Raw genomic sequence first — 144,179 nt, forward strand, 5'->3', positions numbered from 1 at the left:
CTATATAATCTAAACATTATTAATCCAGTAGGTCTTATTTAAAGCACATATACATTCATACAGTGTATTAAATACAATATTTTTTCTCTCTCACACACAAGACCTTCAGTCTGTGTTACATATTTATTTATTTTAAAAAATATATTTTAGTTTGAACTACTTTGTAAAATATTTTACTTGGTTAGCCCAACTGGTAATGTTAGGGTAAACGAAACCACCTTTGTAGAGCAGGCCTCACTTGTATTTGTGTGTATTTGTGTTTGGATTCATTAATATTTTGCAGAATCAGTATGACTGGTTTGAGAACAGGCCTTTGTTCATAGATTTTTTTTCTTTTTAATGTTCTGTTTTGGTTCGGTCTGACACGTCCCACTCCCTATAGTCTAATTTGAAACTACACTAAAAATTCTTTGATGAACCTGCCAAGCACCGCAGCAAACTTAGTAATCAGCTAGCTGGTAAACACAGCGGAACGTTTAGCATCTAAATGGCCAGACATTTCACTGAGGAGTTGTTGGATACCAAGCCGGAGGCAGTAAGTACTGACATTTAAAAGCTTGTGTTTGCCTGATATGCAAAGAGGAAGCAGACGCAGCAATGTTGGCCAACATGTTCATCATTACAGCTTTACAAGCTGATAAGAGCAGTGTCTCCTTACAGCTCGCTGCTTAAAGTTTACTTTGTGTAAATAAACTTTAATAGTGACACTTATGTAATTATGTTTTTCCTATAATAGATTTCTTTGTTTTAGAATGAACTTAATTATACTCAAATTATACAGTAAAATCGGCCAGATCCTGGCTGCACATCACTCTGAGAAGCAGATGTCTTGTAGTTAGTCATTGCTAGTCACATGTGAAGGACATGTCAATATTTCAACTGGCTCTGCCACTCTGACACAAATGTAAACGCCCACATGACCTACCCAGATAGCCTGGAGGCGCCACTGCCACACTGCCAATATCTGGGTCATTGTTCAGCAACCTTTTATGAAACTCAATTCATGCTGAGGCTTGTGGGTCGGATTAAATGCTGCTTCCAGTAGGTGGGAGGTTACATTAAAAGGTTTCAATGTACAGGTTATCTAAAGGTGGGCTGGTAACTGAATAGGATATATTAGGTTTGTTCCAAGAAGTGAAATGCTTATTACTCTCAAGTCTTTTTCTCTGCACAACATTGAGTGAAAAGCAGAACTGCAGGGCAAGAACTGTTGCTGAGTCACCTTCATGTCTACTGCAGAAGTGTTTTGTTGTGAACATAGCACAAAACAATTCTGCTGCACACTTAAACACCTGTGTTTATGCGTTTGGCACTTATCTTTTAATCCAGGCCCCAAAATCAAAGTTGGAAGACACCCTTCATCATCTGAAATATCATAAAAAGGAGCAACGTCAAATCTTTATAACTACCACAATTTAAGCTATAGTGAAAAGCCAGCTGTCAGTTGAGTTCAGACTACAAAAGCACTTAGTGTGGCTGAAAGGGTTAAATGTGACTCATTCTTACGATAGACATTTCCTGCATCAAACCAACACTGAAACTTGATTTCGGTTAAATTTGTGCCAATTTGTGTCATTCTGTGCCACTGGGGAGATTTCTTACATTTCATATGTTAGTGGTGTGGCTTTAACCCTCTGACTTCATTACTATTGATTGCTTCAACTGAGGCCAAATTGAGCTAATTTGTATGTGAGCACTCAGCATGCATCTCTTTGAATAGGAGTATCAGCTCAAATGTCTAAAATGTCAATGACTGTGTTTTGAATATTAATGAAGGATGAACACCCATCACCTAAGGAAGCTGTCCCTCTTTTTTAAATACAGCCACAAAAGGAAGCATTATTTTAATCTTAGAAATATGACTGTTTGAAAGCCAAAGCAGTTTATTCCCAGTGAGGCGAAACCTTTATTTTTCTCAGGATAGTTTATCGCTCTCAGGAAAATTCTCCTGTGTGCTGTTATAAGTTGGTATGCCATCCTGTGATGCATCCAGTACACTATGTAGAAAAGTGGTAAAAAATAGCTCACCAAATAGTTCCTAAGTGGCCAGGCAGGCAGGACTGATTAACCATGCAAGATTTCTGTGAATCTTCAAGATAGAAACTGCACCAGTGCTAATGGCACATCCACACATGTGCAATAACACTAAGTGCAATAATCTTTTCTGGCATCGTTGTATTTTTACTCAGTTGTATATAGCATTTGTATTCTATTTTTATCTTATTGTATATTTTATTTTATTTTATTCTACTGTATATAGTATTTTATTTTATTCTATTCTGTACAGTTGTGTACTGTATTTATTCTTATTGTATTCTAATTTTTGCTTCATAACTTTTGCACTGTCCACTTCCTGCTGTGACAAAACAAATTTCCCACGTGTGGGACTAATAAAGGTTATCTTATCTTATCTTAAAACATCTACAGCTCCTCAAATGGCCACTTGACACTCCAAAAGCAAGTCAGACTCCCATGTTAAAGCATCTAGCTTGAGTAAAAATGAAGTTAAAATTTTTGTACAACTAGAAACAAAAGTATGTGGAGCCATTGGCTGTCAAGGCTTGAGTTACTGAACTGGACCTTCTAACTGTGTGGTGGCGTGTTGGTGACTTTTGGAGAATTTCTTATATAACTGTTTCTGGATTGCATCACTTTAAAAAAAAAAAAGGTGATGTAATCCAGAAATCGAGAATTCGTGAATTTAAGGTAAAAATTTGCATTGCACTTTTTTAAGCTTTATTACCGCTTGGCAAGTAGTAAGTGAGTATTTGCAGACATGTCAGTTTTTTTCAATGCAAACTACAGGCAACTGTGACAGTCTGCTCGTGACCAAAGCAAATACAAGGAGGTTTTTGATACAGCAACGTCTTTGCAGACAATTTCAGCAACCCGCAGGAAATACTTGGCAATCGGTCAGGGATTACAGATTTTTCCCTAGCAACTAGTGATTATATCACATCCTGTTTGGCAGACAACTCTTGGGTTATTTGTTTATGACATCACATGAGAAACTTTTATAGGACCATCAGTCTTTTTGTAAGTGCTTTCACCACCAGTTAAGCCTTCAGATAGATTGCTTTTTCTGAATACATTTTCAGACACAGACGTTGTTTACTGTTTATAGCCAGAAACCAGAAGCCGATGTCATGGTGGTTACGACTTTTATACATATATGCAGCTTATACTGGTAACCCACCTATCTACCTTCTTTTAATGTTTAGCAGGGAGAGGTTCTTGCAGTCTGTGATTTCTTTGTTTCATCGATGCTCAGTAACAAATTGAGCTTTTACACCATCCTGGTTTAATCTCTGTAGGCTTTCTAATTCATGTTTAAAGTTAGTCCCAGTGCTATTGTGACATATTCAGTTTTAATGATTGTTTTGTGTTCAGGCTGTGTGGGGAGAAGTGGGCTGCATTTGTACGTAGATGTTCCAGTAAATCTGACTGTGGTGGTGGTAAGACAGGAAATCCTTGATTCACACAAATAGGAAGTTATTGAAACCTATCAGCTAATGCAGAGCTTTAGTCAATACAAAGCATCCTCACATACTATGCCCTCTTCTGTTTAAGATAGGTCAGTGTGACATGGAGAGCCATGGTGATGGCATTCTCTCTGGATCTATAAGCTTTGTAGGCTTACGCTACACAGGGGTAGAGGAAGGGTGGATATGTTCTTTAATGCCAAGCACTTTGACATGATGGGTTTCTGAGCCACTAGTCAGTTAGACATCTGATGCTCATAATATACCTCATCTCATGTTGTTTTTGGTATTGTTGTTAATATTGTTGCTGTGCTTATTGTTGCATATCAACATAACCTATACTGTTTTTTTCTATACATATATTAAAATTACACTGTGGTTGAAGCATCTCGTAACTGTTTTGTGTGTCTATAGCTTCAAATTAATAACTACAAATGGATTTATAACCACCAGTGTTAGGTCCATATATTTATAGATCAGCTACATTTAACAAGCTATTCTAAAAATCACAAATATTCTCATTATTGACTATACTCTTTTGATGGGTACTGAAAACGAGCTTTCATATCTGTTTGATGTTATGTTTGTGTGTCCTCTGTGCAAAAATGGGAGAAGAGAATGGAAAAAATTGCTCACAAAAAGCGTGCCCTCCTCCTCCACCACCTCCTCCACCTCCTGTGCATCATCTCTGTCATTTTCTATTTCCACTCTATTTGTCACCCTTTTTCGTCTTTCATTCTCAACTTGTGCTTCACCCTTCACCCTCTCTCACATCTCTGTCTTCATCTTTCTAGTTTTCCCACCTTTTTTCAGCCCTCTGGAGAGAACATCCTACAGGTTGCTGCACTTACTGCCTGCCGTTTGGAATGCTAATGTGGTCGGCTGATGTGTGACACAGTGACCAGAGTGAAGATAGCTTGAAAGGAGGAGAGAATTGGGGAGTAGTAGGGAGGGAAATGAGAAAGCCAGAGTGAAAGCGAGAGAGCATAGGACCTCCGGGTTTTCAGGGGAGGGAGGGGAAGGTGAATAACAGAGCAGTAGAGGGGAGGGATGGAGGGATGTGACGTGAGCGAGCGGGAGTATGGAAACTGATCATTGCAGGCAGAGCAGCGCTGGATGATTTTACTCTCCCTCATCCTCTCTCTCTCTCGCTCTCTCTCTCTCACCACCCCACATCCCCTGTGATGCTGCTCTGACCAGACTCTGCCTCAGAGAAAAACAAACACTAACCCATCCACATACTCATACACTGACAGGAAGCAGAGAGGGCTGCTGCTGCTCCTTCCTTCCTCTTTTTCTTACACAGATACACACCCTTCCACTCCATCTAATTGCACAACACCCACCTTGCCTTGCAGCTAAGAGAAGATCAAGAGGAGGGCACGGCAGGAATGTGAGTGAGGAGCTGCATCTGAAAACGCCTGCCCAAAAGGACTCCTCCCTCATCTGTCTTGGTGATTAACTCCAGATCTGCAGCAGGTGAGCGAGGCATGTTGAATTCTCATCTGATTCCCTGTGTTGCATGTCGCAGTGGCCACTACCTACTGATTCTCTGTGTCAAAGCATTAGTGGTGTCTGAGCTAAGATCTTCTCCAAGTCGTGTGTAACACATGGTTCTACATGTTATCTCCTCACTGCACTACTAACTGATAATGAAGCTTATCTGATAACATTTGCAGAGCTGGGTTTTGTTCAGAGGATGCCAGCTGAGTGTTTTTGTGGGGATGCACTGCAGTCAGGCAACGCCGAAAAGGAGGATGATTACAGTGCAGTGCGAAGCAGGAACGTACTGCACACACCAGTACTATATTTGAGATTGTATCTCTGTGCTGGAATTAGACTCAGTGGAGATCTGATATAAACAACAAGATTTCCCATCAGCTCCTTTTCTTTTTTTTGCTGCCTGTGCAAAACATTAAGAAAGACAGTGCAGAGCGTTTCTAGTTTAAGCTCCAGAGGCAGATCAAAGTTTATGTGAGGGAGGCTGATTCCCACGCACGCAGTGTGTTAAGGCAGCAGCACCGGTGGCTTCATATTGTGTTGCTTTATCTTGGCTATATAGTGCATATAATAATAAAGACACTCAATTAAGTATATAGGCTTGATTTAGCCTATCACCTCTTCAGAGTAACTGTGGCACAAGCTTTCTGAACATTCATTCACATGCGTATTTACACACACACACACACACACACACACACACACACACACACGATCTTAGATATGATTTCAAACTAAAGTACACAAATTCATACCTCATACCAAGCACATTATTGTATATTAAATATACACAAGCGTACAAACACACACACACAGTTATTCTCCACATGAATGAACACTTGTTGATCCAGATTTTCAGTTCCCAGTTATTGGGTCAAATGCTTCACAGGCAATGTGAAACACACGCGCACATACACACACCCACACAGATGCCTGAGTGACACCTACAGAAACATCCAACTGCATCCACATTCGTTCCACAAAAATAAAAGGGAAAGCAAGGTCATGTGGATCTGAACAGCAGAGCTGTGATTTTGGCTGAATTGGTACTACTTCAGAGATGTGTTTGCATTGCGTGGCAATTCAGTATTTACTTTAATTAAAGGGCAAAAATCAGCGAGGCATGTTATCCATTCTCTGATACGATATCTAATCCTTAATACTCTCCTGTCAAACCTGAAATTAATGTTTGAACACCTTTGTTTTACATGTGATTGATGTTCTGTGTTTTGCCTTTGCTAAGTGGAGCACAATGCTTTACATCAGCCACAGAGTCTGACACGTTTTGTTTGACATCATGCTTTAAAAGCTGTTATAATGCAGACAAAAGTACTGGTGAAGCACAAACATTGACGCTACTTAATTTACCTCCAGTGAAACCCTGGATGTTGGACTCTGCTCAAAAATGGAAGTACCTGCCTACAAAAACCCATTTAGCCTGAACTTGATCACGTTGTCTTCATAGCAACCGCTCAGGATGATGTTTTGAAGCAGCACCAAGGCGGATCTCTAATCTTTTAATGTCCAAATTAGGATTTTTTTTTAAATACAAGGATCCCTCCACTTGTTGCAGACATTTCGTGATGTAACCATTTAAGCAAAACAGATGAGCTGACTTTAGATTCAGGGCTTATTTTCTTTCCTGCAGCGCTGCACATACATCACACCCATGGTCGAATTATGTATTTTTATAACTGGCTTTATTTTTTGTAATCTCTTTATTGAAATGCATATTCCAAGTACAAGGACCAAAACCACCAAAGCAACGATAGGCAGGAATATACTGCAATATTTGAGTTGTGACATTATGTATAACACAAATATTACACTTCCTGGGTTGATAGTTTTTAATTTTCATAAATTGAATTGTGAATACATGGGACTAGATATCACTTGTTTGTTTTTTAGTGTTGGGACTTGTTTCTATGTATAAAAAGATCAAATTTTTTAATGATAGTGTATTTTGTACCACCATGTCTTAAACTTTAAATTATTCATCCTGCTCTGGCTAACAAACACGAATCTCAATGCTTGAAACACCAAGATCTACCAGAGGAAGAGGGACATTTTAGTTGAGATGGCAGCTGCAGAAGGAGGAACAGGCAGGAAGAAAAAATGTGCTCTGATTATCAGAGGAAAAATAATGTATCTATTTCTTTATTGCTTTAAAATGTGCCAGCAAATGTTTGCTTTCTCCAGCTAATTGGAGAATATATGTAATCCTGTTGTGTCTTATTCAGCAACAAAGCTGTTGCGTCTTACCAGCTTTGCTTTTTGTACTGACATTATGTAAAGAAAAGATGTCTGTGGGGGTGAATCGGGCTGATTTTGATGTCTTGTTGTGTTCCAGTGTGAGACTCCCTGCTGTGTGTTGCTGCACGGGGAATGCACGGTGGATATAGAGACGTGGCCTGAACACAATGAGCAGCCAGGACAAATGGGTCACACTGACCCCAGCTGAATTCGCCTTGCTACAGGAATACACTCAGTGTGAGTAGAGGAGGTACTCTCAGTTTGCATCTGACTGTGTTAAGGAAGCTGTGCTTTTTCTTCAGGGACAATAAGAGGTGACATTACACAGTCTGGTTGATATCTGTGTCCTTAAACTGCAGCCTAAAATGTATATTGTATACAAAAGTTGGACTTGCAACTGGTGTCTTCTAGTCTTACTGACCATTCAAAGTACTTTCACAGCGCAAACCACTTTATCTGCCTTACATAAGTGTCCAATTTAGAGTCACCAATCAATCTAACATGCATGTATTTAGAATACCAGGAACAGGGAGAAGTCAAAACTGCACACAGGATTGACCACAGCACAGGAATACAGCTTCAAGGTCTGAAAAGACAAACCAGTGCCTTAAACCTGGAATCTTTCTAATGGCCAGCAGGAAGATGACTCCTCTAGTTCCAAAAAAGAAGCTTGGTCATATGGAAGTCTATAGGACAATGACTGTTTGTCATCCTCGATGCCTCAGTAATTCTGAGCTCAGTCATTAGTTGCATGTGTTAATAAATACAACATGAATTTTGTAAATCCCAGTTAGAGCCAAAAAGGAAGAAAAACATGCAGAGCCCCTCTGTTTGTCAGTCAGATCAACCTTTTATTCATCACATCCAATTTCAACAGCAAAAATGCTCAGCCTTAATGTGTCACGACATGACAGTCTATGACCAGACTTCAGAACCATGGTAACCTCAGAAAATTTGCTTAGATTCTTCTGAAAGGATGAATTTTGTTTCATTATTTTTTTTTCTTTTCATAATCACAGTCAGGTAGCTTGAGAGTCAATTATTACAAAGTATTTGTGATGATTTAACCTAACAGTAGGAGACTGGAACTTCAGTCTCTTGATCAAATGTTGGTAACTTGATATCTACTGTGTACTTTTTCCATGTTTTGTAGTAGAAATACACCAATATGCTTTCTTGGGAATGCTTAAAGCCAGATTCATTGTCTGGTTTGTGTCTGGTTTATTTAGTTCTTTGTCTAACCAGAGAGGGTTATGAGAATTAAACTAAGGGATAGGCAAAGGAGATGGACTTATGTGCAGTCTCACAAACACCGTGTCACCAAACAGTCATTATTATTCCCTCTCACCTTTTCTTCTGTTTTTCTTTAGCAAGCAGATTTGTTTACATCATACTACTCCTTATTAATTTTTTGTCCTGAAAGTATAAAGTTTTGTCTACATTCTGAGTGCAGGATTTAAGGTGAAAATCTATTTGGTGACATCTTAATAAACTGTAGATCACCTACAGGTTTAAGTTATATACACAGATCCATCTTTTAAACTAGTTTGTGTAAACTGTGTTTTCAGCCTACATTCGGACAGAAGTTAAATCAACAAGTTTCTTGATGTTCTGATCCAAACGATAAATAGTTGAAATGTTGAAGTCATGCACGGTGACTCCTCTGTGTGATACTGAGATCTAGAGTTGCCATTAAAACACTTCTCTGTTCAGGTCAGCATGAAACATGCTTCTCTGTAGATACGTCATGTATAATCAGAGGAGGATAGGAATATGAAAATGTTTCATTGCTTTGATTGAAGCTTAATGCTGACCTTGGTCTTTGAGCAGATGAGTGAAAACATTTATTGTGAAGAAGCAGAAAACTGCAATTGACTTTTCATCAGCAGATTTTTTTAAATAAAAGAGATACTTGGGATTAGATAACTGAGCCGGTAAGTATACACGGACATTTCCTGTAATTTCTCATCCCAGCATTCTGGAGAATATTGTTCTCTTACTGGGATCTATACAATAAGACTGGGCCTCATTCTGCACTTTATGCTTAGAAATGTTTTTCCTTACAGACAAAATGGATATGCATGCAAAATTACAGTTTCATGAAATGCATGCACCTCCCAGTTTTGTTTTTACCACCATGTTTGTCTTAGTGAACCAGAATCATTTTAAATTGAAAAGCCTGCACTCTATATTTGGAATCAGCATGCTGTTACTGCCACATTTCGTTTACCTCAGGGTGTATCACAGGGAGAGCACTGAAACTGAGAAAAGCCCGATCACTCACTAGGCCAGTTTTAGTTATGGACAGAGTTGAGCTAATCCCACCCAAACCATCTTCCTGCACAGCCAATTGAAAAAAAGCACAGAAAACACTTCTGACTGGAAAGACAGATTACAGCCCACCTCCAAAGTCTCCTATTGCACAGCCTTTAAATGCAATCAGTTAACACACAGAGGTGCTCTTCTCCCTTAGTTAACCCACGCACTTTAACATAAGGGTAGATCATCACATCATGTTTTTTTTTCTGCAGTTTGGAAAATGAGTATTTTGCTTCTGCTAAGTCCATAGGAGACTTTTCCATTAGTGCTTCTTTTCTCACAGGCTGCATGGCACTGAGACAGAGCCTACGACTGTGTGACTGCATTTACTTTTCCAGTAGATGTGTGTTGCGCATTTTATTCTTTTTATAAAAGGATATTTTTACTTGTGTACTACCCTGGCAGTGAATGAGCATCATAACAACAAGAAAATAAAAAAATAAATAAAAAAAATAAATAAAACAATCCTGAGAGAGGAGAACCCACCAATTGAACAAGGACTCAAATCAGCATCTACAGGTTACATGTCAGCTGTTATAACATCAGGTCTTTGTGTTGCCCTCCTATTATTTATGACATGGCAGGCTGGAATTGAAAGCAAAGCTTAGTCTGCAATAACTAAGGCAATGAATGTTTTGTTCCCTGAGTGGTTGAGGCCTATAAAGATTAAAAAAAAAAAAAAAAGAGAAGGAAACCTGCCCTTGAGGAATATCACTTTTGTTGTTTAGAAATAAGGTTCTAATAGTAATTTACTCTACGTGCCTTTCATATTCAAGTAAATGTGTTTTGTAATGAATTTAAGTCACTCTTAGTTAGGTTCTAATTGGCAACAGGTCGACATAGTTTTCCTTATATAAAAAAGACGAGAATTTAACCTCTGCAACAACAAAAAAAATGGCTATCCTGTTTGCTAACAGGCTGAAACATTAAAGCTGTTAGGATAAACATATCCTAGACTGATCCCTCCACAAAAAAGGAAATAGATGACGTATTCTGCTCGAACTCTCTGCTACAAAAGCAAAACAAATATGTTTAAGTATCTCCTCATTAACTCGTGTCACTGCTTTGTTTATTTAATTTTCTCCAATTCACACGTGAGTTTTGAGTTGAGGCAAGTTTTCACTTCGTCACTGGAAGTTCTTGGAAAGCTGGCAGGATTTCAGCATCATGCCTTCCGTAATCCTCCTCATAAATGGAAGCAAAACCCAGACGTTCCCGTGCACTACGCACAAACACATATTCTCTCCAGTAGCATCAAACCACCACGGTAACAACAACAGTGTGTCTGTTAATGTAAACTGCAGTGCAGTTAGAGTCGCTGTGGTTAACATCAGTTGTTCTAATTATATAATCTTGACGTTGTAATTGCCTGCTCTAACTTGTCTTGCTGATGTAGAAAACTGAAGCTGCTGAAGCGTTTAATCTTTGTGGCGAGCTATGATTGATTCATTTGCAGCCCAACAGTTGGCTTCCCTGCTCACCAGGCTGCGCTCTGGATTCCTGGAGTTTATGTTACGCTCCAACATGTTGACACATTTCATCATTTGAAATGGTACCAGGAATGGAAAATATGATGATACCTGGCATGCTGCAGGACGACGTGCACCACCCACGCATAGTTTTGGACAGACGCTGGAGATACGAACACCAGTCACAGTAAATCGTTTAAAGTGAGACAAATTATGGAACTAGCTGTGGAGAAGAATAGTTGTTACGTATTCAGTGTTTCTACAACCTAAGTGGTGTTTTTGTAGTGTCCTTGTGTAACGTCACAGTAGATGTTTCATATGTCAGTTATTTTCAGTCCCAAACAAGACATCTTTTAGTCATTTGAAACAATTTTTTATTTCATTTGCTCTTAGTTTGAATCTTAATAATTAATGCTTTCCATCTCTTTAGCTCTTGTACCAGCTTCTCACTTGGTTTAAAACAACATTGTTCTTCATTCTGTGAAACGCTCCTCTTCTTTTTGGCACATAGTGCATTATGGTGGGGTTTTTACGTGTTTTGCAAATATTTTGGGTTTGAATCATTCAAAATAGAAGAAAGGGGAGAAGGGAAGAAGTATAATAAAAAAAGAGACACATAGTGGTCATAATGGGCAATTATCTACACATGTGTGGAGGCACATGCACGTGGATGTGTGTGTGTGGAAGACAATTTCTGGATAATTATGTTTCAATGAGCTTGGGGCGATTCTTTGTGCCCTCTGCAGCTACAGGTTATTAAAATATCCCTTCATCTGAGCTATAACAATGGACATCACATCCCCTCGCCTTCCTTTTTAATCTCTACTTTTATCTCCCTTGTACTGCATCTCACCCTTCATTCTCATTAAAGTGAGGAGTTCACACTTTCATAACGATTTAATGGCCGTGTGCTGAGGCAGGCACCTAAGATCTGGCTCACAACAATTAAGAGCTTCTATCCATATAATAGATTTACTAATGCAAGTTATGTGGCAGTGAGCTGTTTAACAGAAGGGCAATTATTTACCAAAGAAGGTAAAAAAAAATCCTCAGAGTGTTTATGAGCCTCAAAAACATTACATTTCTGTTCTGTTGTTCCTCATTATTGTGTGGCACAGAATGGTTAAATCATTATCCTGATAGAGAAAACACACTGTAATTCAGCTGTGCCTGCTGAATGTAACAGGCAGTGGATACATAATCACTCTGCTCGGTAATGGTTTTGCGTAGTTGGTGTGCTCATAAAGATGGTCAATAATGATGACACACAGTCAGTTCAGTGTGGGTTGTTTATTTCTAGTCTGTATTGGTAAAATGCGTCCTGAGAAAATCAAAGATCCAAAGCTATTAGTGCAGGAGGTGACAAATTGCTGTCGAGAGGGGAAGAGAGCTCAAATGCAAATGCAAATAGAGACAGAATACCTGCTATTATTAGCAATAACACATAGATTTTTGGACATGTCTTTTCTTCAGAATCTGCAGTGTGGTAAATAAGGTCCAAGCTCTTGTATAGTAACTGGTGGCTCTATAGCAGACTACATCTATTTAAGGTCTGATTCTCTGAAATACGTTTTTTTCTATCAAATTCTTTTTATACAGGTTTATTCTTATTTGCTTTATTTCCCTTCCTTAACTGCAAGGCTAACCTCTCAACAGATCAGATGATTATAAATCTGGGGCATGCTGTTCGGTTTCATAAACAGCAGCATAACCTCAGCTTCCCGGGCTGCTGGATTTACCTCATAGCAGGTTGGGATTTTAGTTCTAGAAACATTTATTCAGCTCAAACACACAAGCAGACAAACATATGTTCACTGGACACTTCAGTTATGCCCTGTTGGAACTGGATTGGAGCCCATTTTACCTTGAGAACTGTTCTAATTATTCATGGTACAGATTCAACAAGGTGCTGGAAACATTCCTCAGACATTGGTGCATATCGGCATGATAACACCACACTATTGCTGCAAATCCTTGATGTAAATCTCCTGTTTCAGCACACCCTGAGCTGCTCTAGTAGATTAAGATCTGCTGACAATGTAGTGAACTCACCGTCAGGTTCCAGAAACCAGATTTTCACTTTGCAACATAATGACAAATGGTCAGCGCCAATACTCAGGTGGCCTGTGGTGTTTGTTGATGCTCCACTAGTACTAAGGGGCACAACGTGTTTTTACATTATTATTACACAACCACATTATTACATCACTACCACCAGTAACCACTGGTACCATTCATGCTGTCTTATTGTTTGCACCCAATTGTAACCCTACCATTCCAGTGGTGCAACAGAAATCAAGACAAAAAGTGAATTATGTGAATTATAACCGCAGCTTCATGTTTTTAAGCTAACAGAAGTGGCACTCAGTGTGGTCCTCTGCTGCTGTGACCTGCTTCAGTTTTTTTGATATGTTGTGCATCTAGAGATGGTCTTCTGCATTCCTTGGTTGTAACAAGTGGTTTTTTGAGTAAGGATTGCCTTGCTCGAAGCATGTCTGCTGATTCTCCTCTCCTCTGAATCATGCTGTGCACAAAGTCCCTTAATTCATCTCTAGTCACCATTCTGATACTCAGTTTGAATTTCAGTAGGCCATCTTGACCAATGGCCAGTGCATATTTATCTGTTGGTGACGATGAAAAACAGTAATTAAACAGTAATTACTTATCAACATAAAAAATATCCCTCACAGGCCTTTTTCATTTGTATAAAGAGAGCAGAAAGATACCATACGTGAAGCACAAACTTAAACAAGCTTCTTAATGTAATTTGTAATGTGCACACACCAACTTGTGCTTAGAGAGAAATGTGAGAAAATTAACTTCACTAACATTAGAACCTGGTATCTGTGGTGCAGCAAATTGATTCAGCAGTAGGGCTCATAAACTCTCTGTAGCATGCAGTAATTATCACAGCAAATCTCTGCCTGATGAAGTTATTTTTGTCCAGTGCTGAGTGCTTAAACAGAGAGTGAAAATAATGAGCCACTGTGGTGATTTCAGTCTGTTTTTTAGTCACAGCAGTCTTTGGCATTTTGTCTCTTTCAGGGAAATGACAATAGTTATATCATTTTTGTGTGGTTCAATTCAGATTTTTAACTTTACATAATGTTTACATTTAATATTTACCCATATCGAGTTGTATTATCATGTAATATATGCTACACGCGACTGTGACCACAGTTAAAGTGGGCACACCTTCAGCTGTGTGTGTACGACTGCTTTTAGAGAGATAAATAGAGCAGATATACTGTATTCATATTCACATTTACTACATTCACCCACCTTGTCCCCCAACTGCCTATGCTGAGTCTGACTGTCACACATTAGTCTGCACTGGATGTAACAATACCTGCATGCAGTAGCAGTGGCACATCTGTCACAGAAATGCTGCAGGTTGAATTGGTAGTGGAATTAAAATTATCCAGCAGAAAAAGAGCAGCAGAAGGATGAAATCACAGCTGCAGCTGAGGTCCGAGCAACAACCACACCGAGGCACCGCCTCAATCATCAATGCTAGACAAACATCTGCATCTCAGCCAGTGGGTGTATAGAGATTGGTTATTAATAAGTAATGAGCAGTAAATATTTGCTTAGTTTTCCCTTAACTTGAAAGATACAGTAATTTGGCTATACAAATACACCAGCTGTTCATATGGACTAGAAGGAATACAAAGGTTTTGGTATATTTAAATCCTGTACACTCTACCTCTAACAATAAAATTAGATCATACTGTATATAAAATATTCACACTTGTAGTTTTCTAGCTGTTAATTTGCTACAACTATAAACTGAGTGTTCAGGATTTATTTTTCCATGTCACGACAAAATATAGCGCTTACATCATAAATGAGAAGTATTTTTTAAAAATGCTAAAGATGTATCTACCAAAAATAAAAAATAAAAATGAAAATTATTCAGGGCTATTTTATTCTTCTGTCTGCCTTAGAAGTAGTACCTTATACAAGTTAAGTGTATTATGTTTGTGTATTATTTTATTTCAAGTGAATACTTTTTCCCAGAACTTGTAATTTACCACATTTTTTACATCTTAGGGGAATTAACCTGATGCATTTTCCTTTATCTAAGTACTAATTCACTTTGCAAGCAGCCTGCATATTTCATTAATGGTCCATCTCTTCCCTGCTGAAAATAGTTATTTGGTATTGTATTTGTTTTAGTATGTTATTGTGACCTTTACATGTGTTCACAATTCTGTTTTATCTAGTTGTTATCCCCGGTTGGTGTTTTCAACTCCTGCCCTGTATTTGAACTTGAGGTACTTTTACAAATGTCTGCCATGCCTGTTTACGTGTCCTGTTAAAGGCCATGGCTGGTTTGTAGTTGTACTAAATGTGGATGATATATTTAATGAAGCCCTGAATAATGGTTAATATAAAAAATGATCTAAAAGATATTAAGTCAGGTTTCATTCATGGTCTGACCTTTACAGTTGGTAGAGCAGAATACATCTTCACAGGTCTGACTCACATATGGAGGTGTGTCTCCCTGTAGGCATCAAAATGCTGCATCCAAGTTAAATCAGCAATACTGAGTGCATGACGTGCATGCCTCTATAGCACTTACAGGTGCATCCACACCTGCATGGGTACAGAAAAAAATGACACCTACTGCAGATAGGGTAACTCCATGAACCCACATTTGTTTTTATAAATTAAAAACCAGAAAATGCAAAGTACTTTGAACTATATAATATAACTGAATTATGTAGATATCAATCATATATAAAACATAACACAAATAAAGCATGTCTGAATGTTTTCTCATAGACTCAACCAAGAAGCTGAAGGATGTGCTGCAGGAGTTCCATGGAGATGGTGTGTTGGCTAAATACAATCCAGAAGAGGTATGTTCAGTTTATACTGGATTATATAACACATAGTTTATAGTCTATTGACTCAGGAAATGCCAACAGCAAGCATATATCACACTTCAGCATTTCTTTCCGAAAACATGAGTAAGTGATTTAGAGAGATTTTAAACATGCATACATTTTAAAGATAAAACAATAATCAAGAACGCAACTAAAAAAAAAAAAATACTCAACTACTAATTGCTGCATCATAACAGTTCACAAATCTCTAATTCAATAACAGATAATCACAACTACATAACTGCATTTTCAAAATGTGTGTAAATATGTGATGTGCTTATTTTGTGCATTTTAAATGACATAACCATGTGATACTTCCATGAATATGTCGCGATTCTTTCTTTCTTCAATGCTGCGGAGTGTAGAAGCAGGAAATTCTCAGCCAGGTATCTGCTGTCTCTTCCTCTTGATTTATTTTTCATTTATTGTCTGTGTTTTTCTAGTTTCTCTAATCACTAAATAATTGAACTCTCTTAAGGATTGTAGAAACTTCTAGAGGCAATGCAACCTATTGCAGGAAAATATTAAACCCTTAAAGTGTTTACCACAATCTGGCAATAACCATGTGCGTGAGCAAAATGACATTAAAAAAATAGGCTCACTGTTGTATCTGTCTGAACACAACTTGCAAATTGATACAGCTAGCAAAACACAACAAAACAAAAACAGTTGTCATCAAAGCTGCATAAAAAGGCATCTGTATGTAGGCCACACATAGTGCAGTAAATAAAAGAAGCTAAAACCCAAAACAATTCAGACATAGCCAAGTACAAAAATTTGCAACATTTTGCAAAATATTGAAAACATGATACTGAAAATCCTCGGCATTTCACTCAAACCTGAATTCAACAACTAGCGCTCTTATTTTTATTTTGTTTTAGGAGATTGACTTCCAGGGCTTTAAGGTCTTTATGCAAACATTCCTGGAGAGTGAACTCCCTGAAGAGTTCTGTCAACACCTTTACATGTCGTTTAGCAACAAAGGACCCAAACCCAGTCCCTCATCTTCTGACAAACCTCGAGTCTCTGGTAAGTGTAGAAAAGAAATTCTTTCCCTAACATGCCCTCAGTTCATAAACACAGCATGTTGGTGTTTTATAGTCAGTGATGTGTATAAGAAAACATCCCCACTTGTGTTGCTAAGGTTCAGCCAATATGTCAGTTATTCTCGTCCTTCACTGCGCTTCTTTTGGGGATTGTTATTGTCATCGTAGAGAATGAATCACTTTACTCTTCCTTTGCTGTGTGAAAAAAAATGGCGCCGTCACTGTTTCTGTTTTGTGCCATTGGACAATTTATTCAATTTAATGCCAAGTCCAGCCCGATGGCACTCAATTGTAGTGTAGAAGCTGCCAATTGACTTGGCAATAGTTTTGTTTGTTTATAGCAATATACTAATGTCTCATTTGTGTGTGGTAATGACTAACTGATATTAAAATAATACTTAACACTTCAGATCAGTCCTCGTTCAGACAGCATCTCCTGCACTGCCACTTGGCTTTGACACCTCCTTGACTGCCTACCAGCTCAGATAATTAATAATAAAGTCTGTCTCGTGTCACTGAGTGCTAAAAAGCAACATGTGTTTTATCTTCAAGTGACCAGGCTCTCTAGCTCTCATTAGATAAGGTTTTTATGAAGTTTCATTGTCCACAGAGGAAGGAGGTTGGGGTGGATGATTTGAATTTTTGAGACAATAAACTCAGAGTAAGTTGGGCAAAACTGTCTTGGTATTGTTTTTATTACACTTCTAATATTGGCGGCCTTTAATAAATCCTCAATAAAAATGTCAAAATACAAAATGTAATCTTAATTTATGGTTTTCATAAACTGAACAATAAACTTGTATAACCATAATGTTCAGTTTATTGTGGTATATTTCTCCAGTGTGATATCATGACACACAAGGTGACTAAGCAGTGAGAACAGTGTGTATGTGAACTAGCTATTGACTATACTGCCAGAGCTTGAGTTGGCTAATCTCCTGGTTCAGCTTTACTTCATGTATAATAGGTCCAAAAGGAAAACTTAAGCAGATCACTCAAGGTTTAAAAATAAATAAAAGAAAATGAGGGAAAAATATTTTCTCTTCCCATAATAAATAAAAAAGGTGTTTAAACATCTGTTTGTCTGCCTTATAAGAACAAATACATGAAACATATATAAACTTAATAGCAATGTTAACAACAATATTAATAATGAACTTTCGTGTGTGTGTGTGTGTGTGTGTGTGTGTGTGTGTGTGTGTGTGTGTGTGTGTGTGTGTGTGTGTGTGTGAGAATGAGTAGATAAATAAATAAAAATAAATACAATAAAATAGATAAAGCCCAAACCAAGAGATTCAGTTAAAACATAACATTTCTGGTACCAAATATTCTGAATTTTTTTGAATACATTCAACCATTTTTAAGATATAGCTTCTTTTCTTTTTACATGCAGTGAACAAATCTGTCATAAGCACTCTGTTTTTGGAGGATACCTTTTCTGGCATAATGCATAGATGGAAAATCATATCTAAGACATTAGTTGTAAGTGTATATTGTTATTTAAGTGGAGAACTTTTTGGAATAATGGGTTGTCTAACAAAAACATCAGCTTTGTTTCATGAAACAAGACAGCTGCACCATCTGTGTGAAATGTCAGCTTCAGATAAAGTACAACCGGACCTCATTCTAAGTGTCCTAACAATAATTACAAAACAAACTCAGAATTGTCATGACTCCCAGCTTTGGGAAAGATAACCTTGTAGTAGAGCTATTCACAAATTTCTGTTAAAACTATGTAAATAATGTGTAGCAAATGTTTGTGTAGGCTTGATTAAATGTAAAATTTTCATAACTAGGTTTCCTCCAAAAACATTGTATTGTTCCTAATTACTGTGAACTTAAATAACAATAACTAAAAATGATGTGTGATGATGTGTGTGGGCTTTAGTTGTTACATTTGATTTGAAGCACAGTTAAAATAATGGAATTGCCTCCCAGATTTAGACATGTTTCTGCCATTGAACCACAGGAAAAAATGAGTTTATTATAGAAAGGTTATATAAAAAAATGTTCTCCAGTTACTAGTCTTATTCTGTGACTGGAAATTGAAAACTTTCCTTGTGGAGATTGAGGAGTACTGGAGTACATTTACAGCAAAACAATGAGGTTTCTATAACTGCCATTCTATAAATTCATTTGTAGCCTTACATAGAGGCATTATTTTTTTCTTGAAAGTAATACTTGGTTAGCTGGTAGTGCATTAGTAAGTAAATTAATAATCATAAAGAGTGAACATAATATCCTAATATAGTTTGAATACACAGCCTGGTAATTGGTTTGATTCAAAGGTTTAAAGAATCTTAACAGGTTACTGTATTTACTCATGTATTAAATGTAAGTTTAACTCAATCAGGACAAAAGCTGTCCACAGAATAAAAAAACTTAGAAAAATAACAAGAAATATAGTTTACCTAAGGCCATTAACTTAGATTATTCATATCATGATCTTTTGCACATGCAGCATTTGATCACATTGTTTGCCCCAATTACGAGGCTGTGTGAAACTGGATCAGTGCAGCCTGTGCGAGTGTTTCGATTCGCCCTTATTGATCCAGCATGCTAGCTATAAGCCCTCCCATCACCCTTTGTGTCCATCTAATGACACAGAATGAAGCAAGTGATATGTTTTAAAGAAGAAACTCAGACATTAATGAGAAACCAAACCCAAATTCCTGTTTTCAGGTCCAGTAAATTTAAAGCTTAGTCTTCACAGTTCATTTGGTAGACGGTTGCCCTAATTTGTGTCATTAATAGCGGACCTTTTCTTGCACTTATAAAGGACATATTTTTCTAATGTATCCGTTTTCTCTTAAACAACAGAACTTCTCTATTTATGGTCACTTAAAAAACCCAGTATTCTCTTCAGTTCATTGTGTGTCATGACCTATGACATTTATCCACCCATGGGATGAATGTGAGGTCGTTATGGAATCATTATTGTTAAAGTTACCCAATCTCGCTACTGCTACTGCCGTCTGAGGAATTTTGCTAAGTATTAACTTTTAATGGCACTCATTTGTCATGATTGATTTTCCCTCTCAGTTAGGCCATTGTAACACTATTTAAACTGGTATCAATCAGAAATCAGTCAGTAAATTAAAAATGCAATAGAAAGACCCCTAAAAATTTGTTTTCAAAGTGACATTAAGATTTTGTTATTACTTTAAAGGCCCTTCATGGCCTGGGAGACAGTAGAATTGGAGAGACAGTAGAATTCATGTCTCAGCACAATCTGACATTTTGTCATTTTACTTCTTTAACTATTACATTTAGTTTAGGTTATTAGGTTATTATTTTGTGCTGTTTTGACTTTGCATTTGAGTCTTGCATGTCTTTATTGATGTGAAAATGGTTTCTAAGATTTAATCTTAGTGTTTAAATTTTTTAGTTTTTTAATCTTTGATTTGATGTTGTGTGTTTTAATTTTGTAAAGCTGGTTTTTCTACATACTCCTACAGAGTAGGAGTACAGATGTTACTCACTCCTGTAGGCTTTATTTTGAGCTTTAGTTTTCCCATAACAAGAGAAACATTATCTATTTATGTTTTCTGTTTGCTTTATTTTATTTTATGTGAGCACAGTGAATTGATAATGTAGCTAACACTACTAAGTGTTTGCCTCTGCCCTACCCTCTCTGCTCACACTGCATTTTAACACTGACAAATTTCGAGTAAATCTGTTCTCATTTGCATATTTTTCTCTTTTTGTTGTCACACTGTGGTACAAACACGGAATATTGAATGAAACACAACCCATTAAGACTAATGTAAAACAACTGCCCCTTTCAAAACATTTATAACCTGCTTCTCTGCACAGCTAAAATCCCAGTGTTACAGCTTAAAAACAACAAGAAAGAAACAAACAAAAGACAAACAAACAAAACAGCTGATTGGGTTTTTCTACATGTTGTACTTGACTGTAATGTACGTGTTATGTACTATATTGTGACGTTTACAGCATTTTCACTGAGCAGCTTAGTTCTCCAATACTCACAAATGAGAGGCTGTCACAGTGGCATTAACCTTTATGTATATAACCACTATAGTCTCATCTTCAGTGGACCAGCTGACCTTTCAAAGGAGAGTGGGACCTTAAAAGGACAAGAGCTAAAGCAGAGTAAACAGCAGAGTTGCAGCAATGTAGAGCATGAAAATATGTGTCAATTTGTTCATTTTATGCCAAATTATGAGGCTGTAAATAATAAGTATATTGATTTGGACCATTAAACACAATGTGATAGGGCTGAAGTATTGTCATCCCTAGACACCATACACATGCAGATTGTTCTGACTATATATGACTGATATCAGACATCCAAACCCAGTAGCTTATTGGGCTAACATTAGAGGTGGCATAAAGGATGTTTTAACCTTTCATGTGTTGGTCCTGCAGGACTAAAGCTGATCAAAGGCAACTCCACCCCTCTGAAGACCCCTACTCTGCCCAGGCCCCTAGATACAGTGCAGCTTAAGGACATTGTGTGTTACCTCTCCTTGCTAGAGGGTGGGCGTCCTGAGGACAAGCTTGAATGTGAGTATCATCCTATGTCACATGTCTGGGGCCTATGTTAATATGCAGTAAACATCAGCAGTAATGTGCAGATAGTGATTGTACTTCTCCTAACACTATGCAATATGCAAAAAACACTGGGAACCTTGAATATACAAATAAAAAGATAAAATGCAGATGCCAAACAACTGAGGTACCAGTAGGCAGAAGAAATGTCACTGGTTGTTAGAGCTCAGTGGGTGAAAAGCAGTTTTTCAGGCCAAATAAGGTCAAACTGAAGCCCAGTGAAAAAGACAAGAGAGTGAGAGGGAGCAAGGCAGTGACTCCTGGCAAAGCGATATCTCTTTGTCTGTGGATGCATGCTCTAGTGTGTGCTTATTAGCAAAATAATAATAAACCACACATGCCTCATATGTACCAACCTTTCTGTTAAGAAACTGTGACTCTTTGGTCAAAAAAATAACTCATGGTCAAAAAATAACCAGTGTTAAAACACATCTCTGTGAACTGAATGAGATCTAGAAAAAGACTCGTAACAGTGTGAAGTGGTTCCTTCTGAATGTGCTTTTTTAAGTGTGGGGACAACCTTAAAAAGAACCTTCAGTAAAGGTTTGAAAAATGTTGACCTTTGTTCTCAAGCTGTGATTGTGCTCTGAAAAGCTCTCGGTCCTTGACTTGCCTATGGATGTTTAGCTCAGCCAGTTTTTCACATTTTCTTTTTCTGTTTGGGCTTTGATGAAAGATTTGTGGAATTCTTAAATCTAAAAATATTTCAGTGGTAGACTTTTTTTAACGAATACCCAAAGAAGATTTTTTTTAATGTAATATATTTCCTGTTGCAATAGTAAATGTTCATATAGACCCATTCATGTTTTGGTGAGGATTCAGTGCAGCTTTATTTTTTTAATTTTTTTGTATCCAGTAGGAGTTTGTCTGTATATAGTCCAATTTCTTTTAAACTACTTTGAAGTATAATTTGAGTGATAAAAACTTTGCTTCATGAGGTAGTCAATTGAAATGGTTTTCCAACAAGATCTCAAATTTGGACTCATCAGACCAAAGCACAGATTTCCACTGGTCGAATGTCCATTCCTTGGGTTTCTTGGCCCAAACAAATCTCTTCAGTTTGTTGCTTTTTCTTAGCAGTAGTTTAATAGCAGCTATTTGACAAAAACGGCCTGATTCACGCAGTCTCCTTTGAACAATTGATGTAGAAACATGCCTGCTACGGGAACTCTGTCTTGCATTTACAATGGCTTGCAAAAGTATTCAGCCCCCTTGAATTTTTCCACATTTTGTCACCTTACAGCCACAAACATGAATCAATTTTATTGGAATTCCCCGTGAAGGACCAACACAAAGTGGTGCACACGTGAGAAGTGGAACGAAAATCATTCATGATTCCAAACATTTTTTACAAATAAATAACTGAAAAGTGGGGTGTGTGCAATTATTCTGCCCCCTGAGGCAATACTTTGTAGAACCACCTTTTGCTGCAGTTACAGCTGCCAGTCTTTTAGGGTACGTCTCTACCAGCTTTGCACATCTAGAGACTGAAATCTTTGCCCATTCTTCTTTGCAAAACAGCTCCAGCTCAGTCAGATTAGATGGACAGCGTTTGTGAACAGCAGTTTTCAGATCTTGCCACAGATTCTCGATTGGATTTCGATCTGGACTTTGACTGGGCCATTCTAACACATGGATATGTTTTGTTTGAAACCATTCCATTGTTGCCCTGGCTTTATGTTTAGGGTCGTTGTCCTGCTGGAAGGTGAACCTCCGCCCCAGTCTCAAGTCTTTTGCAGACTGCAAGAGGTTTTCTTCCAAGGTTGCCCTGTATTTGGCTCCATCCATCTTCCCATCAACTCTGACAGCTTCCCTGTCCCCGCTGAAGAGAAGCCCCCCCAGAGCATGATGCTGCCACCACCATATTTGACAGTGGGGATGGTGTGTTCAGAGTGATGTGCAGTGTTAGTTTTCCTCCACACACAGCGTTTTGCATTTTGGCCAAAAAGTTCCATTTTGGTCTCATCTGACCAGAGCACCTTCTTCCACATGTTTGCTGTGTCCCCACATGGCTTGTGGCAAACTGCAAACGGGACTTCTTATGGTTTTCTGTTAACAATGGCTTTCTTCTTGCCACTCTTCCATAAAGGCCAACTTTGTGCAGTGCACGACTAATAGTTGTCCTATGGACAGATTCCCCCACCTGAGCTGTAGATCTCTGCAGCTCGTCCAGAGTCACCATGGGCCTCTTGGCTGCATTTCTGATCAGCGCTCTCCTTGTTCGGCCTGTGAGTTTACAGTGGGGCAAAAAAGTATTTAGTCAGCCACCGATTGTGCAAGTTCCCCCACTTAAAATGATGACAGAGGTCAGTAATTTGCACCAGAGGTACACTTCAACTGTGAGAGACAGAATGTGAAAAAAAAATCCATGAATCCACATGGTAGGATTTGTAAAGAATTTATTCGTAAATTAGGGTGGAAAATAAGTATTTGGTCACCTCAAACAAGGAAAATCTCTGGCTCTCACAGACCTGTAACGTCTTCTGTAAGAAGCTTTTCTGTTCCCCACTCGTTACCTGTATGAATGGCACCTGTTTGAACTCATCATCTGTATAAAAGACACCTGTCCACAGCCTCAAACAGTCAGACTCCAAACTCCACCATGGCCAAGACCAAAGAGCTTTCGAAGGACACCAGGAAAAGTATGTAAGTAGGCAAGCAGCTTGGTGTGAAAAAATCAACTGTGGGAGCAATCATCAGAAAATGGAAGACATACAAGACCACTGATAATCTCCCTCGATCTGGGGCTCCACGCAAGATCTCATCCCGTGGGGTCAAAATGATCATGAGAACGGTGAGCAAAGATCCCAGAACCACACGGGGGGACCTGGTGAATGACCTGCAGAGAGCTGGGACCAAAGTAACAAAGGTCACCATCAGTAACACACTACAACGGCAGGGAATCAAATCCCGCAGTGCCAGACGTGTTCCGCTGCTGAAGCCAGTGCATGTCCAGGCCCGTCTGAAGTTTGCCAGAGAGCACATGGATGATACAGCAGAGGATTGGGAGAATGTCATGTGGTCAGATGAAACCAAAGTAGAACTTTTTGGTATAAACTCAACTCGTCGTGTTTGGAGGAAGACGAATACTGAGTTGCATCCCAAGAACACCATACCTACTGTGAAGCATGGGGGTGGAAACATCATGCTATGGGGCTGTTTTTCTGCCAAGGGGACAGGACGACTGATCCGTGTTAAGGACAGAATGAATGGGGCCATGTATCGTGAGATTTTGAGCCAAAACCTCCTTCCATCAGTGAGAACTTTGAAGATGAAACGAGGCTGGGTCTTCCAACATGACAATGATCCAAAACACACCGCCCGGGCAACAAAGGAGTGGCTCCGTAAGAAGCATTTGAAAGTCCTGGAGTGGCCTAGCCAGTCTCCAGACCTCAACCCCATAGAAAATCTGTGGCGGGAGTTGAAAGTCCGTGTTGCTCGGCGACAGCCCCAAAACATCACTGCTCTCGAGAAGATCTGCATGGAGGAATGGGCCAAAATACCAGCTACTGTGTGTGCAAACCTGGTAAAGACCTATAGTAAACGTTTGACCTCTGTTATTGCCAACAAAGGTTATGTTACAAAGTATTGAGTTGTATTTTTGTTATTGACCAAATACTTATTTTCCACCCTGATTTACGAATAAATTCTTTACAAATCCTACCATGTGGATTCATGGATTTTTTTTTTTCACATTCTGTCTCTCACAGTTGAAGTATACCTCTGGTGCAAATTACTGACCTCTGTCATCATTTTAGGTGGAGGAATTTGCACAATCGGTGGCTGACTAAATACTTTTTTGCCCCACTGTAGGTGGACGGCCTTGTCTTGGTAGGTTTACAGTTGTGCTATACTCCTTCCATTTCTGAATGATCGCTTGAACAGTGCTCCGTGGGATGTTCAAGGCTTGGGAAATCTTTTTGTAGCCTAAGCCTGCTTTAAATTTCTCAATAATTTTATCCCTGACCTGTCTGGTGTGTTCTTTGGACTTCATGGTGTTGTTGCTCCCAATATTCTCTTAGACAACCTCTGAGGCCGTCACAGAGCAGCTGTATTTGTACTGACATTAGATTACACACAGGTGCACTCTATCTAGTCATTAGCACTCATCAGGCAATGTCTATGGGCAACTGACTGCACTCAGACCAAAGGGGGCTGAATAATTACGCACACCCCACTTTTCAGTTATTTATTTGTAAAAAATGTTTGGAATCGTGTATGATTTTCGTTCCACTTCTCACGTGTACACCACTTTGTGTTGGTCTTTCACGGGGAATTCCAATAAAATTGATTCATGTTTGTGGCTGTAATGTGACAAAATGTGGAAAAGTTCAAGGGGGCCGAATACTTTTGCAAGCCACTGTATCTGTGCTCTAATCTGAGGTGCTGTTAACTTGCAATTTCTGGGGATGGTGACTCGGATGAATTTATCCTCTGCAGCAGAGATGATTCTTGATCTTCCTTTCTGGGGGTGGTCCTCATGTGAGCCAGTTTCATCTTAGCGCTTGATGGTTTTTACGACTCCACTTGGAGACACATTCAAATTTTTAGCAATTTTCCAGACTGACTGACCTTCAGTTCTTAAAGTAATGATGGACTGTCGTTTCTCTTTACTTAGCTGATTGGTTCTTGCCATAATATGAATTCTATCAGTTGTCAAATAGGGCTCTCAGCTGTGTACTAACCTGACTTCTGTACAACACAACTGATGTCAACAAAGCAAAGGGAGACTACTTTGAGGAATCCAAAATATAAAACATATTTAGAGTTATTTATAAAATTTTTCTTGACATAATTTCTTGACATTTTTCTTTACATAATTCCATATAAATTGCTTCATATATCTGATGTCTTCAGTATGTGTCTACAATGTATAAAGTAGTAAAAATAAAGAAAAAACATTAAATGAGAAGCTGTTTCTAAACTTTTTACTCTAATGTATATATAATCTACTAACAGAAACCCACCTGCTGTTCAAACTTTTTGTTTGGTTGGCCGATGACAAGAAAGTTGGGTCGGAAGAAGGAAGAAAGAAGCTAAAACTGGTTCTGTAAGAAATTGGATGGATCGAATCATCCAAAACTCCTTGATTAGAGTCCAAGAATAAAATTATGGAATTGGAAATTAGCAGTTAGTTCCCTTTATTATAAATGATGCTCAACAATTAGTAAAATACTCAACTCAAACTGTCTTGTTGCAGTCAAAATATTTCCTTAATAACTTTGTACCTGCTGGTTTCTTTGTTTGGTTTGCTTTTTTTTCTCAGCATTTTATCTGAGTGAGTCAGACTTTCCTGAGATGTTTTTGGTAATTAAGAAGTGCATTCAACCGAATTTTTTTTCTTATTGCATTATTCTTTACTTAAAACGAATTAAGGTAAAATGTTTCCTCTTGCAGCCAGTCTTATCAGCCATTAACATTTTGGGTTTTCTAAACTCAGAGGTTCTAATCTGGCCACAGCCTAAATGCCTATTTTATTATAAATGTAAAAATCAATCTTTTTTTCTGCATCTCCACTTTCTGTCTTAATGCAGATCACCTTCTTTTAAAGTGATCTTCTGAGCTCCCATAAAGCTTCACCAACAGGTGTTTGATACCTCATTTTGGCAGTCTATTGACACACCTCTTAATTGCAGTCATTGCATATATTATTCACAACGTTTTCTCAATTGGACAGCAGCCGTTTTTTCTGTGTTGCTATAATGCTCATGCTTCTGCTAAATTATCGAGTAATGTTGCTCCCATTAAGCAAAGGGGATTATTAAATAATTCAGCAGATGGTACCTGTGACTGGGAACACATTATGGAATTAACTACGGGTGATGTGTCATTGCTGCACCCTGTCCCTGTAAACCGCTGTGGGCTTTAACATGTTATTTCGGTAGAGGATGGCTCCCTCTTCTGGACTGTTTGAAAAGGCACAGCACAGATTTAAAGTGGTTCTTAGACACATATGTGCTGCTTTATTTACATCAGGTTCATTAAAAATTAAAATAGCTTTAAAAAAATACAAATTGCATGTAAATGTACAAATAAAAATGAGAAAGACAATAAAAATAAATTTAAAAATTCCCACTTTCAGGTATTTTTGCTACAGGCCATTAAAAACTTTAAGAAAACACTTCTTATGATAACAAAATGATTAAAGGTCAAAACTAACAAAAACTTACAATACCGTTTTTTCTTTTTATTGTTGATTTTTAAATAAAAGGTAGTTTATATCATTTAATTATTTATACCTAATATTTATTTCTGAAATAAAATGTGTAGTGAAGGGTTTGTAGTAACATTATTCCACTAATAAACAGGGGGCAGTAGTACACATATACAGCAATGCACCCACACTTTCTACTAAATGTGGATGCAAACTTAATCAAGTTGTGGCTTATTAAAGCTGTTTCTGTGGGGGAAAATTAATTTTGGCAGTTTGTTAAAGGTGAGTAAGTTTTTTATTAATTAACTTTTTAAAAATTATTTATTTATTTTCAATGCAGACCTCCTGGGACACATATCAAGTTTCACTTACAACTGTCACACTGCCGTTATTTATGTTTGATCCCTGTTTACAGTTTTAACTGGCCTCACCAAAGTCCATAAAATGTAGTTCTCATTTTTCTTTTAGATGATAACAATGACCTGAATAGTAATCAGGAAACAGCTGGGTTTGAGTGAAGATACATTTGAACTTATTTGCAGTCACAATTATTTTAAAGATTTGTATGTTTGAAAGAAATTTCTTTTCTTATTTCAGCCCATTTGTACTACATGGTATCATGTCAACACCCTTTTCGCTCTCTTTACTTTTGGGTCCTCTTTGATCACTACAGTCACCCCCTTCTAACACCCTCAACCTCCACCCAACAGCAGACACCAGGATCAGCCACCACCATCACCTCTGTTTCCCTGGAAACTGGCAATTAGCTCCTTGTTAGTGGCCTGACAAGCTGCCATGTGACATCAACTCTTTAGTGATGATGTCAGTAGCCACGATGTGCTGCACCCAAGCCAGGCTGGAGGTGGGGCAGTGTTTTTTTTCTATTTATAGGCATTAGCCTGAAACAGTGTGCACAGCCATTTCCTGTTGATGTTGTTGTCACAGCTCAGCAGGACTTATAGTACTGTGCAAAACCATTCATATCATTATATTTTGCAAGGAACATTAGAAATAGTTTTAGCGGCGAAAAAACTGCAAACACACAGAAATACATGGAAATACCATAGTAAGGCAAAAAAACAGAGTTTGTGCAATTATAACTAGCTTGAAAATAGCCACCCTTGGCTTTGATGTTGGACAAGCTTTTAAGTAGTTCTTCAAACTTCTTGGAGGATATTACAAAAGTCTTTGGGTGATGCTGGCTTTTGTGCTGTTCCCTGTCAAGATGTTCCCCCACTGCTTCAATAAGCAAATAAGGTCTGGGCTCCTTTCAGGTGCAAACACCAAAGACGTCTAGCTAGTATTTTTCCTGGAAAATTAAAAGTAGAGAAGTGCTTAAAACTTTATATAACTCTGCAAGAGATGCACATATGCACATATGCTACGTGTAAGGTGTTTTTGCCTCAAGTTGTGAAACAAGTTTGCGGTTCCCACCTTTAGCTGGAAGTTTTCTTGCATATTTAGCAAAATACTTCACTTTGTTGCAGTTTGATGAAGCATTTTAGGTACTAAATCATCATTGAAGGTTTACATGCAGTTCTGACTCTGTTGCTATTGCAACAACATTGCAATATGACAGTTTTGCATCAGGTAAAAATTTCTAACAGGCAATATGATATGCAGCAGGCCTAATTCCAATGTGAATCATAATCTGCTGATACCTTTCTGTGTTCATAATTTCATTAATTCCGACAATATCCCCAACACCACTGATTGAAATGCAGGCCCCAAACCATGACACAGCCTCCACCATGTTTTACACATGACTGTAGATATTCAAATTTAAATTCGTCACTCCATTAGGCCTGCTGCCACTGATTTTCAGTCCAGTTCTTATGTAATTTGACATACCCCAGGCTTTTCTCACCATTTCCTTTCCTTCTCCCGGGTCCTGTGTCAGGTTTTCAGATACTGTTTATATGCTCATCTGCTGTAAATAGGATTTTAGGCCTGCTACTTTTCTGTCCTCTACTTGCTCAGTTTCCCTACGGTTTTTAAGGACACACTGCACATCGTCTCGAAATACGCGTTCAACTCTTCGGGGATTCAAAAAAACAAAAACACTATTTTGCCTATCAGACTGTGCTATCTTTTAAACTTTTTAAATAGTCAACTAAACAAATTGTAACAGTAGACAGACTACTAGTAACAAAGTTGCTAAATTTTCTGCTATGTGCTCCCCTGGGGGGGTGGTAAGGGGTCTTTTTATGCTTGAATGATCCACAGATCATGGTTCAACTAGTCCAATACATTCCCCTGTAAGGTGCAAAGAACCAGACTGAAAATAAGAGCAAGACTAACCAAAAAATAAAGGTCAGAAATATTATTGGTTTAAATCACAAAAAAAAGACTTGCTTTTTGACACAAAAATATAAAGAAGTGAGGAATGATTCAAGATTTTGTCACAGCGCCATAAAATTACTGACGTTAAGAGATGATCAATCACATCTGTGATTTAGGAGCTGTCCGTTTCCATGGTGACACTTTTAAATGGTAATTGGGGGACACTTAAAGTTGCAGCTTCAGAGGCTGATGAGACAGCTGCTGAGATAAAGACTTTGGTTTTCCTCTGCGTACACTGACGTGATATTGGCACTGAAGAGTGTAGCCAAAGCTAGAGTGGCACTAAATACTGACCTGAAAGGCGGAGAAACTTTGGAGAATCCAGGATGTTACTACAATAAGCTGACATTTTCTTTTTGTCTCCATAGTCATGTTTCGACTCTACGACACAGATGGAAATGGCTCCTTGGACAGCTCGGTAAATATTTCCCTTTTGGAGTGTTTGTTTTGATTTACAAAATCAGGATCCTACCTCAGAATACTTTAGTTTTTAATGAGCAAAATGGTTTTGTTATTGTTTTTTTATGAGCTTTTATGGCATTGATAATATTATATATGCAACATTATATAAGCTCAAGTTCCACTTGCCAATTAGTATTCTTGACTGACAAATGGCTGACTGGCTACTGTGATTTACCCACATAAGCAGATGAGTTTATAGAGAAAACCCATATGAGAGAAACAGAAAAAAATCCAGCAATTATATGGGGAGAAATGGCTTGTTGATGCCAGAGGTCAGTGGAGAATGGCCGGATTAGTTTGTTGTAATAGGAAGGCAACACTAACTTGGCTAAGAACAGGAATCTGAGGCTGAAATTCACACGGGCTCAACAAAATTAGACCTATCTTCCCATGTGATGTCTGTGCTTTGGATGCATGGTTGGAGGGGTCCTATTTCACTGCAGGTGTAAACTTTGCATGTGACAAATAAAAGTCTCCATCCATCCATTCATCCATCCATCCATCCATCAAACCAAACACTGGGAAAATGTTACCTGGCTTCTTGAACATGATAATGAGTTCACTGTACTTAAATTGCCTCCACAGTCACCAGATCCTATAGAACACCCTTGGAATGTGGTGGAATGGGAAATTCCTATCATGGATTTGCAGCAACTGTATGATACTATCGTGTCAATATGCAGCAAAGTCTCTGAGGGATGTTTCCAGCCCCTTTGTTGGATTTATGACATGAAGAATAAAGTTAATTCTGGAAACAAAAAGTGGTCCAAACTAGTACTAACAAGGAATATCTACTGTCATAAAGTGGTCAGTGAGCATTTAAGCAATCCAGTGGCTTGTCCGATGACATAGATTTTCAGTTTTTCAGGGTTTCTGAGACTTTTTTTCTGTCAGGTAACAGATATCCAGCTCTGTTCACCACTTAGATAACTTTTTAAGTAAAAAATTATAATATTTAACAGCTAAACTATCATCAGATGATAGTCGATGGTTTCAAGGGTGGATTCATAATAATAGACTATATGATTTGCAAGCTGTCTTTTGTAAACGTAAGATAACGTTTTTTGCTGATTATCTTTCTAATATCTCTGTATTTTCTTCTTCAGTTCTTCTCCCTTGATCTTTTTTTCTAAATGTTATCAGTTAATCTCCATTTTTTTTAATCATTTCTGTCCATCAGATTCTATTTCTCTGTATGTCTGTTTCTCCATCAACAAAATCATTTAAATAAATTAAGTAAATTAATGGATGAAATGGGAAGAGTAATGGAGAAAAACAGGGATGAGTAAAATCTGTGGATTGGACATAGTTATGAATGAAAGAGCACTGCTCATTATCTGTCCAGAGTGTGTAGGAGGGGGTGGGGGTTTAAATTAAAGGGTTAAAAGGGAGATAGAGAAGGTGGAGTGGGTTTGGTAACGTATTCAATTATTAGTCATCTCTCACCCATTATTGGACGGCAGATAGAAAGCATAATAGAAAACAGAGGACTAATGAGAGGGCAGAGAGAATACAAATGTAGGCAGAGATAGCCATTCAGTGGGACCCAACTCATACTCAGAATTTAAGAGAAAATGAAAAAACAGTATGAACTCTTCATTTACACTCATACACTCTAGTTTTTAAAGATATCCTAAGTGCATCATAGTGATTCAGTGTGGTACTAGATAATAACATCACCCGCCTCTGCCCCCAAAAACCAACCATTGTAATTAAACCTTCAGCTTCAGAGTGCTTCCCACACTGCCTTTGTTTTTGCTGTGTGCAACTCTTCTCTGCAGAAGAATGACATTTCCAACCTGCTATTACGAGCTGTTCATCAGTCTATTCATGCCAAAGAAATTTAGTGACATTAACTTAAGGCTGCGACATACAGAAAGGTAAACACAGTGTTTTTGTGCCTATAATGACCGTCTGTGGTGTCGCCGCAGGAGTTAGAGCACATTGTCTCCCAGATGATGCATGTCGCAGAGTACCTGGAATGGGATGTGACTGAGCTGAAACCAGTAAGGAGTATATTCATACCCTATGTTGCTTGAGAAATAGAGTATGCATGAAAATATTGCTTACTAGCCTGAGACAATCATGTGTACTCAACTCAATATGGTTTTTTTTGTTGTTGTTGTTTTTACTGTAGATCCTTCAGGAAATGATGCAGGAGATTGACTACGATCACGATGGTACTGTATCACTGGAAGAGTGGATCCAGGGAGGGATGACCACCATCCCCCTGCTAGTCTTGCTGGGCCTGGAGACAGTGAGTCCACAGAGAGAGTCACATTTGGTGCTAATACTGAGAAGCCCAAAGCTTTCTTAGATGCACAGTGCTATGCTAGTACAGTACTATACTAAAACTAAAATTCTCCAAGTCTTTAGAAATTGGCTGCTTTTTCACTCATTTCTAGCCCAGACGAACACTTTTTGTTTGATACAGCAAGCTGTACAGTAAGGCACATAACTCGAGGGATGAAGCTAGGCACAGAACCAATTTAAAGTTGACTATTTAAGTTGTAAATGTAAAAACATAGCATAGTTTAATTCCCAAAGAGCTACAGCATTAGCTGGACTTTTCAGTTCACTGATTTTCCACTAGGTGGAAGCATTTGACTACCTTTTAATAAAAACTTACCACGTATCCTTTTTTATGAATGAATATTACTACAAAAGCGTAACAGAAAATCATGCCTTCTGACCTTACTGAATTTAGACTGCTTGACCTAGAATAATATACAAAGAAAATCAAAATGCTTTGTCTTGATGAAATCCCCCCAAAAGTTGATTCTGTTAATCTGAATTCAGTGTTTTCAGTGGGAGAAACGTTTCATCACTCATCAAGTGACTTCTTCAGTCTCAGCTAACTGCATGTTTCCCAAATTTTATAAGCACTACAAATACATAATGACGGAATCTAGCACCATTTCCTAAGAATGAGCCATGAGGGTAGTTTCATGATCATTAATATGCAAATTGTCATCGCCATTGATTTGTGGCCATGAGAACTGTTCACAGAGAGTTGGAGAATGGCTGCAATCAAAGCTGTAAGCGAGTGAACAGCATCCCAGTGGACTGGGAAGCAGAAGAACATCATATCAAAGAAGCCCTGAGTAAATGTGGTTATCCCAGCTGGGCATGGGAAGCTGGGAAGAGGCTTGGAGAACACTCCAGGCAATCCAGGAGAGAAGACGGAAAAATGCTGCCTAAGCAAGAACCATTGGCGATCCGTTATGAATCAGGAGTTTCGGAACAGCCGAGACACATTTTTTCAAAACAGTCTCAATGACTTTTAAAGACCAAAAAACTCCAAAGATTCATCCACCGCAAAGACCCAGTTTCCTACCTGAAACAGAGCGATATGGTGTACACGATGAAGTTCAAGAGGAAACCAAACACAGCGCAACATGGAGGAGCTACCCTGTCAGGCCACTCATTCAGTGATGAAGATGTGCACAGGGAGGAAGGCTGGTTTGAGCATAGAGTCAAGGAGGCCATTTATGTGAAAAGGAAACAACGGTGGCTGAACTGAGGAGGGGGCCTGAGATGGTGAAAGATGGACTCTTATCTCATCTCTTGATTGCAGCTGTTTCACAAATCAGCTGAGACTGAAGAAGTCACTTGGGTAAGTGATGAAATGTTTCTCCCACTGAAAACGCTGCATCCAGAAGAACAAAATCAACTACAAAGTGCTTTTGTACAGAATTCAACTTGCGATAAAAGGAACAAATTTAGTCAATCAGATGATTAACTGGTGATTGTCCAGCCTGAATATGAAGCCATGTGATACAGCGGTGGATTAGTGACTCGTTGACTGTTCCATCAGTTAATGGTTGCACCTGTTTCTGTTGCTGCAGAACGTAAAAGATGACGGGCAGCACGTGTGGAGACTGAAGCACTTCAATAAGCCAGCCTACTGTAACCTGTGTCTCAACATGCTAATTGGACTGGGGAAGCAGGGTCTCTGCTGCTCATGTGAGTAATTCAGTCAGTGTTACAGGTTTGACAGATGCACTTATCTGTTTAAAAAGATGAAATGTAACATTGCAAGATCTGTAAGATCTGCGTGGCCTTTCATGCATGAAAGGTAGTGATAAGGATATTTACATAAAACAACTGACATCAAAAAGTAAATGTCTAATAATTTTGATTTAGTGCCACATGATTGTCTAAAACACAGGACAGGTGGAGATAAAGGAGAAGTAAACAGTTTAACAGAGACTTTTTATTTTAAAAGGATAAGACCTGCACGTGTTTCAGCCTCCTACAGTGCAACCTTTACTGAGTTAGAAAAAGATGAACAAACACATAACTCAAACCCTAGTGTACATACTTTACAACAAAAGAGAAGTTCTTCTTTGTTCTTTTGCTCATTCAAAACAATGTTTTTGTGTTTTGTTTTTTGCTCCAGTCTGCAAGTACACAGTCCACGAGCGCTGTGTGGCTCGCGCTCCGCTGTCTTGCATCAAAACCTATGTCAAGTCCAAGAAAAACACAGAGGTACGTCCAATTGGAGTGTTTACCAGTCGGCACGCTTGGATCAGCAGTGCTCCGTGGAGCTTAGGATAAGGGCTTCTCTTCCTCTCATGGAATTGCAACAACTCAATCTGCTACTAAGCATTTCTAATTACCAGGATAAACCTAGTTTAGAGACGGGGATGCAGACAGCACTGTTTGCTTTGCTTTCTCCTCCTCACTCTCTGTTTTTCCTTCTTGTTTCCTTCTTGTTCCTTCTTGCTTGTTTTTCCCTTCCTCCTTGCTTTCTTTAATTGTTGTGTCACTTGTGCTTTTGTATATATCTTGTTTTTCTGCACCATGTTTCTTTTCTCACTTTTTTCCCTCTCTGTGTGCTATCTCTCCTTTTCTCTGCAGGTAATGCATCATTTCTGGGTGGAAGGGAACTGCCCCACCAAGTGTGACAAGTGTCACAAAACCATTAAGTGTTACCAGGGTCTGACTGGGCTCCACTGTGTTTGGTGTCAAATCACGGTGAGCCGACACCCGAGGAGAGCCAGCCACCTCCTTATTATATTCCCACTGCTTCTTGTTGTTTAGGGTTTCATTTTTGCACCTCTCCTACCTCACAAGTCATCCCACCAATTTACACTCCCAAAACACTTGTTTGCAGTTGCACATTAATAGAAAATAAAATGGAGACAATGACACATGTAATGTAAATTAGTCTGGAGCATATACCTGAAATTGTACACTTAAACATGAGCTCTTATTGACACGAGTTGGTTGTTAATAACGGTTGCCACCTCCTCCAGCTCCATAACAAGTGTGCCTCACATGTGAAACCTGAGTGTGACTGTGGACCCCTGAAGGATCACATCCTGCCCCCCAACTCAATCTGCCCCATCGTCCTGGTAAGACTTCACTTCTGATGGGTCAGCAGTCCCGAGGCTTGGTGAACCTGACCTCGTTTGGAACTGTTACCCGAGGATCCAATCATCAGCCTGTGTTCTCCCACTGAGCTCTGAAATGGCACCAAATTATTTTGTAGAAGTTTATTTCCAAAATTGTATGAGTGCGCTTCACGAGGAAGGACTCTTACTTACTCAATAAAAACTCCATTTAAACTTATGTGGGGAAAGTTTGCCAGAAAAGGTCAAAAGCCAACATAAAAAGTTACAACATTAATTTTTTATTAATAACCTCGTTGTTTTGTATTTATGTTTGTAACTTTTTATTTGGTTATGGCAGATTTGTAAGTTGCAATATGTAAAATAAGCTTTTCTTTCAGTGAAATTCTTCAACTAGCAACAGATTAAATGTGAACTTATAGGAAAACTACTGGGAAATTACAGATATATAATATTAAGATTGACAGTTTATATTCTGACTCCTTCTTTCTGCTAAAAGTAAAAAAAAAATGTTAGAGATTACTAAATCTGCAGCCTACACTAAGCTGTTCACGTCATTGTAGTCATAAAACGATAGCAGGTCTCTAGAGACGACTTTACAGCAACAGATACGAGACACACAGTTCACTCCAATTCTGGCAGTAAACCATGTATTTACCTATGCACTATTCTATCCAATAATAATAATAATAATAATAATATCACGGTTCGATATTTTTTCGATACAAAAAAAATGTTCATGCCGTTTTAATTTGTCATTTATTAAAATTATAAATATATATTTTAACTCAAAAGTACGGTTTTTAAATGTAATGTTGCTGAAACAACAAAATAATTTAAAAAAAATAATTTGTCTGATCGAGAAATCACTCATCTTTGGAAAAGAGAGTTTATTACAGAGAAATGGCTCTTTCCAAAATAAAAGCTATACTATATGCTTCTTCTGGGCTATATTCTCAGCAGCATATTAAACATATCAGGTCCCCATAAGGAGAATCATGTGCTAACGGCTGTCTAAATGACTCGGGTAAAGTTTGTAGCATGCGTGCTTGTTGTTTTTGTCTGCTTCCACTTGTCTTTGCACTAGGGTGATGTCGGCGTAAATGTGCAGTCATATTTGTTGTGTTCCCACTAGTGCTGTCTGCGTTAATCTCATTAAAATGACGTTAACGCCATAACGCGGCAAATCTCCGTTAACGAGTTACCGCGGATCGCCCCGTGCATGGGGCTGGACGTCAACACGTTAACGAGCTAACTGCGCCAACGCACTAGTTCCCACCCATGTAATTGAGCATTGCGTGGCACATCTGACATACTGTTTTATGGTGGGGAGGTTTAATTTCGGCTACCATTTAGGCAGTTGCCATTTGCAACGACCTTAACTTCTGTCTCGCTAACTTGTGCTGTGCTCAGTGGATCTGCGCTCGACAGTGCAGCCTAGGCGGAGTAGTTGAATGCAGATCCACTGAGCTCTCAACACAGACAGCATCATCAGAAGAAAAGTTGATAAAATAAATTACAAATTTTGAAATTTTGTATTGTTCGATACATATGCGTACTGAACCGAAAGCACTGTATCGATATGAGTATTGTTGCACCCCTAATGTATATATATATACACATACATATATATATATACATATGCATGTGTATATAGAGCATTGTTTTTTTCCCTGCAATTATATATATATATATATATATATATATATATATATATATATATATATATATATATATATATATATATTTAATTGCAGGGAAAAAAAACAAAGCTCTTGTAATTGTGTGACCTTTGACCACAGGAAAGACAGTCTACACTGAGGAAGGACTCTCGGTCAAGTCAGTCAGGCAGAGGAAAGATGCAGAGAGCCAATTCTGTCACAGTCGATGGCCAAGGACTGCAGGTTGTACTCGAGACATTTGACAGTTTTGTGCCTTAATATTTTTTTATAGTTTTTATTTACTAATCACAATCCCATACTACAGTGAATGCAGAATTCGTGCTTTGTTGTTTGTTTGTTTTTTTGTATTTTATTTGTTTTTAGATATTTCATTGATAATAAGGTTATGCTTCACAGTTTGAAAAGGCCCACAATGAGGAGAGGGGGTTTGAGAAATCCTTAATTTTCAGATTCATTAATTTATTTTAAAATTACAAAAGTTGAAAAATCTGTTAGTAGTTGGAAAAAATCTGTTTTAATCCAGTGAAAGCACAAGTCTTCACTTCACAAACAAGCGAACATACGACAGTCCGATTATTTGGGGTGCAGGTGCAGAATAAGTGGTTATATGACCTGAAACGTTTTGTGGATGAATACTGAGTTTTTAAAATGAAGCTCTGTATGATGGGACTCTGCAGGCCCTGCTGGTAATCAGTATCCCATGGCAGAGCCTTGTCCAGCCTGATGCTCTCTAATATCTGTCAGCCAGCATGTTGGCGATGGAAGCCTGCCGCTGTCTGTGGCGACTGCACGTCTACGCATGGATGAGAGAGAAATATGATGAATCATATCCCAGGCACATCCATCTATGCTCCTCGCTGGCTAACCAGCGTAATAATCAAGATTATTATTTATAATTACAGGAAGTAATGGATCACTCTGAACTGGACAGGGAGCTCATTAATTCACCCTTGGCCTGCTGGGATAGCAGGCAGGGGGAGTTAAGTGCTTCATCTGTGTCAGGGAGAGCACTGGGCGAGTTGTTGCAGACTAACTGCAGGAAGGGTAATTCAAACGGGGGCCGCTGAGTCAGAGCTTGTTTATGTGGCGCTTTGTGAGATCGGCCTCTGACATCGCAGGCTCTGCCTGTCCACAGATTCACTACCACTCAGAGACACTGGAAAATCCGTTCTCATGTCACTCAAGGCAAACTGTCTGGCTGATTAGAAAGCAGTCGCAAATAAGTACTTGGTATCAGGTTGAGTATTGACTGACTGTAAGATAGAGGACTTCTTGTTTTTTATGTCAGAGCATTCAAAAGTTGAGTTTAATAGTCCCAAACTTTAAAAATAATATTTAAAAGTATTTAAGGATAATGTTGTTGTCAGCTTGACATTTTATTGGTGTCAACAAAACCCCCAAAATAAAACAAAACAAGACAAAAAATATCAAAAAGTGATGCTCAAACATCAAGCAGGATATGGCTTATTTGTCTTTGATGTAGAGGTCTGTTATTGTCAGAATGTTTAAAGAGAACATGAATTAGTTTCTGTAACGTAAGGTGAGTTGTTTCCGTGAGCGATGTGTTTGTGACTTTAATTCACCAATCAGGAGTGGCACTGCCACACTTGTGTTTTGCGTAGTGTAACGACAATAAATGCTTTCTATGCTATTCTATTTATTGCTGCCAAAAACACAGATGCTGTAGTTCATTTTGAGGCAATCCTGATTAATTGTCCTGGACCTGGAGCTTCTAACCACTGTAGTTCACATGTATTAATTACCTACAATGGTGGTGCAATTGCCCACCGGTGGACAGTGAAGATACTGCAAGAAATTGTAATTAAAAATTTTGCAGTGGAATTTTACATTTTCATTCCAATTTTTACTTTAAAAAACATGTAAAACAGAAAACTAGAACCTATGAAACAAACCTACTGGATTTCAAAATGAGATGTTATTCATCATTTTCTGACCTATTCTTGATCATCATCATTAGTGGGGAAAAAGTTCAAATGGAGCGGTTGTTATGAGGTCGTAGTAAAAGTATTAACAGAGATATTGTCTCATGAAGCAAAATGAGGAAAAGATATAAATGAACCAGGGGGAAAAATAATGAAGGACATCCTTTGTCATATGCTCATCTGCTGGTTGAATATCCAATGAAAGATCTGAGTGGGTCGGCGTAAATTTGAGAATGACTTGCCTGCGGTGAAAAACTATATTTACTTGAATTATTTGAGTAAGAATGAATACATGATTTTTTTTGACAATAAAAAAGCAAAACAACGTTTCTTTGAAAAATAAAGGTATCAGTTCCTCAAAAATCAAGGGACCTGTGATAGTGTATAATGTAGTTTCAGAGATACTGGCTAAAATCTCCATCACAGCTCTTCCTTTATAATTAGACATTATAATTAACCCAAGATTAAGTTTTTACTCAGGCGAAGAAACATGAAGCACACACAGACATTATCCCAGCCAGGTAACAGGAAAACTGCAGTATGTAACGAATCAGATGACTGGCATGCCTTGAAAGTGCTGTATATACTTGGCAAAATTTCTGAGGGATATGGCTTGAAAGTGAATTCCTGTGAAGCATCCTGCAGTCTCCAAACACCAACAGTTTGTTTTGACATCTCCCATTCAGATCACAACAATAGAGGGCACTCATCCTCTGCTGGTGTTTGTCAATCCGAAGAGCGGGGGGAAGCAGGGAGAGAGGTAAGTACACAATCTGTCTCAACATGCTACATGAAGCCTCTAAAGCCCCGCTCCTCAGCCGCAGAGGGAAGGCAACAGCGTGGCCTCTGGCCACCAAGTGCTTTAGGCTTGCTCAGTCAAATAAAAACAAAATAACATTTACCTAAAGCACTGGACGCCTCTGCCGTCAGCTCTCTTTTCTTTCTTTCTCACACACACATACACACACACTCTTGCTTCAGACAGCCTTCTCACTGTCATGTCACTGGCTGGTTCCCCTTCTTTAACCCAGGGCTAATTGGGTTATTACTGAAACATATTCATTCACTCCTTATTACTCCGGCCCTCATTTGTTTAAATTATGAGATCAAAATATGACTTCAGCCAGTTGATATAATGAAATTGAAATTAAAATGAATTAGTCTTTCTAATGGTTTCTCCTCAAGGGGACTTTGGGTATGTCCCACCCCACTGCCCAGTCCACTGCCTCGTTACATTGTGATTGGACCCTGGACTGCATTTGCACTTAACAGGCTAAATTCCCTGAAGTGGAAACGAATGTGTGATGTTTGAGAGAGCGACATTTGCATTGCTTCTTAGTTTTTTCCGATGTTATTTTTTTTATTTATTTCTTCTGTAGGATTTACAGAAAGTTCCAGTATCTTCTGAACCCAAGACAAGTCTACAACCTGGCTAAAAATGGACCCATGCCAGGGTACGTTGTTGACCAGATCATCTTTAGTGATATCTCACACATCTGTAGTGTGAGATACCGTTTTAAAAATGTATTATTTCCATGAAAGAAGCTAAATGTCAATATAATATATTTTTTCACAGGTTACTTTTTTTAATGTTTAAAGCATCCAAATTTCACACTCATATGACGATTGAGGTTTGCTTTTTTAAAGTGTTTCAGACACGAGAGGAAAAATCTGCAGCCCTTTTATCAATCTAAGATCTAAACCCTAAAAGCAGGTAGATATTTTCCAAAATGATTTGTGTTTAAAAAAAAAAGATTATATTTAAAAACACTGTAGCTTATAACCACAGATAAACACAGAAAGCACATTAGCAGCCTTAACAGAAATGAAAAGGCTGTTTCAGTGTACTCATGAAAATCAGAGTATTGTTTTTTAATGGAATTAAAAAAGTGAACATGACTGCTCTTAGATTATTAAATCCCAAAACAACTGCCATGATACATCTAAAGAACTGGAAAAAATAATAAATAGTAATAATAACGACTATAGTATAAACAAAGCAAGAAAAAAGGAAAAATAAAGATTCACATTAGTTTTATATTTTTTGTTTTATGTGTTAATTTTTCTTTATTAGCTTTATAACTGGCAGCAGTATCTGTAGTAAGTTACTTTGCATTAAGAAAATTGTCTTTTTATATAAATTATTGTGGAAAAATTGAAAGAACTGTTTATAAAAGGAGAAGAAAATATAGGGAAAACACAAAATCTAAAAGCATCCCTTTGTTTGTTACCTCACTAATCAGATCAGCTAATGACCTTCTGTTTACACACCCAGTAGTGTTTTCGGTTGTTGCCCACATATAATAACCACCATCACATGCAAGAGAGGCCTGTAGCATTAAACCTCTCACTCGGTTCCCTCAGACAGAACAGACACAAATGAGGTGAGTTCACACATAACAAATCCTGGAGACGATAGCATCATGCTGACGAGCAGCGACTCCATATGCATAAGGCTGAACGCAGAGCTGGTGACACAAGTGACTGACGGATAGAGAGAGGTGAAACGCTCGCCATACCACATGTGATCGCGCATACAGACAAGCAGCTCACTGCAGGCTGGTGGTGTGGGCAGCTCCAGGTTTCCTATGGTTCACATTTGTGATTAAGAAAATGAATGGATGATTTACATGCACAACGCTCCTCCACTTTGCTGTTTGCGTCCAGCAGCGTTTAAACACACAGGAATGCCTCAGCATCGTGCTGCCACGTTGTTTGGCTTTGATTAGATGTGAAAACAGAATCTTTGTGTCTTATAAAAAATAAATACACAGCAGCACTCACAGGGTAAAAAAAAACCCTCCACGAGGTTTAGACTGGCACAGCTTTCACTGCGCCAATGCAACTCCCAAGTTTTAGGGACTGACCTTGTGGCCACTGTTTGTTTCTCTGTTGATGTGGCTGAAGCGTCACCTGCCTCTCCTCTGCAGTCTGGGGTCGAATCCGTGGCTTCTTCCTAGAGTTGAGAACATTCCAGATGACCTTCTCCTACTCTAACCTTGTTAATATTTTGTCAAGTGTACTCACTGCAGCACACATTAGCAGGGTGAACGGTCACCGTCGGACACTGCAGGCCGAGGCAGCCGCACGCACTGCTGTCAATTAGCTGCCTCAATAATGCAATTACAGCAAATTAAGTGTTTGTTTCTTGGTATTTAAATATCCCCAAAGTTGCCTTTCATGTTTGCGGCCGTCTGTTTTGCGTCTAATATGGTTTGTGGTCCCAGTTGGAGAGTAATTGAGCGAATCATTTACCCGCCATACGAGGCTTGGAGGCTGGCTCATTCAGTTAGGGCTTTGTTATTGTGAAGGAACGGAAGAAGTTGGACTGAACACTGCCTGTCATGATCCAATTAGGCCTCGAACAGGCAGGCTAGCTCACTGAATGAATAATTATCAATGCGACATGTGTTATTTTGTGGGATTAGATGGGGGTTTGCAGTGAAGCAGTGTGCTGTTGCAGTAGGCTCAAAAATATGCTCATAATATGCACACTGTGTCTGTGTCAAACGCAAGAAAGACTGAAAAAAGAGACATTTTAATGCACCTTCACTTTTAAAATCATTTTCAATTATTTTCAGGGAAAACTGAAGATAAAAGATATCTTCTGTAACCAGTGCAAGACATCTAAAAGTAAGACGTTTGTTACAGGTTGAATTTCTTCAGAGATGTTCCTGATTTCAGAGTGTTGGCCTGTGGAGGTGATGGCACTGTGGGCTGGATCCTGGACTTCATTGGTACAGAATATGCTACTTTTCAATTTTTTTTTATTTTGTCACAACTTTGCCAAGAATTTGGTCCTCATGTTCATTCCAAAAAAAAAACAAAAAAAAAACTGCAAGCCTTCTGAGGTGCTACAGTACATGTGCACATACTGCATTCAGTTACCTGTAAAGTAATAAACATAGTACTGTAGCACTTAAACACCCCATTTCCTTTTTTGGCAAAATTGCCTTTGTTTTTATTATTTTTCAAAGGCTGCAGCACTCTTGTTGTCCAGCCTGAAATGGTAAAGCGTAATAAATGGGTTGTATATGAACACTTTCATTACATCCAAGCCTGTGTATTCAGAGGTGGTAAAATGGGATGATTACGTGAGTTGGAAAACAACATATTAGTCATCATTTGAAGGGAAAAAAAACACCCGGCCTTCTCTGTTTGGTCTTGAAGATGTGTTACTTGTTTGGGCTCTCAAAAATTGCCTCAATTTTTTATCAATCAAAACAAAGAGAGGTAATAACTGTCAGGCAAAATGTGCCTCTTGAAATAGACTGTACAACTGGACATTCATGTTGACTTCTAGTATTACTAGTTGGGCTGAAAAAGGGATTTGATGGTTTCTTTGCAAGTTCTTGCAGTGAGTTTGTTTTCTTGGTTTGGCCTTGTTTCACATCTTGTTGTGATATTTGTCCTGCTGCTCTAGATAAGGCCAACCTGGACAAGAACCCCCCTGTATGTATACTTCCTCTTGGCACGGGCAACGACCTGGCAAGATGTCTGCGATGGGGAGGAGGTACTGACAGAAAACAGATACATAACAGTCAACAACATGGCCTCACATCCCTTTGCTGTAGTGAAAGGTAGAGGTATAAATGTCCTGCATTAGAAATCCAGTGTTAATATTATTTGTAACGCTCTAATTATTCTGGAACATCAATGTGGCTAAAACTAATAATTACTTTATTTGGTGCTCTAAAAATAATATGCAAATTAACTGATTAAATAGAGCAAACAGTGGAATGCCCAGAGTGATGTCTACATGTTTTGTACTTTCCAGGCAAATACATAAATATTCAATTGTATAAAACAAAGAAAAAAAATGTTATTTATTTATTTATTTTAAGAGACTGCTTTGAGTTCATGGGCAAGCACTTAGAGACATGCGGAAGGAAAAACTCCCTTTTAACAGGAAAAAAACCTCAAGCAGAACCAGGCTCAGCCATCTGTCATGACCAGCTGAGGTGGATGTATTGGAGAATTGTACAGAGACCAATATCACCTAAATAAAGCACATTCAACAATAAATAAATAACCGTAGCCAAAGCTGCCCACACAGTGTGTTAGTCTGTTTTACTGCTCAGGAATTTATAGATTTGTATTCTATATTTCACAAGCATTAAAAAAATGCTGTCTTGGCCGTTTTTATTCAAAGCTGCTACATCTCTAGAAATACTTATTTATAAATCAAATCAAATCAAATCAAATCAAATCACTTTTATTGTCACATCACATGTGCAGGCACACTGGCACAGCACATGCGAGTGAAATTCTTGTGTGCGAGCCCCACAAGCAACAGAGATGTGCAAACACAACAACACAAACGAGCAAAATACAAGAATGGCCAACCTGAAACTAATAAATATATGTACAATATATAATAGTGTATGCATTTCTGGATGTGTATACTAAATATTTTCCTACGTGTGTGTGTGTGTGTGTGTGTGTGTGTGTGTGTGTGTGTGTGTGTGTGTGTGTGTGTGTGTGTGTGTGTATACACATTTTTACAAATTAAATAGTAAAAAAATAAAAAATAAAAATAATAATAATAATAATAATAATAATAATAAAATATATAAAATATACAGAGTTGAATATGTGCAAAACAAGTGGCATTTATATACAGTGTGGAGTGCATAATGTTGAAGTTCCAGTAGTGAAGCTGAGGTGTCTATGACGTGTTCAGCAGTCTGATGGCCTGATGGAAAAAGCTGTCTCTCAGTCTGCTGGTACGGGACCGGATGCTGCAGAACCTCCTTCCTGATGGAAGCAGTCTGAACAGTTTATGGCTGGGGTGACTGGAGTCCTTGATGATCCTCCCCGCTTTCCTCAGGCAGCGCTTCCTGTAGATGTCTTGGAGGGAGGGAAGCTCACCTCCAATTATCCGTTCAGAGCACCGCACTACTCGCTGGAGAGCTTTGCAGTTGTAGGCGGTGCTGTTGCCATACCAGGTGGTGATGCATCCAGTGAGGATGCTCTCAATGGCACAGTGATAGAAGGTCCTGAGGATGCGGGGGCTCATGCCGAATCTTTTCAGTCTCCTGAGAAAGAAGAGGCGCTGCTGCGCCTTCTTCACTGTTTTGTTTGTGTGTACTGACCACGTAAGATCCTCAGCCAGATGTACTCCAAGGAACCGGAAGCTGCTCACTCTCTCCACAGCAGCGCCGTTGATGGTGATGGGGGTGTGTACTTCTCTGCACCTCCGGAAGTCCACTATCAACTCCTTTGTCTTTGCGACGTTGAGGGTGAGATGGTTGTCTTGACACCAGTGGGTCAGGGCGCTGACCTCCTCCCTGTAAGCCGTCTCATCACCGTTGGTGATAAGACCCACCACTGTAGTGTCGTCCGCAAACTTCACAATGATGTTGGAGCTGTTAGTGGCTGTGCAGTCGTAGGTGTAGAGTGAGTACAGGAGAGGGCTCAGTACACACCCCTGTGGAGCACCAGTGTTCAGTGTGATGGGGGATGAGGTGATGCTGCCCAGTCTGACCACCTGGCGTCTGTCAGACAGGAAGCTAAGGATCCAGCTGCAGAGGGAGCTGCTCAGTCCTAGATCCTGCAGTTTCCTGTCCAGCTTCGAGGGAACGATGGTATTGAATGCTGAGCTGTAATCTACAAACAGCACTCTCACATATGTGTCTCTCTTCTCCAGGTGTGACAGGGCAGTGTGTAGTGTCAGGGCTATGGCATCATCAGTGGACCTGTTGTGGCGGTATGCAAACTGTAGAGGGTCCAGTGAGTCGGGTAGTGCAGAGCAGATGAAGTCCCTGACCAGCTTCTCGAAGCATTTGCTTACGATGGGGGTCAGGGCTACAGGTCGCCAGTCGTTCAATGAGGAGATGGTGGAGGATTTGGGTACAGGGACGACGGTGGCCATTTTGAAGCAGGCTGGGACTACAGACAGAGAGAGGGAAAGGTTGAAGATGTGCGTGAACACTCCAGCCAGCTGAGCCGCGCATGACCTGAGGACGCGGCCGGGAATCCCGTCCGGACCAGTAGCTTTGCGTGCGTTCACCTTCCTGAAGCACTTCCGCACATCCTCCTCAGACACAGTGTGCGCACTGACGTCATCCGCGGTGCGCACACTGTCCGGTCTCATGGTGTTCGCTGTGTCGAATCTAGCGTAGAATACGTTTAGATCCTCACACAGAGAGGCCGTGGTCTGCGGTATGGGGATATATGGGGAGTTCACATTTGAAATGAATATAGAAATTAAACTTTGAGACCAGAACTGGGGTTTTTTTCCCAACTAGGCTGTAGACATTTTTTTTCTGCTGTAAGTGAGGCTATTTTTAACTTACTTTGGATCCAGCCTCAAAAGGAAATGCCGTTTTTGGCACTTGTGAACTGACGTAATTTTTTCACCATAGGTCAAAATACCAAATAAAGACCAAACAAAAATGTCCAACACAATATAACCCAAGGATTTTATAATAACAAAATCATTAAGTATAAGTAACAAAATTGAGTAATACTGGAAGTAAATTGTCCATATACATGTATAAAAACTTATTTGGAAACTCACTTGTATTTTCGTGTATTTGCCCATGCACCTGTGTTTGCAAAGTGTCAGTCATGTGGCACGAGATATTCTAGACCCATTTTAACATCTCACTTGTCTCATCTTATTCTTCCTGAGGCTATGAGGGCGAAAGCCTCCTTAAGATCCTGCGGGACATTGAGAACAGTACAGAGGTGATGCTGGATCGCTGGAAGATTGATGTCACACCCACAGACAAGGAAGAGCGAGGGGACCCAGTGCCTTACAGCATTATAAACAACTACTTTTCCATTGGAGTGGTAAGTTGAACACTGAGACAATAAGGTGCAAAGATACCTTTTGTTGGTATTTTATGTTATATGATTTTGATGTAATACCCTTTGTCAGATCTTCTCACTTTGAACAGTATTTAATAGTGTTTAGTGCTGAAGAAAAAAACATGATGTCCACATTAAATACATTTAGATGTAAATAGTCTTTGTATTTGATTTTATGTATAATTGTTTCTGCACACACACAAATGGCAGCTAATTGCATGTTGCTTAGCAATTGCATGATGCCTCTCACTACAAAAACACCTGCTTGTGAAGGGGATTGGGGTAAGTCTCACGTTCTAGGTGTCAGATGTGACGCTCGTGTTGAAACAAACAAAAGAAAAAGCAGTAAACTGTTTAGCATCTGCATATTCTCAGGGATTTTGGTGTTATTTCTTCACACATTTTTAATAATCAAAATCAGCAACGTAAATATTTTGACTGTTTTTGATTGAAACAAAAAAAAAATCTATGAATAAGTAAACTTGCTAAGACTATAAAAACAAAGAACGATGTGTAAAAGAAAAAGGCAATGTGCAAATTAAGATAAAATTAAAGATTTTATGGGTTTAAAAAGTACTTTAGCTTTAGCTGGAAAAAAAACTACAATGAAAACCAAAAATTCAACCTTAGGCTCAATGTGTAAAGTGATGTGTTGAAATATAAATACTACTAATAATACGATTACAATTTTAACTTATATAGATGCTGCATTCCCAGGTTGGGTGTAAAGGCTTCAACACACTTATATCACAATGCAAGACATAATAATAAACAATAAAAACAACCACAATAAAGACTCTCAACGATGAACCAGTTGCAATATAAATTTCCTTGTGGGGCTCGCGTGCTGTCCACTAATCACAGGGTTGATAGTTTGATCCTCACCTTTAGCAAGATACTGAACCTCAAGCTGTTTCTGCTGGGAGGCCAGGGCCATTGCTGTGTGAGCATGTGTAAACAGGTGAATGGGAAGCATTGAAAGTGCTGTGCTGAAATACTGTAAAGGCTCTCTGTAAGTGGAGACAATTTATCACTTGTGCACTGCTGAGAGAATGTGAATATGGCACCTTTTTACGCCTTACACACCAAAGGAAGGTTCAGTCTTTGTAAGAAAGAGTCTCAGACAAAGAATGATACCAGTAGACAATTTAACCTAGAAAAAAAAATAGAAATAGCTGCTAACGTGTGGACTCCTGTGCTTAAAATTAAAATTCCTCTCTCAATAATTCTTCTTTCTGACTGTTTTGGAAGGTTGAATACAGAAGGTAGAACAGCGAGTGGAGTACATGCAGTAACAGCCTAATCAGTCAATTTATTTGTTGTGATCACATTGTGGTTAGACCTTTATTGAGATGTGCTCAAACCTCTACCGTCTCTGATCGATAAACAGGGCCTGTTGTGTATTTGCATGAAGTTACGCATCCATTAGCACCTCCCCTGTCCATCAGCACCATAATGACACTGATTTCACGTAGCTCGTGTTAGCCATTACTGATAAATGTCAGGGGGAAATATGGTAATTGACATTTACAGGTGGTAGAGGAGGGAGTCGCTCGGGTTTGTCAGATTTGTAGAGACCATGGCAGGGACATAAGTGATGCATGGCCCTAGAAATGTTAGTTGAATAACACCTCCAGCCCTGGGCTCTTAATGACGATGTTTGAGGATATTAGAGGACGGGTCTTGTTAACATTGTGATAAAGGAGAACAATAGCTGTAATCTGTCTACAGTGATGAACATATGGTGATGTGTTCAGGGGGAAGTGGTAACAGTTTGAAATACATCCCAGAGCATTCATCCAAATGTTCAAATGCATTAATAGCCTAGCATAAATGTCAGACACACAAGTTACTTCATCTGCTGCTTCATTTGGAGAACTTTCAAGTCAGATTTATTGGTGTAGCATTTTCAGAAACAACAAGTAAGTGAACATTCAAAGATCGACTTCTGAAAAAGGCGATCACAAACAAGAAAATAAATGTATTGCTATCAAATTATATAATATCATTTATATATTAGCATTTTTCATCATTATGTTAAAATGGTACATTTTTGTCTACTTGATTGTAATGGAGATTGTTGATGGTAAAAACAACATTCAGCCAAATGCAAATGGGCCTTTTTAAAAAACACAGAATGTACAAAAGATTGTTGTTACTACTGTGAAGCCATCTTTTGTTTTGTGTCCTCTCATAGTAGCTGCAACTGTGCACCATGATCTTTTTTCTTCAAAGTCAGAAGTGACTATGTTTGAATGCGAGGGTAGAGTACTAAGTCAACTAAAGTTAACACTTGCTATCTTTATTAGCAAAGTGTATCAATACCCTATATGCATGCATCATGCAGACATAAGTAGCTGCTAATGTATCAGTAACACAATTTAGTAGCAGAATTCATGTAGCCAGGTGTGTCAACACTGACTTGTTACCTAACAATGCATAACATTAACTCTTAATGCATTTTAAAAAGTGAGTTATACTGCACAAAAATTCACCCCCAAAGAGTTAAGATAAAAAGCTTTTTTTCTTCTTTTTTCCCAAACTGCCAGGCAGACATTTTTATTTCTTGCTTCGAACTTCGAAACTGATGTTAACTCTCTTTTTGGTACCTAAAAGTGGTCATTCAAGAAATTTTTGATACTTCTGCACTGGCAAGACTGTGATTGTTTTAAAGGTACAACATGCAGCTTTGAGCAGTCGTAGAGTTGGGTTTCATTCTTTTTCACTGAACATTTAACTTAAGTGAAATCTTCAGTGTAGTCACCAGGTTACCATTGATTTTTCCTAGTTGCAAGGAGGCTGCCATCCTGTTTTTACGCTTGTGTGACTGAAACATAAAGATGCATAATTTTGCTCAAAATGTGGTGGATTTTAATGTTAGTATGTGCAGTCAACCAAACATGCAGTACTCTAAAAAAAACGTGAAGTTTTAATGCTTTAATGATTGCTTCTTGTTGAAGCAAACATTGAGAGAAAACGTCTTTGGCCTGACATCTTTGGTTCATAAACTCATTATAACCCCTATTGTCTTTGCTCTGTTGGTGGGATTAGTGGGCGCGATGATGACAAATGAAGTTGTTTGTGGGGGATTAAGAAGACTTTGAGGTCTCTATGGATTTGAGTGTGATACAATATTTTGTTTGCATCAAATTTTTTGCTTTCCGTTGAATGAGAGAATTACATTAAAGATTATGCGACAAGTCAAGCTAATAATTACTTCAGAGATTATGCAGATGAAGAGTAGATTGTTTCTGTAATGACACTGTTGAAATCAAAAGATCAGCAATAGCAGCCAACTCGGACGATGACTGTCACTGGCAACATATGCTTGAAAGTCATTTCCATGAGTCCTTTTAAATTTGTATTCATTTTAGGATCCATTTGGAGGATCCTAAAAGCAGAGTGGTTATGGCACATACCAGACAGATTTTGGCCATCATCTCTTTGTGCATTTCCTGTCTTTCTTTCTTATGTCCCCTTGTAATAAAGGCCAGAGGTGTTTAAACTTGACTGACTGCTCTGATACTGGTCAGTCACCAATAATGCGTTATAGTAACCGAAGAACAAAAGAACAATACTTTCTCTGATCTCATTCTTGTCCCACAGCACAGGTATTTCTTCTTCTTTCTTTTTCTTGAATTTTTCCAGCCTAACCTTCTGCCATGGCCCAGTTGGGTTGAGAATTAATGACGCCATCCCTTTGGGAGGATGTGGAAGTGACGTGAAGTGTAATGATCTCAATCAGGGCCAGGGGTGAGAGACAGAACTAATCACTGAGCGCACTCCGCTACCATAATGCAGTCAGTCGCCCTAATGACCCTGGCACTCCTGTCAAAGCCATTACTCTCCACTGTAGTGAAAGGCACATCAAACCGCTGAAGCCCACTCATAATTGGACTAAACTTTGAGCTATGAGAGGACATTACACATGTCCTGTATTAATTTGGGTGCCAGATTTTTACATTGGTAATTATTTGAGGGCAGCTGGGGGTGAGGGGGGGGAGTGAGCTGACGGCGCATCAGACCTGTGAGGGGGTCAGTGCATAAGAATGTGTCATACATGTATTCAAGGTTTGGCCCACTACTCCTGTCATATTGGTGTTTTATTGTGTTGTTTTTACACATAAAGTCAGAAAACTAGTAAAATGTATCCAGTTGGACAAACACAACATCTTAACTAACTAACTTTTTTTTTCAACTCAGTTTTGCAGAACAGCTAAAATTACACTCAACCATGAAAAAAGCTCTTTGTAACTTACAACATTTTTTTTTAAGTTATTTATCAAATTCTGCTTAGATAAACATAATTAGATATTAAACAAACATTTGAAACCCATTGAAATGAAAAGATATTTCTTGATAAGTCGTGTTTGGCGCAAAAAAGAACCCTGAAACAATTTTGTCATTTTATACTACACACATTTTGAGTGTACCCTTGACCAAGATGTGCAGTGCACGCTGGTGTATTAGCATGGTGCATAGTGAATAATTTAAAAAAGAAAACAATGAGCAAGGAAGAAAAAAATAGCTATTCACCTGCTGCTCACTTGTAATTTATTACAAGAATGGAAAGAAAATAATTTTATATTCAGAATATTACAGTATTGTAATTCGCAAATTTCAATTTTATATTTTAGATTGGTCCAAATTGATTTTCACAAAATAATTTAGGAGGTAAAAGAAAACATCAAAAGCACAAAGTGATTTTGTTTCAGAAGCTTTCCAGGTGGGGTTGTTTCTATTTGTTTTCTATTTTTGTTTGTGTTTCTGAATAAAAAAAAATTAAATAAAGCTAATATAATAATATTTTTGTTTTTGTTTGATAGAGGTTTTGCTTTTCTGTGTAAATTTGTATATGACTTTGAACAGTTTTCATGTTTTTATCAAACATTTGTACAGATAAAATTATATTTTGTTATATATACTATATGTGAATACTGTAAATGTTCTGTATTTTGGTTATAGGAGCATTAGAGTGTTTCTTTTTTAAGTTTTTTAATTTAAAGCAAACAAACAGTACAGCAATGTAGAACGACAAAGTGCTTTATCCACTCTGGGTTGCTTGAAATCGCTGTTTACTGTTGCAAAGCCACAGCTCCACTTGTACAGATCTCAGATAATAGACCCCAAACCAAAGGGGAGACAACCTCTCCTGGCTTTTGCTCTCTTGTTTGCAGCTATTGTCCTGTTTGTAAGAAAATCAAGTTACAATCTCTCAGATATATCCATCACCTCACCTTTCTTGCTCACGATGGAAGCGTGAGGCGAGTCTGCGGGGATCTTGAAGAAATCTTTTGGTCTTCTGCTTACAGCGTCTTGAAGAGACATCAAGAGAAACTCCATTGATTTTTCTCTTTTGGCTTCTTCTAAATTTCTGTACAGAGAGCTAGCAGGGGGTCCTCCCTGACTACACTGCTGTTTCAATAGTGCCACTCAAAATGGAGTGGGTCAAAACAGATTGCTTCAGCGGAGGGGGGGCGAGGAACAAGCCCAGAAAGTTTACAGCAACTTTTCCCTCACTCTTTCTTGAGATGTCTTCAGAGCAAGATAAGTTTTCATCAGAGTTTTTCACAAAGGCCAGTACACGTTTAAGTGTAAATTAAAGGAAATTTATGTTTTTCCTTCATTAGAGTCAGGCCTCACGCCCTGAGAGGTTTTGTACATACTTTACGGCATATTTGAGTTCATATGTCATGTTCACCTGCTTACTGGTGTTCCGATTAAATACCCTGTTTAGCATTTTTGCACAAATGCTCTTTGATATTAAAATATCCAATATATTTTAACTCAAACTGCGGTGCTGTGCTCCAGTACATTTAAACAGTTAATGCCCAGGTTAATACAAAGAAAGTATACCACTGTGAAGGGAAATTTATTAGTAGGCAGTAGTCTTTTTTTTCCATTTCAAAAATGAGATTACAGGTAAACTAAAATGAAACACTTCATATACATTTAAATCGTTTATTTAAAAGTACCTTTGACTGCATTGTGGTTTTATGAAAAACTGTGCAATATTCAAAATGTTATTGTTATTAATCAACAAAAACCTTTGTCATGTGAGAGAATGATGAGTGATTATGGGTATTTAGGTTTAGAAGTAGATTGGAGAAAATCTGAACTGCAGAGAGACGAGTGGTGAGGTACATACAGAGAAAGAAAACAACTTGGTTGCTGAGGTTTCAGCAGCTTCCTGTAGGGTGGTTAGGAGCAGTATGTGTTTAATTAATTAGCCCGTATGGAAGCAGCATGTTTTCATCAGGGTCTCTGTCAACTTCATCCAAAGCTTAGCAACCTTCTGCGTACTACAGCTCCTGTAATCTTATAGCGATAAACACCATGGACATCCAAGATGTGCCTGCAATGTTTGAGAAGTGTGGAGTAAATATCAGCTGACATAAATTTAAACTTTAACGTAATAAAATTTTGCATGCTATTAATTGTTGTAATGACATGAGTACAAAGGATTATTAGGGCCACATTAAAAAAATATATTAAAGAGAAAAAACTTGAAATGTGGTGATTACAGTTGTTTTTTCAAGACTGTACCCTCTACAAAATGCCTTGTGTGGATGATTTAGTCAAACAAATTGATCTGCCATTTTGTGATACAACATACATCCTCTTTATTGCACGAGGGTGTAACCATCAATAACCTCGCATCTGTCCATTACCAGTCATTTCATTTCGTACAAATCCACTCTTCCAACTTTCTGTGGTTTTTTTCCATCTGACCATTTGCAGCTTTCTGCACCATCTTTTCAAAGTCCTTACACTTTATCACCGCACTGTGTTTATGTGCTAAAAGGGAAATCATTTCCTTCCTTCTTACTAAAACTGGCAGTTTGTCTTGAAAGAACAACTGTAAGCTCCACCTTTCGACTTTTTTCTCAAAATAGATTTTTGATTTTATTCTCAGAATTTTGACTTTAACCTAAAAATGATAAATACATTTTTTTCTTAATGAGGTCCTAATACTTTGTTGTAGAGAAGAGCTTATTTATTAATTAATTAATTTTTTTACCTAGAGTTCCATACACTAAAGTGTCCAAAACTAGAGGTTGCAAGACTGTAATTCACTTATGATCTGTTGTTAAACTATTACACCAACTTGCTTCAATAAAACATACAATTTTATTGTCTCTTTCAGGATGCCTCAATCGCACATCGTTTCCATGTTATGAGAGAGAAGCACCCTGAGAAGTTTAACAGCAGGTATGTTTCTGTTTTGTTCTTTTGGGCCATTGGAGCTATTGCCATTGGGCGAGAGGCATTGCACATCCTGGACCAGTAAATGGCAGGGCTCACCCGAAGAGACAGACAACCATTCCCCGTCACATCCACATCTATGGTTAAATTCAAATCACCAATCAACTTAACATGCAAAATCCTCAAAGAGGGGCCCTGCTTAAAATCAATATCTCTTAACAAACATATTGATGAGTGGTTCCCCAGTTTTTCAGCTGGACCACTATTTTGTAGATGTACCCAAACAGACATTGTTTGAAACATCCTTTTGTTGCATTGTTTTTTTGAAAATATTGACTGCAGTTAATACATACAGTTTGTTTTGGACGTTACTAATGGTAGAGATCTATTGTCTGGTTTGGGTTTACCTAGCACTCTCTTCACTAACTTGTCCATACAATCCTAGCACTACGGAAGTTTCATGGCCTCACTGTGCTCCTCCTGTTTCACTATGTGCTAGATTGTCTTGTAATTTATTAAATAGCAATAGTTCTCTAGTCTTTCTAAAGGTCTTTAAAAGGTTTTTAGGGTTTTTGTTTTTAGGAAAGGGTTTTTTGTTTGTTTGTTTGTTTGTTTGTTTGTTTGTTTGTTTGTTTGTTTGTTCATTTGTTTTGTTTTTTGTTTGTTTGTTTTTTGGACATTGGCTGATTGTGTCTGACACCTTTTTTCTGCAAAATGAAAACTAGCACCCTCTGAAAGACAGCTTAACAAAGAAGCAACTCTTTAAATTGTATCTTTACACACTTTGCGGTCCTTGTTCCCATTTCTTAAGCTAAGATAAAACAGTTTGACATAATATTAGGCATAATTATTGCACCAATGGGGTGATTCCGAGAGAGTTACTACCTGAAAACTAAAGCATGGACATGCTGAGATATATATCTTGGCATGTGGTGTCCCCCAGTAGTGTCCTCAACTAGAAGGAAATGGAAATGGCAAATTTCAAGGGTAAAAACTATCCACAGTGCAGGAACAGTATCTGAAAGTCAGGACCACAAGACCTGAGATATACATCTATCCTTTCAATTGATCCACCTATTGTTGCATGACAGTAATCCCCAAATCACACAAAAAAGCATCATCAGTCATGGACTGGCCTCCCCAGAGCGCACGCCATGTGGGGTCATCTTGACAAAATGGAATAAAAAGCAGCTGACATCCAAAGAAGACATTTGAATGTCCTTCAAGAAGCCTGGAAAATTGTTCCTGAAGGCTGCTTTAAGAAATTACAAGAAAATTTGTGTTAGAGAGTTCAGACAGTGAAGAATCAAGGTTTTCATACCAAATTGCTACACCCATTTCACACTTTCCTTTTAAATATCAAGAAAGGAAAGGTGACTTAAGACGTTTGCACAGTATTGTTGATCTGTAGCATTGTAATTTGCTAGTGAAGGGAATCAAGGAAAAATCTGTCTCACTTATAACTTGTATTGGACCCCCTGCCTATTTTTGGATGGTACACCATCATTTAATGAGTGTGGCAGTGATTGCAAAAGTACAGGGTTTGTGATTATCTAGTATCTTATTTCTTTCTTTCTTGGAATAAAAGCTATTATGTGACATTGCAAGGTTCAAATTTTTTTCATCTACCACCCATGTCTAACTACAAACTCCTCCACCTTTATTCTTATATTTCTTATATATGTTGGTACAAAAAAGAAGGACATTATGATAGATCATTTCTACCAACAAGCTCAACGTAAATAAATCTCAAGTTCATAAAACATAAAAAGAAAATCTCAGAGAAATCAAATCATGCATTTTTCACAGTCTAAATAAACCTGCAGTGCATTTGCAGAACCTCTGTTTGACCCTTTTTATGACAGCACAACATGTTTCTTCTCAGCAGGATGAATGGACAGGCTACATGTTTAGCATTTGTGATTACCTTGAGGAGATGCGTTCACCTTTGGAGATGAAAAAATGTGGCATCTATGTTTCCATCAATATTTAACATCTCCAATACATCTCCACTAGCGCCAGGGAGTAATTGCAGGCCTAATTGAATTTGCTTGGCTAGTTTGACATCATGGATCAGTCAGACTGATGACACACAGCCTCCTAATAATCCCATTTGTACTCATTATCATATTTTACTCTGGCCTTAGTACAACATTTAGCCAGCTATTCTTCTGCTGCACGAACATGCAGATAAGCCAGTGAAATGGTCCAAGCGGAAGTGAAGGGGGTTTCAAATAAACACGGGCCTGTTAGTCAATGCTGACAATGATTACGACAGATGTGGCAACATGTTGGAAAAGAGCCAGCAAGCAAGAAAGGACTATATCAACTCTGAATTTCCTCATTAAACAAAGAGGGTGTTATGTGGTCATCATCCACTCCAACATGGTGCCACATCCTTTGCAGATGCTGGTAAATTATTTTCCTGTTTATCACACTCCATCACATTGTACGTCTACATTTTAGGCATACAGACTGCATCACTGTTGTTTTACCCCATCTTAAGTCCTAGTGAAAAATGATTGAGATATTTTAAGAAAATTATTCTGTCTGTTATTTGAATTCAATTAATAATTCACACAGGGGAATGAGTTTAGGATCTCTCTATTACACACTATCCTTGCCAATTCAATAATGCATGATTATAGTTTTTCAAGGTAGCATAGATTTTGTTAGATTTGTCCAAAGGGCTTATGTCCATTGGAAGTATATTGCAACTTATCACTGAGTCATTTTCCTGCAGCTGGAAGCTCTTTTTCAGGAACTTCTATGACAACTGAAGCAAAGGGTTGCATGTCTTGAGGGGAAGATTTCATTCCACTGTTATTAAGTAGGCGTTGGTGCAAAGCGAATTAAAGAAGACTGAGCAAGTACAATGTTTTTAACAGTATTCAAAAATCATGAAACTGATTTAATATATTAATTCACTTTAAGGTTTCACTTAAACATTTGTCACTATACAGAGCTATGTAATGATACTTACAGTTTGCTTTAAAATAAAAAAGTAAAGTGAATATACCTTGTAAGCAATATTTCAATAAAAAGAAAATGGAAGCATTGTTACTACGAAATAAGTTCAGAAAGATCCAATTTTCTTCTTTTTTTTTTTTTTGGGGTCTCATATAAAATATACACACAAGGTGCACACGATCTTTAGAGCTGAGACGATGCAACATATGGTTTTTATTTCTGTTATAACTGATTAACTCTTAACAGATGATGTTTAAATAAAATTGAAATATTCCTTTTTCGGTGATTAATATGCATGCTACATTTTTTATAGTATAATTATAATTTTCGTGATTCTTAAATTAAAGGAGTTCCTAATTGTCACTAAAATAAGACAACAAATTAACAAATTTACCATGTGTGGGACTAATAAAGGTTATCTTATCCTAAAAAATTATTTATTGTCCTTTCTACTCATTTCATTTTAACCCCCTTGTTTTGCTTTAATTCTTCACAGCAAAGATTCGACAAGGTGCTAGAAACCTTCTTAGAGATTTAGGTCCATATTGACATGATAGTATCACATAGAAGCTGTAAATTTGTCAGCTACACACCCTGTGATGGGAATCTCCCATTCCGTCACATCATAAAGGTCCTAATTGGACTAATATCTGGTGACTGTAGAGGGCATTTGAGTTTAAACCAGTTTAAAATTATTTGAGCTTTGCTCTGACCTCTGATATCAGAAAGTGTTATTTTTACCCAGAGAACTATCATTCACTTCATAGTTTCTTCTTTCTGGACCATTCTCTGTAAACCCTAAACATGGTTGTGTGGGAAATTCCCAGTTGATCAGCAGTTTCTGAAATAGTCAGACTAGCCCATCTGACATTGACATTTGAATCTTTTTTCTTTGCCGTTCTAATGCTTTGTTTAAACTTTAGCAGGTTGTTTTGACCATGTCTACATGCCTAAATCCTCTGAATTTATACCATGCTATTGGTTAATTAGATACTTCTGTTGATAAACAGATGAATGTACTTCTCTTTTGATATCACTTTAAGAATACAAGCAAAGTCTGCAGTTTTATAAATCCCCAGTTAATAAACTTCAATGCAAACCTAAGAATGTCGTCTTAATACTGATATTTAAAATGTAGCCATTGTTTATCTGTCATCCTTTTTGATGCTTTGCCTTTGCTCTAGACTTAGTTTCCAGGTCACGATATATAATAAAAAGTAACGTATGAGACATCAGTACAATGTGTGAAGAGAGAAATGTCAAAGCGTGACTGTTTTTATATGACAGCAGTAATAGGTGTTTTATGAACAAAAATCTATATATTTATGTCACCGCTGTGACCTTACAGAAACTACGTGTTTAACCAGCTTTAATTGCCAGAGAAATAACATAATTAATGAACAGCACTAATTATGAAATGAGGGGATTTTGTTCATGAAATGCTGGGGTCATATTCTCTCTCTCCTTCCATTTTTCTCATTCTTTCTATCTCTTGTATTTGCACCTTGGGGTGATTACCAGGGTGAAGGTGTGAAGATTTGACACTCGGCAGATAGATTCATTTACTGCCACTGCCGGACCTGGAGGTGATAATGAGGTCGAGGATTAAAAGCAGACAATCAGTCGGCCCGTGACGAGGGCCGCGCCACCTCCTCCCCCTCATGACACTCCTCCTCGACCACCTTGTTAAAATATACTGGTCCCTTTCCCCCCATTTTTTGCTGATCTCCCATGTAATTATACACTAATCTCTAACTCTGAGGGGAGAGATGGATGGTGAGAGAAACAAGGAAAGAGAGGTGGAGAAGCAGAGAGTTGAGAAATTAACTTTGATTTTTGTGTACAGTTTCATGTTAACTTTTTTCATGTTCTAACCAGTGCTCAGATTTGGCACAACCCTGGTACAGTTTACACTAATGTCATTTTTTTACACAATGTAACTCATATGAAATAAAGTGACAGCAAATTGAGGCAAAATAACAGTCACAAGAAATATTTTTCTGTCTTTCCTTAAAAATGATTGGTAAAAATGTTCTGGCTTGATAGTTGTACATTTCCTAAACAATCATCTCAGCTTTTTTGTTTTCTTTGTTATCAGTTTGTAATTATTTTTCCAGTGTTTAGCGCATTTTACTTATAACAATACTTATTTGAATTTCCCTACAGCTTACAAATTCTTGTAGAAATTACCTACCAAATTGATATAAGCTGCTCTAAGACTTAATTGCAATGTGTAACACCAGAAAAAACAGTGCACAATAGAACCCAGTGTAATCACATGCGGTGTGATAGTCTTGAACCATTGTTCTACCACAACTATATAACAATGCACAGTACTAAACAGAACAATGTATTTATTGTAGTCTTGTTTCAAGCCTCATTTTATATAGAATCCACACATTGTGGCTATAGCATGGTTACATCTAAGAAAAGATGGCCATATAAACTGGATGTTAACAATGGGCATGTTAAAGTGTCCCTGTATAAGATACTAAACGGGAATCAGAATGTCAGTTATCAAATAAACTTCTATATTAATGTGCGTGTGGATGTTTGGATGAGGCTTGTCAAATAGAAGTGTTCTGAATTCTCAGTAAGCTCTTTTTCAGGAACTTGGATAAAAAGAGAATGGTTGGATGGATAAATGGCAGTTTGTTGTTCTCTAGCTTTCAGGTGTGTGTTAACTCAATGCTGCAGTCTTCCCAGGAGTAGGTATTTCATCAAAATTCAGCCCAGGGTTAGACCATGTAATGCTGAAAAAAAGACAGCTACATCTCAGGCCCTCAGGCAGCGTGTTAAATGTTAAGGTTCATGACAGTACTATTAGAGAAAGGCTAATATGGCCAGGGAGAAAGCCTCTTCTCTATGAATAAAACTAACAAAAAAAAACATTGCAGTGCAGCTTAGGTTTGCAAAGTTGCATCTGAACAAACCACAACATTTCCGCGACGAATGAGACCAAAGTAGAGCTTTCTGGTGATCATGCACAGTCCCACGTTTGCAGAAGATTTATCACAGCATATCGGCACAAGCACTTCCTGCTCGTTGTCAGTTATTTGGGCTTGTTTTGCAACCACAGTGCACTTGGCAGTCACTGAGTTGACCATGAACTCTTTAATATACCAAAGTATCCTAGAGTCATATTTTGAGATAATCTGTTCTAAAAACTAAAGCCTGATGGAAATTGAGTCAGCAAATCTGTGACAGAATGGTTGAAAAAGAAAAGGAACAAGGTGTTGCAATGGTCCAGTCACGTCCAGATCTCAACCCAATTGAAATGCCATGGAGGGACTTTAAGGGAGCTGGAAATAAATAAATGCTGCAAACCTCGATGAACTGAAGCAATGTTGGAAAGAAGAATGGGAAAAAATACAGAAAGCAATTACTTCATGTTGTTGCTGCTAAAGGTAGTTCTTCACATTGCTGAATCATGGGGTGAAACCAAGATTGCTGTGAAAACGTTCTTATTCATATAACTGTTTGTTAAATATGATTTACATTCCGTTTTTTCCCATTGGCATCGCTTTTCACTAGAACAATGATAACATGATAAAAACAATGAAGTCTCTGTGCAGCATTTTCCACGTTAATCAGATGATTTTAGATCAGTGAGGGAAAACATCTGATTTGGGACCTTTCGGTGTGAAAACTGCTCTGGCTGCAATGTTTGTTTGTTATGTGGCATCCGTCGTGGCACCTTGATGTTCCGATGATATTTGCTCTGCTTACCCAGATCTATTTTCGGTCCTGAGACATCTAACACCGTCAGCACACTCCTCCAGAGCCTCTCTGCCCCTGTGTGCCCACAGGTTCTTGCTGTGCTGTGTAACCATCCTGAGTTAACCTTTCCTGAAGGCACAGGGAAGCCCAGGCATGAAGCACTCTTTAGCATAATGAGTATGTTCATCAAAGCACTTCGTTGTGCTGGATGGGGCTGCTGGATTCACCAACGCACACACACCAGACAGCCCATGTTAATGTGTGTGTATGCATGTAGGTGTGTATGCGTTTCCTGCTGAGCTGGAAGCAGTGCCACAGGTGATGGCACTATTACACACACTCAATTACACACACACACAAGCATGATGGACCTCAGCGGAGGCTGCCCTCATTTGAGGATGAAATCATTTCTGCGACCAAAGTGTCATCTATAATTAATGACCATTTGTGTGTAATTTAGAGGGATCTCACCTGTGGCCCTGTCCTCAGCTCAGTGGGAGCACAAACAGACCCATACGCAGCAAAAAAGGTATAAACTGAACCAAACGCGCAGGCAAAAATGTGCACATAGGTAGCAACCTTTAGGAACGTAAAAAAATAAATAAACAATTAAGTGATGAAACTTTAACCTGTTCAAATTGATACTTATACATTAAGCTAAATCACATGCCCACCTAACTGAAACAAACAGCTCCCTGCTGATGTGCTGCTGATGTGTAGACCGTAGATAAATGTGTTACTAAAGTGCCTGAAGTCGTATAAATAATATAAAATCATTAATAACAGTATTGCTGTGTTAAGTTTATTTAAGGTGTATAAAAACCCTAGAATCTCTTTTATTTCATCTGTTAAATAGACATTTATTTACTCAACGATTTTTTTTTTATTAATGCACAAAATAAAATATTTAACTCAACCTACGAACACAACATAACCCAAAGCACTACCGCTGTTAACTTTGCTCATCTAAGTAACGTTATCTCGATTCAATTAGGGTTTTACGGGTTGGAGCATGTAGACGTCTGGACAGATACATTTTAAGGAAGCGAGTCACAGTGATGAAGCAACTGGAGATGATAGAAAGTCAAAAAGATTCAGCATCCTCAACCGGCGGGAAAAATGCTAGTAGTACCAAATGGGCAGGTTCCGAGTTAAACTTTTCTCAACATTGAGGCAAGTGACTGAAATGACTGCCAATAACCACAAACACCTGGACAAAAGTACTGGGCCACACCTCTGAATCTTTGAATTCAGGTGTTTTTAATACCATTAGCCCAGGTGTATAGCATGACCTAGCCATGCAGACTGTCTTTACAAACATTTGTGAGTTCACTGAAGTTGAGTGTGCTATATTACTGCATGAAGCAAATCTGACAAATTGCTTCTTGATATTCTTTAATCAACTGTAAGTGGAAGCATTTGAAACCACCATGGCATACAGACCTCGAACGCTCTGCTGACTCTGCTGGCTTTACAATCAGCACAGCTGTACACCAGCAGCTTTTTGGCTTGGGTTTCCATGGCCCAACAGCTCCTGTATGTGTAATGTATAGGTGGCCAAATACTTTGGCTGTATAGTATATATTTGAGGCTTTCAAAAGCAACCAGTGCTCGTAAAGTCCACTCCAGCAGCCGGTAGTGACAAAGTGATGCATGATGAGCAATCACTTCCTGCATCACTTCCTGCATCACTTCCTGTGTGTGCACATGAGTTTAATTTAACAATGAGAATTTTAAAGACATTGTGTTAGCGAGGCCTGTCTTTGGCACACAATTAATTTGCTTTTGTTTATTAAGTTATTTGGTTTTTTGGATTCCAAGTGAAAATTTACATCTATCTATCTATCTATCTATCTATCTATCTATCTATCTATCTATCTATCTATCTATCTATCTATTAGAGATATTTCTATATCTACATAGACTCAGAAGCGTATGTTAGCAAAAGGACACCTATTGCTTCTGCTTCAACAATTTCATTTAAAATAAGTTTATGTCAGTTTACAATTGTCAGCATTCATTGATAAGTTAAGTACAGGAGTAGAACCACATCATGTGTACAGCTGCAACAACATAGCTTTATTGTTTCATATTCATGTGGCAACTGAAATGGTGAAGCGCGCAGCTCTGCTTGCGTAACTATTTTCTGTGTTAACCAAAGAGATTTAGGATGTCTGGCTTATCATTTCACTCACAGCAATGCAAGATTTTATACATCAGTTTTATCACTTGTTTTTTGTTAAGAAAAACACACACACACCCTTGAATCCATTGCAGTGCAGCAGAATACCTTTTTCAAGCTGCTTGCTACATCTCTGAAGGCAAGAAGCTGCACCATGGGTCATTTCTCAAACTGCCATTCGGAGTTGGAGCACTCCAGGCAGTGTCATGTTAAACAAAACAGTGCATTGATGCAATGCACAAAGAGTTGGTTATGTCAATGTGATATTTATCACCTCTGATCAAGAAGAAATTAGTGTGAAAATAAGGTCGTAGATCATTGTGGGTTAGATTAAGTGTCAGAGGGGGGGCAAAAAAAAAATCAATGACCATGAGCTTCATGTTCAGTGTGGCCAGTCAAAAGTGCATCTAAAGGTGCTGTGGCCTCAGGACAGCAATGCTACACTGAAGCTCATCACCTATGACATCCTTTATTTGTAACCAAGCAGCGGCAGTTTTATAAACATTGTTCAGATTCAGGCTGTTTTGTTGCTTTCTCCTTTTTTTCCCCTTTTTTTTTCCCTTTTAGCTTGTAATGTTTTTCTAAAGCTCTTTTCTTTTTTCCTCTTAGTCACACAGTTTGTGTTTTCCCTCCCTCTTTCAGTTTGGTTTTGTGATTTGTCTGTGCAAATAAACCACACTTCAGTCACTCTGGAAACCTGAGCCACTGTTTTCTTTTGGCCTGCCAGCTGTACGTACTACAGCTGATCTGACATGTACACCGCTAAAGTTATTACTGCAGTGCACTTTGCATTGATACACTGCAGCTACAATCACAACAGAGGTGCTGCAGCTACTCGGAGAACTGCAAACCTGCTGCAGATGTTATTATTGCTGATGTTTGGGGGGGTTTTTCATCCTTAAAATGCAAATTGCTCTCACCAGCAATATAATTTACTTCAAAGATGACTGCAAGGGTTCGACAGCATAACATCAGCCAACATTTAAGTAAATGGGTACTTTATGTTTGCTTTTATTACACTTAACATAATCCTCCTTACAAGCATCGTCTTATTCAAATGGTCTCCCTACTCTGGTCTCTCTATTGAAGATACTCCTCATAGTCAGTCTGTCAGATGAATCCAGCGTTTGGCATCGGGTAGCAGATAACAAATGACAGGACGATGTAGCCAATGAGATTCTCCTAATTATCTAATGACCAGGGACATGAGGTGATTTGTTGCCCCAATGAGCTTGTTAGGTTAAGTGGTGGGCATCGACAGGGCGGTCAGATGTTGTCTCTTGCTGTATCTCTTATTAGTGTGTTTTGCTTAACTGCATTTGACTGTAGTTTTTCGGGGTCACTTGCTATGAAAACCAAGAAATATTTTCCCTTTCATCATACTCATGATACAATACTCTTGGGATGTGATCCGTTATACACACGATATGTTCCAGAATGATCATCTATGGAAAATCCCAGTATTTGTGTAACTGAAGATTAAAAATTACCCCCGAATAGGACTCACGTGGTCTGCTTTCCAGCTATATTATCTTATATAAGTTAATCAACTTTCAGTTACTTTAGGTTATGCAGCAGTACCTTTTGTTATGCTAATGTTATCATTTGTTTTTTCCATCTCCTACTCACCTTATTTACTTTTTTAAACTGCCATAGAAGTCCATATCCATATTTCGTCATAGGCCACAATACCAGAAGGAACATGAGATACTGTTTCCTCAACATTTTGCTCACGACGAAACTGTACAATAATAATGGATTGCATTATTCCACTATTCATTCACTCTTACATTCACACACTGGTGGAGGCAGCTACAGTTGCCCAGGGGCAGACTGACAGAGGCGAGGCTGCCATATCGCGCCATCGGCCCCTCTGGCCATCACCAGTAGGCGGTAGGCTGAAGTGTCTTGCCCAAGGACACAATGACCGAGACTGTCTGAGCAGGGGCTCAAACCGGCAACCTTCCGGTTACAAGACGAACTGCCAACTCTTTGAGCCACGATCGCCCCCCCAATGCATATTTCAGTTTCTGTGCTTTTATACTACTACTAATTTTGCCCCTCCCCCTAAAAAAAAATTATCCATTTTTTTATCTGTCAAAAATGAACCAAAGATATCATGTTTGTTTGTTTCTGCCTGTCTTACTGTGTGGGGTACAAGTTAGCTACAAGTAACTAATAGTTATGATAAGGAGTAGGATACAAAGCACTCTGAAAGCACTTTCTTAACCCTGAAACAATTAACACAATCACAGTGATTCATCAGATTTTACGCTGATCCCTCTGGAGTTAGAAACTTGTTACAACTTCTGTTTCATTACTTAGTAATTGTCCCCAGAAAGCAGATTTTGGTTTCTTGGTGCATCTTCTCATTACGATGTGTTCACATTGAATATTAAACAAAGTTTATTTATTTGGTTAGTTTTAAACTTTGGGTTTTATTCCTTTATGTCACAATATTCATATGCAACACTTCCCTGTGTTACTATATCACAACCAAGCTGGTGAATTTAAATGAGGAGTGATGTGAGGAACAATCCTGTGTTTGACAGCTAAGATGCTGATTGCAAAATGTAACAGTTGTATTTGTTATTCCACTTTGTTTTCTCACCGTTTTCATCATGCCTCCATATGTTCTACATTTGCACATTTTGGAATAAGTGCAAGGTTATATCTCCAGTTAAAAATATACATTTATAGAAAATCTCCAGCTAAGTTTATGGCACTTTGACACAATCTGTGTCTGTTAACTCTCATTTTGTCAGTGAATGCAGTTGTTGTCTTCAAAACTCTTAATTTGCATTACTTCTAAATATGCCTAAATATGCCTTCAGCTACATCTGTCTCTCGCTCTGGTTTTGCTGTGTTTTATATATATATATATATATATATATATATATATATATATATTAGGGGTGCAACGATACACAAAATTCACGGTTCGGTTCGGTTCGATACTTTGGTGTCACGGTTCGATATTTTTTCGATACAAAAAAAATGTTCATGCCTTTTTAATTTGTCATTTATTAAAATTATAAATATATATTTTAACTCAAAAGTACAGTTTTTAAATTTAACCCTAACCCTTGTGCGCGTTTTTTATTTTGACAGCGAATGCGCACCTGCGGACCACTTATGTGCAGCCCTGGTTATTTAGCTCATCATGTTGCAGCCACAGAAATTCTTTTGTCCATGAAACCATAAAGCTGCACTTTCTTTTTGCCTTATAGTCTCATTTGTCATAACTTCTCCGTTTTGTGGTAAGCTTTTCTTTGGCTGTCACTTCTTCACCCCGACCTGTCTTATTTGGCTCAGCAGAACTAAAATATATATACTGCTGCTTTTACACACGGACTCACATAAGCTCAGCGATTCTCTGCGCGATCAACCTCTCACATGTTTAAGCTTGCTGCGGGAGATTTCACTTGTCATGTTTGCATAGTAAGCTAACGATTAATAAGACGATGTCAGAGGAATTGGTGCACAAATTATCATCACTCACAGATCAGTGCTGTCGCTCTGCAAAAAAAACAAGCGCAAATTCAAACGCGATTTCAATATGTCACATATTGACAGTGGCTCACCGATGCCAATGACATAATTACCCAGCTACATTTCTGAAAGAATGCAAAAGCATTGACATATATTTTTCCTTCCTACAATAGCCCGATGGACAGGGTAGCCCGTCTGAAAAAAATCGCTAGCCCCAGGACGTCGGGCTAGCGATTTTGCAAGCCCTGTATCTGATTGAGGAATTACTCATCTTTGGAAAAGAGAGTTTATTACAGAGAAATGTCTCTTTCCAAAATAAAAGCTATACTATCCGCTTCTTCTGGGCTATATTCTCAGCAGCATAAGGAGAATCATGTGCTAACAGCTGTCTAAATGACTCGGCTAAAGTTAGTAGCATGCTTGTTGTTTTTGTCTTTGCACTAGGATGATGTCGGCGTAAATGTGCAGTCATATTCGTTGTGTTCCCACTAGTGCTTTCAGGTTAATCTCGTTGAAATGACCTTAACGCCACAACACGGCAAATCTCCGTTAACGAGCTACCGCCGATCGCCCCGTGCATGGGGCTAGACGGCCAACACGTTAACGAGCTAACTGCGCTAACACACTAGTTCCCACCCATGTAATTAAGCATTGCGTGGCACATCCAACATACTGTTTTACTTTAGTCCATGACTCGCTTACCTTCAGGGTCATACGTCACATGAAAACCAAAATAATTCCAAACGCCAGATCTGAATGAGAGTGGGGGAGGTCCATCTTGCAAGGAGAGCTTAACTTCTGTCTCGCTAGCTTGCCCTGCGCTCTTCCTTCTGACTATGCTGTCTGTGTTGAGCGCTCAGTGGATCTGCGCTCGACAGTGCAGCCTAGGCGGAGTAGTCGAACGCAGATTCACTGAGCGCTCAACACAGACAGCATCGTCAGAAGGAAAGTTGATAAAATAAATTACAAATGTTGTATTGTTCGATACATATGCGTACCGAACCGAAAGCACTGTATCGAACGGTTCAATATCGATACGAATATCGTTGCACCCCTAATATATATATATATATATATATACATATATATATATATATACACAGCAAAACCAGTTTCAGTACAACAGCAGTAAGAATGGAAGGTCCAAAACATTGCATGTAGTGTATCTGGGTCCATTCTCTGCATTAACCACAAGATTTGATTACGCTTTTCAGAGTAGCCACCTTCATTTGTTTATTTGCAAATTTGCACAGATTTTGTTTATGTGTTCTCCTGGGCTTTCCCTCTCGTCTGGCCAGTTTACAGACTCATGATGACAATGGTGGTGTGGTGGTGGTGGAGGAGACGTAGGAATGTGTTATGTAAATTCTCCCAGCATGGCCCTGGTCGTCCTTATACCTCTTACCACCTTCCTCTGCTTTCTTCCCTCTGCTATTGACCATGTTGCACATTATAAATCAAGTGTACCTTGCTAGTACTCTAATGAAAGCTCATTTATAAAGTGGCTAAATGGTCCTGACAAAAGTCCTAATGAGGAAATCAATAATTCAGTGATTGTTGCTGTGCTTATACTAATACGTTCCTCTTGTAGTGCTTTGATCCCAGCTAGGAGAGTAACATTTGTTACTGTATTCAGTTCTGCTTGTCAGCATTGTTGTAGTTTTTTTTCCTCCCGTGAATCTTTGAGATAAACGATGTCCCGTTAGAAACATCAAAAGCTGTCTCACATGTTCTTCAATATCCAATAAACTTCTTTTTGATGAGGAAAGAGTGAAGAAATGTAAAAAATATTTTCTCTTGAATTGTTAATATGAAACATTACTCTGGTATTTGCTCGGCACAAATCACTGTGATTAATGAGAGGTTTGATGTTTTTATTGAATTGCTTGCAATGACCATTTTTTCTCCACCATCCCACCATCTACTGCACTGAAGTACTTTTCACTGAAGTCGCCAGCAGGAGGTTTGGTTATTTGCCAAAAAAAAAGAGAAAGTTGAGAAGAAACATGTTGAGTAATTTACCTCATAGCATGGTGAAAAAAGTTAGTGTTGACTTATTGTAAAGCAGTAAACAGAGCTGAATGTAAAAAATCTATGACCTAATTCACTGTATTTGTTTCACAGTGTCATAACCTGTTAAGCAGTTATTTTTATTAGTATCACACTCACATTAGCAGTGCAGTGTTTTACAAGTTTTCCATGACTGTCTTAAAATAACCGCTTCTTTTACTCCATCCACATTGCCCCATAAATACAGTCATTGTGAAGCTGCTGACCTGATCTAACAAGTTTGGCTTAAAGAAAATAAGTTCAAAGATCCAGCCTCCTCTAATTGCATGAAACCGAGCTAGTGATCAGTAATAGTTCTTTCAAGTCTTGTTTAAAGCAAAGTTGATGAATTCTTCTTGTTCAGGGGTTTAAATTATTAAAGAAATAAAATAAATAATGCAGTATTCAAATTATCCTTGACATGCAGTTTTACTTTCACCTGTTTTACACAAAGATGCACATATTAATGTTACTTTATTAATGAAAATCAAATTACAATTACAGTTTTATTTTATTTTTGTACCTGAGAGAAAATACAATACAGTATAGCAGTGTTTGGACAGATGGTGACTCACCCCTGCAAGGTCATTGATCATCAGCCTTAGGGACTGGAGTGTACACTGTAGGAAGCCTGTGGAGCAGCACCCTAGTCCTCTGTTAATTGCCAGGGCAGGTAGATTACCCTCTTATGCCCCTCCCTGCTCCTTAATGTTGGGCACAGCCACCCGAAGTGCTCCCTCAGATGCCTCCTTAACTAGCTTTGAATTCAGTGATTAATGAAACACATTATACTTCTTTTGGATTAATGGCTGTGTGGTTTTAGCAAGCTGTAAATGGTAAAAGTACATTTCCTGTGTAGATTAAAAGATTCTTTTTCAAACACGATTCAAGCACAAACCCACCTTTATGGAGTGGTCTTCTATTTTTTTATATAATCCAGTATAGGAGACTAAAGACAGAGAGCACAAGCTTCAGATTTTGATGTGGGGAAAACACTTCCATGTTTCCTTTTTTCTCGGTCCCTTTGCAGTTCCTGTTGTTTTGTTTTTTTTCAGAACAAAGAATAAGCTGTGGTACTTTGAGTTCGGCACGTCGGAGACCTTTTCGGCCACATGTAAGAAGCTCCACGACTTTCTGGAGGTTGAGGTAACTCAAACCATGTATTTTGTTTTTGGAGACTTTTCCAAGAAAAGAAACAAAAGCAAAAGCATATATTTTGAAATTTGTTGCTTTGTAACTTATTCTTCTTTATCTCAGCTCTTAGATACGAAGCAATCATATATTCTTTATTATTAAGGGTATTTCACTAGCAGTCAGGTAAGAATATTGATGTCATTTAAGATATTCTCGTCTTCTGCTGCTCCATAAATAGCACTAATGTATACTAGTTTCAGATTCACCCAGACAAAGTGTGGATGTGTGAAGGCTATCTGTGCACCTCCCCACCCACTTCTCACATAACCTTAGTGTAACACACAGGTAATTAGCCCTACACGACCCTGCTGTGTGTGATATTGAGTGATAATGAAGATGGTGTCTATACAATTCATCTTCCCTCTTCTCAGAGCTATCCACACAGTGCAGAGGTCTTCATTAATTAGGGCTGAGTAGTGCTTACATTACTGAAGAAGGACAGGTAGGGAGATGATGAGACATCCCTGAGTCATAAAATGCACCATTTAGAGTAATATATAATACAATATTTCTGGGTTAACACAGAATAACTATAAGGACACTTGCCCCTTCATGCTGGGCTCTTTTAAACATAATTAAAATGAGTGCAGGATGGGTCAAGCAGTTAGTACAAAGTGTACTTGTGTTTTAAAGTTAAAACAACCAGCTGCTCTGGTTCTCTCCCATCTTTCTAAAATTCTGATTCCTAGATCTCTACTTAATAAGATTAAGCATATATTAGCTATGTGCCTAAATTAAACCAAATAGTGGAGAGTAAGCAGAAACTAAAACTTGTCTTACCTTAAGAACACTTTAGAAATAAAGATTTGATTTTAGGTTATAAGAGTAATATTTGAACATCTGGGTTGTAATTGAGCTTATTTCAACTCTATTTTTCTAATAAAGTAGTTTTTATACTTTGCTGAACAGTAACTGAAAACAGAACTACACAAAGTGGACTTCCAGTTCATGGATTGAAAAATTTATATCTTACCTTCTCTTTCAAAGATGACCTCCCTGTGCTTACTAATATTTTTAAGAGCCGTGTCACGTTATGGCACAACAGCAGCATTGACACTCTGGGGTGAGAAATGGTTAAGGTTCGTCTTACTTAGACAAAGCAATATATTCTGGTTTAGACACTGGGGAAAAACACTGTTTAGGGTTCATCATCTTATAGATTATTTCAGTATCAAACTGTAGTACAAAGCTTGTGATGAAACGGATTGTATCTGTCCTTCTCTTTCTGTGTTCTTTTAAAAGTGTGATGGTGTTACTCTGGACCTTAGCAGTATTTCCTTGGAAGGCATTGCCATTCTCAACATTCCCAGCATGCATGGTGGCTCCAACCTTTGGGGTGAAAGCAAGAAGAGGAGGGGCTACCGCAAGGGAGGAAAGAAGGGTCAAGACAAAAGGACACCTGTGCTCGACCCCAAAGAACTCATGTTTGCGGTTCAAGGTAGCTCTGACACCCGAGTTTTACGGTTGTTTACATAAATGCTGAAATCATTGTGGTTAGAAAGCTTAATTACATTACAAATCTAAACTCACAGAGAAAATGTGTTATTGCTAAATAAAATGCTTCAATAACCCGTGTTATACTTGGCTATGTGGCTACAAAGCCACATTTAGCAACATAGCTTGAAGGAGCATGTTGTAGCCTATTGATTTTTTGGTAAGTGGCCACTTTGGTGTAGTATATATTCCGGCTCTAAAGTTCAGGCTCTAGCTGCTGGGCTGGGGTCTGCACACACTCAGCTTTAGCATCACTCTGGGGGTTTTCATAATCTTTGTGTTAGCATGTTTTCTGTGCACATGCTTCCAGAGTGCCAACGTAGTGTTAACAGAATAATGTGGCTGTGTCTGTCTGTGAAGCATTTCGTATTTGCATTCGTCCTTTCATTCAGTCAAAATAAAAGTAAGGTTCATATCCCTATTCCTCAAAGCTGTAGACCACTCCAGCATTTTCCTCCTCCTGCACACAAACTTAAATCAGCTGACAGTTTTGGAGGGTTTTTGTTGTCAACCTTGTGTCCAGATATATGAAGAAGATGTATGAAGTAACACGAGTAACAAAATAACTGACTGAAAAATGTAATGTGATTACTATAACACACTATTTGGGAGTGGTTACGCCCACTATTTTTTCAATAGCTGAACATTTCTGGCTAAATCTGTCGGCATGTTGTAACGTAATTGGTGAGTCATCAACAGCAGTCAAACCTCTGCATGCTACATACCATGGTTGGTTTGCTCTGTTAAACAATAATAGTGCAAGTTAAACAGCTTTGACAGTGTAGGAGGTTCTTCTCCCTGAAGCCCACATCAGACACTAACAGTCTGTGTCCTTGCTCCTATCAGACAGATCAAAGACTAAACTTTGGGCCAAACTTTTCCTGAGCACATTAATATTTCACTGATGACAAGGTGAATCACAGCCAGCAGGTTTTGTTTGCAAAGAAGAGGTACAATCATGTCACAGTTTGGAACTGTCACTTGTGTATTAATGGTCTGTGTGGGCACCAGTGGACAGGCTCTGTTAATAGGAGCTGACTGAGTGGGGTGTTGGGCATACCCCTGAATCCATTTACGTCAAAAGGAAGCCCATCAATGGGAATATATGAATGAACGAAACACAATGAGTCAGCTGCTCTGTGGAAACTGGTGAAATTGTGTGAGCCGCTTTAGGGAGTTAATAGCAAAGGGTAGAAAATATCCAGAAAGCAGAATATTCTAGTACTGCAGTGAAAAATTACAGACAATATAATTTTTCCTTCAAATACATAGTAAGAACTATATATATGTGGCTTAATATATCATCACTGCACAAGTGTTTTCAGTTATTGTAGTCCTGTTGAAAGGGGATACAATTTAGTTTTACTTTTTGTTAAGCTTTCATATCAATATGCCCCAATTTTATCCATGTTTACAACATAGCTTGAATGACAGCTAATCTGTTCTTTATTGAAATAATTTTATTACTAATAATTGCTGTTGAGTCTTTCTAAATTCTTTTGTAGACTCACAGCCGTGAATTCTGGATTTACTTGGCTTTTGTATTTTATTTCTATCATGTCTAACTGTGCCTGTTCAGGTGATGCACAGTATGTTTTTTAGGTTTCCTGCTGAGATGGTGTGTTTGTACCTGGGGATGAAGTGGATGTTACAATCAGTGTCTGGCTTTGAGACATGACGAGCCAGCAAAGATCTCCAGACATGGCTGCCAGTGATCCCTTATGAGACTTCACTGGCCATAGCACAATTTCTGGAAAATAAAAAGCCCTCTGTGAAGCACACTATGGAGCATTCATTCCTTTTAGTTGTGATTCAATTTTCTGTTTCCTTTGGTGCTGTTTTGCCTTTAAAGATGGTTAAAGGTGGCACATTTTAAATTGGACTCTTTTTCACAGTCACAGCATTTATTGTGCAAAATGAATCTGTTTTATGTTGTTTAAAAAACTGAGAAAACAAGTGAGAGACAGTGAGGAAGTAGACAAGGAAAGACAACTCAGTCCGACAATAAATAACCCATAAAAAAGTCATTCTCCAGTACATTAACATCGCCTTTTTGATGCTTCGAGCTGAGCATTTCCGTCAGTAGGCTTGCCCTGTAACATACTCTGCTGTGTCATCTTGGATATCAAACATGACCATCATTTAGAAAAGAAATGCAGTGTTGTATTTAATAAGACTTCTAATTTGCAACCAGGACCGTAAGATTATCATGGACATGTTCACCGATGGCAGTTTTCTCACTGACTTCCATACAACCAGACTTCTTTTTTTGGACGACCCCCTGCTGACAGTTAGAAAAATCGAGGTTTAAGGATTTCAGTAGACTTCAGGTTAAACCAATGCAAAATCATAATAAAAAGGAACCATGTGGCACATGTGCACTGTGAGGGACACATTTGATCAATGCAAAGCCCAGCTTTGCTATGATGAACACTCCATTTATCCCTGAAAAAAAATCAATCACTTCTGTGTTTGTATTTAAAAAAAAAAATAGAGGCCACAGTCTAAACCTGGAAAGGCACTTAGTGTGAGTGGGGAGTATTTCCCTTTGTTTATGTGTGTCCATACCCATTTGAGCCTGTGTATTGATGCGGGTGGGTGTGTTTGTGTTGTCCACCTGTACTGTATATCTTAGAATAGATGCCCTTGTGGAAGGTGCCCTCAAGGTGAGCAGCCAAACTTGTTAGATCAAGAGAACAGCGTATTTAGAGGTAAACACACAGGAGTGCATTAGCCCAGAGGGGCAGAGGGTGACGCACATGACTGTTGGCAGAGATCATTTTTTGTCAAGTTGTATGTGTAGTTGCATCTGTGTGTGGATGGGTGGGCTGGTGGGTGGCTAGGGGATGAAAAAAAAAAAACCCTGACCTTTCGGGAGCTGTTAAATCGTCCCGCTGGTGACGCCAGGAGACAAGCCCCTCAGGTGGAAGGGAATGGCTGCAGAGTGAATTATTTAGAATAGGGGCTTCATGTGTGGGTGGAGGGGTTGATGCTTGGGACTGATCCCCCGTGACAAGCCCCATGAAGCTTTCATTGGAGGATCGGCCTCCACATGCCCTCCCTCCTTGTTCCGCCATTCCTCTTTAGTTTTACTTTCAGCAGATCGGCTGCTGGTCCTGCTCTGCTCCGTCACTGTCTGTCTTTTATTCCTCTGCTCTCACCCTGTCGCTCCACATGTGTCAGTGCAGCCACTGGCCTGGACAGGTAGTTGTGTGACAGTGACAAGGACGTTGTTTCTATTCTCTCTCTCTGATGGGAAGATGTGGCTAAGATTAAAGTCGCAGTGTGCTGCTTTTTCATGTCCCATACGGACACTGGTTCATATCATTGTTTCATTCACTATCACTTGTAGTGTTTATCAATTTGAAATCCTGATTTCTTGACCTACGTAAGGGACATTGATTCGAGATTAGATAAATAAGATGATTTGGTTTATATTTGGCCATAGACTGCTTATCATGACTTTTTATAAATTGGCCTTTCTAATCGGTTAGGTGATTCAGTTTTTCTCCCAGTTTATCTCTGAGAACATGTTGGTTTTTTACTATATTTAGGCGAGTGTGCTTTGTATTGTAGATCCAGGTGAATCATTTGAACTTCCCGTAAATGGAATAATTGATGGTGATTCAAGAAAAGAAAAATGGAAATTCACAAAAAAAACCCCACTCGAGATAAAATATGATTTCAGTCCATTAAGACCCTTATTGAAGTCGTGTGTCCTCATTTCTTAGAAAGAGATGAAAATATGTCTAATTTTAAGTTTTGCCTGAAGGCCATTTCTCCTCCAAGACTAGTGCTTTTGTACTATTTTGCCATATTTCATGACATTTCATGGAGAGGTGGAACATGGACAGATTAGAAAAGATTCTGATCAGAATCAATTTCCTTACAATTCTGAGACAGAGGATAGCTTCTGTAATTTTTTTTTATCATTTTGAAAACTATTTTTTTCAACTCTTAATTTGAAAGAACAATTTTTACCTGAAGGTTCATTTCAGGCTTTTGTAAAAATGAGACCGAATGCTCCTATCAGGAAATACAATACAATTTAATTTGTAAGGGTACGGGTGTGTTGAGTTTTAAACAGTTTCATTATTCTGTTTAGTTGTGCCAATGGACATATTTTAATTTCTTTGGACTGTAGATCCAGGCAAGGTATCAGCATCAATGCAAATAAGTGTACACTGCAAGGCACTGGAGTGTAAGAAAGTCGGTAAACTCATTTTCAGAAAAGAAAATAAACTTAAGTTACAGTATGTCAAGTTGTATATTGCGGGTGAACAATATACAACTTGATACATAACTAACATTAATGATTTGTCACAACCTTAATATACTGCATCAGCATCTTTACTTTTAAATTAAATATACTTGATATACTCTGGTGTAGCTGACTTTAGAGTAAATAAACTTAGAAAATGTAATTTTGGAAACTTATTTGGACCTTTAAATAAAAGTACTTATATGGGAGACAGATGTTGTACAACATCAGAAATGTAGCTCAGCTCTAACCACACTACTCTTCTAGAGTACCGTGCAAAAGATTTGAGCCACATCGCATTTCTTTACATTTTACTAGGACACGCCCTCGGCTGTGTTTTACAGATGGCTGTAGACATTCACTATTGTACCTCTCATCTTACCTCCTCCATACATTTGGATTCATCTCATTTCTAATGGGGAGTCAGTGAAGAGCAGATAGATAAACTGAAGGCCTATATCAGGTCTTTATTGGCTTTCAGATGCTGTTCACCTGTAGATAGTTGGAGTGCTACTTCTCCTTTTGTCCTCTATTTTACACACAAGAAGGCCTGAAAGCTCTAAAAACAAAACAAATTATAAAGAAATGAGTGATATACAGGACTGTATGTCACTGCAGCAACACGATTTACAAGAATTCACAAAATAATAGGCTCGTTTTTTTCATCAGGGTTGGTCTTTAATTCTTTGAGACATCGTAAAAGTTGTAACTAAAAGCAAATTTGTGTCTGTGAGTGTGTTTTAGTGTGTGTGTGTGTGTGTGTGTGTTGGCTGCACAGGGTCCTCCTGCCCTTCTTAAACCAGCACAGCTACAGCCTTTGCATTCTTTCCCAAGCTAAGAGCTCTAGAGTATAATAGATCTTTGTAGCTCGGGGCAAACAGGAATCCCTATCGCTTTGGTGATGCTGTCCATCATATATGTCACCATGGGCCTGCATGAGCCGTTCACATCAACGTGAGAAGTCACGTGACGGGGGGAGCAACTTTAAAGCTCAGTGTCAGGGAGGTCAACCTGCTTTGGATTGTATGTGTACACACTCTTCCACTCCGACCCTGGAAAGTGCTGCACTCAAAGTCCAGCGTTGAGATAGGGGCAGACGCATGTCCATCACCATGGTGACAGCTGGACACCATAGCTCGGCGGCGGCAACAACATCTCACCGCAACAGCAACATTGCCCACGACACTCCTTCAGGAAACCAACACGACTCACGTACACACGGCATTGCGGGGCTAACACGCTCACACACACCGAGTGCCTAAAAATGGGTCTTAGTTTCAATTAGTGTCTGTATACTACCAACAGCGAGGCAGCAGCTTCTTAATTTGTGGAGGGATGAGTTGATGGAGAGTCGGAGGCAGAGCGGGCCTCCGAAACAGATGGGCCCTGCGTGACACTGGGCTTCCAGCAGGGGCAAAATCAATGCTCATAACTGAAAAACAGAAGAGAAATTAATAATTATATTATCACAAGATTGCTTTGCATTGCCGGTGCAATCTAATTAATAGCTGTTTTGTTTGTAGCTTGTTGCCTTTTTTCTATCTTTTTTTTTAAACAGTGAATATTAAATATTTCAGCAACAGAAGGCAAACTCTGAAGTGAGGAACATCACATGTCATGTTCTTTTATTCTTCCTCACCTCCTTCTCACTTTCCTCTTCCCCTCCTCGCTTTTGTACTTTGTTTCATGTGTCTTCTCACTCCTAGTACGAGTTTTTTGCATTGTTTACCTCTCATGTGAATGGTAGCTACATTCAAAAGCAGCAGTGATACTATAACATAATGAGGACAAAACTTGGCTGGACTTTGCATGGTTAAAAAAGTGTTTTTTCTTTGCTTTGTTGCTTTTGTTTGCTTTTGTCTCAGACCTGTCTGACCAGCTCTTGGAGGTTGTGGGACTCGAAGGAGCCATGGAGATGGGTCAGATCTACACTGGCCTGAAGAGCGCTGGACGACGCTTGGCACAGTGCTCCTCTGTGACTATCAGGTCAGTCTTTAACAATGTTTTGTGCCTGTTTCTTCCAATTATTATATTGTTTTTAGTTTATTATGGTAGCAAATGCTATGGCATATAAGAAAAAGCATAAAAATGCTACGAGTATAAATTAAGGTGATGATTTTTAAGCATCCTGGTGCAGAATGCTTTTATTTGGTTTTATTGTGAAGATTTGTTACAGCATGTTTTCTCGTTCTTCACTTACAGAACCAGTAAATCCCTTCCAATGCAGATTGATGGTGAACCTTGGATGCAGACTCCGTGCACTGTAAGTTGAACTGCATTTCCACAAATGGTTCATCCAAACTAAAGACAGTTATATGCCAATATAAAGTAAATTGTAAGGGCAGTGAAAGAAGAATCGAGCAAAGTATTTTGTAATCTCCATTTACAAAAAAAAGATTTGCAAATGAAAAAATATTAATACGTTTTACATATGGAATCTGCAGTCTGACAGTCATATTGATGCTTGAGAATTTTTCCAACATGTGGCAATGAGCATCCATGACTCATTCTGTAAATTCAAGTTTTCAAAAAGTTCTTTGTTTGTTTTTTATTCTGAGCTTAAAGAGTAACATCAGACTGTTTGAGGAACCTCTGAGGAAACACATAGTTACTGTTGTGTGGGAGATCTTGAGTTCTACTATGAAAATGCCCCACACGGGCATCATGAAGATAAAAAACAAAAGTGAAAAGTTAAATGCTTGTTAGGTGAAAGACAATGGTTTTGAAACCACATCAGCTATTTAACTGTATGCTAACAAAGCCTGCTCTATTGCAACTGCATTATAAAACCAAAACAGAAAACTTATCCCTTGTCTATGCATCTGCATATTCATAAGAAGGTATTGGTTTATAGACATTATGGTCTAAGATGTTAAGATGTCCAGGAGTCATTAATGCGACCCACCTTAGTGACTGATTAAATCTTCTTTCAATGACTTCTCCCATATGGAAAAGAAATAGTAAAAACTTATATGATTTACTCCTGAAAGTGGCCACTTTCTCATTACTTTCATATATTGTTTTAGTAAGTATCCAACACATACAAGTTTTATTATAGAATTTTTCAAGGGATCTTATATCTGTTTTCACTCTTGTATGCTTTTCATACAAGTTTCACACAAGACAGATACAAACTTTAAAAGATTTATATATATCTTATATATAGCTTTCTGACAAACAAACCAAAAGCTGATACATGTTTAAAAAAAATATCAAATATATATGCTTTAATATTAAGATTAATATAACAGTTCAGCTGTTGCTGCTTTATATTCTAGTGCATTAATTTATGATAACAAATTCTTAATGATTCAAGTCTTATTTCTTCTAATTTGCTCATCGTCTAGATCGCAAACGTGTACCTCGATAAGTGTTTTCTCTCTGTCCAAGTTGCTCGTTTTTCAAAAGGAAACTCCTGAGTTTGCGTTGATTACGGTTGTGTTTAGCTTTAATTAGAACACCACTGCAGATGAAGTGCTGCCGAGATTTACATATGGATCGCCCAGCCATGACAAAACAAGTGGCCTGCAAGTGCTCTTGTATCTGCTGGCACAACTACACAGAGCAAAGTTGGGCTCTGACGATACATAATTGTGCTGCAATGATTTCCAAGGAAAGTTTTTCATTCTGTATGTCTGAACTGCATCTGAATCACTTAACGCGTTAAATGCCTACAAAAACATCACACTTCAAATTGGATGTTGTTCCACTAATTATTAACAACAGCAGCTATGCAAATGCATATCAGTCTCTGCATGCATACCATGTTTAACACCATAACCATTTAAGATTTTAAGCTAAATGCAGCATGTGTCACTCTGATGAGTAGATCTAAAATAACTGGCACCATATTTCCAAATTTGATTCTGGTACAATGCACCTTCATTAGGGTCTAAGTAAAATCCCCCCTCGGTTTTCTTAATTTGGATGATTAATTGTGACCTGATAGCTCATTACATCCATGCTTCATTTGAGCAAATTATTTTATTTTCTGTCTAAAAGCCATATTGTTCCATGGGCCCTTGAACCACATAAATACTTAATCCTGCATTTTAAAGAAACAGAGCTTGATTACCATCCAAATTTATTTCAGGTATCACTTTAGATCTTTTTTTTCTTTTTTGGCCACTGTCTTGTCTGTAAAGACTAGCATGTTTATGGCAAAGTACTTGATAAACATTAACTTCAATCATGTTTAATGATGGCAGAAAGCCCACAAAAGCTAAGTAATTGCTCCAGCGTCAGAGTGCAAGCACAATAAATGGCATCTTTCCTTTGAAGTGAATGTGGTCCTTTGAATGCAGATGGTAGCATTTCCCCTCCCCATTACTGCGTTTAGACTCTTAGTGCAACTCTATAATGATGTGCTTAATATGACAACCCTTGATGGTTGATATTTGGGGTTCCATCGATCTACAGTTGCAACTCCTAAAAGAAATTGCATCATTGCAGGCAAACAGGATATTGTCAGATAATATAAAATTCAGTCTTTACAGTAATCCACAATAATATGTTATCGGAGTCACTAACCCCAGGGATTCTCAAAGTTTGTTGTAGTCAGGACGTTCAAATATGCATTCATAAGCCACTTGACAAGAACCCATTTGGATGCAACATCCATATGGAGGATTTTTTTTTTAATTGTTAATGCATTGCTGAATTTGCTTCTGTGGGGATAAAGTGCTGGGTATAATGAACAGTGGATAGAGACCTTATTATTTCATGGGGATAACCTTCTGAGATTTAAAAGAAAGGTAAACATAATTCAAAAAAGTCATTTGTTGATTATGGAGGCACTTTCATTTTATAGGTAAAAGTCTTCTGTAAATGAGCTGTGAAAACTAAATAATAGTTTAAATACCATTGTTTTTGTTGTGTTTGTGTTTATTGTTGTTGATTGTGGCATCACATCAATATATATATGAAGTATAGCTGCTGTAAAATTATCGAATTATGTTTATCTGAAAACAAGAAATGTCGTACAAAAAAACCCCAAAAAACAGACCAAACAAAAAAAACATAGTTTCACAGTATCAGGAGCTGTTTCAAAAACATGTGTGACATGGATTGTGCACTAAAACAATTAAATACAATAATAACAAAAATAATTAATACAGAAAGAAAATTCAAATTTTCAAATTTCAAATTTTTCAAATTCAAATTTTTCAAATTCAAATTTCAAATTTGTGCTTAAATCAAAAGATAAGTAGACTATATTATGTGTTAAGTGTTATGTGTCAGTATTTTAGCTTACAGTCACGTCTGGCATATATATTTCAGTGGTTTAAATCTAAATCAGGGGTGTCAAACATGAGGCACGTGGGCCAGAATCGGCCCATCAAAGACTTCAGTCTGGTCCGCTGGATGACTTTGGAAAAAGTCAAGGAGAACAGAAATTTTGTACTTTAATTGTTTTTTCATAGGTTTACAAAGGAGTCTAAACCTTTTCAGACTGACTGATCCTAAAGAGTTTCTTTTTCATCTGTTTTGTGTTTTATCTTTAGCCAACTGCACTTATATTATACGCAGGTTCTATTTAAGTCATTTCTTGATTCAGAATATCATAGGGCCTGGGTGTGGTTAGTATTTTTTTGGTTAATAAATGAAGTCATCATTTTACAAACACAGTTTTGTGTTTACTTGGGTTGATTTTGTCAAATGTTAAAATTAGTTTGATAGTGTGAGCGATGCAATTATGACACATATGCAAAAAACTAAGAAATAAGGAAGGGAACAAATACTTTTTCACAGCACTGTACATAGCAGGCGTGCTGGAGTAAACAAATAATAAGAGTGGGTGAATATGGCTTACAACACTTGGCAAAGCAGAAAGACAAATTGACAAGACATCAGTTTTTTTCATCGTGGATTAAAGAGTGAATGCTCCCTATAAGCCAGGCAGCATTGGGAAAACTCCCTTTATAGTCTACTGTATAGTAAGCACTGAGTGATTTCATAATGCTACTGAAAAATGCTATGTGAAGATGTTAATAGACAGCTTAAAACACATTTCCTTTCTGAGCTAAATCTCAGCTCTCTCTTTTCTTATACCAGATTGAGATCGTTCACAAGAACCAAGCTCCCATGCTAATGGGACCACCACAAGGTCGAAGCTTCTTCTCTTCACTGATCAGACGAACTCGCACTGAGAGCAAAGACTGAACCTTCAAGACCTCCGAGTGCTCACACACACCTGCAGGGCAGTAGTCACCGGTTGATCTTAGCTGGGCCTGTTTGTAAAGGAGCCCTTTGTCTGATTGATAGCCCAGCATACAGTAGCAAAGTGTAGGATCAGGATGTGTCGCCTGCAGCATGGAGATGTCACTGAGAAGCCCACATTGAATCCAAAGCGAGGCGAGTTTAGGACTGACACTTTCTTCTACAGTCTGTGGTGTAATTTCGCTCCAAAAATATTGAAGCTATTTATGGAAGTTCACTTCTGTTCTTCTATTTTCTAAACTTCTGTTTTTATTTTTGCTGTTGTGCTCTGTGCCATGTGTAACAAACCCACCGCTGAATGTGTTTTGTGAGATGTATTTATTTATTTATTTATTTATTCATATTTAACTGCTATTGATGTTTTCTAATGTTTTATTTTTGTATTTGCATACCCCTGATGCATGATGGACAGTGAAAGAGGCTGGTGCTGTTGGAGATGACATATCTGGAGTTTGCATCTGATTTTTCCCAAAGTGTTTAGTAAAAAGTGAAGTGTCTCTACCCGACATCTCTTCTACGCTTCAGTCATGAATGGCTTCAAATAGTGCAAAGACAGAGAATCTGCTTTCGTTTCATGTTTCCTGCAAGTCATCCTTGTCATGTTTTGATTGGCTGTTTTGCTTCTCCGTCAGTGGAAAGATTAGGAATGATTATTGATTGCTCATAAAAAATGCATGACACTCTTTGTTTTACGTTGCACGAGAGATTTCGAGACAGTTTTACCAGATCTGTGCACACTTTCTGTTGCATGAGTGACCATGATCTCTTTTGACACTTATGGAAATTGATCATTTTTGAATCTGCATCTACAGCACAGCTCTGTTTCAACCACATCATCATTTATCTGCATTTTTATGGGATCCTGTGCTTTCTTAACAGGTACTCAGGCATAATAGAATGAAAATCTTTGAAAAGCCACAGAAAACAACAATATTTATCTTGTATAGTACAAGCACTTGTATAGTTATGTTCACAAGAAGCAGCTTGACCTTCTATGGTAACTCATTTTTTTCTGATGTTTGTTGATGAGGGTTTACAGTCCGCTGCACAAGTAAGCGTCCATTAAACAGTGAAAGATCTACAAACTTACTATTGACATTCATGTATATACATTGCTGTGCAAATTCCTCATTTCTTTATATTTTGCTTCTAAGTATCCAGACTGTCTTACAGGCTTTCAAAGTTTTCCTTTGGATATTGGCTGTTTTTACACTCATTTTCAGTCCGGTCCAATTTTAAGAGGATTTTTTGTTTGTTTGTTTCTTAAGATACTTAACACAGATTTTTAAATCACTCAGTGTTGTCTACGTAACAGACAAGTTAGCAAAAAGACAGTTTTAATTTTTAACTTTAGCACCTTGTTAATAGCATGATCCCATTTCTTTAGTTGAATATCCCCCCAAAAAAGTTAATGCCAAAGATAACTTAGTTTACTGGCATAAAATAGTGTTTTGGACCAACAAGGGGATTATTAGCCAAAAATCTGGCTTATTTTAGCATGTCGTGCACTATGTCCTTAAAACAGCATATGGAAGTCGTGTCCTTCAGAAACAGCAAAAACACCTGAGTCAGGTCTCTTTGTCAATACAGACTTGACCCAGAGACCGGAAAGATGCATCTGGCCTTTCAATTGATCCATCTCCTTTCGGCAAAGCCCCATCATAAATGTTCTCAGTATGAAGGTGGCTATGAAGAAGCCATTCTTAAAGAAGGGAAACAGGGAAAGAAATCACAAAAAAAGTCTATAAATCAGCAGTAACAGGTCTTGTGGAGTTGATCCAAATGTTACATTTTGAGTTAAAATATGTTTGGAGCAGGTCAGGAGAGAGCAACCACAGTGAGTGTCTACAGGCATCTGTAATACACAGTGGAGGCTCTGTCATGGTTCTGGGCTGCATTTCAACCAGTGGTGTTGGGGATTTTGCCAAAATTGGAATTATGACCGTGCAAAACTACCAGCTGATTTTAATCCACCATGATGTACCATCTGGAAAGCATTGGATTGGCAAAAGCTTAATTCTTCAGCGTGACAATGATCCCAAACTCACTGCCAATGCAGTAAAAGTATACGTGGATAGAAAAGCACAAAACAAGACACTAAGTAATGGCTTGGCCTCCATAGAGCTCGAACCTTAAGATAATTGCAGCACTGGGGGATCATCTCCACAGAGAAGAGACCAAAAGGAAGCCAACGTCCAAAGTAGAGCTTTGAATGTCATTCAAGGAGCCTGGAGAACTATTCCTAAAGAAATATCTAGAACGCTGCCCAAGAGAGTTCAGAAATTCAACATGTTGGTAACAACCTTTTAAAGAATCAATACTGAAAATCAGTCACATTTTATAACAGTCACTAACATATGCACAGTTGCCATTTATAGATAGTAATTTCCTATGAGTATCCTCCTTAATACAGAGCATTAAGTGGCTGGATGGTATTTGTCTTATTCAGTGCTTTTCTGCACTAATTTCATTCAGGCTGACCAAAGACTAAAAGTACTCACTTATTCATATTCTGGGGACATTATGTTACAGACCTACCAGCGAGACACACTTGATAAATGCATTTGTTTTTATAGAACTTCACATTTGCATGTTTTGGGAAGAATTTTAGGCTTGACTGTTTCGGTCTTTATAAGTGCCATATGCCGGCGGAGACGATAGCCAAGGAGTCTCCCATGTCTTTTTGCTTTGTATTGTGTAGCGTTTATACAGTGAGGTTGTATTTTTGTACACAGTATTATTTATTTTTCTGCTTTTTGCTTCACTCTAGAACTCACACCATTTTGTTGTTGTCTAAAAAGAAATTATGCCTGCCAGTGTTGACTGAGAAAAGTGATGGAAACAATAAAAAAGCTTGTTGTTTGGCATTGTGTTCAGGAATTTTTTTTTTAACCTTTTACTCCTTAATGATGCATAGTAGTCACATATTAGTCAAAAGATTGTTGGTATAACAGATTCAAATTCTACGGGCGTCACAGTTAGCACTGTTGCCTCAAAGAAAGAAGCTTTGAGGCAACAGCACGATTTGAATCAGTGCAGTCTTTATGTCCTCTCTGGTCCTGTGTTTCCTCAGGTGCTCCATCCTCCTCCAGAGACATGCATGCTAGATTAATTGATAATTATATGTATGACACAAATATGAGGTAGGCGCTTTAATTGCAATTATAATATTGTGTTTTCTGTATGAACAAAATTGACAAAAGGGCGACATAAATGCAAGGCTGTTATCGGTCAGGATATTGTCTCCATTGCTGTTTATCAAATTTAGCATAGCAGTGTATCAGCAACGGTCTACTGCTTGCTTTCACACTACTAGAAATGTTTAAGTAGAAGTTAATGATTAGAGTAGAATTAGCTAAATTACCAGCTCTGTTTCCACAGAGGCACAATGGGACATCATGCAGTCTTTGTACTAGAAAAGTAGCACTTTATAGAACACTGATGGCCAGTGTGACTAAGTTGGGTAATTTCTTTGTCACATGCAGTCCAACTCTGGGCAATACAGTTAGGTCTATAACTTTTGGGGCAGTTACACCACTTTTTGCAATGTGCCTCTGTACACCACCGCAAGGTTTGTGGCCCTCTCTCCATTCAGTTTTGTATTTAATAATTAAAAAGCATGTTCTACTGGGTTGAAATGAGGTAACTGCCTTGGCCATCGAAGAATAGGGTTAGGATCCCATCTCTTTGTCTTGAGAAACTCTTTTGCAATATGCTTTGGTTCATTATCCACTACACAATATAATAACACTGCCAACACTAATAGCCCAGTTCCACTGGCAGCTATACATGCCCAATGCCATAACATTGTCTCCACCATGTTTGACAGATGATGTCGTATTAATTGAGTCATGAGCTGCCTCTTTCCTTCTAGATGCCTTTTTCCTTCCCATTATTTCAGTACCAGCTAATCTTGGTCATCATCTGTCCAAAGTCTAATCTTTCCTTCCTGTTCTTCGGTGTAAGTTGTGGTTTTGACCTTGTTGCATTTTTAACATTCATGAAGGGATTTCATGATTGCAGACCTTGACAATGATACTCCCCCCTCATTGAGTGTTCTTGACTGGGCTTTCTCTATCCAGTCTTCTGTGGTCTTTGGGGATGTTTGGTTTTGCTGAACTGGCCAATTCCTCCATGTTTTATAAGAATGTAACAGATTCTTGACTTGGACACCACTAAAGTTTTTGCAATCTTTCTGATAGTTTTATTTTGGTCCCCCCCCAAATCTAATGATTCTAAGGCGTCCTTAACTTGCAACAGTATCTCATGGGACTTCATACTATGCAATAAAAAATACCAAATGCAAGTTTGACCCAAGTCCAGATCTTTAATCTGCTTAATTTGTCATGGGACAATGAGGGAACAGCTCTCAATTGTCCAATGATTCTGTGCCTATGAAAATGGGGCACAGATATAAAACATCTGTAATAACATTTGTCAAACCCCTTGAATTAAAGCTGCAAGTCTATACTTCAATCTAATTATGATCATTTAAAGTCAAAGTTCAATGAGGTGGTTTACAGAGGCAAAATTACAAAACTTTTGCTGCTAGCCAAAAACCTATGGACCTAACTGATTCTCTGAGACAATGGCTTTAGTTTCATTTTTGTGCCACTAGTTTGCAGCCATTTGTTTCTAAGCAAACCCAGATAGTACATGGTTTTTCATCTCTTTTCACCAACAGGGAGATATTGACTTGGAATTTGAATCTACATAACTCTAATCTCTGTATTATTGTAGAGTCTTTGCTTACAGCACCTGGAGACTGCTATACTATAGCAATCACTATTGCTATACTACATAAATAAAATCGAATTAAACTGAATAACTACTCATTTGTTAGTATAACTTGCCAAGATTAATGCTCATTCCCATTAAATATATTCTGTTCATGTTAGTTTAACACCCTGTGAATTCCTGATCTTCAACATTTGTTTTTCATCTTGCATCCTAGAGGAGATAGCTCTATTTCTCTCTCTCTCTCTCTCTCTCTCACTCCCATGTGAGTGATAGTGAAATTACTAGAATGTAAAAATGTTTGGCAATAAGCTTTCACTTGCCACTAATTTTTCTTCTTCTTCTTTTTTAATAGTACAAAAGAATGCAAGTAATGTTTCAATAAATGCTCAAAGAGGATAAGCAGCAAATGAAGTGGTTAACTGTCTTTATAATGATTATTCTTGTCCCCTATTTTTAGTCACCTCAATTTTGGCTAAATAAGTACAAGTGAAACACAGTGTAGTAATCTGGAGTAACTTCAGTGTCTTGAGTTTTATTTTTGAAAATAAAACAGATGGGGAAAACCCCAATTATATTCTTTTGGAGTGGCACTTGGTTTAGGGTATTGGCTGTCTCAGTGTCAGATGGGTAGACTCCTGCACTTGACCTGCGTTTCTCCATCCTCAGGGTGTTCAGCAGGAGTGACACAGTACTTCACTTCACATCCACTTCACCTGCCTGGTAATGGAACCCTGCCTGGATCCAAGATGGCACCAGCGTGACCACCACTGACTTCCGATATGCCCGTCTTTCAGTCAAGTGTTTGATGCACTGGTAAAGTTCTCTTTCAGGGTTTTATCCTAGATCTGTTCTGTATCCTGGCAAGCAAATCTATGTTGATTGTTATGCACCCAACACACATTTTTACAAATTACAACTTAGCTGCAACAGCGACAAAAAAGCATTCCTGACAGTGGTAATGATTTTTTTTTTGCCCATGACCTTCTTTCAAAAATAACGCCTGTAAGCTTTAAATATAGGTGTGCAACCAGGAAACTGCAGACATCCTACAACAGTCAGACCAAACAGAAAAAGAGATCTAAGGGGAGAAACTTATCAGATTCACAAAACAAAGTAGTATTTTATTCTAAAAAGTCTGATTCTTTAAATCTCGCAGAATATTTCTTGACATGTACAACACGTTCAAGTTTATTTATTGTTGTGATGTACATGCTGTTCTATTTAACTCAAAGCCACGGTGTCAAACTTCTTTAGTTCATAGACCACATACAGACAAATTTTCATCTTAAGACCAGTAAAATCATTTCATACACACTTAGAAAAAAATTCTAAGAATAAAGAAGTACATTCTGAAATTGTTCATCAGAGCTGTAGCCAAGATTTTTAAAAAGCTGAAACCATAAACCTAAGAAAGACATTCGCCATCCAAATCCCTTAAAAATGTGCCAGACAACAGAAGGCATTATTTTTTATTAATTTTGTTGTCATGTAATGAGTGATCCATTTATAGAACAGATGAAAAACAGCCTGAGATGCATGAGGAAAAATTAGAAATTCCAAAACTATATCTCAATGTTATGATTCAAAGATTCTGTTAAAAAACATATAAAACCATGTAACTTTCCTAATACTTTCACTCCAGGCTAGAATAATTCCAAAAAACAAAAAGATTTTTCTGTCACTGTATTGTTGTATTTATTGGCAGTTTTGGTCCTCGGGGCTGTATGTTTGACATCCCTGCCCTTAACTACTTTGGCATTGAAAATAATAGTTAAATTAAGATTTTGTTATGATAAATAACACTTGCTGGATGTCACATACTTAATATTTTTAGAGTTTATTCGGGCTCTGAGAAGAATTCATGGTAAATTGCGAAAGCGTGTTCATGCGAATAACAAATAAGTACCCATATGTCCAATACAAAATCTTGTTTTGAGTATTGACACCAGTGTCATCAGTTTAAGGCCTAAAAAGAGAAACATAAGCACATCGATATTCTCCGAAATGCTGGTGTTTGGTTATTTCACATAACTAACATTTTCTATGTATTGTTTAAACTGAAGAAAAGAAATGTACAGATCAGACGTAACCTGTTATTAGTATACATTATCACAGTGGCTTTTTGAAGTCATGCCATATTTTTTTCTATTGAAAGAATAAAGTGCATTTGCAACTTTTAATGTTTTAATATCGGTGTTAACTGCTAGTAACTGTACTGGCGAACCTTGGTACTGGTATTACATAATATTAAATGTAAAGCAAATGTTATGCTTTAGCTGTAAAACTGCACGATTAAAACTTTCCATGACATTCAGGTTTGGGATCTGGACTTCCCTCTTAATTTAAAATGGTTTGAGGGGTTCAGTGGGATTTCTTTTTTTTTTTTTTTGTAGGATTTTTTTTCCTGCCCGCTGCTCCTGGACTTTACTTCCAGGTCAGTGCCTTCTGCAGGTCTCAACAAAGTATCCCTTTACAGGAGAGGGAAGAGCTGGCGCTTCAGCAAGTCCCCCTGGAGGCTCTTCAAAACACCGTTACCATGGACACAAACTTGACCGGGAGAAGAGTGAGTGGTGTGTTTGTGTGTCTCACACTGTATGCGATTGCGAAAAAAACGAGAAGGAGAGGGGGTGAAGACGTGCGCGAGAGGGCGGGGGTGTGCAGGTGCAGTTTGCATGTGTTTCAGTGTAAATACAAAATAGTGACACCAAGTTGTCATGAAGTTTGGTGGCTAGTTTCGGCTTAAAAACGCAAAAGTCCAAACTTAAACAAAGCGAGATGAGCGCACGACAATGTTGTCATTGATTTCGCCCGCGCTTACCGCCTGCAGCCGTGCGTGATTGACTGCCAGCAATCTGATCCAGTGAAAGACATTGACAACCAATAGGAAACGGAGTGCGGCTTGTTTCCATGGGAGGCCCCGGGAGGCGATGCCAAGCCGCTAGAAAGCAACACAGTGAGCGGGGAGAGGCGCAGGCAGCAGCCGGGACTGTGGAGATCCTGCAGCCGCTCTGTAGCTCTCAGCAAATGAAAGCGGCGCGAAGTTGGTAGGTAAGTACCTGCAGTTTTACACACTTCCTCTCATTTCTAAGTTTATTACAGAGCGAAAAACATTTGGTGCGCCCTCTAGCTCAGCGCGCTGCTCGTTTACGCACCAACTTAACTGTACCGCATGATCGCCGGAGGTGCCGTCGGTCATTCCGGGCTCAGAATAATATCAGAGGGTTCATACACTGAATAAAACAGAGATTTAAACCCGAAGTTCTTCTCCTCCTTATTCCTGCTTCCTATTTATCTGCCTGTTTGAAGGGTGGCCGGACAGGAGACTGGAGACTTTGCAGATTGCTCGCCCGTTAAAGCCACAACAGTGCAGAATGGATGGATTTCACGATCAGCAAGTGCCTTACTATAACTCCAGAGTGAGTGATCACTGCCTCAAAAGAAGAAAAGTTGAAATGAAATCAGTTTCACTCATCCTTCTCTTCTTCCAGCTCCCACCCCATTAAGGAAAATACTTCATCTTGATTTTTTCTGCCTTTTGTACTGTGGATGGCTGTTCTCTCTAATGCATTCTATTTGTTCTGATCTCACCTCTGTCTTTCTCTCTGCTGCTGCCAACACTCATTTCTCCCTCAGGGACCATTTAAGTTTCATCTAATCATCAAAGATAAACAGCCAAACAAGGTGCCCATTACTTTACCCTGTGTTATTGGTTATGCACCATGTAACAACTTGTTAATTATGCCTGATAAGTGAAGCACAGACCCCTTTGCATGGGTCAAGCTTTAGAAGTGTGTGAGGCATTAATCAGAGGCTCATTGAGGCTCTTTCATTTGCTATTTCAGTTGCACATGTGATGCAGCCAACAACAGAATTACTGCTCCAGCAAGAAGAAGAAAAATTGATGAGTGTGTGTGTGTTTTCTTTCTTTCCCAAAAGCTGCAAGAAAAGACAACGAGCTGCGAGAGGCCAGCAAATGACAGAAAGAGAAAATTCATTAAGTCCGACCTGGCTCTGGACACTGAAGGTAGGACAGAGGGAGAAGTTAATTTCACGGCTTCTAAACATTTAGCAAAATTCAATTGGTTTGTGGCCACCTGTGCTGCTAACTACAGAATCTCAATTACAGCACAGCGGCCTGTGATGATTCTCACAAGCCTCTTTTCAGTGGTCAGAAACACAAATTGACTTGTTATTAGCTGCACACATGCCCAGTGAGCTCCAATGGCATATCAGCCAGTAATAGTGAATGCACTTGTTTCTGATACTTCTCTTGAGCTTTGACTGTTTTTCAACTGCCTTCAAACCTTGATCTCTGCCTCGGTTTCCCTTTCAGAGCTCTTCCAGGACCTCAGTCAGCTGCAGGAGACTTGGCTAGCAGAAGGTGAGTGTTTTAAATCTTGAGCAAAAAAAGGAGGAGAGATGGGTAAAAATGAATAGGTTGTGAGTGTTGGGGGGGGGGGGGGGGGGAGGCTGCTGCCTGGAGTTACATGCCTAGCGTCGCAGTCCAATTAAAAGCCTGTGTGGAAGAGGCACCTTGTGTGTCATGCATACATTAGAGACTGTGAGCGAGGGGTCTTGAGGGAGACCGAGGAGGCTCTACCCAGAGAGTGTCATCACAAATTACCAGGAGAAGGCTCTCCGACGCTCACTGTCTCTTCTGCTTTTGGCAGGAGCTAACGCGCTGCACGCCAGCCGCCACTACCTCCACCTCCACCAGAGCTCTGCTGTAGCCTACCAGCTCTCTTACTCTCACTCACTCTGTCATCTCCTCTCTCTCCCCTTTCTCTCTCTCTCTCTTTCCCTCTCTCTCTTTGCTTCCTCTCAGCACACCTCTCTATCTTGTACAGCTGTACCTTCACCTTGTCTTCTTCAATTTCATTTCTTGGTGGCAAAAAAAGAGAGAATGGATCTATGAGAAATTTTTTTTCTCCGCAAACTTCCAAAACAGCAGCCAGCTCTCAAAGCGACAATTGATTTTTTTTTTTTTTTAATATTACAATTTTCTTGCTTTTTAAATTTTTTTTCTCTAATGGCAAGACTTGCTCATTGTGGTCTAACTGAGACGTGATGCTTCAGGATTTAAGTGCGAGCGTCCTCTTTCCTCCGTGTCTGCAGCACCGAAGTTTTGGTTAGTGGTGAATATTGTTCACTTTTGCTGTATTTCTTTGTGCATGCATGTTGGACTTTTTTGTCGACATCTCAGAAAGATGTAACGTACCTTAATATTGCATGTAATCTCAAAGTTTATATCCAAGTAAAAAAATATTTTTACAGTAAGAAGTATAATTTGAGATATATGTGAAGTGTTTGCTTTGCTTGCAAACAGATGGTGTAAAGTTGTACAGTGTGAGAGAACACAACTATTTTATAAAGTTGGATTTTGAAGTATTTTTTGCAAATATATATAAACCAGAACAATTAAAACAAATTCTAGTGTTTTGTCTGCAAAATGTCCAAAGCACAGGGTTAAAATGAAGTTTGTAAGTCACTTGATTACAATTGCCCCTATTATTGTACTAGACTATTATTATACTAGACTAATTCTAGACTTTGCTTTACTATAGCTCGTTGGCTAATGTATAAAGTGCTATATGTGTTAGAAACTCACTGATTTATGTGCATTTTTCATATAGTTTTAAATTAAGGTTTGATAATGAAATATTAAAATTGAAAATTTCGTAGAAGTGTATAAAACTGGAGTTGGAGTTATTATATTGTAATGCTAAAATGTTCTGCTTCATAATTTGGTTCATTTAAATACATTAACACCAAAAAGCATTTAGTCTAATGAGACGCTAATGTTAGTTTTACTGTACTGTCTTGTTTCATTTAAGTCAATCAAGTCATCTGCAGTTTGTGAATTTAGAATTTTTGTGGTCTGTTACCCGTTTGCAGCAATAAAAGGCTGCCTTCTTTTTTTCTAACAGTTCACACGTCGTAAAGCAATAATTCTAGTTGTCGTAGAATAACGTGTGCAATATAATTAAATAAACTTTAATACTTTTTTTAACCATAGGATAGAGTCGTAAAACATTTACTGGAAGAGTGTCGAGATGAATTTTTCGCTTGCTCCCTTTACGCAGCCAAAGAAGACTCAATCATTTATTCGCTCCATCTATTCTTTAACACATGTAAAAACGCTCGCAGTGCAATCCAAAGCTTTTAAAAAATGAGAAGTATTCTTTAAAACAGATATTGGAAGAGTTGAGCCGACTCGGAGCGGCAGCGAGGTGAGATGAGGCGTCGCGGCTCGCACCGCAGGGTGTGTAAAAGAATAAGACACGATTTTAATATTTCAGTATCCAAAGTGGGAAAAGAGACAGCGGCTGATAAGAGGTATTACTGTTAAAGATTACAGTTCTGCCTGTCATGGATCAATGTGATGATGTGCGCCTCAAGATTGTAGATTTAATGAATGACTTCCTGTCCATTAAGATGAAAAGGAATACCTTCCCATTTCTGAGATTTATTAGTTCAGGTAATTGGAACGAGAGGAGAAATTATGAGCGACAGACTGAATTTCCGACTCCCGAGACCCAAGATGTTGAAGGTTGATCGTTGACATGCGAATCTGTGACCTCCCCCCCCAAAACTACATCTACCTTCTTTCTTCCATACAGTATTTTAAACTCATTTTATTTATTTTTTTTGTCAAAACAACAACAAAAAATGTATTGTACTTCTCAGATTTTTTGCTTTAAGATTGTTTTTCCTTTTTCCTTTGTTCACGCACTGGTGTCTCTGCAAAATTTTTGTGCTGATATGGTCATTTGTCTTGGAAATCGTCACAGGCAGAATGATAAATTTGTTTAAAACTCAGCCCTGCTTACTGCTGTTGCAGGTTTAGACAACCATTCAAATAGTCTCAGGCCTCGTGTTTACAACCTTCCTCTTCTTTACCTTCGCTCCTGTTTTCCTTCTGTCCCTCTCCCTCCTTTTTTTGGTTTTGTGAATGGCGGCAGATTTCCAACTCTGCCGTTCTCCCCAGGAGTTTGTTGTAGAGATCAGCTGGCTCATTCACAGACTGAGGCCAGTGACTCATCCATCCTGTACTTCCTTTTGGTCACAGAGAGACTGCCACCTTCTTTGTGTTTAATTTATTAATTTATTTTTATTGTTTCTCCTCTGTGTCCGCTGAAGTTTCGAGAGATGTTGTGGTGCTTCAGCTGATTAAGAACTTGGTTTTTTATTAGGAAAAATTTGATTTCTTTATAAGGTTTGAGTAAGTGTTTTCCTAACACTGTATCTGTTACATATTATTACATTTTCTTTAATTTATTACAAAAGTAGCCCTGTGTAAAATCTCCTGTTATGTCTTAATTGTTTCCCACCAACTTAATTCCAAAAGGCCAAAATAGAGAGCTGGTAGCTCTACTACACAAACATATGGAGTGAAGTTGCTTGTGCATATTTATTTTCTGGCGTCTGCACCCGCTTGACATTTTTAGAAAATAAGGAGCAATATCTCCTCTTCATCTGTTAATTGTTTACCCTCCTCAATTCTCACTTCTGGGAAGAGAAATAAACCCACGCTTGACCACATCAAGAGTGACAAAAAAGGAATATCAGTCATTTAAAAAAAAAAAATAGGATCTCCAGACATGTCAAGGCATGCTGCACATACTGTGATAATGAGGATCCAGCTCATTTTGTTTATAAATAGATGTGCTAATGACACATTTAAATCTCTTTTTGCCTATCACCAGAGAGACTGAAACTTAAGGGACATGAAGAACTGTCACTGAGTGTAAATATGTGTTATATAAATATGTACATGCCTAATTGGAGCCCGAGTGGAGCAGGGCTTCATTATTTTAGCATTAGCCTGAGTGCAGGGGTGTTTGAAGCGCAGGTGAAGCTTTGGAGGGTTTGGAACAGACCTAACTCGGTAGGTACAGGTGGATTCACCAGTAGGGAAGAAGCCAATTAGATACTGTTAACAATGGGTGTTTGGCTGCTGGCAAGGAGCGAGAGCCGAGGCTGCAGAGCAGTCAATGGACAAGTCGACCTCAGGAAGTGAAAGTAGACGGTCAAAATATTATCTGTCAGGTATGAGTTTGTTGGAAAATATGACTCAACTGCTTTAGTAAATATCAGGGAATGTGTTAGTCACAGCAGTTCAAGGTTATTTAGTCTTTTGATTGCATCAGAATTGTCGTCTTGGGGACTTTTTGTCCCTTTTCAAGCCGTGAAAGTCAGATTTTATTTTCAGAAAGAAAAAAAAATTAAATTAAGCTCTTTTTCTACAACAAATCAAAAGTGTTTTTGCTGTTTTGTTTTCTCTCTCTCTTTTTTAAGGGAATGATATAGATATAAAATTGAAAAGAAGTGCATAGAAAATGGACATTTGAACAACTGGGCTATATTTAGATAACAAATGCGTAAAACGACTGAAAGTTTAAGAATGGATAAAAAAAATCTTTATTAAGATGTGTTTTTTTAAATTCATTAATTGATTTTAATTTGCATGATTATTTCTATGACTCTGAAGATTTACAGCATATTGAAATCTTCTGCACATTTAAAATGATAAACACATTAAAAACACTTTTTTAGGCTTCTTTTCTTTTTTTTTTTAACTGACAACAGAAGCAGGCAGTGCTGGGATTGGCCAAACTAACATCCCAGAGGACTGTTTGCCAGAGGACAAAGCTGTGATCAGTGCTGCGGTGTCCATCAACATCAGAAACAATCAATCCCTTTCTTCTTCTCTGCTCGTGTCTTTAGCTCAAGTTCCCGACAATGATGAGCAGTTCGTTCCAGATTTCCAGACTGAAAACTGTGAGTAAGAAACCATGTCGCTTTTCTCTGTGTCTCTTTGTCTGTGCATGTGTTATGTTTATGTGTGTGTGTGAACATCTGTGGCGTTTTTCTTTTTTTTCACTCACCTTCACTGGTGTGTTTGTACTGGCGTAAAAAGCAAGTGACTGTGTGTGTTTTTCCATGTCTCTCAGTGCCCTCACCTTTGCTTGCACAAGTGCTCTCAGGAGAGCTGCAGCAATCGTGCAGGTCTACAGGTGCATGGTTTGGGTTGGGGGGTTATCTGTGTGTGTGTGTGTGTGTGTGTGTGTGTGTGTGTGTGTGTCTCTGTTTTCCCTTGTTGTTCTTGGGACCGCTACTGAGATATTATTGCACTGTGACTTATTTGCATAAGAAAACATCAAAATATTGTGGCTAACTTTTTTTTAGGTAGTTGAAGTGGTATTTTTAACTCCAGGTAGTCCAAACTGCTGTCAGTTGATGTCTGTTTTGAATTTTCTTTTTTAATAAAACCTTAAAAATATGCTCCTCCTTGACCTTTCCCCAAGCTCCTTTTTTGTGCAAACCATGGAGTGTGGTTATATTTTCTAAATCAGGCGGTGTAATATTAAGTACTCCTGCATTTACTTGGAGGTTGGCTGGCCTTCTTTTACACTCCCTATCCTTCACTGGAGATTTTAAAGCATGAAAGCAAGTATGATCTGTTTTTTTGTGCTTTTTTCCTCCTTGCTCTACATATTTTATCCAACAAAAGGACAAATTCTGTTTCTAAGAATACTTCCTAAAAGTTTTAAAACATTTTCCAATGTCTGACAAGAGTTCATTTTTCACTCACAGTGATGAGGATAAGCTAGTTGGTCGTACTTCACCTGGCTGTATACGGTGGTTGCACACGGTGACTGGTTACTTGGCACGGCCCATTTCTGGAGGAAGTAGTGCCAAGGTGGGGACAGAAATTGAGTGAGTGGAACTCAGTGGGACCCAGATAGAGCACATGTCTTTCATTTGAGCCAAAATGCACATTAAACTGTGAGAAAAAATACAAAACCTCCCGGTGTCCTCAACACCCTTTAACCTGCAAATGAAAGTTGAACAAAAGGCAGAAGTTAGAGTTTTGAACAAGAACAAAGAGAGAAGGTCACATCTGACATTTAGTTTGGCAACTTTAATTGCATTTCAAGATTTAGTGGTCACAGATAACAGTTTGGTAAAATGAAGCTGTAAGAGATTTGGCATCAAGCGAGATCACAGGCCTTTTAACTCCATGTGACTCAGATCACAGCCTGAGATTATCGAGAAGGTTCCCGTTGGTGGGCTAGATTAGAAACCCGAGAATGGTTTTTCTTTCTTCTCACTTTATTTTGCCACGAGTACTCCTGCTCTCTGGAAATGACAAATCTGAGGGGATTTGCCTGGCTACAGGCACTTGACTTTAGATGTCCTAATCTGATCTGGCTTTTAATTTAACTTATGATTTAAGTTGCTCCAAAAGTGAATAAATGCGCCTTAAATCTAAACACATAAAACTGCATTAAACTAGTTATAATAGTCTAAAAAATCCATTAAATGTCTGCACTTTATTTGATTCGTTTCATTAATTTTACTTTTTATAATTGTTCAGAACACTACAACACTAAAGACAACTGCTGTGTTAAAGGCAAAACATTTAAACTATGGGTGTGACTTAGCCTTGCCTAAAACCCAACATGGACTAGTGTGGTGTACAGTAGATAACCAGAGGTCACCAAGACTGTCCTGATGCCCTTCAGAGGTAGCCAGGGTGGGTGGCCATAGTGGCAGGAGACTGCTGACCATCTGAATTGTCCTGTTGGCAAACCTGCAGCAGGCTGGAGAGGCACTAACAGATGGCAGGAGGGTGAGGGCACCGTGGTTGGGCGCATGAGCAGGCATCCCAGCCGGCAGCTCTCCCATATGGGTTTTCACCAAGCCGAGAGATGGAGAGGCAAACGGTGAGACAGGGAGAAAGAAAGGTGAAGGTGAGGAGAGATAAAGCTGGAAGTTAACCCTAAAGAAAAGGCAGTGAGAAGATAGGGGCCGTTATGAAAATGGCAATATTAAATACTTTTAATGTCACCGAATCTAGTGAGAAATCCAAAGCTAACAGACAACTGATTCCACACAAATCAGTTACAGCAGCTTTTTCGTCTGTGAGCTCCATTGTTGCTCCAAAAACACTGAAGTGACTCACACTGTTGCACTGGGTAACATCTCCCTTTGTTACGATCAACGTGGGCACTCTCTGTTTTGTGTAAATCCCACATACTACCTCCTTGCTCCAAAAATACTCAGTACTGCCCATGTATGTGTTGTATATGTGTATTAATCTGAAAAAGACTGAGTCTGAAAAAGTGTTTGAGCCAAATTTGTAAAGGTTACAGTGCTTAGCCCTTTAAATAATTTTCATCCTATCCTCAATAGCGTGGTGAAAATAGAAAAACAATACATTATTTACTCAGATTTAAAAAACTAAAAATTGAATTTTACATTAAAATAATTCACAACAGATATTAATATGACAGTTGTGAATTATTAATGAACTTATCAAATTTGATTTAAATCAAACGTAAAACAAGCTAACAGTTAGCACAGTTAGCATTAGCCAAGATGTCCTATTTAGTTTGCTATCGATGTAAGCTAACTGCTACAATTAACAAGAAACATCTTATTTTATTGAGATGAATGTTTTCAAAGAAAATAAATGTTACCCCTAAATTTTTGTTCCTGTACTGCTGAAATAAAATTGGCAACAATAGTGAAATAGCTGTGATTTTATATTCCTAACAGAATAATAATAAAAAATCTGAAAAGAATAGGAAAGACATTTATTTTGAAGGCTTAAATATTGCAGCACATAAGCTGGTGTGTTCTGTATTTTCATGGCCAGACTCATCTTTCCTCATGAGAAGCTGTTGCAGCTTCTCTCAATGTCAACTTTGCACTCTGCGTCTATGCGACACAGAACCAGCATGTGAGCGGCCTCGAAGCGAAAGTGTCCTCAGGCTGAAGGAGGAGAGGAGAAATTTCTTTGTCTCAAACTCCAACACAGATGCTTACCATTAGCATAACTTAGCAGGGAATGGAGGAGTAGAGGAGGTGTAAAATGAGGCCACACGTTACCAGCAGATCTGAGCCTCCATCATTTAACAGCAAAGGCGAGCACCTACAGTAGGTGAAAATGGAATGGAAGGTTTTTCGCTGTTGCCAAAAGACCTGTATTTTTTTATGAATGGACTAGAGAAATATCTGCCAAACGTAGGCTCCCGTTCTGCCAAAACGCACAATTTGTACCTTCAAAGTTGACAACAGCCGGAGCCAACAGTTATCTGATAGTGTACTGAAAGGACTGGCAAACAAACGGCTGCTAAAATAAAAATATTCGAATTAAGTGTTGTTGGAAAATGCAAAAAAAGGTTTTTTTTATTTGCATGTGCCACGATGTTTAAAGGAAAGATTTCTGTTTAATCTGTACTGCAAAGGCTAAAGCAAATTGCCCAATGTTTAAGTCAGTGGTACAACGAAGAAAAGAACATTTGCATTCAAAATAGACCCAGTAATTGTTCTAACTGCCTCTTCTTTAAAACTGCCTACCATCTTAGTTAATCAATATGTAGATAATGAGAGCAATCAAGCAGTGATGGGCATGACATTCTGGACTAAAAGGGAAGTCTCTGTTTTAGTCAGAGGCAATGCCCTCGCTATTGATTTGTGTACCTTGGCACCCCGCTGACAAAATCTATTGTGACATTTCCATTTCTAATTTAATGCCCTGTGCTGCAGCACACATGAAGCCATTGTTTAGAGCTGATGTGGCGCTTACGTTTAACGGCAGCATTTTTATAGACGTTGTTTTAATGTCATTTATTGTTAAATAAAGAAAGAAATTATGGTTCAGCTTCAGGTGAGCTGTAAACAAGAGTCGGCTCTTAAACTAAACAAATTCATGTGTGTTTAATGTAAACTGTAATTAGCCTGACACTGATTGTGATCTTGACAGCCAAAGCTGAGGTATTGTTTTGAGTCCATAATCTCTTAACAAGGCTTTGCGATGCCAGCGTCAACAAAGGTCTCCCCTCAGGAAATGTCTCTTTGACCTCCGATCGATGACCCAGAAAAGGTCAGGCCCCCAGCGAGGGCTGCAAACAACCCCTGAGCTTTGTCATGCCGGGCCCGTGTGGCCCATCACCCAGGGGGCTCGACTGTGCGTCAGATGGGGTGTTGGCAGATCGACCCCTGCTCGTACAGCAGCTGTCTGTCAGCCGTGAGAAAACTCCTCAAAACATCCTTATCTCTCAACTCCTTGTAGCCTCAGAGACCTTCTTGTATTTAAAAGAAAAACAGTCCTTAGCCACATATTTAAGTTTCTCTAGTACTCAAATATCTAAATGTTTGCACTTGAGTTGGACCAAGAGTTGATGGACTTTCTCCATTCATAATTCCTGGTTATAAAAGGAGAGGGCCATCTCTCAGTCTAAAACATCAATCAAAAATAATCGTCTTCAACCGCGGCTGGTCCTCTGTTGTGTTTGATAGAGCGCTGTGGGATGGCTTCGCTGTTGCTCTGTGAGCCGTCGCGGTGAGACGCGATTGGCGAGGCAACCTGAGCCTGACTTCATTCTGACTGACTGGCTTTTTCTTCAGAAGCACAGTCAATTGGATTAGCGTTGATCATGACTCTAGATGATGGGATGTTAATCAGGACTGATCAGGCACTTAACAGCCTCTCAGATGCACCGGGCTCACTGTGGGGCCATAGGTAGAGATCGCAGGCCCCCATTCAGATCAATGAGACTTGTTGTTGTCGTCTGGAACTTATTGACAGCCAGCTGAAAGCAGATAAAGCATTTATCGGAGCTCACCGCACACCCTGTTTCATGATTGTCATATTTCACTACCAGAGTCCCCGTCAGGAAAGGCTGAATAAATGGGATTTGAAGTGAGTTGTTTGTGTAAGTGATGGCCTCAGATGTCATATCCTTTGGCAGATGGATGCTTAGAAAAGCAAGTGTTTTTAATATATCCATCACGAGTTCTCTTAATTAGTGATGGCTTGGCACATTCATGCCTGCTTGTATCTGCACTGTAACATGACTTTTTCCATTGTGGGTAAAGCTGCTGTGTGCAGTTCTGAAATTTAATTGTATTTTAAGTTTTGAAATTGAATCTGCTGTACTTAAATAAAACAAGCAGTATTTTTTTTCCAGACTGTGATCATCTCATTTAATTTTTGTGAATGATCTGTCAGATGTAAATGAAGACAGCGGTTTTAGTTTTTATTCATTTATTTTTTCCGTCCTGTGATTGTACGAATTCTGTCTCAGGTACTTACAAGCCAATCCAGAAACAGTCTGCTGCTAAATGAACAAAAAAATTGTCACAACCTTAAAAAATGTTACAGTTTGACAGAGTGTAAATGTTAATTGTTCTTCCTCCTTCCCATCGTAGTGGCGTTCCACGGACTGCAGCTGAAGATCAAGAGGGAGCTGCACAGCCCGTGTTCAGAGCTGAGCTCCAACTGTAGCCAGGAGCGGCCCTTCAAACTCCAGTATGGAGAGAAGTGCCCGTACAGCATCAGGTGGGCTCCCCCCCACCGACACTTAAAACATCTTTTACAAATTATTTAAATGCTTTTGTACATGATACCTTTTTCAGATTTGTAAAGAAAACACAGAAAATAACATTTGGTTCCACATTCCTCACTTTAACAGAGGAATAAATGCAGGTGTGAAGGTTTATTGTAGGACAGTGATGACTAAATACTCACTTTAGCTTATCGTCAGTTTACTCTTGGTGAAGAATCTTTATGCTTTCTATACATTTGACACTTTTTTGGCTTTTTCATTCTGCATTGTAATTTTTATTTAACTGGAAATGACTTGCTAATCATTCCAAACTGCAAATCAAAGGACATCGAGATATGTACAGCTTTGGGTGGTGACTCTGAAGACATTAACGAGATATTTCCAATCAGAGGTATTTATGTGAGATTATGGCAGTCATGTTAGTTTTAATTGTCTGTTATAACTGAACTGAATCAGAGGGTTTCTGGAACCGCTGATTATGGAGTGGTTTAAAATGCCATTGATTCTAACTGCAGTCTGACATAAATGCCCTGAGGTAGTTTGTGATGCATTTCTTCACTTTGTGACATCTGCTCACAAGGCTTCATAATTTATACAGTAAATCAAATCGGTTTAGAAAACAGTGAAAGGATAGTTGAGTGGGTAGGGCATTTGTTCCAAACTACCCTAAATACAGGCATCTTAAGACGAAGCTATCAGTTAAATAATCCTTAATTAAAAAGAGTTTAAATCGTGTAACGTACACTGGCAGTAACACAGGCATCTTTGACTCTTGCTATTACCCCAGTGCCTATGAGCAGAAGCAGCCCACAGGAATGAAGCCCTCCAGCCCAGTGACACCCCCCTGTAGCACCCCTGTGTCCCCACTTCATCATGGCTCACCCACGACGGCCCCAACGCCCAAACCAGACAGGACCTACACCCACATACCGCCCTCGCAGGCTCTCCCTGATAACGCCTACACTATGGACCACAGGTACTGCAGCCTGCAGCCTCTTACATTTACATCACATTTACATCTGGTGATCTTAGCTGGCAGTTGTACCAAGGATAGATTACAATAAGGTCACAGCAGCAGATGCACATCTGAGTTTCTGTTTTTCATTGAGTGAATCCTCAGTGGGCGGGGCCTGCAAACGACAACTTTCCCAACCATCGAATGCCATGTGGTCATCACTTGACTTTAGTGCTTTGAAATAGAGCTCATTCAATAAATCAATAGCAGAATGGAAAAAACAAAACAACAAACAGACCTACTAAGTTAATTATTTCAAGCAAAAGATCTTTTTAGGTGTGAATTTTCCAGTTTAGGAGTAAAAATGTCAGATTTCTCTTATAATGTAATATAATGGATTTAAATGACACTTCCCTTGTGATTCTCAAATTCTTAAAGGAGAATAGAGTTAGCTAACATTAACATCCCTCTGCACAGTAACACAGTTGGCGGATGTGCACTGTATATAGAAAATACTTTATACATGAAACTTTTCAAAACAAGTTTTGTGGATTTTTAGAGTAATCAGGACACAAGAGGCATTTTACTTCTGAGTTACTCCCATGAGCACCACAAGCCAAGTGCCATAGGATAAACATGTATATTTGATTTTGGTTTGAGATTCTTTAATTCAATTTTCAGACAAATATTCCAAACCTTTCCTTTATTTTTTGCTTTTTTTGGTCACCTGTAGGCATAAACATAGGGGAAACAAAAAGGCAAGCACTTGAAAACATCATTACGGATTTCAGAATTTTCACTTCTATTATTGATTCATTGATTAGTAAAACAAAATGTACATGTTCTTGATTTATCTCCTTTTTGTCTCATCAAGTCGTTCACAATCAGGAGTCAGTGTCATGAATCCACTGAATTTGTCGTCTGTCTCAGATTTCGACGTCAGCTCTCAGAGCCTTGCCACTCGTTTCCCTCCCCGCCGACAATGGCTCGGGACGGCCGGCCCATCTACCACAGGCAGATGTCGGAGCCCAACATCCCTTTCCCTCCTCAAGGCTTCAAACAGGAGTACCCCGACCCCCTCTTCGAACACCCGGCCATGATGGGGGCCCCTATTCCCCACACATACCCAGCCGGCATGATGATCAAGCAGGAGCCGAGGGACTTCACCTATGACTCAGGTGAGCGATTTGAAAAGATTTCTGTTGTTTGTGCTCCTTCAAACTCCTCTGGTAAGTGAAAGAGCAGAGAAGTGATAGCTGCCAGAGCATTATCATTTCAGGAATGAGAGAAGACATGGCGGGAGGGGGCGGTTTTATTGAGTTTGCCCATTATTAGGGCAGGGGATCTGGTTGGGCTGGGTGTCTGTGCTGTTCGCCATTTCCTGTGGTGCTCTAATAGAAAAAAAGGAGGGGGCTGAGCCTGGTCACAATCCAGAATCTGCCCTCCCACGCTTGTCCGCTCCCTTCGGTTAGAGAGTAAAGGGACCTAATCATCAGCCAGAGGCTCTGTGGAGCCTCTGTGGAGCCTGAGGCTACCTCGGGACATGAATGAACATTCGCCGGACTGCCGGGTTCATTCAGAAGGCGACAGAGTGGACCCAGGAGAGGAAGAGCTGGAGGAGAGTGTGTGTGACCAGTCAGGGGGAAAAAGCAACCTCCAAACACCAAAACATGTGGTGCCTCATTCACATCTCTTTAAGTTACACCTGGTTTTCCTAACAGCAGCTCTGCAGTTTTTGTCATTGAGGAGTCAGGCAGCTGTGATTTTTGGTGTTTTCTCGCTTTTCCAGTGGCAACGTTACTTTGCAATAGATGTGTTTACCGAGTTTCACAACTATGTGGCTTCTAAATGCCAATTAGCACAACTGAAAAATGTATCAAAAAGAGAAAAAAAAAATAGAAAAGAAAAGAAAAACAAGGTTCGGTCCAAAATAACCCTGTTTTTTCACAGTTTCTTGGGTTTCTTCTGGCCTATTTGCAGCAATGTTATTTGCATCAACCATTATTCTCTTGTTTTATTCGGGTTTTTTGTTCGCAAATTTGGCCAAATACAGGCAAAAATTACAGAGCCCAAAATGACACTGGCAGCTTGATTTTCTCTTTAGTAATAACAGTCAATTCTTACATTTCACCGGGTGAAGCAAAGTGTTTTTTCATAGATAAATGAAATGGCTTTAACAATTAGAAGAATTGTTATTGATACAAGTAAACTGTCTACAAAGAATTGTGTGCACTCATAAAGCAAAAGTGGTGAAATACATTCGATCAACTGTTAAAATACCAAAAGGTCTTCCTTGTGTTGTGTCCACTACTTGGACCAAGATGTCCAAGAAGGAGCATCAGAGTGAATTTATTAGCAGCCACAGTGGGGCATGTTGACTGGAGCTGGACTGTTGAGAAGGATGGGAGGGGATCTGGTAATTTCATTAGCAGCAATTTCCTCTACAAGTCCATTACTTTGATGAAGCTCAGAGAAATGTTTATGGGTCTAAATGAAGGGCTTCAGTCTGTTTATTGAACATTCACTTTGCAGCCCATTTGGCTGTTTTTTTGATCGCAGCATCTCATCTGTGTTGTGGGAGGTTTGGACATATACAGTAAATGGAAGAGTCGATTGGACAATGTAGTAAATCCAACCGGTAAATGAAGGAAGAGAATTATGTAGTGGGGCATTTCTATCTTAACCATTTAAACCTACGGTTTAAAAAACTGCTTATGTCTATATAAAATTACATTTTTGGTTTAAGAATTATTCAAACCACAAGTCTTTATTTGATCTCTTGTTATAGCCATGATATTGATAAACCACGAGTGAGAACTTTTAAAGGTGCAGTTCACTCAAAAATCTATTTTAGTTGGTTGGTAGATCTTATAAGGAAAAGAGGTGCTTTGAAATCAACAAGGTGGGTGCGATTTAGGAAAAGGCAGATATTTCTAGAGCTGATATCTTTAAACCTGGCAAATTTGCATTAAAACGATCTAAACTTGGAAAAAAACAGAACCAGAGGAAGTGTGTTGGGGGGGTGAATTGTTCCTTTTTGACCCCAGAAAAGTGACCGTCTGCATTTTGCGCAGTTTATTTTAACATCAGCTGAAATGTTGCTCAAACATCAGGACTCAATGTTAAATATGTATAAAGTATAGAATCAGCGAGTATTTATCACCACTGAAGAACTGAGCTGATCTGTCTCCTCAGGCCAGTGTGGGCGTGGCCTGATGAACAGCGAAAAGCATCATAAACAACATCAAAAAGTGTTTGTTCACGTTTTGAATGTATTGGTAGTATATCTTGACTGTTTTACAAAAGCATGTGTTCATTTCAAACAAGTGAAGAACTCGTGAAGAAAAATAAAATGTGAAACAAAGCAAACAGCTTTGGCAGAAAACTGTATACTCACACTGGATGCAGTCAGTCATAATAAGAAGCTGATTGAGAAGATACACGTCAACCGTTTTAGCTAAACGTGCTGCAGCTGCACAGCGAAAACGTCAAAGAAACTAACACCTGCAGGTCCGTTTAGTTTTGATCTCAGAACGTGTGTAAAATAATCATCATGAGCCCTCGTATTATGAAAAAACTTACATCGTGTCAGCTCCTGTTTTCACACGAGCGCTGTGTTTTATTCAGTTGTAAATCTTCCTCTGAGTGGAGATGCTCGGGGCTCGTATCGGCAGTGTGATATAGTGAGCTCGCCCGTGGCTGGAAGCCATCGCAGCGCTGATGCTGAAGGGCATTTTCTTTAATCAGAGCCAGTGGTGCATTGAGTGAACAGGCTTTGACTGCTCTCAGATAACTGAGATAGTGTTCTTAATGCTGCCTTCGGGCCCTTTAACACCCACTCTCATTCTTGCCTGGGTTTCAGCAGAAGTGCCTAGCTGCCATTCTGTCTACTTACGGCAAGACGGCTATCTGGCTCACACTAACAGGACTGAAGGTACCAACGATGTTACGTGTGGATGTTGTGGTGGTGCACGTATAGGTTTTTGCTTCATGTGATATCAAACGATCTTTTTTTTTCCGATCTTGTTTTCCAGGTTGTATGTTTGACAAAGTGGCGAGGCACTTCTACGACGATACCTGCGTGGTGCCTGAAAAGGTGGAAGGTGAGTCCTGCAGTGACTCTTAAAATGAAAAGTATGCCACGTACCAACGATTCTGCCCATCATACAATAACCATTTTGCCCCGTTTTCTGTAGGCGACATCAAACAGGAGTCGGGCTTGTACCGTGAGGGCCCGTCGTACCAGCGCAGAGGCTCGCTGCAGCTCTGGCAGTTCCTGGTGGCTTTACTGGATGACCCGTCCAACTCCCACTTCATTGCCTGGACCGGCCGTGGCATGGAGTTTAAACTCATTGAGCCAGAAGAGGTAAGAGACAAACAAAAGGCACTGTCACAAAAAATCGTATTTTTCTATATTGTAATCCTCCTTTAAAAAATCAGTTTTTATTTTTCATGGCTTTTATACTTAAGCTTTTTGGACAGTCTTAGGTAAATGTTGCATTGTATTTCACTACATATATTGTTCAATAAAATCTTTAAGAGGTTTACCTACTTTCAGCTACTCAGAAGTAAATATTTGCTGCTTTGGACCGTTTTATGTAATTACAACTTAAATATATTTGGTTCGTAGACTTTTGGTTAAAAAAATGAAGTGATTAAGCAGTGAAAGAAGGTAAGAAGGTAAGGTAAATCACTGCAAAACCAAATGAGGTCAGAGGTCAACGTGTGAATCAGTAATATTTTCTGCTCTCAAAATGCAGTAGACTTCTTTAAAAAATAGTTCTTACCGATCAGAAGACAAAGAGAGGAATCATTCTAACTGACAGGGAGCAAAAACTTCTTACATTTAAAAATATATATATTATTGCTTTTCTTTAACACACAGGTTGGGGTAAGGGTTTGGAGTTAGGATTGGGATCATCACAGACGATGACTTGGACCTCAGAGGGTTATATATTCTACAGTCCACACTAAAGCCAACCAAGTGACCCTGATGACCTGCTCCTGTTAAATATTTCACAGGACATATTCCTAAAAATATAACCCATGTTGGCGGTTGGGCCTTTTGAAATGGAAACAGAGGCAGGGTTTGTGTATGGCCACATCACACACAGTGGGGCTCAGTCACTGCTGGAGGATGAAGGAGGATGCAGGGTGCAGGCAGGGGGTGAAAGTGTAGAATGGAGGAGATAGATGAGTACCGGGCAGTGGTCCACACAGCCCGATGGTGTCTAGAAGCACGAGCCAGCTGCACCTAACAGGGGGCCCCATTCATGCCATCAGGTGACCAAACGCATTTGCTTTGAGGCGCCGCAGACAAACGTTAGGTAGCGGTTTCTGCATTTGCAGCATGTCAGCGGTTGTGGGGACAAGAAAAAATGTGAAAAAGAAAAAGCAGAAAAAACACAGTTGCATTGATCGGGGAAGGTATTATAGGAGATAAACTGTGAGAAACAAACAAAAATGAAAGTAAAAAGCAGAGTTTAAAAAAAGCAAGCAGCTAAGAGAATGCCGTGGGGCTGTGGGTTTGGACCGTGAGGCCGGGTGGCGGGTGGTCTGGTAGACAGGTGCTGTAACATCTGCTGCCTCCTCCGCTGGGTGTGTGACAAGCTCCTAATGAACACATCCCTGGTCAGGTCTGCACAAGCTGGACGCGCTCTAATTACTGTTATTAGGAAAATATGGATCGCTAAGTTTGTTTAACATTTTAGCTGCTGCAGCGTTCCTGTCTGGAAATCAGGGCAACCGTGCTCGTTTGTGTTAGATAAGTTTGCTTTCTGATAATGCTCTGTTTACTGACTGTCTTTATTGTCTTCATGTTCGTGTGTGTGATAAAGGTGGCACGTCGGTGGGGGATACAGAAGAACCGGCCAGCGATGAATTACGACAAACTCAGCAGATCATTGCGCTACTACTACGAGAAGGGAATCATGCAGAAGGTAAAAAAAAAAAAAATACAAAAATTGTATCAACCAATTATAGTTCATCTGTTACACTGAAAGGGATCCAAAACTGTTCACCTTTTTTCTAAAAGATTTTTTTGATGTAAACATAGTATGAAAACAACTCATTTGGCTGCTATACCTGGCCTGTGTTAAAGGTGCTCCCATTCCCCCAGGTGCCTTATATAAGGAAAAGAGTGTCTCAAAAATGGTGAAACAGCTAAAAAAGTTCATTTACACTTTATAGCTGAGAAATTGTAATTGTAAAGCTTTTTTCTGTATTGTGTGCAAAAATCAGTTTTTGCCAGGCTTGCGGCTCGTGTCCGCTTTACTAAAGTGAAACCCAGATATGTATGTTAATTTATCAAGTTATTCTTTGAATTAATCTTCATTATAGTGCATGTAGTATTTATGTAGTATATGTAGTAATGCCAAAAACAGATGTTTATAAACAGCAAACAAATGAGTAATAAATACATATATTTCTTCTTCTTTGCAAGCTACATATTCATTATATAAGGGAAAGTAATCAGTTACATCATCACCATCAAACATCACTGTTTGATGAACCAGCTACGTCAAAGTGTCCCTGCAGTAAAACAATTGTTCAGGAAAATATTTACAAAAACAATAGATGTGCAAATAATGACCATTCTTTTTGAGATCAGCTACCACGCATGTATAATTTGTAAGGATTTGAGTGTTATACAAATAATTTCCATAAGCTGTATAGATGTTGATTAACTTGGTACTGGACTAAGTTTCTTTCAGATCAATTAGTGCGTTTAGAGTTAGGACCTACACTGCATATGCTGTGATCATTGTCATAAGATTATTTATGCAAAAATACTTCAGATCAAGAGTAATGATTTTTTTTTTTAACAGAATACTGGATAAACACACTTTTCTGTCAGGTTTTTTGTTTCCTGAGGTATTAGTTTGACAGTTAGAAGCATCTCCAGAAAGCATTCATTAATAGGCCGGTCAGAAGAGGTTGAGCACTTTTAGGTGGAATTATACTTTGCTGGTTGGAGGTCAAGAACTGCTGGCCAAGTTTAAATAAAATAAGGAAGAAACAGCAAAGAAAACATAAATCTGCTCCTGAGATCACTTTTACCTCTGAGAAGCGATGAACAGTTTATAGCTCCTTTATTTTCGACCAAATACACGTGTGACATAAGACGTTTAAAAAAGCAATCAGTGTCTCAAAGATAATTTTAGAAAACTTAGTAAAACCACTCTATATAATTTATTCTGGTGTTTTAAAATAACTCTTTTAATGGATAAGCTGTTTTCGCTTAGGTTGGGGATAGTTCATTTGTTTGAAGTGGGTTTGTATAAAACACTGATCCACAAAAAAAACAAACAAAAAAAAACAATACATGGTGGTTAGGATGCCCCAAAGCAACAAAGGGTACCAGCACAGAAGCTAAAGCCACGTGCTGCTGTGCTCTAGATCAGGAGCACGAAGCATTTTAGTCACCTAAAAGTAGTTTTTGTGCACTTTTTAAAATATTTGACTATTTAACGATTGGAGAATTGTCAAGTCATTGTATCCACATCAAAGCCAGCAGATACTATTTACGAGTTACTGGACTATTGTTGTCTCGTTTGGTTGGTTGGTATGTGTTAATGTGTGATGCTAGTGTTTTAATGGCTTAATTTAGATCAGATTCGATGTGTGAAAACGCAAAAGTCACACGGCATTAGTGAGTGGGGGCGGGGCTCCATGAGTCAGAGAGTATAATGAGAGAGCAGAGATGCAAATACTGCAGATTTTAATGAAGCTTTTTGTAAACAAACATCAAATGATATGGATACAAATGCTATTAACTAATCCTGTATCTTGTTTGAAAACACTTAAAGCTCAAAGCACCTCTTCTTTAGTGCAGTGTGGAGGCCAAAGCAGAATTGTTGATGACATTTGGAGATCAGCTTTAAAAGTTTAAAAAATGTTTTGTTTTGTTTTTTTTAAAGATATTTAATCTTTTTTTTCCATCTGGTGGATTAAAGTGAAAGATTACACTCAGTCACTGTAGAATATGCTGTGGAAAAATGGTTTAAAAACAAGACCTCTCCGTCTTTCTCCAGGTGGCCGGCGAGAGATATGTCTACAAGTTCGTGTGTGACCCCGAGGCCTTGTTCTCCATGGCGTTTCCTGACAATCAGCGGCCGGTGCTGAAAACTGACATGGAGCGGCAGATCAACGAGGAGGACACGGTGCCGCTGTCGCACTTTGACGAAAACATGGCATACGTACAGGAGGGACCCTACTGCCAGCCGCACCCCTACAGCGAGGGCTACGTTTATTAACGTCAGCCCCACAAAACCCACACCTCCACCCTACCCTCCTCCCAGCTGCCTCCATCCGTACACATGAGACTGTCGTGTCCTCTAACTCGCAGCCGCTCGGGGAATTAGACTGAACACACACATGCAGCGGCGCTTCCCTTCCCCTCTGTCTCAAACACGTACACGTCCTTTTGCTCTTGTCTTTCTGACCGCACAGCAAGATGGAGAGTGCACTTTATGGACCGGAATGGCACGATGTTAGCCTGCCGGGGGCTAGCTATGTGATTGGCTTTTTACTCATTTATGTTTGTACATTAATGTGGGAATCATTCCGTTTGTTTGGTTGTTTTTTGAAGTCCTTATGATTTTGAGCATGTGCCGCCCTAACGAGACTGGACTAATTTACGGTCACTTTGATCTCCTGCTAAAGAAACCGTCTCATCTACACTCACAAAAGATGGCCATTTGTTTGACTGTCTTTCTTTTTGTCTTCATCCTGTACTGGAAACGTGTTAACGATACTTTTATGGTGAAGTGACATGATTATAGACTTGAAAAAGTAATGTGATTATAAAAGAGACATTTAGCTATCAGTGAGAACTGCCTCGCCACCGGTCTGAACACCGCACCTCTGTCCGTCAAGGCCCGTCGTCCAATCAGACTGTAGATTTCATCATGTAGGTGTTGTAATGACATAAACTCCACTGGATCCTCAGCAGCTCAACAACCTTGTGGGTCAGTAAAGATGAGACTTTCACTTACAAGGACGCACTCCGGGAAAAAAAAATGTCTGGATGACAAAAAAAATACTTTCTCTGCGTCACACGTGAATGGCCTGTGTTTAGGATCGAAGACAAAGCTACAGGCTGCTGTAAAATAAGTCATTCACTGTAAACAGCAGTGTAATGCGTCAGAGCAGGAGTCACTCATTCGTCCTTCAGGTGTTCAGTTTTTCAATGGATAACAGGTGAAAAGTGTATGTACAGTCGAAGTGGTTACAGCAGCCAGTCAGTTCATATTCAGGATAATGTTTGCAAACAAAAAACATCTGATTTCATTGGCACAGACAATAAAAAGGAAAAAAAAAGATATAAAATCGAATTTCTCCCTTGAATTGTTTTCGGTTTTGTTCCAGGTGAACGAGAGGTGTATATTTTGCTTAAAAACTGTTGCTTTGCCATTAATAGGTTGCTTTTTGGTTAAAAAAAAAAAAAACAACGTAAAAGAAATATTTAGAGTTTTATAATGTGATGAATAAAAATCATGGTATATTAAATTGTTCCATTGTATAATCAGGTAAATGCACATTTTGTTGCTGCTTCAAATTGTAAGTGTATTTTCTAGTCTCGAGAAAATGACAACAGGGGGGAAAAAAGAAAAAAAAAACAGTGCAGCAGCTATGGCCTGCTATTCTGGATTTCTCTTTATTTTTTGTCTCTTTTTTTTCCGTCAATTTCAGCATTAAAAAAATTACTCTGAATTTTGTTCTCAAGATTCACGTGTGTGGGATGGGATTGGCAATAGGAAAAATTCTGTAATAAAATAGTTCTGAAAAACAAAGTGATGAGCACTTCTCAAATGTTTTAATTGATCATAATATAAAGAAAAGTTTAAGAGCTTCAGTGTTTCTTCTCTTGGCAGTTTTATGTATTCCTTACATATGATAAATCTTTTTTTTTTCAATCAAGCTGAATATTTATCATGTCTGTCCCGACAAGGTCATAAATTTACAAAGTGGAAGTGGGAAAAGAAAACACCATAGCAGGTGTGTGTGTGTAGACTAGCAGATTATAGACTCTTGTCAATTTCCAAGTTGGAAAGAAAACTCCCAATCACAAAGCATTTAACCAAAGTGACACCTGAGGAAAAATCAATGGCTAATTTAAGACCTCGCTTTTTCATGTAGGTGAATTGTTTCTGTCCTTTTGTGTCTGGTGCTGGCAGTAATGGAAAAAAAAAACAGCAACAAAAAAAGCAGCAACACTCCCTTAAAGTTATCATTTCCTTTTGTAAGGTGTCACTATTGCTAAAAATCAATGACTAATTTAAGGAAGCATTGTTTAATTGGTTCCACTGATTTGAAAAATGAAAACGGATGTGTAAGTAATGAAAAAACACCACTTGCCTTAATTTGTCAGAGCAGGTTACAAGCCGAGCCTATTACAGTCCCCACGCTTAGGTTTTTCTTTTTTATTGATTGTCTGTAGGGAAGGGAATTGCCCTTAACTTTAAACACCTGATTGCTTCCCCGAGGATATTTAACAACATCTAATCCGACATATACAAAAGTAAAAACAGCAGTGCGGCTTTTAATATGATGAATGACGCTTCTATTTTGGGTTTTCCTCTTAAAATGGCACTAAACTGGAGTAAAGAGTGCTTGTTCAGTATTGAAAAAGTAGGTCAATGAGGTGAAGACGGGGCTACCTTTTTAGATAATTAGTTATATCCTGTGTATTTACTGTCTGAGCACTATAATCAAATGTAAATATTTTTATCAAAAATATTTCAGCACCACACTTCTGTTCTTAAGAAGAAAATGCACATAAGAAAATATAATCCAACATTTAATTTAAGCAGATTATTGGAACATGTAGACATTATCATTGGTGGTGGAGGAAAGAAATTAAGTGCATTTATTCAAGTATAATTCTTTGTACTTTGTATTTGTACTTTTTTTTAGCTCTTTACCTTCTACATGTATTTACAGTCCTATCTATATTTAAAGATAACAGATTCCAAGTTGTTTATGCCTTATAGATGTAAAACACTATATGCTATACAGTGGTTTACAGTAACATATAAAACCCAGCAGTTTATGTGCAGGCCTGCTACTTTAACAGCAGGACTTTAACTGAGTGCATTTCACTAATTCAAAGATGGGTTTAAAGTATCTTGACATTCTTTCACTTAAAGGATTTCCAAGAGGTAAGATTCCTTCTGTAAAGTGCCGGACTACATAGGCGGACTATCCCTGAGCAGCTCTGTGCAAGGAGAACCAGTTTTTGCGTCAGAGGCTGTATGTGGTTTGACTGTTCAAATGAACTTCACGGTTACAGACCGAACACAAATGACTGTGGTTTATTCAAAGTCCCATCATTGAAATCCAATGCAAACACTTTGGTGCTTTAAATATGTGGTGAATTTTCCATGTGAGCGGTGAGCTGCTGGTGGGACAACAGCACTGCAGCATTTTCCACCTGTATGTCGTGAATAGTGTGAAGGTCACTTGCAGGATTAGTTGTCTTACACCTTTTAAAGGCATTCTGTCGCCGAGGCTGAAAATCGCCATGCAAATCCTGTTATCTGGCCCCAACTCAGGGAATCAGGGCCTCAGCTATCAACATATTTACCATTTATGGACATATGCTTTACATCCTGTGCCACCAGCCAAAACCCCTCCTCTGCTGCACTACCGGCTAATATTCTGTGTATCTGAACTGTGAATTGTGGTCCTCCCCCACTGTAACAAACAGATGGCCGCTCGATCTTGAGTCATCACAAACCCATTACCAGAGTGACTTGTCCTCAGCCAGGCTGCCTTGATTCGTGCCCGATGGCTCTCGCCAGTGTTTGCTCAGGCTCTTAAGTCATCCTCAGGCTTCACAGCGCACTGTGTTTGCTCAGGTTAAATGGCTTGTGCTGCCCCTGGAGTCTCCTGATTGGCTGTGACACTGCAGTGTTTGACAAGTGAAATGACACCGAGTGGCCCCCGTCGCAGCAAATGTGTTTGGCTGTTTGAAACAAGTTGGCTTTTAATACAGCGTGTTTGCACACCAAAAAGCCCTAAGTGTGTTTCTATCTGTGTTGCCAGGGTCTATCAGTGGCCAGACCAGTGAGCATAAATCATTCAGAGGTAATTCAGAGGAACAACAGAGGCTCTAAGAGGAAAAAGCAGGGAAATTATAAAGCCTCTATAATGGAGGCCCCTATTACAGCTGCTGGTCCAGTTTAAGACGGCCTTATAAATGGTTTTATTATCTAGGAGGCTCTATTTTGGCTACATCTGTTCAGAATCACCATTTCTGAGTATAATTCTGAGCAGTAATCAAAAAGTTTTTGAAACACCTTCATTTTCTTCAGAGGTCGTGATTCCTAAATTCAAAGTACAGTCAACTCTTTACTCTTGCATTTCTTTTTTTTAAATCAATTAGAGAGCACTCTGCAGTGTGCTGCAGGACACAAACACACACACACACACAAACCTGGGTCATAATTTCTTTCAGTCACCGGGGCCGGCGTGCGGATCAAAGGTCTTGGAGAAGCTGCTGACTGCTGAAACAAGCGTGGTTGTTGTCTAATTTAACAAGGATCCTGTGTTTTTGGGAGGTTTCAGGCAACACCACAGGTCCCTCACTCATTACGCTTTTTTCTCTCTTGTTGATCGTCTTCCTGCTTCGAAACAGATGAAACACAAAAGCTAACTCCCCACCCCTTCCACCCCCCAACACAAAGACTGTGACAGTAATAAATAGCCTGTGTGATCCAGGTTTAGAAAGCTGTGAAATTGGATATTGAGATGCTCTCCGGAGCTGCGGGTCGGGAGTAGTTTCAGACTAGACTGTGGGAATCGTCTAATCCGATCACCCGGAATGTAAGACGGGCTAATCGCCTAACAGGCCGGGCCTCTTGTGCCCACGGGGCATTGGTGGTGGGGAATTGATGCCTTTCTCTTTTTAAAATGGGATTTATCAACTCTTTAGTTTCACTGAGAATCATAGAAACACTTTTAAATCTTTTGTTTGCCAGAATGTTGGCATATTTCAGGAGTAATTAACTGTTACTGTGCAACGGAGTACATTCTGTTCATGTTTTACAGTAGCGAAAACACTCCAAAAAAGGATTTTTTTTTTTTTACTTAGTCATTTTCTTGAGTCCATGAAAAGCTTTTCTTCCATTTAAAAAGCTCCTCATAAATTCCATTCAAGAAATGATAATGCTGTAAACAAAATAAGTGAAACTACTTTGGTATAACGAAACAGATCCTTAAACCTAAACTAAATACCATTCTGTCAGTTGTAAAAGTTAGCAAAAACTCACAGTAGACCATTATCAGTACCCATTGAATAGAACATACTGCTCTACAGTCAATGTGTTTGTGCAAAAAAAATCATTCCATCCAAGTGAAGTAGCCACATGTTATGTTCTCATTTCGGAGACTCTATGAAGACACCAGCGTTTGTGCAAACAGCTTTGATCAGAGTCTGATGAAACCTAATGAAAGCTGTTTGCTGTAATGTTGGTGTCTTAATAAACATGAGAACACAGCGTGTGGCTACTTCATCTCAATGAAAAACTGGATATTGGACACTCCTGTTTTTCACTGTCGATGTAATAAAGAGTTGTTTTTCTGACTAACCTGACAAAATGTTCATATTTGCTCATATCTTCAAATTATATTTGTTTCTATCACTTTCAGGATAGCATATGTGCATGCACCTTTCACAGTACTCTGTGCAAGAATATATATATATATATATATATATATATATATATATATATATATATATATATATATATATATATATATATATATACATATATTCAATGCACATGACATGTGCACATGTGGTGTATCAAATGCTTTGTAACTGAGAAAAACTCGAGTTTTATTCCTGGAAACTTATTTTGTCATTAAAAAGTTAAGCATATTTAGTGTATTTCATGACAGCCTGTTAGAGAGGCTAGTACTATCTCATTAGGGTATTGTGGTTTTAAGCCTCACAGAAAGACATCCCTCAAGACTTTTTTTTTCAGGTAGTATGCAAACATGTAAAATATCAGCTATCTGTGAGTTAGTTCTAAAAATATCAGCACTAGCAGCTTCCTCCAAAACCCTCGAATTGAGCCCTAACACCGTCTCTGCCTCTCTGGCCTGGCACGCCACCCGTCTCTTCACCTTCCACAATGTCGTTTGATCTCCGCGACGCTGTCAACGCCACAGATCAACCTCACGACAGACCTTGTAGCCACAGCCACCCAGCGAGGTGGCCAGCCATCTGTCACAGGGGCCTGGAGACCTTGGGCTGCAAAGGGTCCAACCCCCTCCCATGCACCCCACACCCCCTCCCAGGGCCCATTAGCTCTCCCTAATGCAGCCAGTGTAGGCCCTAACAGGCACAAAATGGACTGCTACTCATCCTCCTTAATTCCCAAATGAGTTCTCTTTAGCATATACATAATTCATTTCTTGAAGTCACTTACGGGCGTCTTTCACCCATTTAGCAAATACTCATGTCGGGTTTATCTTTTTTAGTTTAACAGTTTTCAGGTGCGTAAATCTGATCACAGCTGCTATAAAGAGAGATTAATCTTGGTGGGAAAAATAATCTGAGTGTGAAATACACAAGCAAAAGAGAGGTTGGATTTCAGAGTCATGCAATGAGATTTAAATAGCAAGCAAGGAGCCTGGAAAAGTATACTAATGTAGTCAGATGAAGATAGATAATACGGGGTAAATTTAGACCACCTCACATTCATAATACCTAATGCCCTTTAAATAGGCTTAAGAGGAGGACTAGAAATAGGCTGTGTTAATTAATTATTTTCACTAGATTCCTTCTTCTTCTTCTTGCTTTCCTTTCCACGGGCGTGTTAATTCTTTCTTGGCGAATATGTGGCAGCCATGTCAAATCTACTAAATAATGCACTTGTTACGATACACCTTAATTTCTTGGATAGAGAGGAATTCATGAGGTATTCGCCAGTTAAATTGAATACAGAGAGTAATATTTTTTCTTAATATTATTCTGGATTCCTGCTCAGGGTTAAGTGTGGAGACTAATGCGAGGAAAGCTGAGGAAAACTGTGTGCTTTGAGAAATGTTGGACAGTAAATAGCAAGTGCAGCAAAAAGGGAGGTTTGGGAGTAGATTTTGGGAGTCATCAAGCAGACAAGCAAAGGTGTTAAACATGATTATAAATACACTATGATAACTCTTTTTGCACTTGTCATTAAATATCAGATAAGACTAAAAAAGCACCACGGCCTTGGTGTTAAATGAAAACATAGTAAAATGTATTCCAAGTGAAAATAAGCGAACAATTATAAGCACACAGCAGACTCTAAAAATAACAGGAAAATAAACCCCGCTGTGGTTAACTCATATTTGAGGCTCAGTCTCAAAACACATGTCATAAATAGGAGTGACAAAGATATCTCTGGCTATCATAAAAACTGCAAAACACACATGGGACAAGCGCACCATTGTCCTCATAAGCCACATGAGAAACATAGGCATAGTGTGATAGTACAAATGGCACGCTTCCAGGATCCCCTCCGCAAGCCACACGATGAAGAGCAGAGTAAATACATTACACTCGAGGACCTGTAGGCACAGACACAAAGGCTGCAGGAGCAGGCCGAGGCAGCAAGCTGACCAAACCGCTCATGTGAAAAGAGATTCTGCTCTGGACCCCCGTTGTCCTGTTTTGGCAACAGAGGGCAGGGGGACCAAGTGCTGAGCCAGGACAATATGTTTTTTCAAATGCCCCTCAGCCAATATTTATTTAGCTACAAGCTGGCATGTCTGAGGAGCCCGTGGCAGCCAAGACGGGCGTGCAACCGTGATTTTCAAGATGTTACAAACATCAGGCTTCAGTATGATTCTGACCTTGCTAATGTCCAATAAATTACAAATGAGTCATGTGTGATAACTGCTGCAATGCCACATTTGGTGCTGAATTATGGGATGGCAGTGAAGGCAAAAAAAACAAATAGACAATTTTGTTATTTACCAGGAAAACAGATGGAATAAAATAGTTTTCTGACAGGCTACTCCTTCATTCAGAAACAATTTTAAAAAGCCAATAAAGGGCAGTCGAGATTCAGTCTAGTCGCAGCAGTAATTTTGGTAACTAGCTGTAGATTGCAAATGATGAACAGTGAGGTGCAGGATAATAACATAGCCCTGCATATTGTAGACTTGTGTTAGAAAGAGTAAATGGGGGAGAGAGGAGGAAAAGAGAGGGAGAGAGGGGGGACTTTATTTATTTCTTTCTGGCTTTTAAAACAGATGGTTCCTTATGTGCTGAGCGGAAGTGTCTGTTAACTCAGTTGGCTCACTATTGGTGGCTGCCGGCCAATGACAACAACGGGATCGGGGAGTGTGAGCAACAGTGCAGTTTGCTTTCTTCAGATGCTCTGCGAACAGAAGGATGGCAGCCTGCAGATACTGTTGCACGGCCACCCAAGCCTGGCAGTGCCAGCGGAGGCACCCATCACACCTCTATGCGGCACCCTCTCCATCTCACTGCTGCAAGTGTGGGTTACAGGACAAAACGAGGCCAAAAGCTCAGGGAAAGAGTTCAAGTTGTAAAGGAGGAGAGTTTGTTTGTATGGAATTCATTTAGTATTCGTTTCTGTCCAGCCCATCTCCACTTGTGTTTCAAATAACCCGCAATATTTGCATCTCAAGCAAATCATGTAGGGATCAGGACAATATAGGTGCATTAATAATTTCCTGTGTTGACTGTCAGCTCCAGACAATTCCTTTTTTGCATGTTTAGTGGTAGTGTTTTTTTAAACTGTTTTGCTATACAGGAATATTACGTTTCAATGTCATCAATAGCGTCATCTCAAATGTCTCTCAAAAAAGCTTTTACAGTGTCATGAGAGCATTGTACTACTTCTATCATTGCTTCTTGGAGAAAGAAGTAAGATCAAATCCCCAAAGTATTCACAGAAATTCAATGGTTACTGGATTAATCGACACCACTCTGTACAGTGCAAGAAATGGTGAGACTTATCAAGGAAGAAAGAAAGGGTGGTGGAGGTTGGGGTGGATGATGGGCATGCATTACATCACATTTGGTCCTTTTTATTAAACATAAGCATTTTCTTGATATTTCCCAAACTGTAGGATTAATGTTGCCATTTGACGTTGAAAAGTTGGATGTTTGACTTTCCCTGTCATGCGTATGATTTATACATGAAAAAGGTTTCTTTGTGCTCACCTTGGAAAATATTTGTAGAAAATACTGAAAATATACTCCTAGAATAAAAAGACTAAATGCAATATTAACCATTTTAACTTGCTAATTTAACTTTTGTCTTAACTTTAACTGTTAAAACAATTTAAAAGGTTAAAAACAACAACAGCTGTGCAGTGGCCTTTGGAATTTGCATATTACAGAAAATATCTTTTTAATGGCGGTGCTTTAGGTGAGGACTGAGCTGCAGGCACCAACATTTAAGTGCAGAAAAGTGCAATTCCTCCAATGTCCACTTGAGGCTTTCTTCACAACTGAGTCGATGCTCATAGACTTCCATGTTAAAATACCTGATTTTATGGCAGACATTCACAGCCTAGCAATACAGACGGTTTTGGTTTCTTCAGCTCATTTACAGCTTTATGAAAACTGAATGGATATGTTTTTTAAAACTGTATTTTTTCTTTTTAGGAGTGTGGCTTATTTGAGTAATAACTTGGTAATTTTTCATGTTGACTGTTGTAATAAAAGACACTTGATGGAGTTAGTTAAGTTTCTTCACAGCCTGCTTTTAACTACTTAAAAGTTATTGCATTACTTAGTATTAGAGTGAATTACGAAAATGCCAGATGAAAGCTCCTCAGTTCTACCCTGTGATCCGAATGTGGTCATTCCAGATGAAAGTAAAAGGCTCAAAATCTGAATTCAAGGCTTCAAAAATATCTTATTCAGCCACAAACAACATGGCATTTGTATGCATGTTTTTCCAACTGACTTTCACTATTATGCGGGCATATAAGCACACTAACCTCAGAATATGTTGTAATGCTCCTCTGGTCTCTGCTACATGTTGCATTTATGCATTATCTCAAGAACTCTAAAATATTTTGTGTCAACAATACAAAAAACAAAAAACTTATGATGCATCATCTGAGAGTTACAATAATTAAATTACTCTATATGTCTTCACACTAAGAGGTCCAGGAGGTGTAATCAGTCTATAGGAAATGTGTCTAATTAACTAGTTGATTAATCAGTATGCTAATGAAACAATATTGATACAGTTCCATGTATCTGATTTGGGGCCTAGCATGGAATGAGATCAAATCAGAGCAGTGGGACAGTTGTTGTGCTGAAATGATGGCTCCAATATCTGACAATATGCTCCAGAGCAAAATACACACATGGAAACACTTGTGTGTCTACCCATATGGTTGCATTTGTAGTGCATCTGGCTCAGCATGCCATATACAGTTACCAACCTATACTTCCAGTTGTATTCGCACCTCACGATGCCACGCGCAAAGTGAAAATTAAAGGCAGAAGGCTTGTGTGATGGGATTAATTAGACGGAGGCCAAGTGAAGTCACACTCCTCGTGGCATACACGCTGCAACCCTCAATTACTCACAGTGAACAAAGCAATTAAAAGGTCTGTCCTATAGAGTTACCTAGGACTGGATTGTGAGCTGTCTATAGTGAAACCCCCAGGGGCCTAAGGAGCTCCACTAGCCAGGTCCACAGGTAGGTAATTACTATTGATCAACTGGCATTAGAGCATGAGAAACGACATTGTTATTTTTGCCAGTGCTCTATTTTAGGCGTCCTCTTGAACAGCAGGGTTGAGCTTATGTGCTGATACAAAGAAAGGGATTAAAAAAAAAGACAGGTAGGCAGATAGCAGAACTGCTCTGGAAGTGCATATATGCATGAGGTACAACGCATTTAATATACCTGACTGTGATGAAAAGAGGCCATCACCCTTTCTTGATGTGCAGTTTTCCATATTTTGGAATAATACCTGTTGTTAGAGTTATGATAAGTAAGTCAAAGCTAGAATAAGATTTAGTTTGAAATGAGAAAAAATAAACACAAAAATACAGGAAAAAAATAACCATGAGAATAATTACTTTAATAGGCAAATTACATAACAGTTTGGTGCTTTTTTGTAAATAAAGATGTATGAATAGAAGATTTTAACCAGTGAGCCAATTATCAATTTGTAAGTTTAATTAACATTTAGAGACACTTGACTTACCATCAACCTCCAGAGAAGTCACAGTGAGGCTTGATGAGATGCCTCCTTTAAAATACTTAAAACCAGGGTAGGCAACATGTATTTGTCATGGATGAATATTTTACAATAACCATTTGGTATATTGTAATTTCAGTAATCTGAGAGGGAGCCCTGCAGCTCTGCTGAGCTTTACTTCCAGGATTTATAAAATCTAGCCCATTTTAGGAGATTGGGATTAATCATATTGATTCCAGATCAGATCCTACGAGGACCATAAAGAATTATAAAATGGAAAAACCATCAGCTCAATACTGAAAACAGTTTATGTTTGTATTAGCACATTCCTTGACTTTATCTGTATTTGTACTCAGTGAACGACAGGATGCACAGTAAGCCTTTGACCCCATAATTCTGTTATGCTTAAAGAAAGAAATAATCCACATTGGTAGGTTGCAGGTGTGGTGGAAGCATAAACCATCTCCTAAAGGCATATGAGTTATAATTCCACAAAATTCTTTGTAAGGGTTATTAAGGGTTACTTTTAGAATAAAAATAAACAAAGATTTTACACGCCCTTCTTCAGAGCACACAACTTTATACTTGTTATGACAACTTTCTTCTATACTTGACAAATACCCAAATCACTACTGAATGAAAAGATCCTTAGCTGTCAGCTTGGCAGCCAAAGCCATCTTATCTCCTCTCCAAGGCCACTGCAAGATTTGAGAAATAACAAAGTACAAATACTCACCGCTCCTTATTGTTCATGTGAAATAAGCTAAATATATAGTTTATTTATCATTAATAGTGCTATACTCAGTGGTTAGAATGAGCTGAAATGATCTGGAAAAATGGGGTTTTTTTGGTGCAGGTGTCTAGAAGTTGTAGTCACGGTACTTCTGCACCTAGCCAGCATTACAGAAGAGTAGCGAGCATAAAGGAACTTATATTTGTAAATGGCAGGTAATTTCATATGCAGTGTGTCTAACAGCTCAACAAATATCAGCAAACATACAAACTGTTTCAGTTTGTCACCCAGTGTGTCTGTTAGCTAAAGGTACAGCTGACATATTTCCCAGGAAGAGAGAGGACTTAACAAAGATATGGAGAAAAAGGTAAGAGAGAGAGAAGATCAAGTAGCAAGAAATTTAAAGCTGACTGTGCTGACTGTAGTGAAGTTCACGGTGAAAAACTGATAGTGTCATGACAGCTGTTCATATTTTTATTTTAACTTCTGCAAAAGGAAATGTAAGACAGGAAAAGAGGTAAACTAAACACTGATGTTGGACAACAACCGAGTTGTGCATCATGTAACTCTTACCAACATGGATGCACATAGAGTACACTACGTGGCATCTCCAACAATGAAGCAGTGAACTTAACATGTTGGCTTCCTTTACTCAGTTTCTTCCATCCAGATGCTCCTATTAACTGTATACAGACTGCAGTATCTCAATAGATTCATTGACTGTTTTATCCCCCTCCTACACGCACACACACCTACACACACACAATGATCTTTTATTAACTTTGCAGCATGCTATGCTTCAATTGACTTATTCACACACTTGCACGGGTAAATACAGTATATACATGTGTGACCAGAGCAGTGACCTCGGAGCAGGGTACTGCCATCACCACACTGATACCATCCAGCACTATTCACACACATACACGCACGCACACGCACGCATGCACTCTCTCACACACACACACACCACGCCCTTAGACTCTTGACTGATTTAGACTGATTGTCCCAGTGTCGTGTTTAGTCCTGAGCCAGTCCAAGTCACTGCCGGGTTACACTGATAATGTTTACATCGTTTGACTCCTTGACAGAGCCATTGTCTCATTCACACTCCCTCCTGGGTTATTTTTTTTTCCCCCACTGTCACCCACTTCCTTTTTTTCTTCCCCTTCATTTTCCCTCTCTTTCTCTCTACCTTTCGTGTTGCCTCACTTTCTCACTTTGCTGCTTTCCCCTCCTCTCCTGCAGCTATTCTTAGCTGGGAGCTGTATGCAGTGACTGTCTCCACCTCAAAAACAAAAAACCTTGAGGGAAGAGTGATTTGAATACAGGTTTGTACCTCAAAGCAGTGAATTTTATCCCTTTTTTTAGAGACTCTAGAAGTCCATCCAAAAAGTGCCTTCACTCCCGGTCCTTGGAGGCCTTTCAAAGTTTAATGTGCTGTAATTGAAATTCCAACAGAGGATCCAAAGAGTCTTCCAAGAAATGATCTTCAGCATCAAGCTTCCATCGTTTGAGTCTTCACTTAACAAGAGATTTTCTTCAGACACAGGATTTTTAATCAAAACATTTAACATATCGTTTTTGAACTCATCCCAAAAGTAAAACATGTTACTAGAAAAACAATATGTATATGAGAAGTTCTTAGAGTACACTTACTATGTTTTCTTTATTTTCTGTCATACGTTGTTTGTCATATATATATGGATATATGGATTCCCATATTAAACATGGCCAAAGTTTCAAATAATGAAGTCAACATATGTCGGAGTAATCCATGTGAGCCAAAATCTGAGATTTCAGACTGCTTTCAACACTGTTTTTCCCCTCTGTGCCCTTTATAATATCAGACACATAGCTCTGGTTGTGAGCACAGCAATCCCATCCACTTGCTCTTTAAACCTTCTGTTTGTGAGGTGCAACCAATCAGAAGGCTAAAAGGGACAGGGACCCAAAAGGAAACCAGCTTGTTGCTATCAGTAGATGAACTGAGGGTCTGCACCAAGGGCCTCATATAGGCATTATTATTATGAACTGTGAATCATGCAAAGCTACTCTACTATAGTAAAATAATTAAATTAGAACTGTAACTGTTCCCCTGAAAATCGGATATACACTACCACTCACTTTTTTTACTACTTTCTACATTGTAGATACAGAAGACATCAAATATAGGAAGGAAGATATATGGAATTATGTAGCAAAGAAAAAATGGGTACGTAAATCTCAATATGTTTTATATTTTAGATCCCTCAAAATAGCCGCCCTTGGCTTTGTGGACAGGGTTGCAAACCCCTGGCCTTCTCTCAGTGAGCTTCATGATGTAGTCACCTGAAATGTTTTCAGGTCACAGGTGTGCCTTTTCAGGGTTCATTTGTGGAATTTCTTGCCTTCTTAATGGGGTTAGGGGCAATTCGTTGTGTTGTGCAGAAGTCAGGTTGGTACACAGCTGACAGCCCTATTTGAGAACTATTAGAATCCATTTTACGGCAAGAACCAATCAGCTAAGTAAAGAGAAACAACAGTCTATCATTACTTTAAGAGCTGGAGGTCAGTTAGTCCGGAAAATTGCTAAAAATTTGAATTTGTCTGCAAGTGCAGTCACAAAAATCATCAAGCACTACGGCGAAACTGGTTCACGTGTGGACCGCCCCAGGAAAGGAAGACGAAGACTCACCTCTGCTGCTGAGGATAAATTCATCCGAGTCACCAGCCTCAGAAATCGCAAGTTAACAGCACCTCAGCTTAGAGCCCATATAAATGCAAGACAGAGTTCCAGAACCAGACACATCTCTTCATCAACTGTTCAAAGGAGACTGAGTGAATCAGGCCTTTTTGGTCAAATAGCTGCTAAGAAACTGCTACTAAGGAAAAGCAACAAGGAGAAGAGATTTGTTTGGGCCAAGAAACCCATGTTATGGACATTAGACCAGTGAACTTGGTGCTTTGGTCTGACGAGTCCAAATTTGAGATCTTTGGTTCTACTCGCCTTGTCTTTGTGTGACGCAGAAAACTTGAACGGATGGTCTCTACATTCATGGTTCCCACCATGAAACTTGGACATGGTGATGTGATGGTGTGGGGGTGCTTTGCTGGTGACACTGGTGGGGATTTATTCAAAATTGAAGGCATACTGAACCAGCATGGGTACCACAGCATCCTGCAGCAATATGCCATCCCATCCAGTTTTCATTTACTTGGACCTTCATTTATTTTTCAACAGGGCAATGACCCCAAAAATCCCTGCAGGCCAACAAGTGCTCGTGATGTCTGGGAACTCCTTCAAGACTGTTGGAAAACTATTTCAAGTGACTGCCTCATGAGAATACCAAGAGTGCGCAAAGCAAAGTAATCAAAGCAAACAGTGGCTATCTTAAAGAATCCAAAATATAAACCCTCTGCATGTCCTCCTTCACTAAATCTATGAATCATCTATGTAGTTTTCCTCTTTTTGGCATTCCAGCACATTCAGTCAAATCCTAATAGACTAGATAAATACAAAATCTTATCATCAATATAATATTGTCAAAAAACTATTGATTGATTGATTTTTTTTGTGAAGGCAGCTGGTGCCCCAGTTCCCACCTACACACTCTAGACCAGTGATCCCCAACCCCCGGGTACTGGTCCATGAGTCGTTTGGTACCAGGGCCTCGGGTGTGAAATCGATGGTTTTCTGTGTTTTTATAGCTTTTTATCGTTATTTTTCCCTGGGTCTTTTCCTGTGTGTTATAAATAATCTTTTTTTGGTACTGGTATTAGTTTTTTTTAAAATTGTATTTATCTGTGACACCGTAAAGCCCGGTCCGAGAAAGTATTGTTCGACATAAACCGGTCAGTGGCGCAAAAAAGGTTGGGGACCGCTGCTCTAGACGTTCTTTGTTTTTTGCCTTCCAGAAGCTACCTACTTCTGCTGATGAAGTGCAACCATAGATGGTGTAACTTGGTGTTTGTTTTTTTAAAAATGGCAGGTAATTTCAAAGGCAGGTCAACAAATCATTTCCATGCAAGTTTTTTTTGCCAGCAAAGCAGTTGCTATATTTTAAGGCAAGGGCTGTCCAGCAAGTGACATTTGATAAAGAGAACATTTAAAAGTTACATTTAATAATAATTTGTGTTGTATTTTTTAAATCAGACAGTGGACCTGTACATGATGTGTTTCTGAGGTTATCCGTATATTTCATATAGAGAAACAACAAATTAAACTGAAAACTAATTTCATGTTATTCAAAGGTCATACTGACATTAATTGGAGACTAAGCTGAGTTAACATGATATAAGTATACAGTTATGTTACATTAGTGGTAGGGTAGACTGTAATATCCATGCTTACTGCTACTTTAGGTCCTGTCTAGCAGCAGAAGTATATTATGAGAGAAAAACGTGAGAGCAATGACAGCAGCACAGGAGTCATTTTTGCTTTTGTGTACATAGAAAAACTTTTATCCTATATATTGTCCTATCTACAATACCCTGTAGATGTGGCTTCAGAATAACAGTCCAAACAAGTGCCAGATGTGGTTTTAGAGTATCTTGACTTGCTTACAGGAGGACTTGCTTGCAGGCTGTACCTGCTGCGGAGACTCAGGTCGTTTGGAGTGGAGGGCCCACTCCTGAAGAAATTCTATGACTCTGTTGTGGCTTCTGCTATCTTTTATGGCGTGGTCTGCTGGGGCGGCAGCATCTCTGCTGGGGACAGGAAGAGACTGAACAGGGTGATCCGAAGGGCCAGCTCTGTTCTAGGATGCCCTCTGGACCCAGTGGAGGTGGTGAGTGACAGGAGAACGGCGGCTAAGCTGTCATCCCTGATGGACAACATCTCCCACCCCATGCAGCAGACTGTGACAGCACTGAGCAGCTCCTTCAGTGGGAGACTGCGGCACCCACGGTGTGGGACGGAGAGATTTCGCAGGTCTTTCCTCCCCACTGCTGTCAGACTCCATAATAAAGACTTTAACTGATCAAGCACACACATCCATACATATGCAATAATACTAAGTGCAATAATCCTTTCTGTCATCGTTGTATTTTTACTCAGTTGTATATAGTATTTGTATTTGTATTCTATTTTTATCTTATTGTATATTTATTTTATTTTATTCTACTGTATATAGTATTTTATTTTATTCTATTCTGTACAGTTGTGTACTGTATTTATTCTTATTGTATTCTAATTTTTGCCTCATAACTTTTGCACTGTCCACTTCCTGCTGTGACAAAACAAATTTCCCACGTGTGGGACTAATAAAGGTTATCTTATCTTATCTTATCTTATCTTATCTTATATTTTAATGTATGTAAGACTTGCCAAGTTCCACCTTAAAAACTAGCTTCGTAGTGGTAGAAAATCAGCTATAACAACATGAATCTCAGATAATTCACTTGGCCAGGACCACGAAGAACAACAAATCATACAGTAGCAGCACAGGTCAGCTGATAATAGCCGGTTCCAAAGAAAGAAAACTGATTTGTGTAACTTATTTCTATGCAAGTGAAGCCTCCTCCTGTCAATTCCCAGATTAACCTCCAGTCGTTATATGATCAAAAGCAGCAGCTAAGTGTGCCTTTAGGTGAGTCAGATGCTGTTGTTGAGAATAAAAATTGCCTATGAAAAATATATGGAAATAATCTCATAATTTAACAAGAATATTTACTCCGAGGATGCCAATGCTAGAAAACATTCGCCCTGCTTCTTTCCTGTTAAGCATCAAGACATCAATCAGGGATTAGAAATTAATTTCTTGAATATCAGATTGGCTCAGACACAGCTCTGCATCTGTTCTGCTGCTTCTGGTGTGTATGTGTGTGAGGACACAGCTAACACAATCAGGCCTTCTCAGGAAAGAAAAACAGGTTTAACTTCAGCAATCCTTGGCTTAATTCTCATTGAAGCCCCAAATTGACATGTCTCCCTTATGATCTTGACATATTATTAAGATTTAATGGTGGAATTATGATCATTAAAACAACATGACTGATACAGGGAGCAGATGATGAGCTATTAATTTAACCTACTCTTCCTGTAATAATATTGAAACAGACAGTCTGCCAGTTATTAGATCATAATTAGCTGGTGCAATCTGTACGGAATCCAAGGAAATGACGCCAAGTTAGCCGCACGGAGCGGCGCAACTCACTCGTCGATTAGCCTGAGAGACAATCAGACGTCGACAACCTCTTTTCAGTCAGTTTCACGAAACAAACAAATTGTACGGCGCAGGAGTCCGTGTTTGAATAAGGACTATATAATAGACCAGATGGTAGAAAAAGAAAATAAGTGGCACTGCTTTCATTGGTTTGCTGCCACCCAAACACCAGGCTTTGTTTGACTGACGTGTGTTTGTCTGCCGTTGTTGTTTTCTGCTCTACCATGAAACTAAAATGAGGCCTCACCGAGTAGACCTTTATGCCCACAGTTTTTTCCTCCTTTTCTCTCTTCCATTTGTCTTTTCTATCCCTGCATGCAGTAAACATGAATTTCTGTGCTTTTAATGCTTTGCCAACTACCACACCCTGGCTCTCTGATTTCCATACAGAGTGTGTGAGCCCACTTATGTTTATGTGTGTGTGTGTATGTGTGCACCTACATTAGCTGTGCCAGTTTAGCAATGAAAAATCTGCACCCTCAGCTGTTTTACCCTTAGCACAGAAGAGAGAGAAAGCACACCACACTGTAGGCGTCCCTCTCTCCTAACTCTCTCCTCCGGCATTTCTCCAGGTAGCGTTCGCCAAAGTCGTCCTATTAATAAGCAACATATTTGATTTTCAATGCGCAACGTATTATCTCAGGCCCCCAAAACACCACGAGATATGAGACGTATGGTCGGGGCAGAATTATTCAGAAGAGTTGAAGAGTGTGGGAGAGGTGTTACGCCGCCCTGGGGCGCCCAACATGCTTTGGGTGGGTGAGAACGTAGAGCTGAGAACATGGAGCTCAACAGCTCAGACGCCCCAGGTGAGCGGGGAGCTGAGAATGCCAAATCTTGCAATTAGATTTCATTTTCCTTGTCACAAAGAAAAGAATTGTTTACCACATGCAGCACACGGAAGCTCAAACTGTCCCGAAACAACTAATCGTGAGCATTGCGTCACAGATTTGGTAAAAATTAAATAATGTGGCAGAAACTAGGTGTCAACAGAAGATTAAAATAGACATCATGTGTCATAGCTAGTGTTCGAAAACACGTACCCGTAAAACGTACTGCCATGTAGATGTCTTGTAATGTGATAGTTTGGACTCAGTACAAACAATGTGATACAATGAGTTCTGAACTTGGAATGCACTTGATGTGCCAATTTTAACAAGTGCTCAAAATTATTAAATTGTGGTTTCTTCCCACTTTCGTAAATAAGCATTTTTTTTAAAATAATTTATTTTTATTTAGTTTTAGGAACAGGACGTAAATAAGCATTTTAAGAGTTCCTGAAGCATGGAAATGCTTCCACTTCAAAGGGCCAAATCAGAAGAAATCTAGCAGAAATCTAGACACAGATGCTACAAGAAAGATCAACATTAAAATGTCAGACACTGGTTTTTGTTTTTGAAGCCTCAAAATTAACATTTTAATTGCTACTATGCTTTTTTGGAGCCAGAAATGACCAAATATAGACCTGAGGTTGGAGTGCTTGCTAAGTTCATCACTAATAATACAAAAGCTGTTTAGCCAGCTGCACCCATAAACTGTACAGAAACAACACCAGAAACAGCAGCACAGTAAGTAAAAGAGTAATACAAAAGGCATATACAAATAGAATATAACTCTTCTAGAGAGGAGACAAAGGAGACAACCAGTTTAGTTACATAAATTTTAACCATTAAGTTTTTACCAAGATTTCATGACAAATCAAGTGAGCATTAGAGTTTATACTTTAATTCTATACTGTTGTAATTGTTTTTGCTATCAGAGGAGTCGCCCCCTGCTGCCCATGCAAAAAAAATACAGGTTCAAGACAAGTCTGTGTTTGCGTAATTTTCAAGCCCTCGTTTCCATCTTTTGTATACAGTCTGTGTGCATCACCCTGATTTGGTTTGTTTATCAAAGCTGCAGAAAAGATTGATACAAAAAGTATAAACATATATATATATTTTTACCTTAAGATTAAAAGTATCCTTGTCTGTTTTGCATGTTTGTTGAAATTTTTTCGGCTTATCGGTGAAAAAAAAAAAACAGCCTCAAAAACATTAATGATGATACAGAGCCAGGGCCAGAATACACCATATAAAATAATAAATAATAATAAATAATAAACGATGATTCATTTTCAGAAACATCTGTTTGTGATGCCCCTTAACAGTGGAAGGTGGAGTTTTCCTCTAAGCTCTGTTCACTCTGGTACCTCCATTTGAATAAACTCCACTCAGGAGGTTCCTTTATAGATTTTACTAAACTAGTGGTTCAGTGTTTTTGTTGCAGGAGAAGAATTTACATTTAAAGAAAACAAAACCAAGAGCAAGAGACAAATTAAAGCTAACATTATAACAAGTGTGATTCACAATAGAACAAGCAGTCATTTGAACTTTTTCATTTATTATTATCTGTGACTGTATTTAAAGTGGCTGATTTTCACTTCACTTCTCCCATGCAGTGTTACTTTATTAGCTTAATTAGGATTAACCGTGACCTGCATCCACACCAGTTCCTTATTGCCCATTTTTACTTTAAAGCAATGTAAGTCTGTCATTTCTCCGTTTGGAACTCTGACCTACTCTCTGCACTTTTTTGTTCCCATACTTCTACGATTTTGTTTTCTTTGCTCTTCTTTTTGCATCATTCAAAAGCTTTAGTCTCACACCAACAATGCAGTTTTACACCCCCCACTCAGAAAAAAAAACAACAGCGTATAAGATGATATGGATATGCGGAGACTCTGACTAGATCATGTCTCAAAATCACAAAGTTCCGAGACTATTTGCAGACAAAACAATAACATGAGATGGGAGCCTGCTGCTTGGCCCATTGCTGCCCTTGGTTAGGGAGTGGTGAGCAGCGGTGACTGTGTCCTGTGCTGATTACAGTACTGATGGGCCTCCGTTTGTCACTGCTCTTGCGAGCTCCAGCACAGAGCAGCAGGGATCCCTGATTACTTAATTGCTTGTAAGAGCTCATTAAAGCTTCCTATCCATCATAAGTCATATGGCGAGTATCAATTTCAGAGTGAGAGATGGAGAGAGAAAGAGACAGAGAGATGCTTAGAACTCTGATGAGCAATTAGTGACGTGAAACGCCTTTGAATTGTTAAAGTCTCATTTCTTTGTGAAATATCTGGAATTTATCACATGGATGGATGCTGCTGCGTTACCATCCTCTCAAAGTTTTAGAGTGACGATACAACAAAGTGAGTTTCCTTTGGAGATAACAAAGGAAGAAGTTACACGGATCCAAGGAAAGAGAATAAATGTTCAGATAGTTTTTATTAAGAAGTTGGAAAGAGTGTTTCTTTTGCCCCTGTGTGGTATGTTTGTGCAGATTTATTTTTGTATTTATATCACATTGTTGAATCAGAGTAAAAGACCCCACACGTCATTGCATTTCTCACCCCTCAGCTAAATTCTCTTTTCATCATCTGAAGAACAACACCTTTCAAGCTAAACGGTCATTTTCATGGTTTCCACTGATGTTGGTCTCAATAGGTTATGGACTTTTGCCATCTTTTTTTCTTTTCCCCCTTCTGCAATCCCCGAAGGGAGGGGGGGAAAGCATCCAGTAATTTGGATCCATAGCTTAGAAGAGCTTTACAAGATACTCACAATCTTACCAGGTGCAAAATTAGAATTGGATGCTGTTCGTATTAATTGGTGATCATTTGCAAAGCGGGTGGAAAAAACGTCTTTTGCCAAGAGCAAGTCTTACAAGCCCCCAGCTGGGGTTGTCAGGGGCAGGCTTGTTGGCATTGTGGCAGCATATGTTTGGTGCCAAGAACACCATTGATTTGCATTTCTTTTATATGAATTTTACAAAGCAGAAATGCTCTTTTGTGTAGAAGTGATCCCAAAAGTGAGTGTTGCAATTAATCACAAGTGAAATTTATCGGCTGATGAAAAGCCATAATTCTACTTGCAATCTTTTTTTTTTTTTTTTTTTTTTTTTTTTTTTAGGAAAAAGTGGCAGCATCTGCAGTGCACTCGCTTTTTGATGAATGTGCCTTTAAAGCTGTGCAGTTTGGCTCCATTTAAAACTGGCTTGAAGGAAGAAAAACAGCAGTGCGATCTTTGAGATACTGCAAATGCCATAAGTCATGAAAATAGTTCTTCTGTCTGGAAAACAAGCACTGCATAATGTCGCTCAGTGACGCAAACTTGAAAAAGTGCTTGCATGATTGAAACGAAACTGTGACATGAGCAAATGGATATTAAGTAAGATTTAAAACTTGTGTAGGATCATATGATCGAGATCCAAATAACTCTTAGCACATAACAACCTGGATACAAAAACCACTTCAATAATATTTAACTCACCTACCGCACATCAACCTATTGGGATACATAATTGATCCAATTAAGCAATTAATTCTTTGGTAGGATTAAAGACGATCCGCCTCGTATGTGTACAGACGAGACTGCCCCTGCCAAGAGATGGACAAGCTCCAGCTTTTTGCTTCATCTCCAAGGTGGCTCCAGATGGGTTGGGGGCTTGAGACTCATCTGTGGCCAACTGGTCTAAACCTCACACTGAGACTAGCCTACAGTATCATAAACCCAAAGTCCCTGAACAAGACTCAGAAACGTGTTCCTGCATCTTCTTGTCAATATTGGAAAAGCATTATTAAATGATGCATTTCCCTGCTAATCTCTCTCCTCTCTACGCTGTAAAGATACCCTTTGGAGCTTTCTTGTAAACAGCCTCACCTTTACTTCTTCTCACCAATGCATGTCTAGCAGACAAATCAGTTTCCAGCTCAAACAGCTTTAATCGTTATTTTTTATAATAAATATGTCAATGTGGCAATTTTAGAAATCTAAGGCTGTCTAACTTTTAAAAAAATCACCTAAGTCTGCCTCTGTTTTGGCTCACTCTCACCGCAGCTGTTTTTGTTTTGTTTTTTTTACAGAAAAACTTATATTTATAGTTAATTGATATTTAAAAAAGAAACAGAAAGATACACCAATTGCACTGTTTGCTAACATCTTAGGCTTAAAGGTCAACCTTAACGCTGTAAGACCCAACCCATCAAAAAATAGCCAGAAAATTCAGATTTTTGGGGGGGAACTGAGATGTTTATTAACCCTTATAACAAAAACCATTTTTTTCTTGCTTTATCATGTTGTGATGATATATTTTTATTATATATTTATTATATATTTTTTGTATCGCGTTTGATACATTGGCAACTTTGCTTCACAGCTTACTGTTGGCGACCAGTTTGGCCAAACAATACATGAGTTGTTGCAGATTTACAAATTAACCAGAAAATATGAAGACTTGAGATGCCAAAACTCTTAAAACATGAGTTTTATCAATGATGTTTTTAGTTTTCAATACTGCGCTCTTTTTACAGTGGTTATACTGTGTGGTTGTTGCTGATCAGTTTGTTCAGTGTCTCATTTTAAATTCCACTTTGATCATGTGTAATATTTCCATTTACATCTTTAGTGCAACATAGAGGCTTCCGCAATAAAATAAAATGCACAAGGATATAGTGAATTTTCCTTTAGTTTATATAATTTATTAAAAATCTATTAATTAAGTTAAAATAAAATTGAAAAAATAGATAAAACAAGGCATTCACTGAATAATAAAACCTCACTGCAATTAAAGTGACCTTACTGGACCTGAACATATGAACGTGATAAAAACAACAACAAAAAAAACTTTAAATAAACTGAAAAAACGTCAGACGGATGCTCAGTTTTCACTTGTGCAATGTAACATTTCATTTTCTAATTATTACTGGCAACTGATACGCTGATATGCTGAGCATGAAATACAAACAGAACTTCAATGTGCTTAAAAATGAAAAAACATCTCCACAGCAACACAAAAGAGCCCAAAGTGGCATGTTAGAATTTTGCACCAGTGTCTTGTAGCCTTCAGGTAAACCTTCAAGGCAATATTGTAGTTTAAACGTCTCATGTATCTCAGTGGTTTCACTAAACATAAATGTTAAAACAAACTATTTTCAACAGTGGATTAGGATCCAGATCCTGAGTGCGTGTCAGATTCACTCAGACTGAGCTACAGTGTGTCCTCATTGTAATGAAGGAACATATTCCTTATGCAACAATGATTAAACTGCGTGGTTTTAAAAGCTTTTGTGCAACAATGGAACTCCACAGCACAAAGGAATTGCGCACTTTAGACTTCTGTATTTGTTTGAAACTATTTGTTGCTGGTTTTGGTCTTTTAATGTTTTTATTGGTTTTACAACTGAGGAATCTTTTGAGATCAAGATTTCCTTCCTTCCTTAAACTGTGATGATGCTGATTTAGAAAAGGCAATGGCACAACACAAAGCGGATGTCACATGCACTGGAAGATAGATGATAGATCACTCAGTGTGGCCCACGAGACTGAAAAAAGTATTTGAGCTCGTGACACTTGTGAGAAAGAGTAAACTGTTGGTTCGACAAACTTTCCCAGCCTCTAAGCCGACTTTCTGTTCTCCAAGAGTTCCCCGGTGATCAATATTAAAGAGGGGAAGGACAGAGTTCCACCAAGGGCTCCGTGGATAAAACTGCACCCGTCCTCCCCACTGGAGCGGCTCTCTGAAAGCCTTGAGTTATATTCCTGTAATTAGCTAAGTATCCACACCAGCTCCCGCTCTGGTCCCCGTCGACTTCGGTATGCTCATCCCCGTAGATGCGACGCAATCATAAAAACACCAACATGGGGCGAGGCGGGGGGAAATCAACGCATCACAAAACAAACTTTAAACAATGACCCTACTTCTCATCTGGAACTTTTTTCCCCTTACACCTAGCATTTTTTCTTCTGTCATGAGTATAAGGGGCAAGAGCGATGCATCCCTTTTTGCCTCTTCCAAGGATAATGATTTACAAAATGCCTCTCATCAAAGAATTCATTAACAACGAACGTTAATTAAAAAATAAATGAGTAAACATCAATATCAAATCTCAGCACTGTGGAAGGGAATACATTATGCAGAGTAATGATGTTTGAAAGGGGCTTTAGCACCTCTGTGGGACTCTTTTAAACCCCTTACCTCTTAGGCAGTTGCTTATTTTGCAACCCTTTGTTGTTTAACAACAAAGAGAATGGGCTCTCATAATGTTATATTAATCAGCGGATTAATATTTCAATTTGATTTGCTTTATAGTTGAGGTGCTGTTGGCATTTCCATTTTCCCTCCATATGTGCAGCGATGTTAAGTGGTATCATTACCATTTTCTACCTGGGGGTTCAGGGAGATAACAGGCACCAGTGATAGCTCTATTCGGTGGGGGGAGAGGGAGGATTTTGGGGGGCACTCATGCATTTTTAAAGGTCCGTGTTTGGTGTGCCTTCACATCCATTATTCTCAAATGCTGCACGCAAACAGCTGAGTCACAGGCTTTCTGCCCAGCCACAGGACAACAAGAAACAATAACACCCTGAAAGTCAAGATTGGAGTGCCCAGTGTAACGGTGTCCGCAGATATACAGGCAAATAGGATTTCTTCAATATAAATTGTATTGGACAAATCTTTGTTCCCACTGGACTCTATGGATCGAGTCAAATGATGTGTTAAAATTATAGAGGAAACACAAGATGAGCGCGCTTAATTTATTTTTTCTGAACTCTTTTTGCAGGTGAGAACAAAGATTTCCCACTTGAAGAAAACCAAACAGAAATAAATACAGGTTCAGTCCACGTTCAGGTGCACTGTGAGATCGTAATTAGTCACCAATAAGAAAGAACACATGAACAAACCAAACTTTGAGTATGAGAAGCCTGACTTTGATATTAGTTGAAAAAAAAAACCTACATAAAAGCTTTTACTATTCTAATAAAATGAATTTATGCCAGCAACTGACATTTACAAAATGTCAATGGCAGAATATCTTCACCTGTTTTGTGCAAAGGTTTTTCCTAATTATAACCCACTCCTGGGTAAGTACATGTCGCTCTAGGTTTGTAAGTGTTAAAGGGTAATAACAGAAGATAGTTTACTGAACTATACTTTTTGTTGTGCATAAATACTCCATTATACACTCTTAGGCCATTTTCTTAGGTACACCTTACTAATGCTGGGTTGGACCTCCAATTTTTCTGTCTTATATTGTCTATTTTTGATGACCCTGTGTGAATTGTAGCCTCAGTTTGTTGCTCTTAGCTGACAGGAGCAGCATCCAGTGTAGTCTTCTACTGCTGTAGCCCGTCAGCTTCAAGGATCAGTGTGTTTTGCATTCAGAGATGCTCTTCTGCATACCTTGTCTGTAATTAGTGTGAGCTTATTTGAGTTACTTTGACTTTCATCCACCTCAGCTCAGTCTGGCAATACTCCTCTGACTTCTGACATTAACAAGGCATTTTCACCAAGAGAACTCCTGCTCACTGAATATTTTCTGTAACCCTTAGAGATGGTTGTATAAGAAAATCCCAATAGATCAGCAGCTTCTGAAATCCTCAGGACAGCCCATCTAGCACCAACAACCATGCCAAAGACACCTTTCTTTCTCTCTCTGATTCTCAGTTTGAACTTCAGCAGGTCGTCTTGAGAGTGTCTACAGGCCTAAATGTACTGAGTTGCTTCAACAAAGAGTGCATCTAAAAAACTATGTAGTGAGTGACTCTCACGTGTGGATTAATGTGTAGATAAAAATTGCATCTTAATTAAAGATAAATGTCATTTTTCATTGTATTTGTCCTCTAAAGAAAGTCAGATGACTCAGGATGGGTTTAGATGAAATGAAGGTGGTCTGATGCATCAGTTTGAAGAGTTCAGTCTTTATAGAGTAAATCAGCTGAGAGATACTTGTTTGCATGGATCAAGAAGCTATCCTTTGACTTTTTGTTGGAGCATAGAGGAACCCCAACTCTTGTGAGGTTTTGGTTGCCACCAGTTGCTACAGTCCTGCTCATCATTCCCTTAAGCAGTCTCCCCATTGTTTCTATCACTAGTAGATTAACCACCTTTGCCGAACTGACAGCTCAAGAGGCTATGAGTGCAGTGCTCACTTTTTTTGCTGCTTGCTTTTAGACATGTCGACACATGCCTGCATTGTTTGAATGTACTTTAAAAGACTTAAAGTGTGTGAGTATTTTTGGTTTCTAAGATTTAGAGATACTTTTTCCATATGTAACTTTCTTTATTTCCAGTCCAAATTTACAACCAAGAATCATTTTGTACATTTATTTAGCTTTTTTAAAAGAGTATTTTAAATATTCATTTCCTGTAACTAAAGTGTGATATTTTAGTTTAAAAGTGCTGCATTTCAGTTGTTTATATTTCATTCAAGGTGCTTTTGTGTTGTTAACACTGGTCAGATTTCAAACAGTGAACTCAGTCACACATAAAACAATATTTCCTGGTAGGATTAAGTGGTGGAACTATTCTCCTAAGTGGAGGCATGGGCATTCATTTCAGTATCATTACTTTCTTACTCTTACTATTTCATTAGTAATCCAGGTTTGATGTGCCACTACATTACAGAACTAAGGGCCCTGCCTAAAACACGCCCTTTGTTCTTGTTTGAATACTAGGCAGCTGGTTTGGGTGCTCCACTTGGTTCTTGGAAATCAAGCTCACCTGGAATCTTTCCTGGAATTGTTTGACATTCTTGTGGGAACTTCTTATGTTTGTGGCTGCAGCTGATTCAGTCTACTACTGCTTTTCTACACCTCAAATACATTCCAAAAACTTTCACCAATGGAAATGTAAAAAACACAACCTTATCACTGGGTTCACTAACACCGATTGATATGTTACCAAAATATACTTTTCTGAAGTAACAAGCTGTCTGTGCCTGCTCTGTGATCACTCTGTCATCATTCATTACTATGTCGACTCAGTAAAGTTAAAAAGTCCCAGAAGACACAAGGGAGACAAAAGACATGATTGCATTTGGACTCCGCAAAAAATAGCTCCCTATATATTAGGTAATCATAAAAGGCCACGCTCTGCAGATAAACATAACCTGTATGATCAGTGTCAACTTTGGTTTACTTCTCAGTCCCCAGCTAATCACATCCTATCAGCAGTGCACGACTTAAAGAAAACAGACAAGCAATTAGGACATGAATTATTTGTCATAAACATCATTCACTGCCATGCAAATGCAACATAATTGCCCAGCAGACCTTGAGTGACAAGTCATTAGATGATTGTTCACAACGGTTGATTACGATATGACAGGCGTGTCTCACTTCATACATAGCTCGAGTTAAGTGTTGATCATTTTAAGATGCCTCTGCTCATCACATCCAAACCCTCAATAAACAGCAACATTACTACAGTACAAATATTGGCTGTTTTTTAATTATTTTTCAAGCGTTTCCTTGTAGCAGTCTCATTTAGCGCTCTGAAAACCAAACTGAAAGAAGAAAATCTTGAAATAAACGAGATCTGAAAATAGAGCATGACTACATCAGGTACAATGTGTCTGGTGACGATATCAGGGGGTCAGATAGTCTTTGACTGCCTTGATTTGTATGTTAACTTGTCCGATTTCTTTCTGTGCACTATCACTGTGAACACAAAATGTTTACAGATCCTGCAGTGATCATCGGATGCAAACACATACACCCTTAGCTCCAAACTGAAGATGGCAAATCATTTTCACAGCAGACAATTTGACTTGTTATAGTTTTTTTTAAGTACAGGTGTTATGAATGTTAAAATCTTTGTTCTTCAAGTGTTCCCCCAATGGCATAAGTGTAAGAAAACTGAAAGTGAAACAGCTAAATGAAATTCTGCAGTCATTATTTTTATCATGTTGTTTGTCTAATAAAAAAAAGAATTACCTCTGATTGTAGTTCCTTAATAGTTTTTGCATCTTTATACTATAAATACTGTGTATTCCCCTGTGAGCCTAAATGGTTTTATTCCTAATCATAACCAAGTGGATTTGGTGTGTAAACCCAACCAAACAGTCAGCGAAAACAAAGCTTAAATCAATAACAATAGTCACACGAAGGAGTGGAACCTTAGGCCGCGGGTTCAAAATCTGTGTATTATACATTCCCCACTCTTACTGTCTCTTCATGTGCACATAATCTGTTATAAACTGGGATAAAAGTTGGAGATACCAAAAGATTTACCTCTAAAAGAAACAGAGTGCAGTTTTGCAGGATTTGCTATCCAGGCTAGTCACGTTTCATGTAACATTATTTGCATGTCAAAGTGTTATGCAGACCCTGGTAATCTTTAAAATAGGATTAAAAAAACTGTGGGTTAGAGAAAAGTTATCGTCATAGTTATAAGCAACCTGTGACAGTGTTAACAGGACTAATCTTTGTTCATTCTTACTTTTTATTCTTTTTTTTAATAATTATTTTTATTTACAAAAAAACCTCAAAGGGTCATGCAGGGTCCCATATGAAATGTGTTGTCCTCTCATAAATCTGTGATGCTTCCTAATTACCACAGTGACCCCTTTATCTACAGTATGTCTGTGAATAGGTGTTCGTACGTGGTGTACTTACACACGTTGGTGTACTTACACACCTGTTAATGTGTTTGTGTGTGTATGAGCACGTGCACGCTGCCCTTCATAATCAGGGGTCTGAAAGAGCCCCCACTCTGCCAGTGAATTGCTCACAGCTGTGGCCCCTTGTCGCGCTGGCAACCTCGGCCCTGTCATCGTGCGTCCGCCTATCTGACCTGCTAATTTGGAGCATATGTAAGTGCTCTTAAAGTGGCGGGCCTTTTGACATGCCACAAACAGCAGCTGTGGCAGCTGCCCCGAAGGAAAGCTTTATTTAATTCAATTACATCTTTTGGAGATATGTAAACGAGGAGATGAGGGGCAGGGAGGGGTGGGAGAGAGGAGGAGGAAGGGGAGGGGGTGAAGGGGAGGAGAGAGGAGGACAGGAGGTGGTCTCTTCTCCATTCACCACTACACCTATACTCATCACACCCCTCTAGCTTTCCCTTCTCTTGCACCCAGAAGACCCTCCACCCCGTTTGATCACCGTCGCCTCCTTTCCAACTCCAAACCCGAAAGTGTCAAGGCCCAGGTGGCTCGATAGCAAATGATTGGGTGAGTAACAGTTGCAAAACCCTTACCTCCCCTCCTCTCCTTTGCAGTACCCTCCACCCCCCTCTCACTGTCTCTCCAGCGGGGGAGTCTGAGGGGGGATAATCAGGGTCAGGATCCTCTGCCACACTGATCAGTGCGTCTCAACCCCCGGGCAGCCCTGCAATTAATGCGCCGTTGAAAGGGAGCAAAAATATTCACCATCTGGCAATTAGGGCTCATAGGCTCCCTCTTTCTGCCTCTCCTCCTCTTCTTTGCCTCTCTGGGCTTTAAATGCAATTGTGATCTTATTCTTGTTCCAGCTTCAGTGCCTAACACTGGCCCAAGGCCCATTTGCCACTCAGAGGGCCTATATAGGAATGAACGAACGCAGGATCGCAATCCAGGGCAATTCAGAAACCCCTCTTAGTCCTAAAATGGAGACGTAATAACGACTCTTCTTGTTATTTTTCTCCCCCCCCCCCCTCACTCTGCTGAGGATTCATCCCATCTCTTGCTCTTCCAGCCCCAGCTGCTGCTGGCCTGAAAAGGGGCTTGAAAGAGACTGGTGTCATCACGATCAAATTAACTCTTTCTCTGTGGATGGGAGCAAAGGTTGTCAATGGTACTGTCGTCTGTAGTCGTTTTTTTAACACATCAATGATGTTATGATTAGTCATTTTACTGCCAACAATGGCCGCCAAATGCTTGTGAATGCCCTTTCCTTCAAAGAGGATCGGAGGGCTGTTGAAAGACATTGATTTTGAGAGAAGTCAGACATCTTTCCAGTTTTTTTCCTCCCTTCTGCTCTTCTCCACATGCTCATTGTGAAATTCAAATCTCAGAATGACAAATAGAGTGATTACGTTTACCATTGATCTGGCTAGTTTTGAGTTGCAAATGTGCAACCTCGACATTTGGCTAGTGTGTGAATCAAGGTCTTGGGGACAATGGAGAAGCAAATTTGAGGAAGTAGTTGGTCGCAGATACCACATGCACAGACAGGCATGCTGCAAAGGAAAGCTGTGGATCTCATAAAGGAGGCCAAGAGGGTTTTCCCATTGATCGAGACATTTACATTTTTGTAAAATCGAGACGAGAGCATGTTCCAAATGTTCTCTCAAATGAAGACAGAGCGAAAGGAAAACCACACCGACGCTTTCTTTCGGGTTCTTTCCTTCACGTCACGTAACAGGGCCTGTAAGGTCAGCGATCGTCGACTCAACAAGAACCCCTCCGACGCCTCCCCCAGTTCCGCTGACCTCGATCTATCTCGTCTTTAATTGCTACCACCATCCCTACAGCAAGCTGCCGCCATTGTGCTTTCCTGTAAAGCGATAATTACACATGTTGAATTATTAACAGTCATTATCAAAGCTTGTGCTTAACTTGTTTTGTTGTAGTGTAAGGTTCCTGTGATCTCGGGCAGTCATTACTTATTAACAGACTGGATGCTTTTCCCCCAGTCGCCGCGTGTCGATGCGTTAATGACGCACCCATCCTGTTTTCCCCCATTTTAGCTTCAGTTAAATGGCAAAAATAATATTGGGGTTACATTAAGGGGGGGATAGCAAAGATGACTATTTATTGGCCCTAGATGAAATCATTATCATAAAGGGAAATTAATTAAACCAGTATTTTCAATTGACTGTTTGCATAGTCAAGGAGTGTTTTCTGTCAATGTTTTTCTTCGGGGAGGTGCACACTCATAACTGAACCCAGACTGATGACCAACCAGGGCATCTGCAGGCATTATACTGCTCTCAAATGTTTCTTCACAGTGTGAACTTTGGAACAGATTTAAGAACTGTTTCTCATGATTATTTATGTATATATTTTTGCTGTTGTGTAAAGTAGCGAGTCTCTACATAAGGTACACCACAGTGTATCTCTGCTTTTTCAAAGAGGTCATGGGAAGATCTAGCAGCGGTACAATCAGGAGAAATGAAGAAAATGGCCTTTTTTAATTCCACATGTAATAAGAACATTACATTTCAACAGTTGAACCCAACAGTTAGGGTTCAACTGTTGGTATGTATAAAAACTGTTTAGGTCCAGTCAAAGTGAGGTCTAAAGCTTGACTGACAGTCCTGCAGTACAGGTTAAATACAGTACTATGTGTTAAGCTTTAGTCTGCAGTACCCTGACCTTGTGTTTTAGAGAAAAAAGAAAGTTTTTCATGGCAAAAATAATAATAGCTATTTTCCCCTATTGCTATAACTTTCAATAACAATTTCCAAACCCCCAAAACCACTTACTGTGTTAGCATATAAGTTTAGGGATTAGAGTCTGGGTACTTCTTAACTCTTGGAAAGTCTTGGAAAGTGCTGAAAGATGTTTCTACTTTGAGCACTAAGTGACTTTTATTGTATTCTCTGCTAGAAATAATTTATTAGAACAACAAGTAAACATTTAGGAAAATGACCACAGACTTTGATTATTATTTTCTCTATATTTAACCGTCATGAGGTTGACAACACACTTGTAAAAGTTGCAGGGTAAAAATACAGCTTCATTTACAGTACCTTTAATTTGATTATATATATATATATATCCCTTCCAAACCCTGTAATTAAACAATTTGTGTTAAATTTATGACACAGGATCGTGGCCCAAAGCAGGTGACTTTCAAAACAACTTTGACTGAATTTAGTCTGTCAGGTGAACGTTTGCGGCCAGATACTCCAGGAATACCCGCGTGACCTTCAAAAACAACCACATGGCCTCAAAATTCAACTATCCAAATGGAATCAGAGTACGAAAATAGAAAAACAAACATTGAGGGCAGAAACCGTGACAGACAACGGTGACCTGCTTGTCCTTTTCGAACCCCTCCCCACACAGAGATATCTCCTGGAGGAAAAACAAGAGCCTGGAAAAAGCAGGTATTCCATATCAAAACAACAAACCGGGTCTGAGAGACGGGCTGTGGCTGTAGATGAGGAGCTATCATAAGCACTTAAATCACAAACAGGTTGACCACACACGCTGAAAGGGGGTGGGAGGGGTGGTGCAGCACTTCAACACAGGGGTTTTTTGCACATGCAAATGTAGCATTTGTGTGACTGGCACACCAAACTGCAGCCAGGCAGGGATAGAGCCAGGCTGAACCTTCACCTGCAAGACCTCCACACAAGCAAAACCCCAACACAGATGCACTTAGTTCTCCTTTTATTCTCCCTTCCGTTCTTTTGTTGCTCCATAGTTTGTAATTCTATTATAGGTCATCTACCAGCAGTGCTGAACATAGAGCGTGTAAAAAATATTCTGCTTAAAGTCCAAGCTGTTTGTCGAAATTTTCCCTTGAATAAATGCACGTTAAAAAATGATTCAGTATGTTTACTTTTTTATTTTCTGCACTTTAATCACCAATTTGTCTCTATTTATGCTGCATGATTTCTTTAATAGATCCTGTTTAACTACTTATATGTCACTTGTAAGTTAATCCATAACAATTCAATTTCAATTCAAATGGAAAATGATAAGAATATGGAAAAAAGATGTGCAAAATATTAAATCTACAACATAATTAGAAGCTGTCAAATAAATGTGTTGGAATAAAATAGCACACGAGTAAGAGAAAAATCCTCTCTTATAATTTCAAATCTCCTCTCCCCACCTCCTTTCCTTTCTTTCTTTCTCCTCACATCATCTGGTCCTTCCATTCTTCATCAGTTACCTTATCTGAAGCTCTCACTCCGCTCTCCCCTCACTCACCCTCTCTCCCTCTTTCTCAGCGTTGAACAAATGGGTAATAAGCGCCACTTTGTACCTCTCTCGTCTTTCAGATCCAGAGTGAAGAGTCTGATTAAATAATCATTGGAGGAGCGGTGTGTGTGCGGCTTTCCCCCTACTCCTCACCTTGGGGACATATTGTCCCCTGTCACTGAAACCTCGGGGACAGAAGGCTCCGCCGTGGGGAGGCTCAGTGGGGGAGCAAGGAGCTGATGAAACGAAGATCGGGTAATGAAGGCATGGCCCATGGCTTCCGTGGCTCTGCCAT

The 144,179-nt window shown here is 38.9% G+C and overlaps 2 protein-coding genes across 8 annotated transcripts; both read left to right on the forward strand.

Moving 5' to 3' along the window:
* The first annotated feature begins 4,655 nt into the window (after nt 1-4,655).
* Nucleotides 4,656-84,946, forward strand: dgkb (diacylglycerol kinase, beta). 2 transcript variants are annotated; one of them, XM_086312276.1, is made up of 25 exons: nt 4,656-4,961; nt 7,333-7,472; nt 15,812-15,888; nt 16,281-16,301; nt 16,797-16,944; nt 21,354-21,491; nt 30,402-30,451; nt 32,427-32,501; nt 32,633-32,752; nt 34,344-34,461; nt 34,898-34,986; nt 35,359-35,475; nt 35,757-35,855; nt 37,655-37,756; nt 40,164-40,237; nt 40,857-40,931; nt 43,129-43,214; nt 43,901-43,990; nt 47,114-47,274; nt 54,440-54,504; nt 69,967-70,057; nt 71,348-71,543; nt 77,726-77,846; nt 78,063-78,123; nt 81,915-84,946. In XM_086312276.1, the coding sequence occupies exons 2-25, from the start codon at nt 7,403-7,405 to the stop codon at nt 82,020-82,022; spliced, it is 2,352 nt and encodes a 783-aa protein (XP_086168402.1). In that variant the 5' UTR covers nt 4,656-4,961; nt 7,333-7,402; the 3' UTR covers nt 82,023-84,946. The 2 variants fall into 2 exon arrangements, with proteins under 2 accessions (XP_086168402.1, XP_086168403.1); XM_086312277.1 differs by lacking the exon at nt 16,281-16,301.
* A 4,490-nt stretch (nt 84,947-89,436) lies between these two features.
* Nucleotides 89,437-111,398, forward strand: etv1 (ETS variant transcription factor 1). Of its 6 annotated transcripts, none has more exons than XM_086312279.1 (13): nt 89,437-89,867; nt 90,126-90,235; nt 90,756-90,843; nt 91,153-91,200; nt 95,409-95,600; nt 101,043-101,172; nt 101,967-102,155; nt 103,065-103,312; nt 105,997-106,068; nt 106,169-106,237; nt 106,331-106,500; nt 107,972-108,073; nt 110,168-111,398. In XM_086312279.1, the coding sequence occupies exons 2-13, from the start codon at nt 90,191-90,193 to the stop codon at nt 110,387-110,389; spliced, it is 1,575 nt and encodes a 524-aa protein (XP_086168405.1). In that variant the 5' UTR covers nt 89,437-89,867; nt 90,126-90,190; the 3' UTR covers nt 110,390-111,398. The 6 variants fall into 6 exon arrangements, with proteins under 6 accessions (XP_086168405.1, XP_086168406.1, XP_086168407.1 ...); XM_086312280.1 differs by having other exon boundaries at nt 89,437-89,863; XM_086312281.1 differs by having other exon boundaries at nt 89,439-89,867; nt 95,547-95,600.
* The last annotated feature ends 32,781 nt before the right edge of the window (nt 111,399-144,179 follow it).

Source organism: Aulonocara sp. 'chitande type north' Nkhata Bay, linkage group LG11 (genome assembly GCF_057382095.1).
Source record: "Aulonocara sp. 'chitande type north' Nkhata Bay isolate Kocher_YH1m ecotype deep benthic linkage group LG11, A_spYH_male_GT1.1, whole genome shotgun sequence".
In the NCBI taxonomy this organism is placed as follows: Eukaryota; Metazoa; Chordata; class Actinopteri; order Cichliformes; family Cichlidae; genus Aulonocara; species Aulonocara sp. 'chitande type north' Nkhata Bay.

Coding starts and splice junctions, on each gene's coding strand:
- dgkb (XM_086312276.1), top strand. CDS start 7,403: ATGAGCAGCCAGGACAAATGGGTCACACTGACCCCAGCTGAATTCGCC. Junction 32,753..34,343: donor TCTTGCTGGGCCTGGAGACA/GTGAGTCCACAG, acceptor CTGTTGCTGCAG/AACGTAAAAGATGACGGGCA. Junction 34,462..34,897: donor GCAGGGTCTCTGCTGCTCAT/GTGAGTAATTCA, acceptor TTTTTGCTCCAG/TCTGCAAGTACACAGTCCAC.
- etv1 (XM_086312279.1), top strand. CDS start 90,191: ATGGATGGATTTCACGATCAGCAAGTGCCTTACTATAACTCCAGA. Junction 95,601..101,042: donor AGATTTCCAGACTGAAAACT/GTGAGTAAGAAA, acceptor TTCCCATCGTAG/TGGCGTTCCACGGACTGCAG. Junction 106,238..106,330: donor GGTGCCTGAAAAGGTGGAAG/GTGAGTCCTGCA, acceptor CGTTTTCTGTAG/GCGACATCAAACAGGAGTCG.